Genomic DNA, 144,179 nt, shown 5'->3' on the forward strand with positions numbered 1-144,179 from the left:
GTTGGCGCTGCTCGGTCGGCATGTCAGACTCTGCGGAGGACACCGTATGCTTGGGGCTGCGACTGCGCTGAACCAGAGTTGCTTGTTCTCCAGGTCTTTGAGGTGTTCTGAAGGCTGAACGTGTTTGATCTACATGGTTCTTCTGGAAAAAGCTTTGGCCATGGTTTAAAGCATGGCCACTTTCCTCAGCTCTTTCTGGCCGCCTGGATACCCGCTGCACCCAGGGTTCGATAGTTCCATGTTACAAGTGTGTATGCTGACCCTCCATTAGGTTGTGGGTCCTCTTGATGGTGGTTAAGATCGTTGCTGCTGGAGGGAGGAGCTCCCATCGCCATTCCTCCTACCTTCTCTGTGCGAGACCCCTTTCTCACTGATTCAGCACACCAGCCTGACAGAAGGGTGGGGAAATTGCTTGTAAGAGGCCTGACAAGAACTGGGGTCCTTGCAAAGGAAGGGAGATGAATTCTGACTAGCTCAGTTGCTTGTGGAAATGCAGCCTGACTCGGTCAGGTTTTATTTGGAACCCTTACACACCATTGCAGGAAGCTTGTAAATCAAGGGCTACCTTCTTGTTTTGTTTGAAGGCTGGTGATATTTTGGTTTTGCTTTCAGCCTGCTTCTGGCATTAGCCAGTGTCTGTGCTGAGAAGCACGCTAAATTAATGTCTCTGGAGTGTGGGGAAAAGCTACTGTGGTTATTTTTGCATTTACGTTTTGATTTTCTTTGGCTATTCATCTTCCTAATGATAAACTGTGCAAGTGGCGCTTTCTGAGGTGGGTGACATCTGCTGGGTTTGTACCCAGAGAGTTTACGTAGCTCAGGTGACTGAAAAAACACTCTGCCTTTTGGACCGTGTGCTATGTGTGGAGAATTCAAGGGCCATCCAAACCTGGATCAGAAGTTACCCAGAGAGACTCCCAGTGGAGAAGTTGAAATGTTGCTGCAGTTCCTCACACAAGGACCAGGTTGCTAATACAAAGGGATGTTTAATCCACGGATGACTTACTCGCAGAAATTAGTGTCCTAACCAAGACGGAAGTTTCAGCTGCTCCAGCCAGTCATACAGGTTTTCAGTATTGTTGGATTGGTGTTAGTGGTGTTGCAAGAGGGGAAAAAAACCCCTTGTAGACTTGCCCATTTCCTTTTTTAAAATCCGAGGGTATTAATGATGTCATATAATGGTTTTGAAGTTATATTTATAAAGCGTAATTATTTAATTGGATAAGTGGGGTTGGAATGAAACAGGACAGTTTTATTTGGATCCTGAAACCTTTTTGTGTATCTTTTTTGTATTTTTAGGAGCATGAAAGTCTTTAGTGTTTGTCCTGCAATTTTAATGGAACGTGTTGTAGTAAGCATTTTCTGCAGTGGTTTGCAGTCCTCACTGTCAGGCATGCAGAGCTGCTTTTCCAGCTCCCTGAGAAGTGAAATCCTTCCGGCTAAAGGAGGTGGAACAGAGCAAATGTTTTCTGCAATGTGAATTTACTAAGAGATGGAAAACTGACATTTTAATAAGTGACATTTGTAGTTATTACTCTCTTAACACACAAGCCAAACTGATCTCTGTGCTGTTGCTGAGGGCTAGTTATAAAGAAGATTCAAGAGTATAGGGCAAAATCATGGTCTTCTCATCATCCCATTCTATTTAGCTTCAGTAAGAGGATGGAAGAGAAGCATTGCTTATTCTAGTGTTGAGAAGTGCTTCAAAATCACGCTGTCACAGAAACGGAACTTACTGAATGGGATCTGTGGTCTTGCAGGAAACCTGAGGTAGTAAGTGGAGTCCTTAGAGCTTTTCTCTGGGGCTTTGTCCCTAGCTGTAATGGTTCTTTGGGTTTCTTCTGCCCAATGACCTTAGTCCTGAGGTTGAGTGGAAAAGCTGGCAACTTTTTCAAACTCTCCCTGTTCAAACAAGGGAATACCTCTCCTCATCACTGGAAAAGCATGTGAGGTTTGCTTACACCTGTCATGGTTTAAGCCCAGGTGGCAACCCAGAACCACATTTCTCAAGAATGGCTTTTACTGAGAAGTCTCACTGTGACTCTATGGGTCCTCTTGTGAAAGAAACTCAGAAATGACCTTGCTTTTCTTCCCTGTGGTGATCTTTGCTTTCCTTGGATCAGCGGTATTGATTTCATTCTTTTCCTGTGCAGCATATAATGGTTAGGGTTGGAAAGGACCTTAAGATCTTCAAGTTCCAACCCCCCTGCCATGGGCAGGGACACCTCACCCTAGACCATGTCACCCAAGGCTCTGTCCAACCTGGCCTTGAACACCGCCAGGGATGGAGCATTCACAACTTCCTTGGGCAACCCAGTGCCTCACCACCCTCTCAGTAAAGAATTTCTTCCTTATATCCAATCTAAACTTCCCTATTACCCCTTGTCCTGTCACTACAGTCCATGATGAAAAGTCCCTTCCCAGCATCCTTATAGGCCCCCTTCAGATACTGGAAGGCTGCTATGAGGTCTCCACGCAGCCTTCTCTTCTCCAGGCTGAACAGCCCCAACTTTCTCAGCCTGTCTGCATACGGGAGGTGCTCCAGTCCCCTGATCATCCTCGTGGCCCTCCTCTGGACTTGTTCCAACAGTTCCATGTCCTTTTTATGTTGAGGACACCAGAACTGTACACAATACTCCCAAGTACTGTGCATGCACAAGCATGGATCTTCCCTTGCAGCTCTCCTCTTGGCTCCCATGTTTTCAACTTCATATTTCTTTGAGGGGACAGAAATCTTAGTAATAACATCAAAACTAATTAAAAGAGCTCATTCATATGCCTTGCTGTCACAGCAGTACTTTGATGCTCTTTCTTTGTGATACATCTTTTCATTTATAAATGAAATTTTACTACATATCTTTATTACTTATATATGACTGCATATTGTATAATATGGAAATAATTTATGCAAGGGAAGCATCTTTCTAATTATAGCTTGAAACTAAGTATTTGAGAGTTCTGGCTAATACAAATTGTCACCCACTTTGGTCTTTATTAGTTGTGTGTTTTCGTAGAGCTTAGAGCTTGCTGGAAGTTACAAGGTGTCTGCAGCCGAGAACTTTCCTTTGGTTAGAGGCACTGTGAGGGTAGCACTGGGTCCCTTCACTGAGACTTTCCAGTAGAAAGAATTATGTGATAAATCCTCTTCGTGTAGGTCCTGTCCACAGAAAGAAATTACTGAGGTGTGAATGCCTTAAGAGTGGAATTGGAAATAGAGATTGCAGATGAGTAAAACTGGCGAACAGCTTTGTTTCCTATTGAATTATCAGCTGATCTTGGTAGTATTTTATCTTTGTGCTGAATAGCTGCACAATACCATGTTCACTTGGTTATTTAAGTATATTGCAGGAGCAGAGGAAAGCTGACTTTTTAAGTGTGTGGTGACTCACCTTTGGCTTTGCATGTGGAGCACAGAACCACATCACATACTCTTTAGCTGAAGAAATTTTGAAGATGGGCTTTTTCAGACACTTTTAATATTGCCCTCCTACAGCAGCGGTGCATGGGGTTTGAAACTGTAAGGCGTGGAGGAGTTGAGCAAGTAAAGTGTAATCAAATCTTAGCAGGGCGTGTTGGCTGGGTATCTTCTGTGAAAATCCAGTTTCTGTGTATTGCATCAGTGAGGAAAGATGTAAGTCTTGAACTGTTGTTAGGAGTACATGAGCTATTTTCATTCAGAGTCTTTGCTGGTTTTGGCAAGCCTTTTTCCAGCATTTCTAGTTGGGAATCTAGAAATGGTTCTGCCTGAGCACTGAGCTGTTCTTGTGCCTGCCATCTGGTGGCCAGGTACCACAGCTAACTGGGCTGGCTGTGGACCCCAGCTGTCTTAGGGGTATATCCATCTTAGGGGTACTGAAGAAAAAAGTAGATCCTTTTCTCACTGAGCTGTGTCTTGGATGGAGATTGTTTTTGCATGGTTTCCCTAGAAAAGAAATAGATTTCCTAAGTTCCCGTTACTATCATTCTTCTCTTTCCTAGGATATGATGGAGCTCCTAGAGGAAGATCTCACCTGTCCCATTTGCTGTAGCCTGTTTGATGATCCTCGTGTGCTGCCCTGTTCCCACAATTTCTGCAGAAAGTGTCTGGAAGGAATTCTTGATGGCAACGTGCGGAATGTGCTTTGGAGGCCGTCCCCTTTCAAGTGCCCCACGTGCAGGAAGGAAACTCCTGTTACTGGTGTCAACAGTTTGCAAGTCAACTACTCCCTGAAAGGTATTGTGGAGAAGTACAACAAAATCAAAGTAACTCCAAAAATGCCCGTGTGCAAAGTGCACAGCGGGCAGCCCCTTAACATTTTCTGCCGGACAGACATGCAGCTGATCTGTGGGGTTTGTGCCACCCGTGGTGACCATACAAAGCATGTTTTCTGTTCTATTGAAGAAGCTTATTCCCAGGAAAAGCGGGCCTTTGAAACCCTCTTTCAGGGTTTTGAAACGTGGCGTTGTGGAGATGCCCTCTCGCGGCTGGATACCTTAGAAACCAGTAAGAGGAAAGCTCTGCAGATGCTGACCAAAGATTCTGACAAAGTGAAGGAGTTCTTTGAGAAGCTGCAGCACACGTTGGAGCAGAAGCGCAATGAGATCCTCTCTGACTTTGAGACCATGAAGCTTGCAGTGATGCAGGCATATGACCCAGAAATCAATAAACTGAACACCATTCTACAGGAGCAGAGGATGGCTTTTAACATTGCAGAGGCCTTCAAAGACGTGTCTGAACCCATTATATTTCTGCAGCAGATGCAGGAGTTCAGGGAAAAAATCAAGGTGCTCAAAGAAACTCCTTTACCTTGTTCCAGTGTGGACATCAGCCCTACAATGAAGAGCTTTGATACCAGCCAATGGAATAGCATAAAGCTAGTTGATGTGGACAAACTTTCCTTGCCTCAGGAAAACAACACTCTTAAATTCAAGATTTCCTCAGTCTTTTCACGCAGATTTATAGTGAATTCTCTTGTTTGCTTGCTTATTCTTGCTGTCACCAGGATGTCCTTTGTGGAGTCAGTTGTTGACAATCTCCAGTGCTGGAGATCTCAATTCTTTGCAATTAACTTGTCCTATTTGGCAGATACAGTGGAGATAGCAGATCACGCAGTCTTTTACTGGGAACAGATGACAGATGGAGCTTCACTTCTAAGAGAAAAGTGTAAAAACTATACATTGGTTGTACTGGATAATGTTGCACAGTTTGTGTGCAAGTATAAACTGTTGTGAAGCCCATGCAGAAATAGGAGAAGTAAGAGAGATCTGGTGAGGAAAACATAGAACTTCTTAAAATTGATTGGGTTTTTAAGGCTTCCAGTGAAAACACTCCAAGATTCAAAATGTTTCCAAAACATTCATACAATTCACATAGTTTGAGTGCTGATTAACTGGAAGATGAAATGAAGCTTTGAAAAACACACTGTTTTGGATTCTTCTTTTAGTGGCAATTATGAGAATATTATTCGCTGTAAATCATTCTTACCAAAATATAGGGTGAAACTGTATATGTAGTTTAATGTTAATTGTAGAATAAGATAAAAAGTGTCACTTCCTTAGAGGTCATAGTTAAAAACACCTACTGTTTTTTCCTAAATGGGAGGTAGTTGGCAAAGAGGAAGAACAGTTGTGACTGAGACGAGCATTGTATTGAGGCTGGTTGAGGACTGCCCTGCCACTGCAAAATACAGTGTGCATCCTTCACATTCTGGAACCACTTTCTATCTGAGGATGTTACTTCTTGCTAGAACAGACACATGTATTTTTTTGTATAACCAGATGTTGTGATTATCCTGTGCATTCAGATTACTGTAGGTTATTGTTTACATGTTCTATACAAAAAATGTATCTTCAGGACAAGCATAAATTGTAGGGTAAGGAGAAATCAGTTGAGGTTGGTAAGAGAAGAGCAAGCTACAAGGTAGTATGTGCTCTGCAGGTAGTACATACTCTGCAGTCTACTTTTCCAGCATCAAATTGCAGGGGTAACTGAGCTGTCTTACTAAATCCATGTTTCTCTGAAGCCACACTTTCTTAAAAGTGGCCTTAATGTGTTGAGTTTAGTGCAGGGAAAGGCATGCCTGGGTCAGCTGCAGGAAGGCAGCTTGCACTCTAGCCCTGCAAAGGTGGCAGATAAAGCAGTTTCCCTCCTGTCCGTCTCTGACTCCAGATCGTCATTCCAAAAGACAGGAAAAATGATGGGATGATTCCTTGGAACAGAGTGCATAAAGTGACAGGAGTATGGATGTTGTTAGTGCTTTGGCATTGGAATATACATAGGTTCTTCTAGTGTTACTGTATTTTTTGATACCTTGTTTCAGGAGTTAGTTGAATTTTCTGAATGTATTGACTTGGCCGTGGGTAACAGTGGTCTAAAGTGAACTGTAAGCTTGAGTTCTTTGAAGTGCCCTTCGTTAAGAGCATACAGTACTGAGATGTATTGCTTGAAGAGCATCTAACCTCTTTTTGCAGTGGTCCTGTGAACACCAATATATAGAATGAAAACATGTAGTTGACTTTTCTGGGAAACAAACATGAAGTGTGCCATACTTTGGGGATATTCATTAGCCTCTCTCAAGGTTTAATAAGTTGTGACGGTCAATTCACTGTCTTCCAGTAGTCTTTGCAAGCTGTTCATTTCAAAAGTGAAGCATTAAGTTCCAAGAATCAAAGTTTCCAAGCAACCAAACCCTGCAAACAAAACTATTGTACATGATATTTACATCTTTGTTGCCTGGGAATATTGTTGCTGCTCCACACCTCACTCCAAACACTTGGTAAAATCACTGAATGGTTCTTGCAGCTGCAGATGTGTTGCAGTTTAGAAAAGATCAAGTCACAGACACATAGATCAGAGACTTACGATTTGTGAGTGGCTGAGATAGCAATGAGTAATCGAGAGATGGTAGTTCTGAGTGTGGGAGGGCTGAGATTTGTAACCAGGGCTTCTACCTTGCAGCAGTTCCCGGAGTCCAGGCTGGCACGGATGTTGAATCATGATGACCAGGAATTTAAACTGGTGAATGGAGAGTTTTTTGTGGACAGAGATGGAGCTTTGTTTAGTTACATCATGGACTTCTTGAGGACTCTCCAGGTCTCCTTACCAACTGATTTCTCAGACTATCAGAGGCTGCAGAGGGAAGCAGAATTCTATGGGCTCTACACTCTGGCTGACCTCCTGAGCCAGGAACACTTGCTGAAGCCAAGGCTGGAGATCTTGGAAGTGCGTTTTTCTCTCCAAGAGATGCAGGCTTTTTTCCGGATCTTTGGTTCCTGCAGTGCCACTGTTGAGACACTAGCTGAACAGATCACAGTGTTCATGGGGCAGCACTCAGGACAGACCTGGAACAGCCGTTTTCCTTCTCAGAAACCACTTGTTCCACTTCCTTTGGAAAGACCTTCTCATCATGACATGGTTTTTCAGTGCGGTACTGACTACTCTGCTGGTGACCAGTTTGTGGCCAGGTACTCTCCCTTGTGTGACTTCTCATTACGGAGATGTCTTAATGACTTCTAGTTCATAAAGTACATGCTACATGCTAGCAAAGATCATTTTAAGGTAGCTATCTGACAGCTGTCTGAGAGAAAAGAAATAAGTTTCCTTCTTTCTGCTAGTTTAGTATTATCTTTTTCTAGTTCTGAAATACTCAGTTTAATTTGTTACACGGATTTGCCTATTCTTCAGCTTTCTAAAATGCTGATCTTGATGTTTGGGTTTGAGTTCTCTTTGGTCTTTCTCTCCCTCTGCCCTTTCCTCCTCGTTCGCTCTCTCAGGCTTTAGAATTCCATGGCATCAGTGACATTCTAGAGGACTTGAAAAGCACAAGAGTAAAATCAAGCAAAGCAAACAAAATAAATAAGGGGTGAAGTACTGGAGAAGCCTAAAATCTCTACTAACTCACGGTGCAAAAGACTTTCATATAGAAAAGAGGCAAAAGAGAACAGCTGAACACAGCTAAAGACACCAGTGGATCTAGGATACCAATTTGGGGGCTGAAAGCTTTTGTAGAACCTTTCACTAGGGGGAGGGAGAAGGGGCAGATTATTAACTCTATGCTACACAGTGGCTTTTCTTTCAATTCAAGAGCCAGGTTTTGTTTTTATTAAGGTTGCTGTATATCAGTGATATTTGTGATGACAGTATTGTATTCTAATGACAACTTAGATTTTTTAAACAAGCTTTTGCTGGATGCCTCTACTGTATGGAGACACGTTTTTACTGTATAAGAAAATGTAACCTAATTTGTCCTCTGTGGCTACTACAACATCTGTGATTTTATGGAAATTTTATTGGAATATTTCCAAAAGGGTTATTCTATATGAGTATGTGAATCAACACAGCAGTCTTTCGATTTATAATAAAGTTTATATTCTAGCTTCCTTTAGCTAAGCAAGTAGGAGAAAAACTACTTTGCATTTGCAGAGCAACATACATTTATGTGCTAGACCTTAACTTTATAATGCATTACTCATTTTAATGGACTAACTGGTTGAGTCGGTTATGGGAACTTAAATAAGGGAAAATATTCTTGATTCTTTACTTTATTTCTTTAGACTTAGTAAAAATATTCCTCTGCAGAATCTTGAGTAATGAAACAAGTTGAGTTTGATTATGTTGCCTTCTGAATTTCTATTGACTTATTCTTCGTGGTGGCACGGACTCTTTCACCCTTTTTGTGCTTTCTGTGATAATTTGTTGTACTTTCCTCTGAACTGTGGAACAGTTTCACCCTTGTCAACTTATGTATTTTGTAATAGTATTTTTACCTGACTTCTGTTCCTCGCAATATCTGGGTAGATTCTTAAACTGTACTTTATATCAAGTAAAATAATTTGAGCAATGTGAAAATGATTTTCATACTTGTTACCACAAGACCCGCTGTACAAGGTAACTTTGCAATAAATGTCACTGTTTGTAGAGAGGATCCTGGGTAATGAAAAGTGGTGCTCTTGGGGTGAATGTGACTTCACTGTCCTTTCCATCATCTACCCTTACCTGAAAAACTGTTGTGGCATGACGTAGAGTGTTACATAAATGAAAAGAGGTGGAGGTCAATCACAGCTATTTCTTAGGTAAGTAGGTTTTGGGGTGGAGGTGAAAGAAAAGTGCTTCTTCCTCAACATGTACCTGGATGAGCTGGGAATTACTGTTCTAATAATGAGGGGAAGAGTTAAATTCTCCTTAAAGGAGGTAAAAAATACATGGAACCTTGGTTGCCATAAACTCATGCAACTGTGCTGACCTGTACCGTCTGAGGCCTGGCTTGTTTTTAAACAAAGATCTATTCCATCCTTCAGGAAGTCACTGAAGTGTGTTGTAACTGATTTTTTTTCCTTATTTTAGGTATGTTTCCATAAAGCCAGATAATAGAAAGCTGATTAATGGTACAAACGTGCTAGGCTTGCTACTTGACACTTTACTCAGAGATGGATTTCGCCTCATAAGCACCAGGACAGTCTCTGGTGAAGACAAAGTGGAATGCTTCAGTTTCGAAAGGGTGAAGAGGCCAGCAGGCCTTGCCCTCACACTGAAGAACACCCCAGGGAGCTCTGGGGTGGCACAGGCAAAGAGAAGCCAAGTGCAGAAAGAGAAATAAAGGCTTTTCTTTTCGTCTGCTGAAGGTGGAAGAGGGGTGTGTCAGTGCTAGTGGCCTTTTTCTGACTTGTTTCAAACTGCAACTATTGAGGGAAGGAACAAACAAACAAGTTCGGTTTTTTCTAGTATTCGGAAGGAAAAAATTGCTTTCCTGCTTTTTACTACTCCACCCTCTTCAACTCTAAATAAAAGAACCACAGATTCAATATGAGTTTTGTGGACCAGATTCCAGTGTTTTCAAAGGTTGTTTTTGTTTTTCTCTCTGGCTAAAATTCATATTAGGACTCGCAAAAAATCAGCTGTTCCTGCTAGAAAATTATTTCTATGTCCTCTGCTAATCTGCAAGTAGATCTTAAATACATGATACTACATGAGGAAATAACAGATCGACACAACTGTCATCCCAACAGTTAGGAGAAGTGGCTGGAGGAGGAATGCAAACCTCAATGACTGAATATTGCTTCTGCTTTCAAGAGATGCACATACACTTGACTCTCTTGTAGTTAGCAGAAAGCAATGTAAGGGAAACGCCCCAGGTTGTATTGTTGGGTGGCTCCAGGCATGAGAAAGTGGCTCTGTGAACCCACAAATAGTGAGTCATGAAATAACATGTTACTACTGTCTCTTGCACAATACTCCTCTGTCCTCTCCTCCTCCTCCAAAGGCATTAAGCTGCTGTTTAGTGCTGAGAATGAAATGATAAAGGTCTTTATGAACAAAGGGTCAGTTGATTTCTAGAGCTATACAAGATTTTTAGAACTATGAAAAGAATGAAAATGTGATAAACAGTCCTTCAGATGGGAGAGTTAGTGCAATCTTAAGCATAGTACAAAGGATTAAGAAACTTGCCAAGTGCAAAACATACTTAGAAGGAAGGCTTGGCAGAAGTGGCTTTAAAAGCCTTGTGAATATTAGCCCTGTACAATGCTTTGTAAAGATGCCAAAATTAGCTCAAGTACCAGGAGAGGTAAGTTAATGAGGCCTTAGAAATCAAAAATCTTTTGTCCTCCCTTCAAGACAGGGAAAGAAGACGGCAATAACTTCAAGGGTTCATTCTCACTTTTGATGTTGATAAAACACCATCTTCCCAAAGTTAAAAACAGCCAAGTAGAGTTTGTTTGGGCTGTTTTGGCTGACTAATTAGACCTGGCTTTTTATAATGTGTAAATTTATGACTTTATTTGCAGCACTTAGAAATGGGGTGGGTGGTGGGAATCACCTGTCTCTTTCTTGCCCTCAGGAGTTTCCATGAATTGGATTTTCTCAGGCTGGTGGTGCTACTATCAGGCAGCTCTTCTCTTTTGCCGTGCATTTTAGCTTGACACAAGTTCAGAAGTTCAGTGGCAACAATGAGGACCTCTTTCTCCAAAGCCTTCTGGGTTGAGATTGACGTGATTATGGGACTACAGCTCTTAAACTGCTTACAAGTTTTATAATGTAATAAATGTTGAGGAACATTAGAGTGGATGCTTTCAGTTCAAATGGGATTTTTTTTGTCAATAACATCAATATGTTCATCTTGATACATTTTTTACTATGAGAACCATCATTCACTGGAACAACCTCCCCAGGGATGTGATGGAGTCCCCATTGCATAAGATTTTCAAGATGTGGTTGGAGAGGGTGTGAGATGATCTCCCCTGGGCTCCTTTTCCCACCAAAGGCTGGACAGATGATCATTTCAGGTCCCTCCCAGCCCAGCCTGTTCTGTCAAGACCTGTGAAGGTCTGTGTCAGAAAGCCTATTGTGGTGGCCTTTGAAAGGTCAGTTTGCTGAGGGCAGCATTTGGGTGACACAGCAGACAAGCTGTATGGGGTGACTGTCCTGACAGGTGGCTGTACTACAAAGACAACACTAGTTTTCCAAGTTCATTTTCAGGTCCATGTACTGACTTTCCAGGAAAGTTCCCATTCCTCAACTTGGGATAAAACTGAAACCAGTAATGACAAGTATTGGAGGGGTGAGTGACTGTGAATATTGCTGGTGAAGAGACTTACCAACACTAGCAAGAAGCACAAGACAAAAATGACAGTTTTCTAGAGGGAAAGGCAAAAAAAGGGATTTGAAGCTGTGTTTAAACATCACACCTTCAGTGATTGCTGATAGCAGCAGTGTCAACTGAGAATAGTATCAGAATACCTGGTAGTAACAAAATTAGGCTACTTCACCAACCACAGAAATAGTGAGTTTATTTTTCTGCTGCAGCAGCCACTTTGAAAACTGAAGTTTGGATTACTTTTTCTAAATAAATTGAAAGAAAATAGGAAATATTTCAGTTTTAAAAAGCCCTGCGATCACTGATGCTCCATGGCTTTGGCAAAGTGACTATTTGGAACAACCATTTCAGGAACAGCTTGTGATGGGCTAGTGCTGAACACTCCCTGGTTCCCCTCATGGGTTAATTTTTATTCAGCACAAACATCATCCTATGAATGTAATATTTTGGCTCTGGAAATATGTACCTTCTTTGAAGGAAAGCACATTCCTGGGTTTCTTCATATAGAAAGTGGAAGCAGCACTGGTAGACCTACAGGTGGTGTAGCTTCAAGCTACAATTAAATTGCATTAATCACAGAGGAAGGGGTGAAAGTATGTTCATTTGCAGACAAATGAATATGAAAATAGCACCAATTTACTATGAGGATCCTCAGCTGGCCTGGGTAGCTGCTGCCCTCAACCTTGCAAGACTGGAGTGTTGCTGAACCAGGATGGCAATTTTTTCTGTGCCCTCTTTGGAGTGTTATACAGCATATCCTTCAGGCACTGGGGAAGTTATTTAGATGAAAGAGTAACTAATAGCTCTAGTAACTCAAAACAAGACCCCTGCAGTGTGGGAAGTTTATTGTAGGTGGCTTGGCCATGCTTTTACATGTGACAGAACAAGGAGCTCTGATTGCTCACATCTAGATCTATATTAAATAGGAATGGGATTTTGAAACATTTATACATTTTTTTCCAGTGAGGTTGGAATTTGGGATCTCTGACATGATTCAAGTCATTGCCAACTTTATCAAGAGAATTCCTTTTTCCTGGGAAGGTGCAAGATTTGCTGATTTCAGTAAACTTACTGCTGTGTTTGCCTTTTTATTCTTCCTTGAATTCAGTAAAGATGTGCAAACTGTTCTGCTCCCTGAGATGCCATAGTGCTGCAGGTCAGTCCTGTTGCTCGCTTACAGCAAGCAGTGAGCCCTCTTCTGCTTTTTAACACACAAGCAGACTGCCAGAGCAGTGAGATCACTAGGAGGAAAGCAAACTCACCAGTAAGGTAACACCATCCCTCTGTTCTACACAGACTGCAGGTTTATGTGGCAGAAATAGATCATCAAAAAAGAGGTGACAGTTTGCTGGATTTGCAAGGGCAGGTGATTCAGAAAGACAACACTTCATTTGTCTTATATTTTTTATTTTAATCACTTTTCCCTCATTTATAGTTGGATTTCATCCTGTATTTCTATATTCAAGGCTGCCAAGGGCTTTATCAATAGTCTTGTGGTGCCTATTGGATATCTCAACAGGATAAAGACATGGCACTTTTTCCATCCCCCTGTTCTTGCCCCCTGTTGGCTTCCTTTTGTAGCTATTGGTTACATTTTTGTGCTTTTAAGTAACTTTCTGACTGCTTCTTCACGCCCCAGGAAGTTCTCCCATATTCTTCTTACCTCTTTGGGGGCCATATCATTTATTCACCACCTGGATTATTCAGTAATCTGCTGATACCAGGAAGGAGAGAGTCTGACAATGAAATACCTCCATGTTCCTTGGGTATTGATTTCAATGTTGATTCATGAGGGGTTTTATTCTTTTCGCAAGTGCAGTCTCTGCATTCTTTACAGATTCTGCACTCAGTGCTCATAAGATTGTATAATTGATTCAGAATACATGTTTAAATAAAGCTATTGCAATTAACACTACATTTAGACTAAAAAAGACTGATCTCTCAGTGCTGACCGTAGTACTGGGAAGTTTCCCCTTTACTAAATAATTCCAAACCATTTTTCACATCCCTGCATAGTTGAACCTCATGGAAATAGTACAAGACTCCACCCTAAGGTGCAGTATATGAGGAACTAATAGCCACAGGGCAAAAGAATGATGCTGGAGTAACTGCATCCTGTCTTGCTTCGACAGACTGGCAAACAAGGGTGGTGACTTCTGTTCTGACTTCGAAGAAACTTTTCTCCACATTGGGTTGTTCCCACTTTTTACCTGTTTAGGTTGGTTTCCAGTTCTCCAGTGCACAAAAATAACTCCTTTAGTCTGAGCTGAGAAAGGCTGATGTGCTTGTGTCTGTCTTTGGAGGAGACGAGTTGAAGGTATATCAACACACAATCTGGGTGAGACTTTGTTTTGATTCGCAGCTGAATTCACTACCAGGAAGCCACCAAAGTGGAACAGAATTCCTGTTGGACATTACAACAAAGTGTTCAGAGCTTTGATTTTTTAATTTTTTATTTAATTTGTTCTCAGATTGCTGGAAAGTGTTATTGAATATTCATTGGGAAACAAGCTGGGAACTATCCAAGATGGGGAGGAAAACTCATTGCCTCTTACTCCTTCCCTCTGATTTGTGCTGAACCATTGCCAGGCTTTAGCTTTACAAGGTTTATTTTTATTGATTTTCAACAATAAACTGTGGGAGGATCTACAATAAAAGATTTACAGTGCATCATGAGGAAACACAACTCCTTACCAAATATTATATTGATCAATTCCCAGATGCTACTGAAAAAGCATATGAAATCCCAAAATGAAGTCCAGTGATTGAGAACTTCCTCTCTCTAGTGACAGATGCATATAACTGTTATGTCTTAGGAAAACAATAAAAGGGAAGGGAGTGACTCTGCTTCTCTGACCATATCTTCAACAGCCCAGTTAAATCTGTCAACTCAGTGTAATCCACATAAATAAAGAATTTGGGAATCAAGAGAACTGCTAGTGCATCTGAAGAGTCCCATTCTTTGAAGCTGCCTCTCCTGCTGCAGTCAGGCCCTAATTGGTCACAGAAGGCCCTGTTGTGACTAGTAAATGGATGGACCAATAATGATTTGAATAATCTGGAACTGGCCGGAGATATGCCTGGAGCCCTGAATACTCTCAAATGGGTGGGCGGGATGTAAATCACTAGTCATCGTATAAAAATACAAATAAATCTGACTTCTATTAAAAAAAAAGGGCATGTCCATTTTCTAGACCATTGTGTAGCTTCTGCTGAAATAACTCCCAAAGTGTGATCTGATGTGTAAATTTTTCCAAGAGTCCTTCTTCCAGTTCTACTCCGCTTCCATTCTAACACAACAGTTCAGTAATTGGTGGCTTCTTTCTGGTCAGAAGGATGATGAATGTAGCCCTAAAGGCTGCAAACACTAATGTGTGCAAGTCTGCTGTAGAGAATGGAGTTAGGGCTTTGCTTTCTAAGCAAGTTTCTGCTACACCAGTCAGCTGAGTGCTAGCTGAAACTATGAAGAATTAAACGTTGCAACATTGTTCCATCCTGATTCTCTATTGGAAAAAAAAGGAATAGATTGGAAACATCCAGTCTGGTGTTTTACTAGTACTTTGGAGATGGGAACTCAGTTTTCTCTGAAATCCAAAGGCAGCTTGTAGCTTTCATTGAGAGCCCTCTGAAAAGCCTATGGTTTTTGTTTTTGTTCCCCAGTGATAACTAAACTGAGTAATAAAATAATTGCTGACATACCATTTTATTTATAGTGCTGTATTCAACAATAAATGGAAGGTGTGCTGATCCTTCTATCCTTTAATCTTTGTGTCTTTATACTGCGTCTTCAGCTCACTCCTTAGCCAGCTCACTAGTAGGATAGAGGAAGAGGCTATGTGATAAGGGCAGGCAGAGATCCATGGAAGGCAGCAAATTCACTTCTTGCCCATCGCAAGCGGGTAAAGGAATAAAATTTGGCTGGATAGAATTACTGCCTTTGTAGGACCAAAGAGACACAGCTTATTGTATTGAAGGGAGGACAGTTAACAGAGCTGTCAGAAATTTCAGCGCCACCAAACAAGGAAAAGCAGATCTTATGGGGGTGAACGAATGGGTGGGTGATGGCTGCTAAAGGAACATGGAAAAGGCACAGAATGACTTAGGTGGGAGACTTAAACATTCATGAGACTATAGGGATGTTTTATTTTTTCCCTAATGTGATCAGTAAGTGGATCTGCAGAACATTCTATGTCAATAGTTTGCATACCTGAAGAACAGAATTTCTATCTTGGATGCCATTTCTGCATCTGCGCTGTGAAATGAAACATTGCAAGATCTAGACATAAGATGGGTTAATCATGTTGGTACCTCACATCTAGGAACAGAAGCTGAGCTTTTGGTCAGACAAACTCTGCAGAGCAGAACAAAAGCATTGCTCTGGTAGCACTGGGGTTATAAGCCTCCTGGATACATCCCATTGGTGGCCTTTGTTTCAATTTCAGATGCAATAGGGTGAGCAGTAACCCTGTTTGTAAGTTCCTAATTTTCCATGAACTGGTAACCTACCTGGAGCAGACTGGTTTACATTTTTTCCCCATTTGGAAATTAATCCTTAAGCCATGTAATTTTCCTTTGCTACCTACAATTGTTCAAAAGATTGTCTTCTGAAGATGGTTCAGTAAACTCAATCCCTGGAACACAGTAATGGCTTAACAATTACTATGGCCACGCCAAGAATGTAAATGAAAAACTGTTCACTAGTGTTCATCCATAGTCCTGAAATCTCTATAGATACGTATGGAAAAGGATGGGTGAAAGGTTATCTTTTTGCTCATCTTTCATTTCAGGGATTCTCCGCAGAACATGGCTGGAAAAACAGGCACAGGGACACTTGTGTGACTGCTCCCTTGTCTGTAGGTTGCCCTTTACAAGAGTTGTGCTGTAGCAATCTCTTCTGCTTCCCTTTTGAAAGCCTGACCCATGCTCTCACTGAACTTCTGAGGTAAGTTTTGAATGGAAAAGCTGAACATCACAGGAAGTCCCACAAGGCTAGCAGAACATTAGTCTGCTACAGTTTTGATCATCTATATTCTGTGGACGGATCTAAACTTATTTCTTGTCTACACCCAGCACCAAGATACAGCCATGAGTGGAGGATTTAACAGTTCTTAGGAGATAGCACCTGGAGTGTTCAGGATATGAATATGTGGACTTCTGTTCTTCTACGATAAGTGGTGACAAAGACACAGGTCTTCTGAAGGCAATGAATCCTGCTACAAAGACCACATAGCTCCTTCAGGGTGGTCTACATGTCTGTGACAACTGGTGGGCACTAACCTGTTATAAAATCACTTCAGTGGTTGAAAGGAAAAGGCAGAACTTAAACATCCTGAATGTTCTAGCTCAAACAGCAAGACATTCTGCCCTGTTGATGAAAGAAGCAGGTAAACTGGTACACTCAAAGAAATTGGGTTTTTATCTCTTCCAAATCTTGTGCTGCTTTCCTGAAGGGCATGTAGGTCAGCGTGGCTAGCAAGCTTGTGTGCTCTATGATGCCAGTGCTTGGGAACTGGCATTTACTCTCCTGGGGGCCTCAGAACAGTGTGCACAACCTTGTCTATACAAACAGACTGCAAAGCTGCTTCTAATTCAAAAACCCATAAAGAAGTAGTTCTCAAAAAGATAGCTCTGGAAATGTTGCTGTTGCCATGAATGGTCTCTACTGCACCATGTCTAAATTCCTTCCTAGATGCCTGTGGAAAATCTTGCCATTTGAAATCAGTATTTGCAATATTGATTAATAATATCCTATTTGGGACCCTCATTTTCAGAGTGTAGCTTTCTGTAGTAGTGATAAAACATCTTTTTGCATTAGGTGTCAATTTTTGCTGTTATTGGAGGCAGCTTTCCTTCCAGAGAAGGCAGCCCTGAGACAATGTTCTAGTCCAACAGTATTCAGTAATGGTTTTATTATTTGGTAAAACTGTCCTGCCAGCTGGATCTTTGAAGGCTTTATACTCCCTGGATGCAAGTAGCAAGTCAGGAACTGCCTTGTGGTAAGAAACAGAATGAAATGTGGACATGGATGCTACTATGATAGCTGGTGACATAACTATGTTGTATAGGTAATGACTTCACCCTAAAGGCTGAAGCTGAAGGTCTAGATTGACACCTTGAAGATACTTGACATTTAAGAAAAGTTAATGAGAATCTAGAGATGCTGGGAAATGCAAGAACTATCCTAGTGTGAGCCACACCTGAGCTCTCTACCTAGCTAGAGAGAACCTTACAGAAGAACTGTCAGTCCTCTTCTGGTTCTGACTGAACAGAGGAATAATTTCCATGGAACTTGTCCTACAGGATGCCAGAAACTTACAGAAAATGACCTCTAATTGCCAGCATCCAGACATCCATGGAGACCTACCAGGGGTGATTCCAAGCACGATTTGACAGTGGGGTGCTGGATTGCTCTGTCTGCTTGCAGCTGAAGGGTCCAAAGATGATTTGACCTTGTCAAAATTAATTTTGGTGTTACTGATAATTTCTGCTGAGGGCTCCAAGAACTGCCCATGAGGGCATCATGGCTGCTGAGGGATCCAAAAACTGCAGATCATGAAACAACCAAGGTAATTCAAACTCTGCTTCATCAGACAGCCTGGTGTTCCCAGGTTTGAGCTATGCTTAACTTCAAAAGAATTTATGTACGGGAAAATCAGAATCTGTTTTGCAAATGTTCTGTTCCCTGTCACCCTCTAATCAAGGTCTAGCCGTGTTAGGAGACTTGCTGACAACCTAGGGCAAGAAGTGAAACAGTAAAAGTATTCTGGTCTTTCTCAGTGTTTCTGCTCAGGCAAACTAGAACCAGAGGTCAAGTGCCAGTATCACTTGGGACACCTTGAAGCAAGACATTTTGCTTGCTCAGCATTCTTATAAGATTCATGTTATGCTTATCAAGCCAAATAAAACATATGTTATGCAGATGGTTTTTAATGACACCACTACATGACACAGTAAGTGTCTGAATGCTGGGGAGGTCATGCTCATCCATGAGGTATGTATTAATAGAGAATTAATTTGTCCGAGGTTATAGTAGCTTATCCAAGGAACAAATAACAGAAATGATACAATTTCTAAAATTAAACCCAATCTTAACAGCTATTTAAATGTTAATGTAAGTATAAATTAGTGAATAATTAAAACTACCTGGTATATCAGTGGCTAATGAAAAGCTCTATGTGTAGCCACCAGTTGTCTGAAGAACATGGGGATGGTAGAACTGACACTGCTCTTGCACAGACACACAGTTACTGCTTTCTCAGGTGCTGCTGAACAACCTTCTCCCATGTGAGTATCAGATGCACAGGTCCCAATGGCTGCATGCAATACCCCTGTACCAACACACAGAGACATGGAGAAGAATTCCAAGTATTCTTAAAGATACTAAAATCCAGGAGGTTTTTTGGTTTTGTCTATATAGTACCAAGAAGAGGATGAAAGAAATTGGCAAAGGTAAAGAAGCTCAATATAAATTATTTGGTTTTAATATAGAGGGTGACAAAGAAACTCCTATCCCTAGGACATGCTTTATGGGAAAAAAGTAGTTTCACCAGGCCCAGATGTCTCAGAAGAGATATTTTTACAAGAACTCTAAAATAAATGTGAAAAAATAAAGATAGAGTTAAAGAATTGGTCAATTACCATTAAACATATCCACTACCTGGACAACTGCTAAAGAGAAAAAGGTGCAGTTGCAGAGGAAACTGAGATACTTTCACAGCATAAGGTAGAGCCTTTCTCAGGCTACTTACTTTATGCCTGCATAAGCATAAAATAATGGGATCACAATATCACAGCTCTGCAAGTAACCCATATGTTCTATGCTACTAGAATTGCTTGACCTAAATAAGTTAGATACCCCAAGAACCAGGAGGAAGTCCAACAGTTTAATCCTGATTTGGAAATAGACTAAGTAACCACTCCTCAGAGAAGGAAAAATGTTGTCACTTTTCTTATCAGAGTAAGGTATTTGAATCTTCTTCAACTCAGAACAGTTTTCTACCAATGCCACTAATCTGAGGGGACTGTAAACCCTCCTGTCAAAAAAACCCCACCAATCCAAACCCTCAGAAAGCATCTTCACAGAAAAGAAACAGCTTGTGGGTGGATTGAAGGAGGGAAGAGGTGAATCCCCTTGCTGGTTGCTGAACAGCCATGAAGTCTTTCAATGCTGCTTGCTGCTCCCTGTTTTCCCTCTTCAGCAGCATTAAAGTAGGAACATAAAGCAGTTTAAAGACACCTGTACTGGTGCTCTCTTTAGCAATAAACCCCAGAACTTTGGCATAACAGAGGTCTGTGATGCAATTCACAAATATTCAGTTATCTCAGTGTTCCTGGAACATAACTGGAAACATAAGGTGTTCCTTTAGTGAGCTTTAATGAGTACTTACATTTATTGTATGCTCGTTTTACTGTTACTTCAGGAAACATCTTAGGAAAGCAATATTGAACTTGCAAGGAACTGCACAGTTAGTCCAATAAAAGCAAATTCTGCTACTCTTTGAAATCCTACCTGCAGCTTGCTTTCATCTGATAATGGTAAGTTATCTGCCAATAACCTTTGAACAAGGCCATTTTGTGACTTCCTTTTTTTTGCACATATCCTTGATTTAACAAGAAAGATGGGGAACATCTGTGGATAACATCCACTGGGCACCTTTCTGGAAGAAAAACTTGTATTCCTTCAGGCTTTTGAAACCATGCTTTTCTATCCCCTCACTTTGAGACTGTTTCAGCCAGTTTCTTAAAGTCTTCTGATGGACTTGGGAAGTCATGACAATTTTTAAGCAGCTCTTTGGTCTGTCCCTGTTTTTCCCACTCTCCTCCTCAATGACAGCATGTATCCTTACACTCTGTAATTTCTGACAACTGTTCTAAAATATCTGATTAAAATCAATATTTTAATGTGTAGCGAAGGGGAAATGGAGAAACAAAAAGAATCCTTGGGCACTTTGGTTTTCATAGAACCATAGAATGGGTTGGGTTGAAAGGGACCTGAAAACTCATCCAGTTCTAACCTCCTGCCATGGGCAGGGACACCTTCCACTAGATTAGGTTGCTCAAAGCCCTGCCCAACCTGGCCTCAAGCACCTCCAAGAATGGGGCAGCCACAGCTTCTTTGGGGAACCTGTACCAGTGCCTCACCACTGTCATAGTGAAGAGTTTCTTTCTAGTATCTAATCTAAATCTACCCTCTTTCAATTTAAAGACATTCCCCCTTGTCCTACATGTCCACTGCATGCCCTTGTAAAAGGTCCTTCTCCAGAGTTCTTGTAGGCCCCCTTTAGACACTCGAAGCTGCTATAAGGTCTCTCCAGAACCTTCTCTTCTTCAGGCTGAAAAAGCCCAACTATCTGAGCCTGCCTTGATAGGAGCGGTGTCTGATGTTGATTTTCTGTGCTGTAGAAGATAATTCTCACATCTACTTCTCTACTACTGTTGCAGCTATGGATTTTCAGCCACAAATTCAATTCTTCAAATAAAGATGAGCTTTTATAACTTAGGCCATACATAATGCAGAAAGAGATCACCTCTCTCTGTTTATCTTGGAGCAGAAGATCCTGTGCCTTTAAGACTCTAAGACAAAGTTCTCCCTGGAAACCTTTCTTAGACCACCTATTTCACCACAAAGTGTCTTTTAAGCATGTATACATCAGCAGATTCTAGACAATAACTGCTTGCATACATTCATACAGTACCTACAGCATTCCATCACCACATGGATATACAGTGACCATCGCAAGGCAGATTTTAGTTTCCTTTTACAAACATTAAAAAAAACCCCACACAAAAAAGCCAAAATAACTTATACCTGTACTTCAGCAGGTCAAAGGAGGTGAACCTTGCCCCTCTGCTCTCGTGAAAACCCACTTGGAGCATTGTGTGCAGTTCTGGTGTCCTCAACATAAAAAGGACATGGAATTGTTGGAACAAGTCCAGAGGAGGGCCACGAGGATGATCAGGGGACTGGAGCACCTCCCGTATAAAGATGGGCTAAGAAAGCTGGGGCTGTTCAGTCTGGAGAAGGCTGCGGTGAGACCTCATAGCAGCCTTCCAGTATCTGAAGGGGGGCCAATAAGGATGCTAGGGAGGCATTATTCTTTAAGGACTGTAGTGATAGGGCAAGAGGTAACGGGTTAAAACTTAAACAGGGGAAGTTTAGATTGGATCTAAGGAAGAAATTCTTTACTGAGAGGGTGGTGAGGCACTGGAACGGGTTGCCCAAGGAAGTTGTGAATGCTCCATCCCTGGCGATGTTCAAGGCCAGGTTGGACAGAGCCTTGGGTGACATGGTTTAGGGTAAAGTGTCCCTGCCCATGGCAGGAGATTGGAACTTGATGATCTTAAGGTCCTTTCCAACCCTAACTATTATATGATTCTGTGATTTAATTTCCAATATTTTAGACACTTAATTCTTTTGAAGAATAAGATATTGGGTTTCTTAACACATGAGAAAACACAAACTGGAAGTAAGCAGCTAGTTGCACAGGTAGCAACATAAGTCATGTAGAAAAGAACAGATTAAAGCAAAGCAAACTTGAATTAAACCAAAATAAAACAAGCCTCTTGGTAAAACTGTACCTTGTTAAATAGCAGAGGCTCTTACATATGCCTGCAAGAGAGTCCAACTCATTAATTAAGGCTGGAACCTGTCTCTGGCTACTTCACTGCTGGCTTACAAACTTTTATGTTTCAAAATCTATTACCTGCATTCTCAACGTAAGTTTATCTAAACACTTTCCATTAGCCAGCTTCTAAATATGATATTAAAGCATGTCAGTCTTAGGATTTGATCACAAGGACAAGGTACTGTTCTACATTTTCACTGCAGCTCTTTAAAAATAAGCTTCTATAAAGACATTAAGAAATAGAGTGCAGACATTCTTATTTGACCAAGGTTTAACATTTATCTTATACACAAGGGGGATAAAATTGGATTCCACCTCATTTGCGATATGGGAATGAAAAAAATAGCTTGTTGTGTGCAGTAAGTTGCTGAATTCAAGTGCAATTCACTTCTGGAACCTCCATAACAATACAACCAACAGGGGGCTGTCTGGCTACATGATGTTATCGAACCTGCAGTGAAATCCTTTTTCTAACTGTACAACCTACCATCCCCACACGCTTCCTAAAACTGGCTGTTGCACACGTAATTTCACAGATTTCTTACCTCCAACACAGCAGAGCTCTCCATCTTTGTCTGACACTACTGGAAATGTCTTATTTTGTTGTCTGAAGCTTCATTATACATAGATGGATAATATAGTTTTATATATTTACTGATATGTCTGAAAATAACAGATACTGCTTATTGGAAGAGGGAGATTTTCACATTGTCTTGAGGACAGGAAAGTTGAGTCACAGCTGTTTCCATATGCTAAGAAGCTGTATCTATGTGAGTATTTTTGTGTTAGTGTCATATGTAGATATCAATCTTTTGTAGAAGGAAAGAAGGAGACCAAGATGTTGTTAGCTCCTTTGATACTTATTTAAAGAGCAAATAGGCAAAGTCTGTCTATAGGAGTACCAAGAAAGGAAGAATAAGGTCCTGAATATTCCTTACATTGCTTTAAGCAATTGAAATTAACTTTAATACTGGACTGCCATTCTTGGGAGCAGAGGGAACTCTTCCTTGGTGCCAGCACTGTTTCTCACACAGAAAGCATATTCAGCTGGCTGAGCTTACAAAAAATGAACCCAAAGTCATTCAGTGAAACCACCATGGAAGTATCAGAGCCAGGTTAATATTGAAGGAAAAAGAAAGACTCTGTCAGTCCCAAACTTGTCTGGCTTGAGAATCACAGGACTGTTGAACCATGTTCATATATTATTGTTGACTGTTCTAGCTGGACCAATAATATAATCCCTGAAGCTTTTCTTTTGCCTTTGTATCAATAAAATATAAAAATGTATACATTTGACTTTATATTCTATAATTTATACCTTATATATTTCAAATTTTATAATACTTAAAGTTTTTTGGAGTATTTTATGAGAGATTCTAAAATGTTTTACTTTTAAAACCACTTAAAAGTGTAAAAGGATGTAGAATGGAGAGGGCCCGGAAGGGCTGAATCGCTGTGGGGTGGGGGCGAGGTGCCGGTTGGTGAAGAGCAGCGGGACGGCCAGGTACAAGTCCACGGCCACGTCCTTCCCGCCCTGCTGCCGGAGCCTGCCTGTATTACAAGCCATTACCATAAAATACAGTGAAACAAGAACCTTAGCCCAAGGCCCACACTTGATAAACACAAACACAGCAAATACCGGCTCTAGGTAAGCTACAGCATACTGAAACTGTGACATCAAGAGAAACAACTTTGAGAGCCAATAAATCAGCATTGTGCCTTGATCAGATCTGTTGTTATCTCAACCCTTCGTGCCCCACGTTGGGCGCCAAAAAAAGAACTGTCGTGGTTTAAGCCCAGGCCGTAAATCAGAACCACGCAGTCCACTTCCCCCTCCACCTTTCTTCCCTCCGCTTCTGGAGGGACGGGGAGGAGAATCAAAAGAATGCAACTCCCACGGGTTGAGATAAGAACAGTTTAATAACTAAGGTATAAGAACAGTTTAATAACTAAGGTATAACATAAATCACTACTGCTAACACCAATAATAATAATGATAAAGGAAATAACAAGGAAGAGAATACAACCGCTCACCAACCGATACCTCGCCCCCACCCTGCAGTGCCCCAGCCCTTCCGGGTAACTCTCAATTCTACCTCCTGGGCATGACGTGCTATGGTATGGAATACCTCTTTGGCTAGTTTGGGTCAGGTGTCCTGTCCCTGCTTCCTCCTGGCTTCTCCTCCTCCCTGGCAGAGCATGAGACTCACAAAGTCCTTGGTCAGGGTAAACATTCTGACCCACAACTGAAAACATCAGCTTTATCAGTATTATTCCCAGGCCGAAAGTCAAAACCACAGCGCTGCACCAGCTACTAAGAAGAAAAACTGACTGCTGCTGCTGAACCCAGGACAGCTGCTGACAGAAATTTCTTTTGTAGGTAATAAAGCCACACGCTTGCCATTCAAAAACCATAGAGAAATGTGAAACTTTCTATCCATGGCTGTCTCCTATGGCTATAAACAGCAGAAGAAAGCATTATGAATATATTATTCCCATCTCTCAACAGAAGCTAAGTAAATTAGCCTCTAGCTACTTAGCACAGTAGACTTCAGATTGGAGATTTGAACTAGATAAATGCTGCTATAACTAATCTGTTAATTTCAGAACTTTTAAACACAGGTTTCAAATTTTACATTGAGAGATGGAAGCAATATTAGATAAATTTTATTTTATTTACTAGCACAGAGCTACAAGCAAATAAAATTTGGAGAAAAAAACAAAACTGAGTTTTTGCTCCTCAGAGTCATTAAATAACTTAAAACAGAAATGAACTGTTTCATTTAGGGTGCTAAAGTAACATCCCAACGATACTAGCTCCCTCACAGAAAGATGAACAATGTCACTTGTGCCATTGCATTTTCTCCACCATTTTTTCATATTTCTGCTTATAGTTAAATATTTTCTGACACACACAACTGCCACCTTTGAAAGGAGATCCACATATATCACAGATATAAGTTTTCCTTCAAATCCATTTGAAATGTTTATTTTAAATGAAAAATTGCTGCACTGCTTCAATTTAAACTGTGGTAAAACAGCAGCTAACCACTGTGGATATATTTCTAACAATCATTTCTTGTGACTTCTACGACAGGAGGTGGTGAGGAAGAACATAAAAGCAGTCTATAAACATTTCAAATTTCTATCATCACCGACTGAGAGAGTTCTCCCAATATTTAACAAGATACCATGATTAGGGGAAGAGCTGAAACATTTTCAGGTCTCTATATCCAAATATCAAGATCAGAACCACTTTCACTCAATAAAGTGCGCTATACGGAGTACCAACGAAACTGCTTTTGAAATTCGAAGAACAATGGCTTGCAAAAGTCGTAAATACACAGGTGTAAGTCACTCGACATTTCTAAGGATGCACTATTTCCCACTGTACAGAAAAAAAATTGTGTTCATATTTTAGTTCATTCTTTCTGCAACATAGATCTTTATAGGTAAATTTATTGTAAAATATGCTGAAGCTCAAACACAAACATTACTTTTAGTGTGTAAAAGGTTTTGCAGAATATTAAAGATATTACTCATGAAACCACATTCCAAAATTGGGACAAACAAGTGTTTAATATTAATAGCTATAAATGCAAAATGAATCCCTGACAAGACTGGGCACAAATCACAGTGTTTTGGAGTTCACAGGACTGCATGAATAGACCATGAATCAACAACATGCAAACTCGGTTTCTCATCTTGAGGTAACAACAAGGAAAGTTGATTACAGACCTGGTTTTCAAAAGATGCACAATACTCACCTCTTCCTCTCAGATCAGAATAAAGGCCACAGAAAATTGACGAAATGGATTACTGTAGTACAGCTACTAAATAAAAGTGTTGTATTTCTAAGCTAAGAACCAACAGCCCTTCAAGGTAAGTACCCCTATTTTAAATGTGACATGGTGTCGTGGTTTAAGCCCAGGCCGTAAATCAGAACCACGAAGTCCACTTCCCCCCCCCCACCTTTCTTCCCTCCGCTCCTGGAGGGACAGGGAGGAGAATCAAAAGAATGCAACTCCCACGGGTTGAGATAAGAACAATTTAATAACTAAGGTATAACACAAATCACTACTGCTACCACCAATAGTAATAATGATAAAGGAAATAACAAGCAAGAGAATACAACCGCTCACCAACCGGTACCTCACCCCCACCCTGCCATGATCCAGCCCTTCCGGGAACTCTCCATTCTACATCCTGGGCATGACGTGCTATGGTATGGAATACCTCTTTGGCTAGTTTGGGTCAGGTGTCCTGTCCCTGCTTCCTCCTGGCTTCTCCTCCTCCCTGGCAGAGCATGAGACTCACAAAGTCCTTGGTCAGGGTAAACATTCTGACCCACAACTGAAAACATCAGCTTTATCAGTATTATTCCCAGGTCGAAAGTCAAAACACAGCACTGCACCAGTAGAAAAAATGACTGCTACTGCTAAACCAGGACACATGGAGATGCTGAAACTACAGTAGCATGCAAGAATGAGGTACCCTGTTTAAGAAGAGACTGTCAACAGACATCATATCACATGATATTTTAATTCAAACAATATCTCCTAAGAAGCTCAGCTGCAAATCTGAACAGCCAGTGTGTCCTCTTAGGCTCTTAAGTCAGACACCTCTGAAGGGAGGAATACAAGTACTATGAAAACAACAGCCTGGTAACTTGTTTAGCAACATATAAGGATAAAAGCAGAAAAACATCACATCCAATTGTCAGGCATTCTCATTTGACGTAACCATGAGGACATGGCTTCCTCTACTTGCAGTCTTTTGTTCTGTTGCCCACGGAATTTTCTACCGATTTCTACCTATAGCAGCATCAGGCTTCTTGAGTGCTCAGCCCACAAACATCTTCCCTAGCTCAGTACCACACCAGACCAGTCCTATCATTAGATTAAATATTCTGTATGATCATGAAGATTGCTACATAGTACACTAACACAAGGGGGCAAATGAAGATTGCAGAATCTCAAAGCAGGAGTTACCCAACTTCTTAGTGTTTCATTTTGTAGTCCTCATGTTCTTTTTACAGTTATTAGGTTGTGGTTTGTTTCCAGCACCTCCCCCTCCAAAAAAGCATTTCCTTTGAGTTCCAATTCCCATATTAGTTGAAACATTTTATTTACTTCCATAATGACAATGAGAGAACTAAAGCACCTTGGACATGAAGAAAGGCCAAGAGAGTTGGGACTCCGACCTGGAGAAGAAAAGGCTTGTGTGTATGTTATCTTACCGAAATTTATCAATTCCTTCTGCAGCAGACAAGGGAGAGCAGCAAAGACACAGCTAGGCTTCTCTCAGTTGTGTCCAGTGACAGGACAGGAAGCAACAGGCACAAAATGAAATGCAGGAAAAACTATCTGAACAGGACAGGTTGAAGAGTCTCCATCCTTGAAGATATTAAAAACCTGACTGGACAAAGCCCTAAAAAACCTGCTCTGCCTGTCCCTGCTTGGACTAGATCTCCAGAGGTCCTTTCCAACCTCAACTATGTTACTTTGGGATTTCTTTTCAGGACCAAAATTACTGAAATAGCTGAGAACTCTAAAGGTTGCCCTCTCTGTGTTGAATATGATGAGGCGGATGCAATTGAGTGATTTCACAGATGACAGCAAAAGCTACTACTTAACAGTCTGCATTCTCTTCTGGAGCTGAAGCACAGTGTGCTCCTGTGAACGTTAGGAATGATCCGAGGCTTGCAAGCCCTTTCCCCAAGCCTGGCTCATTCTCTTTGCCTCAGGCCAGATCCCTTTTGTCAGGCTGCTGCTTCTTCAAATTTCAACAAACAAACCCCCCAAATTTTGCCCAACCTGTCCCAATCCATTGAATTTTCCATTCCATCAGATCTGTCTTTCCACTACCAGGTCTCAGCTCCAATCTTTCAACACTAGATTTTTAGACATGCTCCTCTCACTAGTTGTCTTCACTCCTATACAGCTGCTAGTCTCAGTTTATTTTCAAGCAGGCCTACCTTTTCTTTTCCTTTTATATGAATTAAGCATCTTTGTTCCCATACAGTTCCTAAGCCTAGCAGAAACAAGCCTCTGACCTGAAAACAGCAAGCCTTCCTTTGTTAAATCAGACACAACCCTTAGGACCTCAGAGCTGCAAAGCAGAGGGAGTCCCATTCGGCCATGGGCTATGGCTCTGCCCATGCAGGTAAACATCTGGAAAATACAATTGCTAATATTATTTAAGGCAACTGTGGACTGTGCAAAATAAGACAATCTTTTCAAAGGTTTAGGATCTGAATAACTTGGGTAAAGACCTTCATAAGCACTTGAAGTAATTTTCTTAATCCAGATGGGAGCTTTGGTTCCTCAGCTGAGCTCTGGTTCTGAGAACGCTCAAATTGTATTTTCATCATATCGCTGAACTGTTACAAGCTGCTAGGGCCACCAAACAATGCAGCTCAACTTTTCCCCTTCTGCTTCTTCCCACTGCCTGCCATCCCCTGCCTTGTTCCAGTTGTAGGGGTTTTCATGGTGAACCAGAAGGAAGCAGCCTGTTTTAACTATTCACACGAAGGCCTGCACTGGCACAATTAAGTAGTTAGGAACAAATGGTCTGGCTACTGGACCTTGACACAGCCATGCAAATAGACTTACTTGTTGCATGGTCTCAGATCTTTCTGAAGAGCTCTTTAGATACACATCCACTCCTAGAAATCCCAGAGAAAAAGCCTAAATATATTAAAGTACTGGATTCTACAAGAGTCCTGGGAAGGCCCTCTGCAAGCATCACAGTTTGCAATGTGCTAACAAAAATCAGTGACCTTTAAACTGAGGGGAACAGCGGAAGAATAAGGTCTTTTTCTTTTATAACTCACTGAGTCTGGTCTTTCCAAGGGTTTCTAAGTTTTCAAACAGCTGAAATGCACATGCAGGTCTTTAGTGTTAAGCAGTTACAGTCTGAGGCAGAGAGCGTATTTTTTTTTTCTCAGTAGTCAACCTCATTTTGGCCACATATCGTAAGAGATCTGTAGCAGGTAAATGTAAACACAGAAGTGTTTACTTTATGAAAAGCTGTAAGCTATCTAATACTGCATAGCTTTACAGTTGAGGTCTGAACTGAATTGGAAATTTTAGCCATCAGTGCTTTCACCAGTTCAAATCCATAGCAAGGGCAGATGAGAAAGGTGTGAATTTTACCAGCACGTACATCAGGCTGAAATTCTATACAGTCATATAATGCAGATTTATGAATCATAACAACTTGAATGAAGATTCATCTACATCATGCTTGTACCTGTGCAACTGCACCAGTAGTACGCTTGTGAAGTCTTAAGTCACAACAAAACTCCAATGAAGATAAGCTTTTTTTCTCATTTTAAAACATCTATGCAATACATAAAGTTGAAGCTGCAAGCACTTATTTGAAAAAGGCAAGTGTATTTTAACGGTAAAATATAACAAGGCTAATAAAATGAGATTAGCAAGTGATACTGAGTCATGATAGTGAAGAAAATAAAATCTTCAAAGGAAACACACTTGCAGATCTTGACTCTATCTAAAATTAGTGACATTTACATAACCATTAGTCTACATTTGACTCACCACACAGTTCTTGCATGCAGCTTTTAAAAGGAAAGGAGCCCAAGTAATTTCCATTCTCATTTCAGCGATTTCAATCATCTCAATGAGATTCCCTTGCAAGTAAAAAATCTTGGTGGAAGATGAGAAAAAAAATTAGTAAATTCAGTCAGATACGCAGTTTAAACTTCTAACCATAAACCTGTTACCTGTCTATAGACTCAGCGATTTAAGAAATTGTTTAAAAAGTTATGTTAAAAACTTAAGATATGTTTGCTTTATTTACTCACTTTGCTAAAAGCATGACAAAACATTTCCCAGTTCTACTCATTGAGAATATGCTGTAAAGATGAACACATAATTTTAAGAGTTTTAATAAAGAAATACTGATGTTTAAAGTAACACCATTTTAATATTTTTTTCATACACACTTACCAAAGCATTGTTAGACATGTGTAGCTTGAGATGGTTCCTTTAATAAATCCAGCTTCAATGTAAACCAAAGCGTTCAAAGTTATATATATCTATTTTATATTTGTCATCAGATACTATGAAGTCCTAAATATTGTTTGTGAACAGAGGTAAATACAAACAATAGCCAATAACGTAAACAATCAGCACGAATTATAACAACAAAAAGGCACCCAGAAATACATGAAACATCCTTTTTCATGACTCACATGCAGAAGTGGCTAGCCTTACTTCAGCAGCACAGTTAATACTGGAGATATTTACAGTCTTAACACCAATATTTACGTGCTGCTAAGGTATGACAGACATCAGCATCACAAGATTGACTAATTCATAAGTGATATTTCTCTTCAGGATGATGAAATCCTTGTTTTTTTGAGGCAGCACAATATGGCCTGCACCTTTTCAAAACCCACAAACCATTATGTGCTGCTACGTTATGCCAAGGTGTCTACTATACTTCAAGGAAACAGAAACACATGCTGAAAGCTAAATGCAGAATTTTCTTACTGAACATTAATTTTCATGTAGTGACATCAGTTGTATTAATAAACTATAAAATGTGTATTAGGCATTTGTCCATTGCCAAGCTGACTGTTTATTCATATCGAAGCTCTAGACTTCATTGTCAACTGTGCATAACACCTTCATGGGACACAAATCAGGAACAATTGTGTGCCTGATTAGGGGAACGAAAAAATATGCAGATGTTTACTTCAAAACAAAACAAAATGTTTGGGTTATTTTCTAATCTAACTTTTGGTCATCTGGAAGCCTGATGTGGAAAAAAAAAAAAAAAAAAAACCACAACAAAAAAACCCCCACCAAAACCCAAACGAACAACCCAACCAAAAAACAAACCAAACCCCAAGAAAACCTCTCAACTTTCATGTGTAAGAAAATAAGAGTTAATTTCAGAATAAGCTTCTGTCAAGTACTGTGTCAGTCTCCAAGCAGTCTGTTACATCTGCAGGCTATCCTTGCCACAATTTTGGGGCAGACAGATTTACAAGTGCTTCTTCAGCCATTTCAGATGAAAAAAAAAAAAAAAAATAAATTAAAACCCCCACAAAAGACTGTTAGCAAGAACAGTAACTTATCTGTTATTAGGATCAGGAGTTCATCCTCTAGAACAACCATGCTACTTTACTTGAAGAGGTAGACAGAGAGTTCACATCCCAGCCAGATATCTTTTTGTTACACTAAATTATGCCAGCATTTCAAGCGTGTACAGTCCTTTCACTCACTAGTTTCCTAGATAACCAAATTATTAAGACAAAAAAAACATACACAGCATGGACCTAAGCACTCCATTCCATTGTAATGAGCCTTTTACTCAGTTCATGATAAAACAACTTCTGTAAATTATCAGGACTACCTGTAAGCACAAAAATGTTCGGCAAGCCACAAGGGGAGGTAAAGTTTGGTGAGTTTTCATTTTCTCCCTTCCTATTTTTGCTCCTACAGTTACACAGCAGGATGATCTCTGCAAGGAGGGCTTGTTGCTACAAATGTGCCATTAAAGTGAGATTTGCCAGTGTAAGTTTACAGGTAGCTGCAGCAACAATGAGTTTTTTACACAGCTATCAGGGTACAGATGCTAATTTAGGAACTGTATAAAAGAGACATTTCCAGTATATTTTATACATGCACAACTATATTTACACATTCCCTCCCTCTTACTACCTATATTTATTCATTTATCTTAAATTGGACAACTAAAATAGGCAAACTAGATTCTACAGGCACAACTTACACAGTACTTTGGTGAAGTAAAACCTGAATGCAGAGTCAAAATAAACTTAACTGTAAAGGTATGCTGTGACAGCTGGCCTCTCCCCCCTTGAAGAAACTGTGCTAGGGAAAATCCAAAGGAGAAAGAGGTAGAGAAAAATTTCCACCATATGTATCTGTAACATGGAAGTCAAAGATAAAAATAGATGCAGGTAAAAATGCTAGACAGCAGTAAGAGATCTGGGAATAGAATACAAAAGATGCTCTCCAGCAAGAGAAAAATACTCTTTCTTACTTGTAGATTTACCTTAAAAGACTGAAACGAAATTACTCAAATAAGATAGCTGCAACACTTAATACCTTTGGAAGTACATTTCTTATTTGTATGTTCAGGCTAAATTCTTCATTTGTAAACTACATGTGTGTTTAACTAGATATTGTTGTTTCCTTTGCCTATTTGTTTTTAGCTTTTAGCTTAAGCATGGAGGCTTTTTTTCGGTTGCATAAGTAAATCCCTCTAAAATTAAACTAGACACATCATGAAATGAAGACTTGGCAAGATTGTTATGCTATTTTCTACAGTAAGTACATTGGTAAGAGAACTTACAGGTAATTCCCCCCACCCACCCAAAACATGAACACAAAACTTCAAAGCATTACAGGATTGGGGGTGGAGTGGAGGTAGTTTATGGCTTTGGATTTTATTTTTTTTTCTTTAAAACTTTACTACCAAAAATGCCCCCAAACAAACCGAAAAACAAACCAAATCAAACACAACTGTATCTATTTTCTATGTTGCTATTAAAAATATATTTTAACTGTAAGGAGAATAAGCAAGTTTTCATGTAAAATTTAAGACGCTATATGTGAGAGGAGCTCAAGGGGGTTGAAGAACAGGAAGCATGAAAGGAGGAAGACTAAGATAAAAAGTACTGAGCTAAGCCATAAATCTGAAATCCACGAGTGTCTGCACAAAGCTTTTGGTCACATGTTTTGGTCACAGAGCTAGTATAGTCATACTATCAAGAGTGCTTCTCCTACCTCTGTCATCGTGTCTTAAGATGGGGTTTGTGGGTGAGAAACAGAAGACCTCTATAAATGCAGAAAATCATGTATGCAGGCAGTTCCATTAGATTCCCCCAAGTCCCTGGAAGCAAAAGGTCTGATAAAGAACATGAAAGGAACGATACTGAAGATGCAGAACTGAAATTCCACAGAAGCAGGTTCTCTACACATACACAGGAGTCAGGAATACTGCTAGAAAAAAAAGCTAGTACAGTTTAAAAAAAAAAAAAAAAAAAAAAAAGAGAAAAGAAAGAAAAAAAGGAGATGTGATTTTTATATTGGGGTGTTCCCAATCAAGGAAGGATGTTCAGTTTTACTGGTTTATGTTTAGGAGTTTAGTACAACACAAAGCCCAATCCAATCCCTTTCTGACCCCATGAAAACCAGCTACAACAGAATTTCTGGCTACTATAACTACTAATAAGCTCCTTAAATTCTATGTAACATATTGTATCCAAAAAGGTACCACTGGCCACCAATCTGACAGTTTAGTGATCTGGAGTAAAACATATCAAGGCCTTTCTATTAAATACTGTATATTGTCTCAGTTGCCCAAGAACATAAGAGAAAACACTTACCTTGTGCCTTTTGCTCATACAACAAAAACACTCTTCTGATATTTCTTGGCCAAAACACCTTTCTTGTTGATAGGTATACATAATTTGCACACAACCATATTCCACTGCTTTTGCTACTTACTAATGCAAAGCAACACAGTTTCACTATGAAAACAAGTCTTGCTTCACTGTTCTTTGTGACCCTTTCCCAACCTTATTACAGTTTAAAATTAGAAATATGAAGGTGAAAGACACCCAAAGGCTCTTGGTGTCCCACTGTCTAAAGCAGTACATTATTTGTCCACCAGTGCTACTCTCCCCCATAGCACAGACAGTTTTCCCAGGTTAGCTTCTTAGCTTGAGCTAGAAATGAGACAAGCTTTGCACTCAAATGGCACAGTATGAAGTTAGGCAGCTCTGACAAGTGTGTCCTGTTCTGTGCATTCCATGATAACTTACTCATATGGTAGACAGGACTTCTCAGACAACTGCTGGTGAATTTGCAAAGCTCTCCTCTCAGAGCTCACAGTTCAGTGCCACGAATACACCATTAAATATGAATAAATACACTCACAGTTCAACTCTTGCTGCAATTTTTTTTTTTTTTTAATACTAAATTCATCTGGGAAAAAGAATTAGAAATAATCTCACTTCACTATTAAGAAATCTAAACACTTCTATTCTCAAACATCAAAACTGTAAGATCTAGAAATGTATGTAGCTGTATCTTGATAACATGCTGTTTATTTCTCCCCCCACCAGTTTAAACAATAGTAGTTTCACTTTATTTTTGTCATATGCTTACTCAACACTGTAATATTTATACTGCAAACGCACTGGAATTTATAATTCTTGCTCATTCTTTAAACTTATATTTAGAAGTATATTTTTTTACTTCTGCCTTCTGGTTGCTTTTGTTAAGGACGCTCCTTTCCTCCTAATTCTTAATGTCAGCAGCCTTTAAAGTGATATGCATAGATTTTAAAAAGGAGAAAAGAATCAACTGAAATATTTCAAAGTATTACTTTAAAGCTATCAGAGTACTTTTGACTACTATCACATTATTATTTGGTTTAGGTATGACCTATGATATTTGGTTAATTCACTCAACTTAATTTAGGCTGCTTTGTGATCACAGAGGAAGAAGAATTAAGAGAATAAACTATACACCTTAATTGCTATTCTCATGAAGTAACAGTAAGATTTTTGAACCCATGTTTAAGACTACAATTCTAAAATACAATCTGTTTCTAACCTAGTAATTTTGTGATAGGGTTGTTTTTTTTCTAATAGATTTTTTTTTTTTAATTAAATCACTGTAATCCATCAATAAATTATCCCCACTTCACCTCAAAAAGAAGCACTCATTCAGGATTGAGCTTATACACACTCTCCATGTACAACAGATCTCCCCATACATTCTACCAAGCAATTAAATATTTCCAAGACTATTATCAATTTTGTGTTAAAAAGTCAAAATTAATGCTTTGGATAATTTTCTGAACACAAAGATTTTAACAGAGATATCTAGCACCAATCTGTAGTTTTGCTTGTAAATTATGGGTAAGGTCCAGCATAAAAATTTTTACAAAGAAGAGATTGTCTGTTAACTATTTTCTGATCATATCAACTATTTTTGCCATAGGACCATGGCTGGGGGAACTGCAGAAATTCTTTGCAATGTAAAGTATTAATAATGAAAGTTAAGCAGATAAATGCTGATTACTGTAACTTACTACTACTAAATTTGAAGAATCTATATCATGTGCCCAGCCATCTCTCCAAGGATCATGAACAAACATATTTAGACTAGTTGGAGAACTACTGCTTAAGATAAACATAAAAAAACCAAAGTCAGCTAAAAATAAAAACCAGGAAGTAAAACCATCAAGAAATTCAGAAGTATAAAAATACCTGGAAACCTGTAAGTGCAGTTATTGTCTATCAGCATCAAATTCAGTTTTACACCTTTTTTATTTCATCTGAGTATTCGAACCTCTGCTTAAGCTACTTTAACTTATATATTCATTTTTACGAGGTGCAGTGGTCCCCCCCTGCCCTTGCAGTCCTGAAAACAAACCAAAGTGAAGACAGTTATTTAGTGCTGCAATACTGATGCTTCCACTGGAGCAGTGAATAGCAACAAAAATACAAAGGATTTATGTGGAAGGCAAGAAACTAAAGGTGTTCAGTTCTGACTTGAACAAGTACAGGATGTCAAACAGTTCTTATAACTTGCTAGTTTAAAAAAAACCAAAACAAAACAAACAAAACAAAAAAACAAAAAAACAACCAGAACTAAGGGAAGCTGATACAGCACACAAATATTATCAATGTATATTTTAGAATATTATCTGTATACTTCAGTATCAACTCTAGCTTAAAAATAAAATCGAATAAGACTAACTACTCCCACCTCTTTTCCCAGCTTCTAAAGAGTGTTTTGTCAGATGTTGATGCATTAACTAGACTGCTATATGAAATACTTTACAGGGAACTTGTAAAGTGTAACAAGCTCTGGGTTCTAACAGAGTTTGTAAAAGTTGTATTTCAGAAAAGCTTTCCAGATCCCTCTTGATTGCACACAACTTTTAAAAATCTGTCTTCCCTGCACCTTTGGCAGGCACACAGGAAGAAAACTGTGTGAACACTTTCAATCTGTATCAGCATTCTTTCTGCTTGAAAGGACACATACGAAATTAAGAAAAATGAAGAAACATTTTCTATGTTCTGTGAACTTTTACATTTCATTTAGTGGTCATGAAAATGTTCCTTTCCCTCATGATTTTATCATAAAAAATATTAATACTCTAATAAGTGGCAAAAAATAAGGCCAGCTCTGCCTTAAAATACAAGTTCAGTTTCTGAATAAGTATTTTAAGCAAAATTCGTAACACCTTTTCAGATTAAAATAAAAATCCATATACATTTTTTCAAACTCTCCAATAAACAAATCCCTAGATTATTACACTATTACCTTCAGAAAATATTATCCTAGATTATAGTACAAAACCTGAACTATATAGAATCATTGCTGGCAAAAGAGAAAATGAACAATCCTCTCCAAATAATGATACCCATACAATACAAACCAGCTATATAATGGGAAGTTATTAAGATAGGGAAAGAGGTTCTCCTCTTAAATACGTCAGATTCAAAAAAAAAAAAAAAAAAAAAAAAAAAAAAAAAAAAAAAAAAAAAATCAAAACATAACAGCTATTAGTTTTCTGACCTTTTAATTAATTTCTAGCTTTCTTAAAGAATTAATAATAATAATAAAAAAATATATCTCAGAGGACTTGCACGTTAGCCCAGGAAGCAGTCACAATCCTAGTGTAAGACTGTGTGCTCTCCTAAGTTGTCACCAGTCTTTTATGAAAGCAAGCCACATAAGTATTGCTGTTTAAATCTTCTATCTCTATAATGTACAGCAAAATATTTCTTGTCCTCAACAGAATACTTAATTCTTAAGTAATATTTTGCAGAAACCCTGGTGGTCTGTGCACAGGATCAATTTCCAAAGTACTGCTGGGAAAGTGGAAAAATACATTAGTCAGTGTTAACCAGACTGCCCTCCTAGTAGCTATCTTATCTGAAATTGGTAAATAATAATAAATCATACAACAGTAACATAGCAATATATATATATAGAAAATGGACTGATATGCAAATAACACTGCTTGCACTACACAAAGCCACAAATCTTAAATTTTGGTTTCAGTACATCTCAGCATTGTATGGGACTATAATGCTTAAAGACAAAAACCAGGCGCATAGCTCAGAATGCAACCCCACTTGTAAAGGGCTAAATTTGCTGCATGTCTGCTTCCAAAGATTTAGGGTCAGAGTGACAATGCTATAATACAAGGGTCAAAGCACAAAAAGACGAAGGCCACAGAACAAAGAGCTTTTCGTGTCCTAAAAGAAGTTGCTTTTTGTAAGCCTGCCTTCTGGCTCAGACAGTAAATTTGTCTTTTTCTTGACATCATCCCTACATGACTTCCATAAAATGCCAGACAACTGTATGACTTACAAAAGGTGAGACTGAACTGTTAGAAAGAAATCAACTCAATTGTTAAGGGAATCCACTAGTTAACAGCAGAGGAACACCTCCTAGTAATTGCTAGAACTTTCATGATCCTTAGCTGTATTTCTACAGCTTTATTATTTAATCATTTACTTCAGCAGAAGTTTCAGGTGTCCTTAAACCTCTGGGGTACAGCTTCCCAGATATATTATCTACCGAGATTTTTGTTAATTTAAAGGTAGGTGAGGAAACATATAGCAGCAGCAACTCGGAAGGCTGCTTCAATCTTCCCCCCACTCCTCTGTGAAATATTAATAGAGGAGATACCATCTAACACACAAATGGATATAGTCCCTTTCCAAAATATTTAGGGGTTGGTTCCCCAGTTCTCCATCAGTGAAATCCACTACTCAGAGAACTGTATGCACTGCAAATAAAATGGTGCTTTCTAAGGCTGACACAGATTGCTAAGCAGTGAAGTTCATTTTTCCAACTAGAAAATGAACTTCACTTAGGATATGCTTTTTCAAAACAACAACAATAGTTTTGCCAAATGAAAGGAACTTTATCCACCGGAGAGGAAGAGGAAAAAAAAAGGGGGGGAAAAAGGGGGGGGGGGGGGTAGGGAAAAAGATAAGGATGCTGTGTGTCTTTTTGGCTCTATATTAAGCCAGATTTTCAATATTTCATTAGCAAGCTTAAAGTAAAACCATTCTGAATTAACTAGAAGTTAATATATTAAGAAAAAGAATTATAATACAATACCTAAAGAGCACAAGTAGTAAAAAAAAAAAATAAATAAACTGTACTCAGTCCTGTCAAACTGTCTAGTAAATATCCACAAACTAAAAAGAAGACATTACTCTCTGAACAATCAGCATGACTTTTTTTTCCTCTTTTTGTTTTTTTGAAGGCTAGTTGACAGTACATTCTTTGAGCAGTAACAGTCTTGCTTAAAGTCTCTCTACATCATAAACCAAACCTATATGAAGGAATTGGAACTATCACTAAGTTGTACATTATCTTTTTTAGCAGGTCTAGAGCACGACATTTGCAAAATCAGATCTTCCTTACTTCAAGTAATTATTTTCCACTTCAAAACAGATGGCTTCTGCCTTCAAAGTTACTATATTTAATTTTTTTTCAGTCCTACTAACTTACTTAAAAGCTGGAAATGGAGATTCAGATATATGGAATTAGGTGGAAAAAAAAATACTAAAAACTTACCTTTTGACCGTGGAGATCTACAGTGGTTTTTGAGTTTCAGTGCCAGCAAAACAGAAATTTTTTATTTTCAAAAGGAAGCAGATTGCTTTTACACTGCATTAAGCTATAATATGTCTGATTCCTATTTTAAACATTAAATGTAGCATTATGGTTTTTTTCTTTCTAAAAATCTAATACAATCAAAGAAATCTTATAAGAGAAGCCTAGTGTAACATATGAAAGGCCTACTCCAATCATCCTACACTTTCTGAAGGGAATGATTACTCCTCATCTCTCAAGAAGCACTGGTGCGAGTATACTGATTCTCCTTGTGGTGAATAGCAGCCCACAAGTTAAGGAACTGATGCAAACTGGCAGATTTCCCCTTCTAATTCTGAGTCATATGCGTCATCTTTTTGTCAAAAGCTGGGAAGAAAAAGAGTCTCTCTTCCAGCCTGCCACATGAAACCACCTGCTTAAAGATAGAACAGACCAATACTGCAATATTGGTCTGTGCATTGCTGGTACTTACACATTTGTTCTTGCTTTGTTCAAATAAACAAAATTCTGAAGACAGCCTGAATGTTAGCTTAACAACAGAACTGGTCTCTTTGATTTACAGCCAAAAATCAAGCTGGTAAAAGGAAAAAAGAAAAAACAAAAAAACACAAAACCACACAGAGTCATGTTGGCACAAAAATGCTTATTCTTAAATCGGTAGCGTCTTACCTGCAAGACTAAGCATTCAGTTCCTTAAAAGCTTATATGCATGCTCGGTTTAAGCACTTAAGTATTCAGCCAGATTTGGTATAAATATTCACATTCCCAAAATCAAGAGTTCATGTGTGTGATTAAGACCTCTTTATCACTGCACATGATCATCAAATAATTCCTCAACAGTCCCCCTGCCCCAAAACCTCCCCTAAGCCCCAGAGAATTTAAAAACTTGAATGGGTTAAATTCCACATGTTCTACTATTTTTTTTTCTTTTTCTTTTGTGCATTTTGCAATTTAAGAAGTGAGAAAACTATTTTCTTCTTTCACAGATTCATCAAGGTCAGTCATTGTTGGACTATATACTGTGGGATGCCACAATCTCTCTTCCAAACGCTCCAGCACCGATTAAGGTCGGGCACATCACTTCCAGCTGATTACATATTTTCAAATTGCACTGGAGTTGCTGATCAGACCTGCAGAAAACAGGTGTAAATGTTTACTGTAACAATGTATTGTAGTATTTCTATTGATTTGTGGCACTGCCAGAGTGATTGTTAAGTATTTCTTATAAAATTGATTGTATTCCTCATAAAAATCCTTGAGAACAGTTAAAGCAAGAACAAGTTTTAGACATTTATACTAACTTACATGAGAGAATGCAAAGGCAATACTACTTGAAAAACTGGTACAGAGTTTGGAATGATCATGCCATTTTAATCTTAGGGGTTTTATATAAAAATACAAATAAAATGTACAATAATATATGATATCTATGTATATAAGATTAGAGACAGGTTTAAACACACTTATAGAATTGCCTTGTTGAAATCTGTACTGTGGCAAAAGCATTTACATGGCTGGGTGCATACATTTCAATATAATGAGAGAATTTGCATTGCTAAAATAAGAATTCTTGAGTGCTTTTCAAGAACCATGACATCACCACTTGCATTACAGGTTATTATTTACAAGCATTCAAGATGTTCTGTAAATCTATAACGAACATTGCAACTGTGAAAACTGTAATTTATTATGTAATGCAGTTACATAAATTGTTTAAATTGTGCACAATAAACACAGATGATCTCTCTTTCTCAGTTAAAATATTAAATACAGCACCTGATTACCTATCTTCAACTAATTTTTTTTTTTTTTTTACATTTGGTGTAATATATTTTCCTTGATAAAATTATGGACAGAGTATCTGTCTGGTGCCTTATTCTGTTTGTGGTATGTGGGTTTTTTCCCCAGTTTGGTTTTGCCTTTTTTTTTTTTTTTTTTTTTTTTTTGTTTTTCTTTTTACATGAAATTAAGTATTTATAAGTCTTATTAATTGCATAGCTTTGCAGTATTTTGCAAGAAATGTATACGAATATATTTTACTCACCATATATACCATTTTCCTTGATATTTAACAAAAGGCACTTAAGTTTCAGTACAATGTTACCTTCCTTCCCAAACCGCAGTATCTTTCGGACAAAGGGTTCAGTGTAGCACAGGGGAGCAAATTAAAAACAAACAAAACCCACCACCCACTAAGTTTTACCTTTTTGACAGTGGCAAGAGTGAGTGAAGTAAGACAACATGGAAGATGTTCCTTAACTTCTAATTCACCAATGCATAAGAACTGGCTTAGCTTCCTCCTCACTCAGCAGAGCACACAAGGCTATGAAAAGCGACTTAAATAAATTGTTTAGGAGGGTAATCAGAAAGACCAGATTTGCCTGGAGAAGACCCTTGGAAACCCTCTGTGGGTTCCGCCTTCTTCAACACAGGGCCACACGCACACACAACTGTTCAGGGGTAAGCTGCTGCTTTGAATTGCCCTCTAGTGTCAGCCTTCATGAATTCCCACCTTAATGACAAATTCTGTTCAGGTTTTTACATAATGGAAAGTGGGTCAGCAACATAAGTTATATTCATCTCAAAATAAAACAAACAAAAAAATTGAACAGCAATTTGAATGATCATTTTCAGATCAGAAGACTGTGAGGTTTACAAATTAAGGATTACACACTGAAAATGCAAGAAGAAATCTGTATCTCTAAGCAGGAAAAAAACCAAAACCAAGACTAAATCTAAGAGATAACTTATCAACATTCTTGTATTTTACATTTCAGTTAGTTTCTCATGGAACTTCACTAAACTATCTATTTCTGAAGCAAACACTCAGTCTTCACAGCCAAATTCACTGTAATTACAGTGACATAGCTGGCATCAAAACCTTAATGAAAATTGAAGAGTTGCTGGTGTAAAAACAGAACACAGTCTAGCAGTACTAATACCCTGGAAGGAATTATTCTCTCACTGCTAATTCAAGAGTCTCCTAGTTACACTCTAAAACTAGATGCAAAACAGGCATCATGCAAATGAAGATCCAGATTTTCAACCTGGTAATTCCAGAAAGAAAAGTGCAAGCATTTTCCTGTGAGTTTATATCAAACCATATTTTACCTACTCTTGAATTGATTAGAAAGGCCATGAATCTAGGACTTAAAGAAGTATGGAGAACATATTAGTAACACTTGCATATCAAACAGCCTACGGATAAATACCATTAAGATACGCATATGACCCTCTGTTTAAAAAAAATAGCTTGGTTATACAGAACTACAATCCCTAACTAATACTCACTCTGCCTGAGAACTCAAACATACTGTTAGTTAGGTGATACAACAAATGGAAAAAAAAAAAATACACATTGGACTGCTGCTTGTGTAACTCCTGTGCTTGGCATTAAAAGCATCATTCTCCCTTCTCCTGTGAACCTGGAAAAAAAAATCTTTTGGTGTGGGGAGCCTGGGGACAAGGTAACCAGTACATAACCATTCTTTGACAGGGAGTTTTTTTGCCTGTGCAAGACACTGATGTGTGACAATTTCAATAGAAAACCCTGTTCTGCAACAGACTTTTGAAAATGTATTTTGATTTAGAAATAGACCTTCTCGTAAGACCCATGTAAGGTTTCACAAAAGATGAAGCATCTTCCTTTTCTAATTCCCAATCTTGACTACAATGTGGACTAACTTGTAACAAGCAGCAGCAAAGTGTTTTCAGTATTACTGAGGTGATAACACACTTAAGACCACAGTATATACCCATTCTACCAAGCGAAAATTCTGCTCCAAAAGAATACATAAACTCTAAAGCCAAACTTTTGCTTCAGCAGAACCACTTGAATTCCTGTCTAAATCTGAAAGTGACTTATGTTAGGCTGTATCTATTTTGAAGTAAGAAATTAACAGTTAAATTTAGGAAGACCATAATCATGTTAATAATTACAATACTTTCAAAATGTTTACATCCACTGTCATAGTAATGCTTAAATCCGTTTCCTTCTGTGAGGAGAGGGGGAATTAAAAGAAAAAAAAAAAAAAAAAAATCACTCTCCATATCAACTAAGAGATGGATGGATAAAACCCTTACAATCTTTGGCCTGAAGACTGCAAAAATCCAACAAAACCCCCAGAACAAGAAAACTCATAGGATACCCAGATAAAGTAAAAAGCAAGCTCTACAAATACAGTGGGTTAATGGAAAGGTGTAAACATTTTAGAGATATTTACACATTGCTGAGATTTCTAAGTACTGTACAAATTTTAAAAAATACCTATTGCTGATTTCTTGCTTTGAACAGATTATCTTAGTATTTTGCTGCAAAAGTATCCATTTCCTCAAAATATTGGTGTAAAAATTCATAATAATGTAACAGAAAAAGCTTGTTCTCTGGAAAAAAAAATAAACCTGCCCCCAATGAAGTCAGAATAAAAAAAAATTACTGTGAATATCCATATACTTAAAATAAATTTAAAATTAGCAAAGCTAGAAACAGTGGTTTATTAAAACACACTACTTAATCAGCAATTGCACCTTCATACATGCCCTTTTTCATGTTAGTGTGTGAACAGCAGTCTAAAACAAGGTGGATTAACAATCCATCAATACAGTAGCTTACCATTTAAGAACTCAAATTACATTTCTCATTCGCGTACCCACAGCTTAAATGTATGTGTTTACATAAATTTCTACTTAGGTTTTGGTTAAAATAAATAAATATATAAAATTCAGAGTAGTAAAAAAAAGGGGCAATGCCTTACTTTCGTATATTTACATTTAAGTGAGAAGAATAAGCATTTAAATATCCCAGTTAGCATGTTGTAACTATTTTTCCTAAAGAATTTTTATGTAATTTGTTTTTCTTTTCCTATTGCCTTGCAAGACCATTTTATCAACAGACAAGGAAAAATAAGGTGTAAATATACCAGTCTTAAATCCTTTGTATATACATGTTTCATTAAATGCCTAATCTAATAATGAAAGTTAATGTCTATTTAAATCTAATAGTATACAAAACTCCATTTAAAAATAATGTTAGGGCGGGATCCAGTTTAAATTAACAAAATTCAGAAAATTCAGTTTTTTCAGATTTCAAAACTTTAAACAGCCATGCCTAAGATATCATAGGGTTTCAAACAATGGCTGATTTTATATGTGTTGTAATAAGTAGGCATGGGTTGCATTTATAGCTACATATCTCTTTCAGGAAAACTATTTAAGTTGCCTTTGAAAATCAAGAAAAGTCCTTAAAGAAAGCATAAGAGTGGACAAAATCTGCAACAGGTTTTAGATGAGCAATAAGCTTGCATTTCAACTTTCAAATTATGATTCAGTCAACAAGGTCTGTACAGCCTCAAGTGTGTACCTATAGTATGAATAGTAAAAAGTGGCCATGAAAAGTTACACGAGAAGCACTTCAGCAAAGAAGAGTCTGTACATTTTTATCTTTTCAGCTTCATTACAATTAGGTATTGCAAAACAGTTCACAAAGTCAAGCATACAATTTGCAATAGCCCCACCAACTATTTTTAAGGAACAAGTACTGCAGCCCTTATTTCAGCCTTGGCTTACAACAAAATAATGGGAATTTTCCTAAGAAAAGAACTACAATAGCAGAGGCTAAGAGTAAGAAAATAAAGCAAACACACCCCACATGTCTCTTTAAAGTTCCACCTACTCTCTTGGTAATGAAAGAGCCATGCTAACTACCAAATATAAAACAATTCAATTAAAAATAAAAAAAAAATAAAAGCCTTCTAATAAGAACATAATTCTGCAAATCCTCATTCATGGTTTTCAGTCATTAGGACTACCTGTGTATTTAAAAGTTTGCAGAATCAGGCCCTAAATTTAAAACCCCTTTGATTTACAGTTGTGAACCAGAAACCACCTTTTTTGCTGAATAAGAATCTATGAGAAATACTCTGAACTTGTGTCAGACTAAGGAACACTCCATCAAACTTTCACCTTTTAAATATCTCACAAGGGAGCCTTAGATACCTTTGACTTGCAATATAATCCTGATTTTCATTAACAAGAATGTAATTGCTTTTGTACAGAAAAAAAAATGAAATTCAAAGAAGTGTTCTGTGAAACCCTTATATTCCTAAGATAACAAGAAGGAAAAAAAAAAAAAAAAAAGGAAAAAGTTAAAAAAAAAAATAAAAATCCCTCAAACCAGCACTGCAGTACATTCAGAGCAGTTTCTGGACACACTGTGCAATATTTATTTATTTGGGAGCATATTAGGCATGTTATCCAAACATTGATAGAGCATTAATCAAAATACTTTCACTGTGTTTAATCACAGAAAGAAGGAAAGGTTAAAAACTAAGAATTACCTACTCACTACTCACAAGCTGAAAAGCTTATGTAAAGTTATGTTTCACTTCCTATACTTTCTGTATTCAGAGCTTTGTTTCTCAACTGATAATTTTCCATAGGAGGTCTTAACTATCCTGAAATCATAGTATTATGTGAAAAATATATTCAGAACATATCTACTTCGAATACTTCTGTAACAGGAGGTGTATTACTGGCAAAAGCCAGCAGTTCTTCAGCTAACTAGCCATTAGTTACAACAATGAGGAAATATGAAATTTACACCTCGCTGGATTTGCTTGGTATAAATTAGCAGTTACTTGGATAATCTAAAATTTTGGGGTTTAAAACTTCTCTCATTTTACAGTACAATTACTTCCTACAAAAAAAAAAAAAAAAAAAAAATGCTCTTGAAGACAGACAGATTTGATTATGGATAAAAACTGGATTCCAGCTGAAAGCTGGAATTGCTAAAGTCACAACACGTTCATAAAATTTGTTCTACTGTAATATATTTTGCTGAAGATAAAGTCTTACAGTTTTTACTACTCCATTTAGTATTTAAACAAATTTACTCAATCCAAGAGCAGTTACTATTTTAATTTCAATCATCTCTGTAAATGGTTAGTTAAGATTATTCATATACATGAAGATAGGTTATGATTACTCTGAAAGGATTTCTCAGTTTCAGCCAAATTAGTACTTCTAGTGCAAAGCAAGACTTGCAATATGAGTGTAGCATAGTCCATATTAATTATTTTTGAGTGTTCACTGGTTTACTATATAACATGCATTTACCAGCGCAGAGATAAAATAAATAAAAATTCTGACTATTATGGTACAGGCAGAGGGCTCTGAAGATAATTTTCTTCCTGTTTTCTGCTTCTTTGCTTGCCAGGTAGCTAGTTTACTAATGCCTTTAAAAACAAATTTTGCATAGTACATTGAAATGCACTCAGATAGCTCTCAATTATATTCTTTAATACACCACCCCAACAAAAAAAACCCAAACTAGTTATTTAAAAATAAACACTGTATCATCCATACTTTGGTTTTGGATTAGCATTCATTTCAGTTGTAATTCCCAAAACAAGAATATAAGAACAATACTATATGGAGAATCTATACAAGTCTAATGATCAAGGCTGTTGCAAACTCAGCTTTTTATACAAATTTTTTGGCCACTTCATTTCCTTCTGAGCACAGACTGTGCTAGTACTTTTACTTAATCTTTTTTTATTTTACAGAAGGAGTGTAAAGAAGAATTATTTTAACAAGCAAAAAACTTGAACAAACCCAGCAGAACTGACCTATTTTGAATAATCTGAATAAGCTATACTACTGTATACCTTTTCTTAATACAGAACATGTGCAATAAGAGAAAGTTAATATAATATATACCATTCTCATGCTCCATCAACCTTCCAGAGAGAGTTTTTCAATCACAGGAGCAAGCCGTTCTCCAAAATCAGCTCTCTATTGAAAGGTCAAAACCTGCAATAAAAATGTCATGTATTATAACATATTTCCAACACCCACAGTTTCATGGTTGATCCCCAAACATAGATGTAGGTCATCGGCTTGACCCTCACATTGTCTATGTTACAGGAAATCCTGATTTTAAAAATACTTATTTTTTTTTAACCAAACTGACTTGATTAGGAACACCTGTGATACGCTTCTTTATTATCAGAAGCCTCCTGAAACAAATCAGCATGTTTCTGCTTTCATTCTTCCCACAGCATTTTAAGATGAAAGTAAGACGAAGGAAAAAAAAAATCCCAGGAGGTGGGGGGAGGGGAGGGTATTGTTCTCCCTCCCCCTCCCCTCAGTCTCTCCCTCCACACTCAAAGAAGCAAACAGGTAAGACTAAATTACTTAAGGGTTGTGTGATTACTACTGTCATATTTCCTAAAACATGCTATTGACTGTTAAGTATTTAACTTCTAGTGTTTTCCTTTAAGGAGTTTTAATTTACTTTGCTCATCCAAGCAGTACCATTATTGCCTTTATTAAAATACAAGCCTACAAATTCTAGCTTCTGTAAAACATAAATGAAATATTGCAGTCACATAATACCATGAAAATACATTTTTAAAATAAAAAAAAAAAAAGTAAAAAAAAGTGAAAGAAAAAGAAAGCAGCCATGAGAGTAATTAGCCATGATCAGGCAAGAACCAAGTATAACTTGATAGAGGTAGTAACTATAGTCAAGTATCTACTGGAGGAAACAATGTATTCACACAGCCAAATTCTTAAATTTCTTTTGACTTTATTTTGACTTTTTCACTTCAGATACCATGACAAAACACATCCTATGCCTGATAAGTGAGTAGTTGATGCCTAGATTGGGTCACCTGTTTACAAATATTTACATAAATTTGTTCTTTATTCTTTAAGCGTATTCCAGAAAATACTAACCCCCCCTTCACAGGTATAGAACTATAACAAGCACCCTGCTGTAACAAGAAAAAGGAATTTGTCTTTATTTTCATGTATTCCACACATCTTCTAATTCATCTTTTAAAAAAGTTTCTGTTTTTACAGAGAAACACAAAAGTTTTCCTGAAAAACCCTTCCCCATCATGCTTATGTTGATATTTAACATACTTAAAGATAATATTGAAACTTGGTCTTACATAAAACCACTTAAACTGAAAATACAAGCTTAAGCCCTGTTCGATGTGTAATTATCTTTTTCTCAGACCTAATCTTCAAGTGAATTTTAGTTCATGCTAAATAAAATAATTAGTTGCAACTAGATTCAGTGTTGAAAAGTTTATTAATAATCTATTTACTGTGGATACACTCATTACAGTGTCTGAAAACAAACTAAATAGTCACGGGGTGGGGGGGGTCCTATTTCTAACAGTGGTTTCCTTTAGACATTAGTAACGATCACTGAAAGTCACTGCTATTTTTCAGTTTTGAGCAATATAACAATACCATCTACAGTTTTAGAAGACATCACAGGAAACTGTTAATAAAAAAACCTAAATGTATATAAGTTTTCTACTGTTGTATCTGGTGATAAACGTGTGTGTGTCTGAGGTCATCCTTACACACTAGCAACTCTTCATTACCGAGATATGGAAAAGAGTTTAGAGTTATAAAAAGTTATAAAACTTCATATTCTCTGTAAAAAGAACCTATTTTTAATGATACACTAAAATATTAGATGCAAATATTAGAGTAAAAAATTGCCAAACTTTAAGTGTTAGCTGCACCAGAGCTCAAGATCTGCTACCCTTCTCTAATATTCATGCAAGCCTGCTGGAGTTCTCACAAAACAACATACGAAGCTAAGATCAAAACTATTCCTCCATTGTGGCACTATCAACTGCTTAGTGAATAGACACAGCCCAAAGTTTTTTAATTAGAATTGGAGTGTTTAAAAAACTTACAATAAAGGGTTAAAAAGAAAAAGAAATCAGTACAGACATTGCTTTACACCCTATTAAACATGGGCAAAAATTTTTATACCTAGCTGATTCTAACCATTTCTGAAATTATCCACTATCCAAAATGAATATATTTTTCAACAAAATGATTGCTTTTGAAACCTAACTTATCTAGCTTGTTATGTATTAACACATCAGTTACCTAAAAATTCTATATAACTCCTGCCAATAGTGTACAAAACAAAAATAAAATTGCAAAGGAACATTTTCTCTGAGTAACAAAAAAGTTAATAGAAATCTGCAGATACACATCTCCACTCTGTGTGATGGCCCCTTATATTGGTGGGGCATATAATTTTAATTTTTTTTTTACCTTTAAAATTCATTACTAGCTCTATTAAAAAAAAAAAAAAAGATAGCGGCAAGAAGAGTCACAGCGGACTATGTACAAGAGTAATATGGAAAATGTTGTTTGAAGAGGCAGCCCAAGTACTACTAATAATAGGAAAGATTCTGAATTTTGAAATTGGGTTCCAGTGTTGTTTAGAACTTGTAATTATATATAAATACAAAAAATTATCTGTGGAGAACACTTATTGGGTTACATAAAGTTATTTTTAGTTTTAAAATCTTCATCATAAAAATATTTTTCTGTTTGTATACAGAAGTCTACAGTTTCATTCCCTATTTCTTCCACAGACAGTCAGAACTAGCCCAAGATGCACACTACCTTTGACAGTTAGTAATGAATGTAAATCACTGAAATGACTTGCAATGGGCCTTTGGGTGTGGGTGGATGACTGCATCTACAAAACAGAATGAATGTCTGCAGCATATTTGTAGAATATAGTGACAAGCCTCTCAGTCCTCCCTTATATATTCAGTAGTTAATTGCTTCCCAATACAAGTACCAAAACCTTGTAAGGTCCTATAAAAGAAATGCTAACTGTTACGTGGATACTTTTCATGTGAAGAAAGGTCATGTGCTTGTACATATGTAGAAGCGTTACAGAAAACCTTTGATACACCTGTTAGGATAGCTTTTGACATTCAAGATGGATGAGATGTGCACCTTTCCTAGAGTCCACAGGCAGGGTGTACACAGGTAGGTAGTGTGTATGCAGTTCCACTTGTACTTCACTACAGAATCTGACTTATTAGTCATCAGGATAATTAAGGAAATAAAGACTACCATTTAGCAGCAAAATTTCTTCAATGACATTAGATTTTGGATGGAACAGTAAGAAGTTCAGAATTTCAGGAGCTAAGCAAAAAAAAAGAAAAAAAAAAAATCAAACAACCAAGCAAGCAGAAACCCCCCATGACACCTTGTTATTGTATACATAGTCTACATTTAAAACATTACTACAATAAGCTTGCTATGCAAAACCACCCTAGCATGTGAAAAACTTGGAATAGCTGTAGATTCACACTTTCAAATTACTGTTATTTCTGAAAATAAATTAAAAAAAATTAATAATCTAAGTTACTCCAAGCTTTAGTAGATACATATCTAGAAAACGAAAGGGTATCTCTTAGGAACTTTCAGTACAGCTTATGGGCTAAAAAAAGAAAGGAAAAATAAATAAATAACACCCCCCCCAAAAACAAAACCACACCAACCCTGAAGCTTATTTGGATGGTTTTCCTAAAAATCAAGATAAAGGATTAGGCTGGGGAAAAAAAAAACAAAAAACACACTATGTATGCTACACAGTATACCTAAGCAATATTCTGTTAAGCATAAAACTTGAACTTTTGCTTATAAATATAAATATGTATGTTTAGATCTTTAAGTTCATTTGCTATTTACTCCGAATGTAACTTTTCCAGGGCCAAGTAATCCAGTTAATGTTTGACATTTTAACTAAGGTGAAAAATGCAAGCAGTTCTACGAGGGTCTATTTAAGCTACATGACTCTTTTCCCCAAAAATATCTCAAAATAAGGGGTACATCAAGTATAAGAAAGGAAAACCTACTTAACAGACACATATATTGATATTAGGTTGCTTACTGCTTTCATTTTAGCCACACCCACCTTTATGTAATTGTAAAATATGGGAATGGTGCAGCTGAGAAATAAAAAAGCTGAGAAGAACAGTTGGTTTATGTAGTCAAATATGTGCTAAGCACAGATTTTAATTAAAATAAAAAAAGGTATAAAATTCATGCTATTGAACATGACTGTCAAATAGTAGGGAAAAATGTACACGCACCTGTAGAACACTGAATTATAGATGTTTTTTCATAAATTAGCTATGAGTCAGGACAGTTATTTCTTTGAAAGTGAAAGTCAGTGCCTGTGAGTGCATTTCCACGCTAAATAGTGTAAATCTCTTCAAATCCTGATATTTGGAACTATACACAGCTACAATGAAACAGCTCTGTGCACATTCCCATACTAACTGTTAAAAACGTTTCTGATACCACTTGGAAAGTACCGATGCAAATCTAAAGAAATAAGTGCTAAATTTCAATAGGATCTCAGTAGTATCACAATTTCAGAGATTAAACTGAATTTTCTAGCTTTTAGGACATAAAGGTATAAATTGCGGAGACAAACGAAGCAGCTATTCCCAGGGAAAAAAAGGACTGAAAAAATGTAATTTGTGTACTGGATTAAAAGAATCCAAGGAAACTAAGGATTTGAGGCAGAAAAACCTCTTTGAACTAGTGTATTTCTGCATTACACAGAAAATATCTTGAATCACAATCCAGTTGCCATGCTGGAAACGTTAAGTTTTGCTTTTCACTTTAAGACTACACATTCTCAGCCATGTACACAGAAATCTTTTGTACAGCACTTCTGCACCCCAAGTCTTCTCTATGTCCCTCCTACGTTCTTCGGTTAACTCGTTATTTTCGGTGGCGAGGGTGCTAAGCCTAAGGCGGCCGGTTTTGGCTTTGAACGCCGCGGAGTGATGTGCATGGGGGCTGGGGGAGGGGGGAGAGGAGAGGGGAAAGGCTGTGACCCGGTCCAACCTCCCAGCCCCAGCCCCGCAGGCAACCAGGGGGGGCAGCAGCCAGTCCGGGCTCCGCTCAACGGGCGCCTTCAAAGGGGCCCGATGCTGCGTTCGCTGCGCATCCTGCGCGCCCACCAGCTCGACGGCAACCCAGAGCGCCCGCCGATCGCACGGCATCGGGGAATATATCCATACGCCTTCCTGCCTCCGGATAATATAAATAATAATAAAAAAAAGCAAAACCAACCAACCACGCAAAAAAAAAAAAAAAAAACCAAAGCGGTACGGCGGCTGAAAGCGAAGAGGGAAGTAGGAAGAGGAATAAAAAGTAACGCTAGAAATTGTAGCTGGGAAGAAGCCCGCTGGCTTGCCAGCGCCCGAGCTGCTGCGGAGCTCCCTACCCCGCTGCACGGTGTTATCCCTGCCCGCGCTCCCACCGAGGAGCTGCAGCAACAAAAATATGCCTTGTATGTGTCTCTCTGCGTGTCTGTATGTGTGTGCAACTCCGAAACGCGAGTGCCCACGCCAACCCCGGCCCCGAGAGGGTTAAACGGCACCGTGGAGGGAAAGGCACCGTGTCACATATTATGTGTGTGCGGCGAGGGAATCGCTTCCCAGATCGACTGCGAGAGGGAGAGAGGGAGTGGATTCGGCGCCTATCACAATAAGCACGATCGCGCTTATCCAGCAACGAAAATCCGAGAGCTGCTGGCCACCGAGAAATGACATAGAAACAGCCACCAAAAAATAGCTAAGCCAATGACAAATAGCGACCCGGGTGACAGAGACAGAGAATTTTGTAGGCGGGGAAGAGGAGGTGAATGGCCAGCTCTGATCACAGTATTAGGCTGGGCTATCTATGGGGAGAGTATTTACTCGGTTTTGGGGTGTGTAGGAGGAGAGGAAAAACACCTACAAATAGCTGGCACGATTCAAATGGCCTTGGATTATGTTTCCCCCCCTCTAGTTCAGGAAGGAAACTCGTGTTTTAATGTTAAGAGTGGGGAAAAATAGCCCTATGCAATAAGCGATGAACAGCACTTTGGTCCTTCGTTAATACCCAAAGGGACAGAGATGATAAATGTGATAGCATGTGGCAGCATAACCGTCACCCAGGTTTCTGCTAAAGGCGGCTCCGATATTGTGACACGGGAAATTAAGCGCTTGAGTGGGAGGTGGAGAAAGCGCTTAAACGGAGAAGTTAATCTGCTAACATGGAAAGGAAACAGAGGAAAAAAGCGAAGGTTGTCTTCTTATTTTGGGGGGAAGGGGGGGACCGAAGGGAAAGAGAGAAGGGGCATTAATCCGGATTACGAAAACACGGGGAGAGAGGAAGGAGGAGGCGGGGGGGGGGGGGGAGGAGGCATGCGAGAAAGGAAGATGTGCATGTAAGTGGGGAAGTCATCCTGGCTGCTGCTGCTGCAGAGCCGGGAAGCAGGAGCCGCCGTGTCCCGAGCGCTGCCGCGAAATTTCCACGGCGGAGAGGCGGGGGAGAAGGCGGGAGGGAGGGATCCGCGGGGGGTGGGGGTGGCAAGGAGAGGGGGGGATCAGAGGGAAGCCTGTCATGTCATGTCATGAAGGAGCGGGGCGCACACCGGGTCCACGGCGCGACTTTCCGCTCTGGCTGTCCCGCGCCTCCCGCCCGCCCCGGGCTCCCCCCGCCCGCCTCCGCACCGCTCTGCCCGGGCCGGGCCGTCGGGGGTGAGAGGCGCTCTCGTGATCCTCACTGGAGAGAGATGCTGCCCGCCGCCGCTCCGGGCGGCAGGGTTACCTGCCGGAGGAGGCAGCCGGTCTCGCTCGCTCCCACCCTCTGAGGCTGAGGGAAGCGAGTGACAGATCCGCCCAGAAGCCACCGGCGAAACCTGCCGCCACCTCCGGGAGCCTCCCACCCTCTGCCCACAGGGATCCTGAAGCGACTTTTCTCAGCAGCGGCGGGGTGCACGCTACCCCCGTTTACCGAAGACGGGCTTCCCCCGCCTGCCCGCCCGCCCAGTTCCCTCAGCCCCAGCCGCGCCCGGTCCCTCCGGCTCTTACCGCCTATGCCGGTGGCGGCACCCGCTCCAATGCACGGCGGTGGTGGCAGCAAGGGTGAGAAGAGGAGGGGGAACGGCGGGTGAGGGAGGTGACTTTCGGCGGCAGCAGCAGCGATCGGCCCCGCGATCCGCGTCTCCCCCGCGGCAGCGATGCGATCGGGCATCACTCGAAAATGGCGCCGAAAGAGCAGGGCTCTTCATTCAAATTCGTTAGCGCCAGCCCCGCTGCCCTGGGGCATGCCGGGAAGGGAGGGGGGGCGCGCGGGGGGAGAGCCACTCGGGCTGAAGCAGCGCTACGGACACGGCGCTCGCTGTCAATGCCGCCCCTCCCCCTCCCCCCTTTAGCCCCCCCCCGTCTCCTTCCCCTCCGCTCGCAGGCAGCGCGCGCTCCACGCCCTCCCCGCTAGCGCGCGCTCCCGCGCTACCAACCCAACCGCCACTAATGGGGGGGGGGGGAGAGAAGGAGGAGGAGGGAGGAGGAGGAGAGGGAAATGTCACCCGGAGTCCCGGCCCCGGGGGGAGAGGTGGCGCGATAGGGATGTGTGAGAGATTGAGGAGAGAGGGGCAGCGAGACCTCCGCCGGCCCCGCGGACTTGTCAAGGTAAAGGCGCCGGGAGGGTGAGCGGGGGGGGGCAGCGCGTTTTGGGAAGGTGGGGAGAGGAAGCCGGCGGGGGGAGGGGGATGTGCGCCACAGGACCTGAGGAAAATATGAAGAGCGCCTCCCTCCCCCCTCCACGCACCCCCCCGCGCTGCCGAGGACCCCCGCGGCTCCCGCAGCGCTCAGGTTCCAGCACACCCCCCCCCCTCCATCCGCGCACCCCGCTGGAGCCGGAGCGTTTGCAGCGCTCAGTGCTTGCCCGCACCGCGCGGAGGCAGCGCGCGGGCCCGATCCCGCCCTGGCAGCAGCCGCCGCTCCCCCTCCCCCGCCCGCCTCACGCGCTCCAAAGCACCGGCTCCGCGGCAGCGGCCCCGGCGAACGGCCGACCCCCCCACCCCCCCCACCGCAGCCCGAACGCCCGGCTGCCTCCCCGTCGCGCCCGGGCTTGGGAACAGGCTCCGGCGGTGCGGTGCGGGCGCATCTCGGGTCAGATAGGGCCCCGAGTGCCGTACGCTGGTCATTTGAAAATAAATATCTCTCGGAGGAACTTGCCGGAGCCGAGGTTCAACTGTGAGAGCACTCCCGCCTCGGCCGCTCGCAGTGCTCGGGGGAAAACGTGAACTTTCATTTTCACGCCGCGTCCTCCCACCCCCCCAGCCCGTCCGCCCCAAGTTGTGGCTGGTGATAAGGTACCTGAGGGTTGGGTTCGTGCTCCTATCCCCGTTTCGCAGATGGGGGAGCCGAGATGGAGGTTGCGAGCCGCTGGAAGCCGCGGGGGAAAGCAGGCTGCAGTGCCGTCCGAGCCACTGCTTGCACTTGACTTTGGGCTGCTGAAGGAGTCGTTACCGTGAGCTCTCCGCGGGCTGTGCGGACCCCTGCCTCGGCAGAGACCTAGCGCATCACTGCGAGCGGCTCCCCAGCGGGGTTGGCTTCAGCGGGTCTCATGTTTTTTAATCTGATAGGCTTTTAGAAAGGGAAAAGGAAAGCAGCAGAAGGCAGAGGCCTCAGACCTGCAGGCTGCTGTTCCCATGACTTTGGGGAAGATTTTCAAAAGTACATAATGAGAGTTTGGGAGCTCTCTTCTCACTGACTTTCAAAATCCTCCCTTAACGTCTGCGAGCTAGTCCTCTTAAACTCCGTTGGACTATATGCAGACGAACGTTAGCAGGCTCAGGGCCTAATGCTTCTCCTGATTCCACTGCTCTCTTCTAGAGATCACTGACAAAAATGTAAGAAGAACAAGTTTTGAAGGGAGAGGTAATTTCTTTGTTTTTTTTTTTTTTTTTTAACTGAAACAGTTGAAAACAGAAGGCTTTGGGGCTCAAAAAAAGCTGAGACCATCATGGCTACGAACACTACAGCTACTCAGAAAATATGTAATTCTGGGGTTCCTTACAGAAAAAGTAGTGCAAGGCAACTTGTAAGTAATCAAATAGCTAGTACTGTGCATTTACGTTACTATTTTTTCCTCAGGTTCAAAGTTTGGTAATGCTAAAGAAACTGATTCCTAATTTTTTTTAACCAAGTTCCTTAGTGAAAATCAGCCAGATGAAAAAACCCAACACTTCAGTTCGTAAAACTTGTCTATTAAAAAGGAGGAAACTTAAATGATTTGCAGTGTATTTACATTTTTCTCTGATTTTATTAATCTTACTGTGAGTGAAATTTTCAAAAAGTGTGCCTTCCAACTTAAAGGAATGATAGTAAATATCTTCTAATTTATTTTTTTTTCCTGAAGGTTATGTGGCTGTGAAAAGAGGATTTTGCAATAGAAATAGCAATGAAAAAAAGTCAAGAAAAATACAAAATTATGATGTTGCTGATACCACTTCTCTGTACTTAGATTATGTATAGTTTTTCCCTAAAATAATTCCAGTTACTATTTTTCACCCATTTTTCCAACAGTAATGTAAGAATAAGATGTAGAAGATACATAGTTCTGTTTAGCAGGACATACATGAATCACATTATTGTCCTTTCAGATGTCATTCCTAAGGTTTCATTGAGATTTTTAATGAAAGTGAAATTTTTACATCCCCTAATAGGGAATAGCTGCTCTCAGATTCCATAGTTAATGCATGTAGGCCTCTATCCTGCACAAACTGAAATGTATATTATTATGTGTAAGCACACTGAGTAGTTTGAGTAGTTTTCTTCGTTACTATGGTCTTGTATTTCAGACTTAAGAAACTAATAGTGATACTACACAATCATTATTCTCAATATTACTTAGGACTGCATGAAACATCAACCTGATATAGTACTCTTGATTTACATCTTCCATTCATACTTCTTAAATAATGTGCAATTATAATAATTTAAGGATCAGAATGGGTAAATATTTAACTGAGCATCAGAACAAGTGAGAAAGGCAATTGCTATAGTCTAAAAGTCCATGTAATATGAGGTGGGTATTGCATTCTCTCGTTATAGCATCTTGGAGAGGAATCATTAGTTTGTTTCCTTAATGACTAGTGAAGCCAGAAAGTCACAGCAGGAACATAGCTGAGGACAGAAGGGAGAGAAAGGGAATTTGAGCCTCACCTAAAGTGATGTCAATTCTTTAGATTGAATTTCCATTCCAGGCAACTTGGGCTCATCAGAATGGTGGAAGTCTTATCTGCTGTCATAACAAATATGAAGTTAAGCTGCAGTTCCTATAATGGACTCCTTTCCTCATACAGTTCTCATTACAGCACTACCTGAACACCTTCTAGTAGTGCCTGTCCCCTGTTACAGATTCTCCTCCCCAGAGACTGTCATTATAGTGTCAGAGAACCTACTCGTACCATAATAAGTGATATGACCAGCATTCGTCATATTAGCTGTTCTCTTGTTACCAGGGGAAAGAGCATGTGCAGCTGAATGTTTTCAGTTTATTTTATCTGTCTTTCCTTCCATATACATGTTGTGTATTTATGGTAGTGAGGCAAGGTCAACGTAATGTGTTTTGTTCTTCAAGCAAAATGCAGTTAGGTTTCTCATGGCCCTTAGCTCCTAGGCACATTTATTCCATAGACTTGTACCAGCCCTGAGAAAGTTCTCTCTCTGGAAATGATAGCTTTTTCTCCTTTGTTGCACAAGTTCTCTTATGTCAGAAGAGGGAAACTGTTGACAACTGGCTCCAGTCTAGAGACCAAGTAGACATTTCTCTAGGAATCCTGGATTTAGGCCCTGGAGGATCTTGAGACTCTGAATTTGTAATTTAAAATTCTAGATAAAATCAGTATAGAGTGGAAGACAGGGACTTAGAATGACCCATGTTGGTAAGATGACATCCCCCCAGCTTCCTGTATTTGGAATTTCCTGTATGCAGCAGACTTTGTGCTTGGGCATACTGAATTGCCCAAAGTTGAGGTCCAGTGGAGAGGTGGCAAACCCAAAGCAAGGTATTTACATGCCAAAATGGCACAGAAGCTCATAGCTAGTCAGGAATGGTTAGAAAGCTGGAGGCTGTCTTCTGACTCAGGCACACATTACTTTACAAATTACCTTGCTATGTGTTTCTAAGATTTGTTTTACAGCTGTCAGGATTAGAGGAATTTGTTGTAATGAAAACTGGCATTGTGTCATTACCACGTAACTTTTTAGTTAAGTTCTTTGGCTTGCCTGAGTACTTGTGTGTTACTCCATTACCCTCAACTGGTCCAATTCCTAGGTAAGTTAGACCGGATGGAGGGGACCAAGATACACATCCATGTAGTATTTATAATAATCTTTTCAATAATTGTACATCTATATATTATTTTAGTATTATGTGTTTGTATGGCATATGGACGTACAGCCAGTAGAAATTCCGTATTTTTTTTCTATTTATTTTTCTAATTTGAGCCCTGCCTTGCCCCTGATGCTTCTCCAGCCTTCTAGATTCCTTTTCTGGATTCATCCAAGCCTCTCTGCAGACCTGTTGTGTAAATTTGGGATCAATTGAAGTTTAAAATTTCAGTTTAATAACCTCGTAGCTGTAGCTGAGCATCCACTTGCATGTATCAGTTTTCTACTTCCTTCTATAGCCAGAGGTTGTAATCTAGAAAGAACTGAAGTGGACAATGTTTAGTATTTTACAGTGAAAACAGAGTTCTGAATTTGCCAGTATAGACTTGGTTTAGGGATGCTTCTCCAGGCAGTTAGGGCTGCAAGAAGTATGTACTGTCTTAGGACTCACATCTGCTTAACAAGATTTTCCTATAAACTTCCAGATTAAAAAAAAAAAAAAAAAAAAGCCAAAAAAACCCCCTTCTAAAATGCTCAACATAGCAAAAAGACTAACGGTGTCGAAAGGTTGGGTTTACTGTATTTCATTCAGATCTTACACTGTTGGCTGTAACGTAGCTATAGGCCTGACTCATAATAATGAACACATCCCTGAGAATTTCGGGAAGATTTGTTATTGAACTCAGGCTTCGTGGTAAAGTTTTGCTAAAATGGCCTAACTGTAATTTCTAAATGTTTTAATACTTTTGTGGACTTAATGGTTGTGAAAAGTGCTGGCTTGGTATCTGTAAAAACTGAAGTCCATTGTTTATTTGTGGTTTAATTACAGCAGAGCAGTTCCCAAGTGATCTCCACAGCACCCATGAACTTCAGCCTTGAACTGAAGAGGACTCATCAAATGGTGAGAAAATCATGTGGTGGTTGTAACCATTAAGTTACTGAGGGGATGCTCTATATCTTTTTCTTTCTAGAACTGAAGTCAGATTTTTGTAGGGTAATTGCTGGGACCATAACCTAATCCCCTCCCACCAGAATTTCAGCTGTTAATTTCTGAAGCTTTGCTATCTTCTTAGCAGTGCTTGGCTTTTCAAAAATAATTGTTAGTGGTGCGCTGAAATCATTAGCTAATTTCTTTATTACTTGCTTTAACCTTAGTCTTGTGCATGTGCTTAACTTTGTCCACATGCATAGTTTTATCAGTTGCGTCACTTAGAGGAATGAAGTTCAGATATGTGGAATTGTTTGAAAGATTGAAGCTTAAACTTTGCCTGCATTTAAATGAAATACTGCTGGAATGAATGCAGGAGTGAGGGATCTGGAAATGCTTTAGCTTGTACTGATTTGTTTGTCTTTATGCTGTTCGATTTATTTCTTTTAAGAGAGCTTGATGGAAGTTGTTCATTTGCTTCTCTAGTTTCCCAATTTCTGGGAAATTTTGAAATCCAAGCTTCAAAACATTTATAAATTTTTAGTACTGGTCATAATTATCCTGAGAAGAATGGATAATAATTTTATTTAACCATTTTATGAAAAGGTGACTGGATCTGTAGATGAACCAATTCTCTTTCTAACTCACTGCCTTAATCAGATCTTTAATCTTACTGTAGCACTGTTCATTAAGTAACAATTCTTGTATGGATGGTTTTGTTAAGCATACATCTTAAAACCAGGGAGTTTCCTATTTTTACAGCTATAGATAAAGGATGGAATATTGGTAGCAGAGGGCTGTCTGTGTAAGAATATAGTTGTTGAGCACTGGTATTGGCTTCTTACTAATTTAGGTAAGTGACAGCTTAAAATAATGGTGCACAGAATGATCTATAGTTTGGGAGATAAATCACAATGATAGCAGAATGCTGAGAGATGCCCCAGACCTTTTTTGGTGTCTCAAAAAGCGGCTCAATTTCTGTCTTCCTTTAGTAACTGTATTGTAGAGTAAGGAGTAAAAGGGACAGAACCCTACTAGTGGTTTATGATTTCCACATTTTCTTCTATCTATGGTTGTTACCATAGAGATTGAAATACGGGATATTAACTCTCTACCAGCTATTGACCAAACTGGGTTTGGAAGTGCAATTGTGTTTGAATAGGCAGGACAGATGGTGAGCCCTTTATACCCATAACTGAACTACACCCTGCGTTAAGACTTACTTTAGTACCATTATCAACCGCTGAACTAATTTAACCTTTGCCAAGGCTATTTACCATTTCATGTATTAAAAATAAGATTTAATACTTAAGCCAGAAAGAAGCGCTAGTTTTCAGGCAGGGTGCATTGAGATATAACCCAGAGGTCATTTATTTTTAAGACACATTCAACAATCTGTTTCTTTTTTCTTTCACAGATGCTTTTTCTTTAGTTTTCTTTTTGAGACCTGATTCTTAGCTTAACTTTAAGCACTTAACTATTTACTTTCTGCTTCATCAAACAATCTTGTACTTAAGTCACAATACTTGCATGACTATGGCTTTTGAGAGAAAAGTTTGAATCTACTTTAGTCCCTTGTGTCTTGTACTTGACTTTGCCTTTCTGATAGCCAGTAGGCTGGATCCAGACTAGTGCCAAAGTGGGAGCCTGCATGTTAGCAGGATAAGGAGTTGGGACTGAGATTTGAGTGTGTGCTCAGTACTATAGAACTAGTGAATGATTACAAGATGATTTAAATTTATTTTCAAATTTAAGCACTTCTTTAATTGTTTAGATCAGCAGGGTTTAGGTACTCCATGTGCTTATAGTTAAATGGTTCAAGTTAAGTGGCTTAAAGGTTTTCCTAAAGCATTTTTGGAGTTGATGTAAGTCTGTTACTTCAGTAGAGTAAGAGATAGGCCAACGTCAAGCAGTTTTGAAAAGCCCATTCTCATTGTTCTGCTAAAAAGATAACTTTGTTTCTTTGAGTCCATCCTCTTTTTGGTTAAATCATGTTCACTTCTCTGACTCTTCTTATACCCTTTGTTTCCTGCTAACATTTCCTCTAATGACCAGTTTTCTGTTAACTTTTTCATACTGATTATTTTTTGTCTCTCTTCTTTCAACTGGAGTTTTGGAGAGGTAACTATATTTTTTTCATTTTATTTCCTTCTTTCATCAGTTCCTAGAATCCAACAGCAAATAAAACCCTCTAATTTCAGCTATACCTTTTTGGTGAGAAACACACAAGTCAAAATTCAGGGCTAGGTCAATAGAAAGGGTATGCAGAGCACTGTAGATTTCATTTGTGGAAAAAGAAAAAATTTAACTGGGACTTGCATATTATTAAAAATTATTCCTTAAACTGAGATATCAGAATCTGGATCCAGGCAGCAGGATCAAGATTTTAAGGTGATTCTTTAAAAATCACTGTGCTTATTAAAAAAAAAAAAAAACAACAAACCAAAAAAACCCCCAAAATCAAAAACCCCTCAAAACCAACCCCTCCCAAAAAAGCACCAACCAGAGACCTCACAAAAGAAAAGTCCGTGTATCCTGAATAGATTCATTACACTTCATGTCACTGTTCTTTTACTGAACTATGTATCACTGAATTTCTCTTAAGCCTTATGAGAGACAGCATGAAATTGCAAGAGAAGCAGGGATCTCAGTGAAGGGCAGCCAACTACAGTCTTGGTAAGTGCAAAAAAAAATATATATTAAATTTTATTTCTGTTAAATTTTCACCTTTATGAAGCAACATATGTTTGGGGCCCTGTTCTCAGTGGCAAAACAAAACCAGGGTTTTTTTAAACAGTCTCTATGTTCTCTGGATTCATATGTCCTATCACCATGTAAAAATCTGTGTTCTGTTAGAGCCGAGTTTGTGGTATAACTCCTGAATGAAAACAATAAGTGACATAAAATTCATTCGTTATTTTCACAGTGATTATGCTACAGTGTTTTCATGCCCAGTTTCTGAACAAAACAAGATATATAGGATTGTGTTGTCTCCTAATAACTTTTGACTCCACCGCTTCATTTCAGCTGCATTTGATATAGAGATAGAGGTCACAAAGTCAAGTTTCTATAATTTAAGTGAAACTTAGCAGCTGTGAGCAGAGAAAGGACTCAAATTAGTGCCCCTGGAGTAGAAAAAGCTGCAGCATGGGCTCAGAAATTTTCTGTTCTGTTCAACTTGTTGACTTGCCAGTCAGCATGGTTGGTTGGTCTTCCAGTCAACACGTGTGAAGCTCAAGACCTAGCCACAGTGTGAGCTGCCTCTTGCTCTCCAGAACTCAGAAGCTGGTGTTTTCTGCAGGAATTTAGGGAAATCTGTTTAGAAGGGGATGGGAAACCAGCCAGGGTAGTGTCAGCCTGTGATTACTGCACAGGTGTGTTGGTGGCACATACAAGCACACTGATAGGTAACTAGACTTTGTTACTTCTGCTAGTCGTGAAAAAAACCAGAACCACCAACCCAACTTGTTTTTGCCAGGACCTTCTACTCTCCCAAACTACTTGTGAATCATTCAATTTTATGGTAGTTTCTATACCTGGATTGGATGCATGTTTTTCCTATCCACGTCAGAGAAGGAAACTGTTGAGACAGCTTCAGTATTTAATTTCTTTGACTGTTTGGATGTGAGCTCTGAGCTATTCCTTAGGCTGTCAAAATTGTAAAACTGTGTTCAGCTTTTGCCAGAAACTGTTATGTATAGTGCAGCTAAGAGTCCCTGACCCATCCTACAACCTACACTTTTGTAGCAGTGCAGGAAACATGCATTGTATTCCAGTTAACTTCCTTTGTGAAGAAAGACATGGAGATAGGCACAGGGACAAAAATCAATATTAGGATCTGGCTGCATCAAGTTACCACATTGCATTGCAACTTGGGAAATGCTAAATCTGTAGCTGCATGACTATGGGCACCAGGATTGTCCTGAAGGGTATGGTCTGCCTATTCTTTTCATCCAGTGAGAAGTGGGCAGATTACACTTGCCAGAGGCACTGGTTTGTTCACTTTGCAGGCTTAGGTGGGCAGCACTAACTTGGCAGATGTCTGATACTTTTACATTTTTTGTGTAATGTTAGACAGGGGCCAAGGTATAACACTTTTTAAATAGAATGTAGCACTGTTCTTTAGAAACAGTTGAATTTCTCAGAATAACAGAAGCCTAAGAGTCATGCCTATGAAACATTAAATTTAAAAGCAGTAACATGAGAAGAAACACTTCCAATTCAATATTGTAAGACAACTGCCTTGAAATTTGTCATAAAGCCTGAAATGTCTATTTTAGATTTTTCTGTTTGTCCTGCTGCCCAGTTGAAAACCATCAACCTGGCAGCAAGGAACGAAAAACTGTTATACTTTTCTCTGTTTTCTGCTTATTTACTTGTCTGTGTTTGCATGAAATCAAAGCCAGTAAGAGAACAACTGTTCATTAAAGAAAAAAGAAAAAAAAAAAAAAAAAGACTGCATTCCATTTATATGGAACTTTTGGTTTTTCTGTTACATTCTCAAATCCTTTCATTTAGTCCAGCATTTTTATGTTTCCCTAATGCTATCTGTATTAAAGGAATGAAGAAATGTTTTCTGCATGTTTCTAGGATCTGGTGGTTGTTCTTATAACCTTTATCATCAGTCCTCTTGCATAATGTCACCAGTTAAATATTATTTCATGGAACCTATGGCTAACCTGTTTTTAAATGGCTTATAATATGTAAAAACATTATAGCTTATAATATTTTCCTTTTAAAGATCAACATGTATGTATTTTCAATAAGAACAGTAAGGTCAGATTATGATTCAGTTCTGTGTGAACAGCGAAGTGGTGGTATATTCTTGTTAACATCATGTTGTGTGCTTCCTGTGTTTTAAATGGTGCTTTCTAAGAGCTTAAACTTAGCAAATCATTAATTATGGTTGATTTACATAAGGATTTTCTGTTTTAAAAAAGCTGATCCTTTTTAGTCTAAAAATGATTACTACTAAACTACTTTTTATCATGTATTTTCGAAAACCTTGGTCTTGGATGCTGCTATATATGGTCAGATACTTTCACAATCATGAATATCTCAAATTCACAGGCCTATGCTGTGTTCCCAAAATGGGTGCTGTGGGACAGATTTTAAGAATGCTTAAGCACTAAAAAGTGATATGCATCATAGACCAAAGAAACTAGGATAATAAATTTTTAGAAAATGATCTAAAATGTATGTTTCAGATACACATCAGTAGATGCTCCCATAATGTGCTGTCACTACATGTGAAACCATAAGCAATTTTAAGCCAACATTCTTTAAAGAAGGAGTTAGAAATTCCTGCAACTTAATTATGCAACTTAAAGTTGTATGGAGCTTCTTTATTATGTGCTAAATGCTGTAATAAAACAAGCTATCAGTAGGCTTTGCTGCATGTTACTGATTTCTTTCTTCTTTTTATCCTGATATTTTTGCAGGTGTGTGGAGGAGCAGGTCCTGTTCTCCCTGTTGTTGCTCCCACATAGGCGGACTCTGTAATTGATTATGTGTGGGTAGGGCCCTATTGAAATTCAGGAGATTCTGCAATAGTGCAGGGTTCTTTTTGTGAAAGTTCAGTTGCAAGATCAGGACCCTACTGTGACTCCTTACTGTGAATTCTGTCAGTGTATCATTGATTGTGCTGGAACCTGCCTTTTGGGATAATGTAAGTCCTGCTTTTCCCCCAAATGTACTTTAGATATGAAATAAATATAAAAAATTTCTAGTCAGAAGATGGATGTCATTTACATGCATTCTTTTAATTATTTTTTTTTTGGCAGTACCAAATACTATATTCCTCAAAACTTCTTAATGGCACTGAGGCTTTGTGGATAATTGGTCACATGATGAGAAAATTCAGCTGTAAGTACATTGAAATGATTGAATTTTTCAATAGTTAGTCTTTACTGATGTTGACAAACTAACAATGTTAAAAAGGTGAATCAAGGGGTTCAACTTACGTCAACTGACTTCAGTTCTTTTTAGAAAATATACAATATATCCATTAAGGATTTCATTATTCTTGGGTAATTCACCATGTGAACCTGGAGTCCTGCACTGTATTTTTACCCATAAACTTTCTGAAATTTATAGATCTATAAAAACTGTTTATACCACCAATATCTGTATAGATATTGCAAACAGATTTACTAACATAAATGTCTTGCTGAGTTGAATATTGAAATGTTAATAAATATACACTTATACTTGTGTCAATGTAACTTGGTAAAATTAAACTGAGCTGGCATTAAGAGTGAATTTGATCATGCATGCTGATTAGCTTTAGTTTTAGGCAGGAACTACATATTTTACTGGATCTAAGTACTTTGTGCTTAATCAATAATAATTACCCATATCATATGTCAGTGGATTCACCCAAAATAACTATAAATATCTATGCTTGGATTAAGGTGGAAGTTCTTTTCCTGTAGCTATGGGTACAGTCATTGCTATGACTCCTATTTTTACATACAAATGAGCAAAAGCTACGTGTAGGTGTTTTCCCTGTATAACAAAAGGGGTATTATAAACTCCATGCCCTTTTTTATGATGCTGTATTTCATTTCTGGCATTCAAATACAAGAACGATTTCAATGGGGTCTTAGTATCTGAAAATGGAAGAACTGGAAATGTTATTGAATTTGTGAATAATTATTAAGGGGCTGTACAAGTCTAGAAGATATATATGTAAGGACAATTAGATTCTTTCCCATGGAGCAAGGACACAGGTAGTAATTTGAGAGTAAAAATTGAAGATAGGATTTTTCTGTGGGTTTTTTTTGTTTGATTGGTTTTTTGGTGGTTTTTGTTTGTTTGTTTTTGTTTTTGCTTGACACAAGAGCAGCGTGAAGTGAAAGTAATGAAGAAAGAGCAAGACCAAAGGAGAAATCATAAACTCAGATCAAAAGCGGACTAGAAAGTCCACTTTAAAAACCAAAACAAATAAAAAAAACCCAGAAAATGGATGGCAAAAATATGCCTGAAAGGAGAATTAAATGCCTAGCTACTGATATTTCTCATTGCACTGAATTGGTGATAGATTTAAGTTTAAAACTTCCAGTAAGTTGGTTTTTTTTGCTAAATTTTTTTTCTGTTGACGGGAAGTATATGGGCTTTGAAGACGACTCAGTGAGTAGTTGTGAATCACCTGTATAAACCAGGGATTCAAGATGACAGCTACAACTAAGAACCGAGACAATGAGTTACGTATGCTAAACTACAATTTGTGCTAAGCAGAAGCCTTATTTCTTGTTCAAACACAGAACTTAACAATATTGAAATGTATCATGTTCAATAGCTCGAAACACAATTTCATTATATTTGTTAGGGGATTGGAATTTTCAAAGTTCTAGCTTATAACTGAACAGTGATTCTATAGAGATTTTGCAATATAAAATGAAATCAAGATTTGAGAACATCGGATGTTTCATTTTGCATAAGAAAATCTTGATCAGCATATTTTGTTTTTAAAAATGTTTAGACCCAATGGTTTACTGTTTTCACGTTTTAATCCCATTGGGCATATTTATTATTAGTTATACTAAAAGAAAAGAAAGGGAAGATCAGCTGATGGCAAAAAATCCCCAAGTATGACCCTCTAGCTGTGCCTGCCCTACCCCAAACCAAATCAAAAGAAGTGCCTCAGAATAGATCTACTTTCGGAGAAGTGGGAAAAAGATGACACACTAGTAAGTGGGGTATGAGGAATCCCCTGGATGTTTCGTGTATATCTAGTTTTTTCACTTGTCACCACTGAGAGGCAGATCACCTAGGTGTGACTGCTTCTCTTTCCTGTGATGGCAACTTCCCAGTACTTTGAGAGAGACAATGTCAGCTCTGTTCTGCCTGCAGTAGTGCTGCTAAAAATATTATTTGGAAGAAAAGGAGCTCTGAATTGTCTTCTGCTGTAACCAGCTCTCCACTACTCACTGCTGCTTACCCCCATTGTTGAGCACTTGATCTGATTGTGTCTTTGGTTTAACCCATGCCGTAAACTACTGAAACTAGAACAGTGAGAAAAAAAGATACCGAGAAGAGGAGTTGGTGTTTTGGAGGGAGTGAGCATTTGCTACACAGCTACACATTGTGTGGGCTTGGGAATACTTGAAGAGCTGGAATACCAAACTACAACAACAGAGAGTAAAGTTTCTTTTAGTGGCAAGCCAAGGTGATAGCCCTGGTTCTGTGCACTAAGAAGGAAGATCAAAGGACCGTGCCTGAGCATTCTGCATGTTAGTTGTAAGCTTAAGTGATGAGGTCTTTTTCTCTGCTGCTGTTTGCACTTGTACTGTGACTGTCCTGTCTTCAAGCTTGATGTAGCATGTTTTGTTTATGTTGAATGAGGCACCCATCATATTATAACATCTCAAACATTGTTTTTCTTCAACCCTTGAAAGTCAAAACGTGGTAGCTTAGATAGCTGTAGTGTATTAGTAATAAATGTGACATGAAAGAATTTTCTCATTTTGCAGTATTTATAGGAAAAACAATGTTTTATGTGTTTCACATACCTCCTCCCATCTTCTTTTCCACTCCTAAGCATATCTAATGCATGAGAATTTTCTTCAGTTGTGCCCTCAGTTCTTTATTTCCAGTTATAACTATTGGTCTTTTGTTAGTAGGTTTTTTCATATGTAGGTTGAGGGCCTTACAAAACCTGTTTGCATCCTCTATGAATGACACCACCATGCTGTCATTTAAGTCATCAAACCTAGCTTATATCTGAGATTTGGGAGTCTTACTCCAGCCCTTTAAGGGTGGTCTTTCTTCTCTGTCAGACAGCTGCATTTTTCATCTAGGTTGTCCATGGATCAGGTCTCTATTAGAAAATCTTTTTCTTTTGCCTTGAAAAATGCAGTCTTGCCATGCTCATTATCTAGTCAAAGTGCTACTCTATTGTAAATATCAGTTTCCAAACTTCTTTGGTATTTTCAATTTCCTCCTTCAGTTTAAAGCAATAAAGATAAGCTATCTGTCTTTATTTTTAAGGCCCAGCTATCTGTCTTTATTTTTAAGGCCCATCAAGACTACTTCTACCTGATACTTCTCCTTCAGTATCAAGAGGTTGACTCTGGTTTTGATCAACATATGATACCAGCTTTCATCATTCAGTCATTAAACCACACTGGATATTTTTTCCTCAGCTGCCTCTCATATTGGTTGGCTTCTTCATAGAGCTGTTCACTATCTTCCCTTAACTATTTTCTCATAAGTTTTATGTATGATGAAGCTTGAAACAGTCCACCTAGATAGCAGTTATATTGCAGGTGTATTAATGTCAATGCTTATCACAGTAGTACTGTGTCACTGCATTTGTATTCTGCCGTAAGTTCTATGTTGTCTCTTTATGTAGAATTCAAGCACATCTACTTTTTATTGTGTGTTTACTCATGGCCCAGCATAATGAGAAGTGGTCCAGGGTGAGTCCTCCAAAGATTTATGGTAATACAAGTAAATAATAATAAATACACACTGGATACTGCAGCGTAGCTGTTGGATTCTGATGTGCCTAATGTCACATCATATTTAATGCAGAAAGAAGATGCTCCAACTAGAGGCCTCACAAACGGGAAGGAAGAAGTGAGTTGCAGCCAACAGACAAAATGCTAGCCTCAGAGGCCTTCTGAACTGTCAAGCCCAAGTCAAGAACTACTAGCATTGTGTCCTGAAGCATCTCTCTCTTCTCCACAGCAGTCAGAGTAGACTCTTCCTTCTAATAGAAGGAACTAAATGCAAATATTACAGAGTTCTGAAGTGTCTGCAAAAGGTTAAAGGTCTCTTTATACTTCCATAGCATCCTTCTGGTCCTTAGTGCATTCCCTTCCTGACACAGCATCTTTTGGCACAGAAATCCTGAATAACTACAAGCAGTTGTTCCAGCTATACCATTGGTCAAATGCTGTCTGATCTCTGTTAAGAAGAAACCTACACTAGTTCTAATTTGGTATCTTGGCACATGGCTGTCTTGTAGTGCTCTGTTTCCATTGCACCTTGAAGTTAATGATTCTTCAGAAGAGTGGTAAGCATGAATTCCATAAGGAATGCCCCAGGTATGTCACCCTGTTTTTGGCAGTTGATCTGCATGTATCCCTTTTCTTTTTTCAAAGGGATGCTGAAATGTCAGTGTATAAATTGTACAGAGATGATAGAATGCTTAGTGCCTACCTGATACAGAGATGGTAGATTGGACTATGCAGACAAATGGCACTGTATATACCGAAGACAATATAGTCAAAAAAGTTAATTTTATCAGAATAAACCACAAAACATAATTACAAATAATTCTTTATCTGAATAGGAAAAGCCTAGTAAGAGCTCTGCACTAGTTGATGGAATGGAGACAGTGACTATGAAATGCTGTGGGAGACCGGAGAGGCTATACAACCTGAAAGCTTGATCATAACAAGAGTTTTTGGTTATCTACATATAGACTGGATAAACTTAACATTAGGCCATCATGCACAGGCTGTATTTTTAGGTATCATCAAGAACTACATTTTGAGCAAAGCAGGTAGAGAATCCAGAAGAGTGGGGAGAGCCCTGAATTTAGTCTAGATTAGCACACAAGAAGTGACTATAGAAGAGCCATTCAGTAGTGGTATGCATCATGCTCAAGTTTCTCATACTTGTAGGATTAAATAAATAGCAGTTAAGAAAAGTACAGTATTGTTTTAAAAAGAATTACGAACATACAATCCTAATAAATATTGAAAGTGACACGGGGACTTTGCTTTCTGATTCTAACCCAAATGAATATGAATTGTCCAATGCAACTGAACAGTGATGGAAGTGACTAGAAATAAACAGAGGTTTTTCGAAAAGTAAAATCCAACCAAGCAAAGCAGAAAAGAGCACAGTTCTGGCAAGTTAGATGTAGACCTATTATAAGGCAGAACAGAAAGATTTTGAAATGCAACAGGCTAAAATCCTAAAAGCCAAAACTGACTTATTTTTGAGGTGTAAATGTTGCTAGTGGCAGAGGGTAATATTTGACGACTAAGCCATTGCAGAAAGAAACAAATGAACTCTTTGCACTGATAAGGCTTATAACAGGGAGATTAAGAACATGGCCACAAAAAAGCTGTTCTTTAGAGGGAATATTTCAGATTTGAAATATCAAGAAAAGATTCTTTTAACAAATTGATTAAATAAATATGAACAGTTTGCCAGATTACATGTTGTTCATTCAGTAGTCCTAGAGAAATTAAGTAATGAAATTAGCGAGCCATGAACTGTGTTGCATAGTCTACTACTTAAGTTAGCCTTCGTAACAGAGGAGTGGAAAGTAACAAATGTGACACTAGTTTTAAAAAACACAGCACTGCACCAGCTACTAAGAAGGAGAAAAAATGACTGCTGCTGAACTCAGGACAGGGGTCTAGGGATGATTGTGGACTAATGGACCATGTCTGACTACCATGACAGACAAAATGCCAGTGAATGTGATAAAGAATATACTTATTAGAGACATGAATAGGTGTAGTAGGCAGCCATGATCTTTGCTTTTGTACAAGGTAGTTTTGTCTTAGAGCTTTGCTATTTTTTTGAAGAAGTCAACAGATACACAGGAAAGGGTGACACAGAATTTTAAGAAAGTTCCATAACCAAAGACTGTTACCAAAATGAAATATTGAGTTACTTAAAATTATTTGTGGATTAGTAAATGGTTACAAAATGAGGAACAGTATAGAAACTAATGGGCAGTTTTAACAATGCCTCCTCACAGAGATTTGCACTGGCACCTTTGCCGGTCCACCTGTTCCTAAATGGTCTGAAAAAGTGCACGAATAAAGATTGCCAATGATAAAAGGGAAATATTCAGTTGGAGTCAGACCTAATGCTGACCCTGAAGAGCTGCAGAAGGATCTCACAGCAGGACCTGTGGTAATCTAGGAGTCAGGGTTGTCGCAGAGGCCAGGTATCACTGACCCTGCTGTTCAGTCATATCTATCAGCAGAGAGAGGCAGTGGCTGTTGGATTACAGGAGCTATCACCCGGTAGCTGTGAACTCAGCAGGCTGTGACCAGTACTGCCACTCAAGAAGGCAGGGATTTGTAGCTGTTCTTTCTAACCATAGCAGGGGCTGCAAGCTGAAGATTCTTTCTCCCCATTTCTCAGGATTTCACAGCCCTGAAGAACAAGGGTAGAATATCACCATTAAACTGAAAGGTGGTACTTGGCTGTTGTGAGAAGCCAGGTCTCATTGGTGTTTGCGTGGATTTTTAGCAGCTCCTGCTGATTTCCTAAAATTATTCTGCACGTAGTTTATGCTAGCAAAAAGTGGCTAGCAAATGATATTTGAGACAGAGAAGTGGCACAGTCATGATGGTCAATTTTGAACAAAATACTGGAAACAAATGTTACTGGCAACAGTGTTTTAAAAGGAACTAAAGAAAGTTGGCAGGCTCTGTATAACCTTTTTTTTGTTCTGTGTTTCTTATGTGTTTTGATACATATGGAAAATGTAATGGAAAACATTTGTGGATGTTTTTATATTATCTTGCTGAATATCTGTTGCTAACTTGTATGACTCTGAAGTTGTCTTTGCTCAGGCTTAAGCTGCTAGCAGAATATGAGATGGAGAGGAATCTTTGCCTTGTATCAGAAAAGAACATGTAAGGGAGGAGAGAGTGCCTTCTGCTGTAGTAAAGAAAAAAGGTTATTTCTTGTGTAGTTTGCGAGTGACAGGAGGGAGGGATTCATGTGCCTATGCAAGGTACTTGCATACAGAAGCAGTGATGGGTGTATAGGTAGGACTGGGATGAGTGTGTGTGAATGAAGAATTCAGAATAGGAGTCAGAACAGAGTTTCTGTAAGAGCTGGAGAGGTCACAATTGGATAAACATATTAGGGTTAGTTGGAAGTCACTTAACAACAGAACATCGCTACAGCTCTCTAGCTGAATCTAGCTCATGCTACACTTGCTCTAGCTACGCCCTTCCCTGTGTCTTCCGGACCCCCAGCTTCTTCTCCAGTTCCTGCACATGACCCTTTTAATTGGAAAACCTACTTTCCTGTTTACTCTGTGAACAGTTACACACAAAAGTACAAACGGTCCCAGAAATCCCTCCCATCTAAAGCCTCTCTTCTGTCCCACTACACTTTTTTCTGTCTTCTGCCTATGGGGTTCTCCACTGCATGTGCAGGCAGACAAATGTATCACAGAATAGAATCACAGAACCATTTAGGTTGGAAAGGCCTCATAAGGTCATCAAGGCCAACCAAAACCTAACACTACCAAGTGCACCACTAAGCCATGTTCCAAAATGCCCCATTTACATGTCTTTTCAACACTCTGGGCAGCCTGTTTCGATGCTTGACAACCCTTTTGATGAAGACATTTTTCCTTATATCCAATCTAAACCTCCCCTGGCAAAACTTGAGGCTATTTTCTGTTGTCTTACTACTTGGGAGAAGAGACTGACACTACTTCACTACAAAGTCCTTTCATATAGTTGCATAGAGCAGTAAGGTGTCCCCTGAACATCTTTTTCTCCATGCTAAACAACCCCAGTCCTCTCAGCCACTGAAGTCGGAAAACCCTTCACCAACTCTGTTGCCTGTCTTTGGACCTGCTCCAGCACCTCAATGTCTCACTTGTAGTGAAGGGCCCAAAACTGAACACAGTATTTGAGGTGCGGCCTCACCAGTGCTGAGGTAAAAGGGATTCAAGTGAGATGCTGTGAAAGTGCTGGGTGCAAAATAATAATGTCTCTCCTTTCCAATATATACTTTGCATATTCTGCAAGGGGGACACATCCTGTCATTTGAAATCTGCTGATCATAGGTGAACTGTTTTGGTTTTTTTTCTTTTTTTACCTTCTCTGTGTAGTACTCATTAGAATGTGTTTTTTTTTTCCAGATGATGAATTATGATTTTTTGGATAATGGTTGTCTTGCTAAACAGCAGAAAAAAATCTCAGATTTCTAAAGCATGGTCCATTTGATTTGCCTTTTTCTGTGATCTATGACCTTCCTAAAAATAAATAAACTAATCAGTGGATGATTGCACCTACTGGTGATGAGTTGAATCACCAGTTGAATCACTGGATGATTGCTTTACTCTATTATTATTTTTCACTCCCTTAGAAGTTGTTCGCAAAGACTAAAGAGTCTGCAGAAAGACTGAAAGCCAGTGTCTTAGGGCATCCCTAAATGCAAGGGTGGTTTTTTTAATGCAGCTTTTTTTTTTTTTTTTTTTCCTGCCACAGAGCTTTTAATAAGTCTTAAGCTTTTATTTAAGCTTTCCTTCTTAATATATGATTGCATGCTTATGTCTGTGACTAAACTCAGCTAGCCAGAAGCATCATTTCTGTAAAAGTTTCAGATCCAGTTATTAATTAATAAGTCTCTCAGCATCTAACAATACGGACAGGTTAGGCAGCAAAATCACCATAAGAGTAATAAAATAAAGCATACTTTGTTTGTTAGAGGGTGCATTTTAATGGAAAACTATTTTGGTGCTTCCTTCTGAGGCAGATTTTTATAGTGGATATAGAGATCCCTCTTTCAGTTAGTCACTGTTGATCCCTAAAAATTTGCTCTACTCTTTTTTCTTGTCATATCATTTTATCTTTCAAGACTGCAGGAGTTCTTGATTCCTGAGAGGTAATGCCTTGAAGTTTTGGCACTATACTCTACAAAGTAACTTCTACTGGGCTGCCTTTCTGTTATCATGTAGGTGAAACATCAAATGTTGATACTATGTGTGAAACAACATTTGATATAATGGCTATTAAGTTACTTGGAAAAAAATCTTATGAAGATGGATTTTGTGTTTAGAAGAGCTGGCATCTAAAAACGTATGTCATGGATACAAGTAATAAATGTTGCTTATGAATTGCTACAGGAGAAAAAATATTTACATTTATGTACAATATGCTAGGCTTAACTTTAGCTATTTTTATCTCCTTCTAAATGTCTTATCACGAGCTGGTTGTAAATTATTTAAAGACATGAATCATTTCATTTGTTGAAGCGTTCAGTGCATCACTTAAAATGGCTACTAAAGGAGAAAAGTGTACGTGGGCTTCTCATAACAGCTAAGAATAAAAATAAAGTATCAGAGATAATATACTTCCAAATTGGTAAAAATCATTATGCTTTGCTGTATGAGCAGAGCTCTTCACAGAATGGTGATCTCATACTAAGATTACAGTTATCTAAATATATTTTCATTGCTAAACTTTATTCTGATGATTTTATATCATTGTTGAAAATGAGAGAACATAAACATTTAAAATTCAAGTCACTAATCTTCAGCCATTCTGAAAACTTCAGGACTTGGTATTTCACCCCAGAACTGGATCCATAGCCCTTTTAAATTTGGGAATTTCAGAAATTGTGCAGGTGGGTAGGAAAAAGCAAATGTGAAAGGGAGAAACTGAAATGGAAAAGAGCAAATTCTTTTCCTTTGCAGAAGGGAGGGAAAATGAAAAACAATGTAACGAGCATAGGAGAAATAACAGGGTGAGAAGGGAGGAGTCAGGTAAGTATTTACATTAGTAGTTTGTATTTAGTACTCAGACACGTTATCCTTTTATGCTTGCAGGGAAAACGGTTTGAGATTTCACCTTTCTAACGTAACTGCTGTGCTGAGCTGTACTTTACTCTCTGTGCATTTTTGCTTCTAAGGAAGGCTTTAAATTGACACTCAGAGCTAATCTGAGTCACAAAATGCATTGAAAAGGAGGACTACCCAATGTTAGCTCTTAAAAAGCCCACTATTGGACATCAAAAAATCAAAGACAGTTTTTTACATATATTTCTGTTAATTCTAGTCGCTACGATTTGGGGCAGGGCACAGGCAAACGGGCTGGCAGTAACACTTAAGAGTGGCAAAATTTGCATGCAAAACCTAATTGTAATAATGCTGAAATTGAAAATCAAAACTGTTAACCATTATTCAACAGAACTAGGTAAAGTCAATTAATTCATCACCAAATATAGCTGTAAAACAATGGATTACTTACATCAGTTTTCATTACAGGTTAGACATCAGTGTGTGGATTTTATCCATAAGCTGTAATAAGAGAAAATAAATTAGGAAATGTGAAATAACAGTTTAAATTAAGTAATTTGTTCATGTATGATACCCAGGAGTATATAGTATTATAGTGCAGTAACTGTTTAGGGAAATTATGTACTTTTAAAACTAAGCAAGTAATATTTACATAGTAACTGTAACTGGTCTTCATGAATCACCATGCTAAAAACTTGTTTTTAAATACAGAGATAGGGAACTCCTGTTTTCTTATATTCACTTGGTGTAGTATGCATAAAATGCCTTAACTTTCCACCTGAGCAACACTTGAAAGTAGCTGAGCCCTGAGTCAATGTATAGCAGAGTAGTATCCCCTCTAAAGCTGTCCCATTTCTGTTCTCATTCTGGGAACTGAAAGAGTGAAAATGGGTGGAGCAGGGAGAGGCCTTATGATGCCAATTCACAAAAGATTTTGGATGGTTGTATATGAATTTCTGCTAATAGGGAGGTCTGCGTAGGAATTAAGCTATAAATTGCTGTCTGATAGGGTTCCCTTTCCTGTGCAGTATGCATCACTCACTGGGCAACAGTTTTTAAGAGCACCCAGTGAAGATACAAATACTCAGAAGCTGAGGTAGCTGTACTCTTTATGTTCACTCTCAAATGAAAATGAAATTAAATACAGATACAACCTTTTGAACTTCTAAACAAGCGACTTCATGCTGTATTTTATAATTAGACCTTGCTGTTGTTTTGCATGTTACACTATTTTGTTACATGACTCTATAATTGTTTAGATTATGTAAATTCTTCAGTGCAAAATCACATTTCAAGTGTGATATTTAGATTTTAGATTTTAAAGATGTCTTTTTAATTGCATTGTAACTGACAACTGTGTTGTCCTCATGTAATAAGCAGTATCAGGATGACTGTATTCTGAAATAGTCATTAGTGGAAGACTGTTGTATGCATAGGTCTCCAGTGAGGTATGAATTGCAGAGTCCCAGGATTATTTCTGTCAGACTTTTCGTACTAACAAGGAAGTGCAGACTGTGAACTGTCCCTTTGGTGTATATTCCAGCCCCAGATCAGTGCCCAGGATGAAAGCTTCCCTTTTCCATCCTCTTCTCTGGTTATTTAAGCTTTGGTATTGCAGTTCTGTAAGAGCAGAGTCTTGTTTTTGTGTCTGGGCTCGTAAGCTGGTGAAGGTGGTATGAACAGGTTGTCCCCATAGGCCTTCTCCACACTGAAGCTTCCTGCACAGAGACTGGGCTATATATGGACTTTGAAACCAGCCCTTCACCCATGACTCTTGTATTTAATTATAGTTCTTTTAAAACAACCATTATAATGTAAGTGTCCATGACCATGACAGAGGATTTCAGTGGTTTGTTTTTTTCACAACAGTGTTTACTGTATTTAGTAACAAATTACTGCAATATCGGCAGTGCCATTGTACGTATGAGTTAAATGTGATATTGCCTGAATCAAGTCTTAATGCTGGTAATAGAGAATCCCAGTGACATCGAGCTTTAATTTTTACTTGCAGCAGATAAAGTCCCAGTATTACCTAATTAGTCCTAATAGAAAAGCAAGCTTTCTTTTATTTGGGTCAGAGTTAATTTTTGTGCTCAGTATAGTGACCATGAGTAATGTTCAGTAATAAAAAATATTAAGCAGCACAAACCTATTACATATTCTATGCAGATGAAAGTCATTAGTAAATTTGCTTTGTTCAGAGTAAAGGAAGTTGAAAATATGCTGTTTCTCGTATTATTTTAATCCACATGTTGTTATCCATAGAATCAAGCTTAAATATGTACTGCTAGGTTCACAAATACCTACTGAACTTCACAAAATTATTTACATTTCAAATACATGATTCAGAGTCAAATACAAGATTCAGACCTTAGGATGGGATGAATCGCCCTCTGGAGGTGCCTGTTTCAGTCTACTGACTTCACAGGAATCCTGCTTTGAACTGACTAGCTCAAACTAAAAGTTAAGGGTGGCCTGTCACCTTAAGAGAGGAATAACAGAGCATTTCATACCATACTAGGCCTTTTCTGAAGAACTCTTTAAGAATGGCTGCCTTATTCCTCACCTTTTCTGTCAGTGTTGTTCTGTACTGTTTCTAAAATGAATAAGCACAATTGTTGCTATTTCCTGTGTATTTTGCTGTTTCCTGATCTTTTCAATTTGTTATCTTATATTTCCTCTTTTTTTCTTTTTGTTTTTCTTTTTCCTGACTCTTTTTAGCTACCATTCCTTCTGAAGCTTTTCACTTGCTACCTCTCTGACCATCCTACCTTCCATGTTGAGAGTATTGTCCTAACTTCTGATGTGGAAGATTGCTGAACCTTTCCTTTGATGCTGATACCAGTATTTTCTGTGAGAGATAGTACTGTAGTGAAGACATAGAAAAAGAAGAACATGGCACTCATGGAATTTTTAATGGTTTTGAATAGTCAAGAAGTATCGTTCTTCTGCCTTCATATAAAATGTGCTGGTTTCCTAACGTACTTATAATTTAAAAATGTTTGTAGAAATGTAAAATCAAATGTGAAGAATATAAAATCCATATTAAAGACATTTAACTTTAACAAAATATAGCATTAGTCTTTATTTTAAAAATTGAGTCCTACATGGCTCACTTACAAAAAGTGAGATAGACTTACAAAGTTGTGTACTGGTAAAGTCTAACTTATTAATAGGTGAAATTATTCTCTTCCTCCCTATGATAATATTTTCTTGATTTATACCTATTAAAGTCCTCTTCTTCTCTTGAGTTCTCTGTCTTCTCCCTTTTTTTTTTTTTTTGCACCTTTTGTTTACCTAAGTTTCTTGTTCCTTTCTGCACTGAACTCTCCTAACTCTTATGGTTCAATACTGATCCATTTTTCTCTCATTTGTGCATCCATTTGCCTGAAGTACTGCCTTAAGCATGATCGTATATATTCAAGAATATATTTACTTCTAGACACTGGATGGATCTGCTATTTTAGGACTTTCAGTAAACCAGATAAGAAACTTAACAATTCAGTGACAGCATTTTAAGTTTTTTATGACACATATGCCTTCATAGAATCAAAGTACCTTGCCTCCTACGTCAATGGAATAATAATTATGGACAGAGATAAACATTCCTGCAAAAATGTGGACTTATGGTACTTGTTCAATATAGGAATGCTAACTGAAAAAGACCATCTGAATGAAAGCAAACATGTTGCGGTCATGAATAGTATGGCAGAAGTTTTCCGATTCTGTTTGCAAATAAAGAGAAATGCTAATGGAAAGAATGCTTTGAATTGAAAGTAATATAAGCAGTTAAAGTAAAAAAAAAAAAAAACCAAAACCCAAAAAGACTAAACCAACGAACCAAACCAAGCCAAAATCAAACCCAAACAACTAAAATATTGACATCCATAAAGTCAGGAGAAATTTTGCTTTGTTATAGCAGAAATTAAATAAAAGATAATGCTTACTGAAGAGTAGTTACCTACATATTTTATTAGCTATAGTAAATGTTCTGTAGATAATCTGAATTCTTTGGATTGCAATAAAAGGAATGCCAAGTACATGATAAAACTTAAATAGTGAAGTTCAGAACTTTTCAATTTAGATGTGAAAAATATGATTTTGAGGACTCTTCTGATACCTACAGTAATTTGCAATAACAGTAATAATAGCAACTTACTAGAAAATTATTTGAGGTGTGGCTGAGAATGTAATTTATAGTGCCTTAAAGTTTTTAACTAATGTAGTTATAAGCAGGATTTTGCGTAATTTTGAGCCTATTAAAAACCACCTTATTTGTCCGGTTAATTTACTGAGTATGAAGATGACGTTACAGATGAGGATTAGAAAGCAGAAGAAATTTGGAATCTCTAAACCAGTTACACTGATGATGAGTGTGTTGCACGGAGGTAGCAGTAAGTTTTATGTTAGAATGAATCAACTGCAACTAATTTTGTAAAAATGATCCACACGAAAATGATCCATAACAAAAGAAGTAATATTAAAAACTGTGTAAAACAAAGTGAAGTCACCACTGCTTACTGAAGATTTGTCCTGTTGACTATATAATACAATGCAGATCCTGAAATAGTCCCTTACTTAATACCTGTATTCATTTTATAGTAAAGTAGTTATGGAATAAGGTCTTACTCATCATGAGAAATAATAAAATTCTAACAATGCCGTATTATTGTATGAAGGAAGTACATCAAACTGATTTGAATAAGCATAGTTCTAGAAAACTTGGTTTTGAGAGTACTGTATTGATATTGTTTGTTAGGTTAGAAAACTGTTGCTTGTTTAATAGGACTACTAATCTAAAAGTTAGTTGTTGTTTGAAGAGAACATTTTTTTTACACTCAAGTTTATATATGTTTGATTTGCAATTTTTTGGGTGATAATGTCTTAGTTAAAACAGCCAGTTAAAAATGTCTGTTTTTTTAAATATATGAAGAACAGTGAGGAAAGCATAGCTGGAAATACTAACAAAGCAGGAAAGATTTTTCAGCAAATGAGTAAGTGTAACCACAGGGAAATACTTGCAAGAGGGAAAGAAAGTTGAGTGCATATTGCTACACTGAGATGTGAAAACTTACTTCATCTATGAAGTCCTACTGGAAATAATAATGACAAATTAGATCTTTCTTTTCATAAACACAGCTTAGGTACATGTGATCTTGAGAGGAGAAGCACCACTACAAATTCCATGAAATGTTCTCTGATCGCATTGCAAACAAGTCTGGCTAAGACATAAATAGAATATAACTATCTGTTGCTATATAATGAAGATAAGGTGAGGGAAGCATAATTTATAAAACAATCATCGTGCTTGCAGATCCTGCGATTCATGTGGCTGGCAAACACAGAAGTAATTTCACAAATGAAAATGGAAGATGCAAAATCAATGAAGATTGTGTTGAAGGTTTGTTTCGTTTAACTTTGTCTAGGATTATGAGTATCTTTATGATTATGATATATATATGCATACACATTATATGTATATTATACACCCATATATTGCTTTGTATATGAAAATAAACATGTGAAAAGCTGTGAAAGAAGAATGTGAATTAAATGCAAGAAATGTTCCAAAATAGGCAACGGGAGGATATTTTTGTAAGGTACTTAAAATTGGGAAAAATAATAAGAGTTAATTCAGTTCTGGATCTGATAGCGATCAGGAAAAAAAAGGTACTAGATCTAAAATAAAGAATGAACTTTCTGAACTAAAATAAAAAGTGACTTTCTGAATGTACAATACTTCCAGTTTAATAAAGTGACCAGAAAAACGGTAAACATGTGAAAGTCACTGACAGAAATGTAGAGTTTGAAGAGTAACAGCAGAAAGCTGGTTCAGCAATAACACTGCAATAGAATGGGAACAAGATTCCACTGTAAATAAATGTTTAGTGAAGTATGAAACAGGAGAAAAGAAAACAGAACTGGAAATGGGAACTTTAAGCTTACCATCATGCAAAGATAAAATTAAAAGGACAGAAAGCTCAGAACATGTCATGCTATATGAGAAAGCCTAGTTATCTGCTTAGTATACTTTTGCTAATATAACCTGAAATAAGTGAAACTTTTAAGGAAACATTAGATATTTTTTTTTCAAATGTATTCAACTTCCAATTTTTCTCTTTCTTTCAATAGAGCAATACTGAATAAAAGAAAATCTGAGACCACTGTTTACAGATCAGAGCAGTTATTTGAAAAGGTGGTTGAAGAGACAACAAAGAAAAATGGTAATTGAAAGTATAGAAAAAATATCTAAAAATATTACAGGGTTCAGATTCTGTACCCCTATTCTGCCCAGTAGAGGTAACATGCGGTAGCCAAGACTGGTTTCCCCTCAGAGGCTGAGAAATTGGGTAAACAGATTTAGTTCATTATTAAAATGCAGTTTGGGTCCCACCTATGTGGGCCTCCTCGTAGGATAAAAGCCTAAAATATAATGCATTTTTGTATGGTGTTTTACTCTGAGACTTCTGAGAAGGACCTGATGCTGAAGTGGGCACACTTCAATATAGTGACCTCATTGTGCACATGATGGGATAAGTGCTTACTGAATATTTATACAGATTTCAGAAAGGAATATGCAATAGTATCTTGGGATTAACATAATGTCTGTATTACTTGGATAGGTTTCCAATATGTGATGTAATTACTACTAGGTTCCAGGTCAGATTTTGACCTAGTGAGGTCACCTGTTATTTTCACAATAATTTCTAATTTTACAGGTTGTAGAAAACTATGTGCAGGATGCACAAAAAGGGGAAATAAAATTACATTCATAGACTACTTTGTGATCTGAGATTAACTGCTTAAATCTCAAGACAGAAAATAAAAAGGGAACAAAAGGGAAGAGAAAATATGACAAGGCAGACAATGTTGGAACAGGATGTGTTAGCATTGAGTTTCATGTTGCTGGTTAACTAACTCAGAAGTGAAGAGAGGAATAAACTGCTCAGATAAAAACTATGCAGATTCTGAAAGGGGATAGGCTCCTCTGGTGAGTGCTGAGGACATAAAGCACAGAAATAAATGAATTGGGCAAAATTTTGGGGTGCTATAGATCAAAGGAAAATGTCCAGAAGTTGAGCAAGAAGGTTGGAAGTAAGTGTTTGGAAACAATTCTTAATAGGAAATTATTCTTAATGGAACATTGGGAAGCAAATAGACCATCATAACAACTATTCAGCAATAAATTTGCCTGTAGATAAAGTATTTGGAAAAGCAGTCCTCAGAAACACAGGCAGCTTTTCCGGAGGAACTAACTGGCTCTTCTGGCTTTACTGTGTTGCCATCAACCGTATGTGCAACACAGTGGGGAACTAGGCTGGGAAATACCACTTCTGCAGTATGAATGTGCGATTCTGCACCTTTGGCTTGCTTTGGCTTCAGTAGAGTTATGTTCTTGTGAATAATAGAAATCTATTCTTAAAATAATTGAAGATTCATTAATAAATCAATAGAATATAAGTTAAAAATGTAGGTAGAATTATATACACATAGATGGAGAAAAAAATAAAGCAAATCTGTCACATATATTACATACATAGCTGAAAAGCGCTCTTTCTTATAATGACCTTGAAATGCAAATGCATTATATGAATTATAATACTCTGATCCCCTTGAGCATAGCTTTAGAAAATGACATAAAACAACCAAATAAAATGTTTGAAGTTGTCCGCTTTTCTCAGAATATATTACATATATTAAACCTAATGTCTAAAGTGACGGAACTGGTAGTTCCTGTTTTGAGGAAAATAGTTTTAAGACTTCTGTGAAAAGAGATTCTGAAAAATGTTTTGGCAGAAAGTGCAGGTACAACTGTCTGCTAGAGAAGTGTTCATAAACTGCTTCTCTCCATTCTGAATACGTTCTGTGCCCATCACTCCTGCTTAGATAATCACTTGTTGGGGTTTTGGCTATGTTTCTCAAGGAAGTAGGGGGACGTAGGTTTTAGGAGCTGCTGGAAGCTAAGCTTGAGTATGGCAAGGAGGAGATGACTACATCAGAATTTTGTCTGAAGAGCAGAATAATTGTAAAAATGCTTTTTCAAAGATGGGGAATGAGTGGCTCTGAGCAGGAGTGTAATGCTGCTGTGAGCCCTTAAGCCTATTTACTCATTTAGTACACTGAGAGCACACCTGGGTGTCATGGGATTTGGATGCTTTGCAGATGGATAAACTCGATTACAAAGAACAACTAGTAAATTTCAGGAATTCATTATGAAAGTACCTTATGAATAAACTATACGCATATTAAAAAGCAAAACCAAACCATAGAAACCACTTCTTAGAAGAACTTTCATGTGTGACTATGGTATAGTTGCATAGCCCATGCAAGTGAATTAGAGCAAAGAAGCAGAAAAACTGGGCTAGATGTCATAAACTGCTGCCCAGGTTTTCACTTTTGTTTGTTTGTTTGTTTGGTTGGTTGTTCTTCTTTCCAAGGAAATAATTTGGAGATGCCTGCAATAAACTGTATCAGGTTAAAAAATGTAAGGGGATTCAATTCTCTAAGCGCAGGTATCTGGAAATAAGTTTGAAGACAAACGGCAACTGCAGCCTTTAGAGCACTACTTCAACCTGTTACTATCTTACATCTTTTGTTTTACTTTTCATGGTTCACAGTATTTCTCTTTATTCAGATAAAACTCATTGAAAACAATGCAGAACATGACATACTTCTACTATGAATGGCTAATTGTGTAAACATCAAAACGATACTCCATAGTAGACTTTAACTAGCAATATCCTTCTACCTCAATTTGACCAGACATTAGCTATTTTGAGACAATAGAGAGACTTTGAGTCAAATCTTCTTTCTGTTATGTTTGATTCTCAAAGAAAACTAGTTTTGTGCTTGCCTGATCATCCATCTGTCCATCTGCTTATGTGAGAGTATTATAATTCTTGTTCTAGCAGCTAAAATAAAAGTTATAGTATTACTAAGTAGGAAGTATACAAAATGCCTCTTCTATCCAGTTCTTTGAAGAAAGAGAAAAATAAGAAAAACAAGTGATTTATTCTACTGTCAAAGAAAAGTAAATGTCATTACTGATTGCCAAAAAAGGTTCTTGAAGAGATGGACAAATGTATTGTGTTTGAAGAGTCTGTGGGGCCTACTACTCTTCAGCACCACAAAATTCTAAATAATATTGAACCTACCTAGTTTAATAGATGAAGCAAAATCAAAGAATGCTCATGCAAAATAGCCAGAGTAAAAGTCAGTGAATAAAATTGTTGTATCTATGTGTTAAAGTCTGGAAAAGGAAGGTTATTTCCTGGTAAAGGTGAATCCATAGGAGAGCACATGAATGAAAAGGTTTTTGGAAAGCAAGATTTATAAGGCATGTTTCAAAAGAGTTGTATTGATTTAGTCCAGAGAAGAGAAGACGGAGAAAAATAATGTAACATTTGAAGCTTATTGTGAAGAAGACAGTCACCAATTGTCTTTTGTACCTACTTGCAGAAGGACAAGAAAAAATATCTTAATTTACAGTGAAAAAGAACAGGTTACATATTTGGAAAATGCTTCTAACTACAAGGACAGACTGGAACCAGACTATCAGGTGATGCTGGAGCATATGCCTCGCTGGCAATTTCAAACAGACTAGACAAAAAGTTTCTGTCATCCAGATGCTCTTACATCTATCTTCTTTCATAATGGTTGGCTCCACTCAATAAATAATCTGGAATATTAAGAAGTAATTTGAAAATTTGGAATGTGGAGATGAAATTGGATAGTCTGAACAGATGATAAATCATCCAAAATGCAGGTATCATTCTTTTGTCAATAGAGGTATTCTTGTATTTTGTATGCCTTTCTATGTTTTAATTTTCACTTTTTTAAGTTCATATACATATAATTTCTATTTGCAGATAGTCGATAAGGTTTTGCCTGTTCATGCAAGCAGTACTATTACTCTGCTTATACTACTTGATCCTCTGGGCAGGAAGCTGGTCTCAGCATTGTCAATACCCTTTTTCCTTGGCTTCTAATTCTATATAGCACATGTTCTTCAGGTATGTACAGCTTTGTAGATATTATGGGGGAATATTTTGCATTCAAAACACATGCAGTTTCTTTTAAGTCACACATAGATAACCAGAGTTTATTATTTGACAGAATAAACGAAAAGGTCTGATTCCTAAACAAAACCAGAACTTTCATGATGAATTTTACTTTCTGTGGTTAACAGCCTGTTTTTACTGTGATAAATAAAGTCTGTTAGTAATAAAAATGAAACCTATGCTGTGATAATGGAACCCTCAAGTGAAATTGGTTAGTGATACTAGAAAGTATCACTTGTATTTCTGCTCCAAACCTCAAGGTATTTTATTTTTCTGTACTCAAAAACAATATTAAATAGCAAGTATGGTTCGTGTATGGTTACCAGCATTCATGGACTTGATTAAAATATGAATCATTTCTGTATATGCTTTTGTTAGAAAATAAAATGAGTGACACAGGAGAGCAAGGAATGAAGATCATTTGGCTATTCAGAATACTGACAGAATACAGTCTATTCAGAATACTGGCTAGCATGTGTGTTCTTTCTGAGAAATTCAGTTTGGAGGATATTGAGAAAACCGTTTATTACTGTGATAATCTGTTAGCTGCTTAAGGACTTGCATTTTCATATCAAACAATTATTAAAGTCTTCAAATTAAAGTGTTTATCTTCCAGTGTTTTTTCTTTTATTGGGTCTGTGCCAGGAAAGGCTGTGAACATTTGCAAATGGACATTTTATTGTATCTTCTTCCCTCAAATTGTATTAGAGTCATTTCCATTATTAGAAGCAGCTGTATTAAAAATATGAATAGAGAGTCAAATGGCTTTCACTTGGTTAACCTCCCAAAGAGGAAGATATGAGTGAAAGAAGTGGCACCCCTTTGCTTTTGTTGGTTGCTCTCTCTTATTATCTTGATATAGAACCAAGGGGTTCCAGTATAACTTTTCTGTTTCATCATCTAGACTTACCTAGCTTTATGGGTTTATGGGGTTTTAAAGTAGGAGACATCTACTTGTGCTATTTGAGAATTAACTTAGAGATCACTAAAGTCTTAAAACCTTTATAATACAAGCCAATCTGGAGAATGTTGTCAACTTGAATAGAATTATTCAAGAAAATGAATCACGTACCACTTTACCTTTATATTAATGCAGTGTATATAGAAGAAAAACAATATCGTCAGAGAAGCTTTTGAAGGAAAATGCCTAGCAAATAACTTCAGAATGTTTAACTCACACTTTTGTACAAGGATAGGAAAATATAATTCCTGGATAGACGTGAAATACTGTTTTAAAAAGGCCCCTAAAGACTTCCCATGAAAGTCAAAGAAGTAGCTTATAATTCAAGATGTTTCGTGAAGAGAGAATAATGGTTCTAAACTATGAGATGCCATAGAGAATTGAACAAATTGAGAAAGATGAAAAAAACTACTAAGGCTTCTTTTACTTACAGTTGACATCTAAGGTTGTCTGGTCTTACTTGTGAGAACTTGCTTTTCAATATGTATATTAATGTAATTTTTTTAATAACTGAACATTCACATTTAAATTTATATTTTCAAGTTACAAAATGCAAACTATTTTTTCAGCTTTCCCATTTAATATCTTACTGAACAGTTTAAGTATAATTTTTGCAGACTAACGAAGTATTTACTTTACCAGAGGGAAGTTGTGATGAGAAATTCAGTTTTCCTGGATATCTTCAGAGGCCCAATGCAGTTACTACAGAAATCAATCCCCAGCAAGGTGCTTGTGCCTATTTTGAATAGTATGATACTCAGAAAAATATAGAGCTAATATACAAGGATCTAACTCCCATTTTCAAAGGTGCCAATGAATTTGTCACTTAATAATTCTGAAAATATTACTTGCAAGTTAAATAAGGACACTCTGAAACAGTAAGAATAATTAAACGGTGGTTAGGAAGAAAAAGAATATATGCAGTTTGATTAAATGAGGTAAACAACCATATACAAGGAAACTGGAATGATACAATATTTATTTAAGTTGGCAGGAGAATGCATAATTGGAGGTAAAACTGGGAGAACATGGTGTGCAGTTATCCTGAGTTATTCTATTTTAGCAGATTTAATAATGTTTTAAAGTGGTGGCAGTCCCCTTCTTTAACATAACTCCAATTGGACTGGACAAAGTAGTACAAATTGTGCTTCAGAAAGTCAACCCTATAGTTGGGTGTAGGTTGGAAAGTGTAAGTCTTAGCATTTAAGAGTATGTAAGTTTTTTGGCAAATTTTCAGAAATAAATACGAAAATGTCAAGATTAAGAAAATATTTTCTCTAGAGTACTAGAAACTGTATTTGCTTTGGGCTCTCCAGATAAATATCGTGATGTACAGTAACAGTATAAAGAGATGGTTGCTTGCTTAATGCAGTTTATGTGTGTGCTAATTTGTATAGCTGAGTTTTCCATCAAAGTTGGCCAAAGCACAGAGAGTTATTTTAATTGCCCAATTTTTATAAAGAGCATGAATAACTCATCTGGGATGCTTTTGGCTGCTTCTTCAAGTGGTTGTGGAGATGGATTTCGTTGCTGGTGTGTATGTGCCCAGTGAGTGCACATACGTAAGAAGAAGTGCACATACATAAGGAGAAATTATTTGGACAAGCAGAGTCCATTAGATGGTATCAGCAGACTACTACTTGAAGCACCCTCATGTCCACTGTCCTCAGGGCATTAAATAGTGACATGACTACACACACTCATGATTTCATTATTTCCATCATACCAAAAGGTGGAAATATTTCAGTGTATGTACTACGTGAGTCATTTAACTTCATATTTAATAGTACAATTAATTTCATGCTGTAAATTAAGTCTTCGTATGACATTAGCAAAATTGAGTTTGAGTTAACATACCAAATATATCTTTTTAGATATGGATAAAGGAATCGTAAGTTACTGGGGCTTAAGATTTTTCCTAGTGTGATTTTTCAGCATGCAATATGTCCCATAGTAACATTTCCTTTTTCCAAAAGGGAACATACAGCAGAGGAGGGAGAAGAATTCCCTTGAACAGAAAACAATTTATTTCTAAATTCCACAAGTAAAGCTACAGTTATAATTTAAGACAGTATCACTGATTCGGTATCCTAAAAGCTATGATTCTGAGCTTCTTGGACATATCCATTACCAGGATTCACTTGTACTGGCAGGGAAGTCTGATGGAGGCAAAAGGAATGTGATTCCCAGCACAGGTTGCTGCCCATGCATGTAGCAAGGGATAAAAGGTTCATCAGCAATATGGCGTGTCTTTGATTAATGTATTTTAAAGTCCAGGGCCTGAAAAAACCTGTTTTATTCCTTGCCTGCTCCCTTCAGGGACCTTGATAGTGACTAGCTTTGTGTTGAGTGCCTTATGTATTTACAACCCTGATAGTAGTGGTTGTCTTTGTATTTTCAGTATGGTGTTGTACATAGTGCTGAGTGACTTGCTGGTCTCGTGATTTTTCTCTCTCTTATTCTCTACAAACTCTCCAGTTTATTAGAAGCAATAAACACCAGAAATAGATTCCCTTCTACAACTGATTGCAGAAGCAAATGTACCTTTACAAATCAGTGACAGAGCCTTCAGTATCTGCAACTTTACAGGAAGGATGAGAGTGCTAGCAGTTCAGTGTGAACAGTCAGTGCCTCAGCACTTTCATTTGCTATTTCAAATTCAGACTGGAGTATCCATAATCTCCTAACCAATCACTAATCCTCAGGGATTTTGAACTGCCAGCCTGCAAGATGTCTATTTTTACATAGGGGTCTGTGCAGCAAAGACATTAGATTCTTCACAGGAGCACTGGACTATGTTACAGAGTGGTACCCTTCAATCTTTGTTGTAAATCAAGCAGGAATTTTCTGTTAGTTTTCTGTTCCCTCTGCCTTCTCCCCCCAAAACAGAGCCATCATCACAGCCTGTGTCAGAACATAAAGAACTGAAGTGCAGTACATCAACAGATGTTTGATTTGGTTCACACAGGTCTAAAACTATATGATCAATACTTCTCAGACTTACAAAACCAGCAATATTGATTTGAAACACTTGGTGTGGTTTTGGTGTTATACGTCATATTATCAGAGCATTTTGCCTCCCAGAGCAGAGATCCTAGACAGTAACAGGACGATTAAATCAGCTTCTAGGTTATCTTTTATGATCAGTGAAAATATCTCAGCATTTATAGTCTCTCACAAAACATTCTGTACTTTACATTGTGCACAAAGTTTACTGGAACCATGGCTTTGCAACTACCTGGTACATGCTGCATCAGATGTCTATGGTACACAGAGAAGCACTCTCCTCATTAAATTTGGAACAGTGTTGTCTTCATACCTTAATATACCAAGGGTTTGTATGACAGACAGATCTGTTCAGAGATAGGTATCTGCTCACATTCAAAATCTCTGTGATGCTTAGGGAATGCTTTGTCTCTATATAAACATCTCAGAGTCAGGACCCTCTGCCTTGAACAAAAAGTACATTTGGTCTTGGTTTTCAGGGACTTACCAAACAAGTGCTGATAGTCAAAGGGATAATCAATTATATGTTTTATCAACAAGCCAGTAAGGGGCAAGACCATCTTCAGGAACTTTTAGATGACATATGGCTTTGAATTAAGCCAGTCAAAACCAGGCAACATTTGGGTAATGCTGGAGGTTCTGAGCCTTTCTAACCTTCAGCATATCTAACCATCATAGCAAGGAGCCAACAGCAATGACCTGTCTTCCAGAGCTGCCTTTTCAAACTCCTAAATGTGTGCTTGTTCCTAGCAGACACAAATAGTGCCCCATTCTAACTAGAGGGATGATGAGAGCTCCTGAAAAAAAATTATCTGTTTAATAACATGGAGCTTGTGTGCCTTTCTATGTGTCTTGTGAAACTTTCAGTACAGTCTCTTTACCTGCTTAGCCAAACATACTCTTCCGAAATAATAATCAGATCCTGCAGGCAAACCCAGTATGATTATAGCTGATGGACTGGGTGTTACCTAGATGAAATCTGCTGACAGAAACTATTTTGCAACAGTACAGATCATTTTGTGTCAAATAGAGTCACTTTAACTAGAGTTACTCACAAACCTAAATGAAAAGATTTCCTGTTTAAGTGTCCTGGCATCGTCAGTCTCCCTTAACCTCTTCTACTTCAATAGTACAGGACTGTTTAATAGCTTTGACGCTAACTGGAGTTTACATAATTTCTCTAAAAATGTGTTTTTCTGCAATAGCTGCTTATCTTCTGTACATGGATAAAACGTACCTTAGCCTGTAGAAAGATTTCTGAAAGGCTTTGTTTATATTGTACCTAAGAATGGAAACCTGTTTTACCTATCTGTATAATTTTTTACTAGTAGAAACTAGGCTTTCCTGTCTGCTTTAGAAATATTCCCATGCCTTGTAAAACACATAGCAGGGAAAATGGGATTATACTATACGGGTTTCCTACTGAAATAATAGGAAACTCTCACAAGCTTCTGCTGTTTTAATTATGATGTTAACCTTGAGTACTTAAGGTCTACTGCCAAACTCTAGAAACAATGCCCTCCTCCTTCAGAGGAAGCTTGAACAACTTTATCTTCAATTTTCTACTTTGGTTTTTAGATAAAGTTTACATTGATTCCTTGAGCTTTAGTTATTAACAAGTAACTTCTTAGAATGGGCCTGATTTCTGTGGATTGGCAAATTTTCTTCTCTTTATTTCCACTCCCTACTATTCTTTTAGATTCTGCTTGCAGAAAGACCAGCAGGGTTTTAAGAGCACAATATGCATGACTGCATCTTTTCCTCTAATGCATCTTCCCTAACAGTGGAAAAGAATGGCTCTCTCAGAATGTGCTCATCTAAGCTTCCAGTTCCCCAGGATCTTGGAAAGGCTTCTGTGCAATAGCAGCTTCAGCATCTGCCACAGATAGCAGGCAAACTTGTGGTGGATTGGCAGAGCTAAGAAATAGATTTCCAGCACAGGGGCAGTGGACTCTTCTTCGGTGACTTTAATTACAGCACCCCTCTAACACTTCTTCAAAACAGCAATAAATGTTTTAAAATCAGATGTGAAAAGGATGGACATGGATCAAATTTTCACCTTCTCTATCAATAGAAAAATGAGGGTGCATCAGATGAAGCTGGCAATAGGCAGGTACAAAGCAAATAATATGATAAATTATATTGTTTAATATGTTCATGGGTAGTATGCTCATGACATTATTTACCTAAAGACAGTCTGGATGACCAGAGTTCAGGTGGATTTACGGAGAGACTGCACAAGACCTTGGAGGAGAGATCTAGTAAAGGTCACTGACTAGACAAACCACATCAGGCTCAGGAAACCTCCCGAGCTAAACCAAAGTTGGATGCTGGAACCCATGAGCATCATCAAATGTGCTTGCCCTGGTTCTGCTGTTTTCTGAGAGACTACTTGCATAAGAATTGGCTTATGTCTGCTGTTGGAGATAGGTAAATGGGCCAAGTGTATCCCTGGCCTGAACCAGTCTGACCTCTCTTGTATTCTTAAAATAAGGTTTATTTATGAATCTTGGCCAACTCATGAAGTCCCTCTTTAAATTCAATCAGCTAGAGCCAACCTTAGTAATTCTCGTTCCTCTTACTGCACTGTCAGCTTTGCTAGCTACACCATCTGTGGTATTTCAAAGATTTATGACGCATGATAATGAAATACCTCTTCCTCACCAAGTTTTCCTCACTTGGTCATGCTCTTACCTAAATCAAACTTTATTCATCTTTATCTCTTTAGAAACTTGTTGCAAGCACTGTAATTTTGAGTAATGACTTTTCTTGTTCTTTATGCTGGCTGTCATATTCTTTCTACTACAGAGAGGAAATATTTGAGCCTGCCAAAGAAAAGAACAAGAAAATTAATAGAAAATCCATGGGATAGTGTTGTTTCCATCACAGCAATTTGAGAGGAGGAATTTCATTCTGATCCTTGTTAAGTGGATAAATCAAATCCACAGATCTGTAATGCCAAATCTATAAGTCATGTTACAAAATTCAGCAAGCCACGATCACAACCTTTAGACATCCTCAGAAATAACTTTCCTTCTTTTCCTTTCAACTTCAGGGGTTGTTCTGATAGTAGGTTTATCCTCCTAAGTCATTTAGCAAGGACAAGGAAATTCAATGGGAAGTCTCTCTATTTAGCAGAGATTAACATGGTTGATGCTAATGTTCAGTTCCCTGGTTAGCTTAAAGTCCTTCCAATTTTCAGTAGATAGACATAGGTGAACACAGCCAGAGCTGGAGGAGGAGGGGAACAGGAAGGGCTGGAGGAACAGGGTCAGATCTAGAGCCTTTCATAACATCCTTTTACCCTCTGCCTCCTGCTGCTGGTAAATCTACACCTGAACAGCCACTGCTTTAAAAGAAAAAAAAGCTTCTCCTGTTTGGCTTTTTACTAGTAACACCTCAGGTGTTGAGCAAATGAAGGCAAACCTCTGTGCCAGGGCTCTGTATCTCTAACTCTGTGTGTACACCAGCTAGCACAGTAGGAACCTGTTCTGTTTTGAACATACTATAGCATAAATGGCTGATAAATTGGAAAGGAAGGAATCAACATTTTTCTATTACTTGTGTGGCCTCCTGAAACGATTAATATATGTTTAATGACTTCTACATGTACGCTGTGTTTCAATTAAATGTTTCTTTTTTAACGAGACCACTTAAAAGTAAGTATGGAAGTGTGGCAGCCAGTATTAAGGTTAAATTTACTATAGTATTTTAAAATAACACAATAAAAATACTATGCAACACATTTTTGATGCCAAAGTTTTTAAGGAAGTCAAACCGCTGAAGGGGTGGAAGTCCCTGACAGAGCAGCTGAAACTATAACCTACAGAATGCCGAACCTGCTTCTGATAGCTTTTTTTCTTTTTCTCTTTGAATGTGCTCATCTACTTTGTATTAATGACAAGTATGTTCAAAATTGAAAAATCCATTGGGGGATGAGAAAGCAGGCAATCTAATTTTTTCTCATCGGGTCCCTGAGTGAAAGCTGTGGCAGGGTGTAGATGTACTAGTTCTAAAGTCTTGAAGGTCATGCTGACCAGAAACAATCGCATGAGTTCACCAACCAGCAGCAATTCTTCCTTGTTGAATAAATCAGTTTTCAGTGCAGTATGTTCTGATCATTTGTTTTCTTACATGCTGTGTACATCTATGGCTATTTAACTGATAAAAAATAAAGTGCTCTTTTTCTACATTTTAATTGAATTCCATTTTCCATCTACACACAGTTTACAAATTATAATTGGAAGAGTGAAACATGTGGTAAAGAAAAGCCATTAAATTTTCTATTGTAAAATGTAAAAGTTAAGAATCAGAGGCCAGTTATATAAATGATTAAATAAAAATTGTACAAGCATGAAATAACATCTGCATATTTTGTAAAGAGGGTATATTTAGTTGAATAAGGGCCTTTAAAATGAAGGAAGAAGAAAAAAAAAGGAAGTGTATAACTGGACTAACATAGCATAAGAGAAGGCCTTACTTTTTTCTGAGAAAGGTAGCTAGAATTGGTAGTATAACTCAGAGACACAAACCAATCCACCCAGTCTGCTGATAACACGCACTTGTAGTTCTGGGTCCTAAACAAACACAATATGGGCCTTGCAAGTGCTTTAGAAAGCCCTGGTTAATAATCAGTTGTCCAGGAGTCCCCTTTGACCTGTGCGGGCCCTCCTTCTTCTTGGAACAAAACCACAGCAGCTGTTGCTTACATGAGCCATCGTGATGCGGTAACTGCACCCCTTGCTGCTGCCTCCCTCCGCTTTCTCACTGCGTGTAGCGAGAGAAACCTGCATCTACAACTTACGATCAGAGCAAATTAAAGAAAGCTGGGCAGCTGAGTTACTGAGACCTGCCTCGAATAAGGTAGAGAAAGATGACCTAGGGTTAGATGACCCTGACTATCAAGTGTGTTGCCTTGACAAATAGTAATTGCTTGACAATTGCTCTAGGCTTGGAAAACTTATGTTATCATGTTCATGCTGTATCCACTGATAAAAATTGTTTTCATTACACATACTGGATATTTCTAACTCCACTGAACCTACTGATGTGTGAAAACAGAGATAAGTTCAAACTAGAGGTCTCAGACTTGAAAGTCTGAAACTTGAAAGTCTCTCCTTTGTTCGAGTTATTCCTTTTGGCTAGCGGATGTCTGTCTTTAACTCAAGAATCAGTCTATGGCCAGCAACTACAGTGGTTTTTAAATGCCTTTTTTGTTGTTGTTGTTTTTTTGAATGGTGCCTTTGTTAGAGCTGGAGAAGTTTCAATGAAAGAATATCTCAGTTTTGTGCTTGGTGAATGCTATTGTATTAATGATCTCCTTGTATAGGTTTCAACATTAAGGCTGTTGATACATTAAAGAGCAGTCCACACTCACAGCTTGATATTTAAGGCATAAGTTCAGCATTGATTGCATATTTTATACACTGTAAGAACTTAAATTGTTTGGCCTGTCCTGTAGCAGAACTTCCTTTTTTACTATGGTCTGCAGTTATTGTTTCCTCCCCTTTTTAAAAGTTTTCATGATAATACAAACATGAGCCTCTTTCAGTTAAAAAAGATTTTTTTTTTTTCTTTGAAATAAAGTACTCCTTTTTCTGAAAAGCTGCTGGGTCTCTCCCCGAAAGAATCTTAGATTTTTATGTTTTTCCTTATACCTTAACACGTGTCAGCTCAGGCTGTAGAGAGATGTAATAGGTAATATGAAATATTTCTGGGGGTATATATTGCTAAAATAATTTTTTTTAGAAAGGTAGGGAAGGCAATGTACAATGTGTAGTACTTATGGACTCAAGTGGTTAGAGAGATGTATGCTTGCTGCATTAAAGAAAAGGCGGCAGGAGTCTGTCAGGGGTCAGTACATGGTCACTCATGACCTCAGGGGCACAGAGAGGTGGAATTCTTGTGACATGATTTTCCAGAGAATGTGTGGGCTTTGATTCATCTGTTTACACAGCATCAGAAAGCAAATAGGATACTGTTTTTTTATTTGATGAAGACTTCAGTCATCCAGCACAGCATCTTCCACTGAACTTATCTTTCCTTCCCTTCCTTTCATGTGCCTCTTGCATATTTCCAGCAGGCTCTCCCTCTAGAATGATGGATCTTATGCATGAGAAAGACAGTTTTGCTACTGCTCGTACATATGTTGTCATATGGTACAACCTGTCATTATTTTAATTCTTGCTTTCAAAAGAAATACCTGTGTGTTGAAATTGTGTACAACTACAATAGTAATACCCAGATCTAATAAACAGCTTTGTATCTCAAGATCTCAACTTTTTTTTTAAGCCTGGTATGAGATTTTGTCCCTTTTAAAACTCACAGAGCTCGAATAGAAGTGGCTGTGGCAAGACTAAACAGCATTTATACCTTCTCGCTGTTGGGCCATTTGTCAGATGATACCATGATACAGCTCTTTTAGCCTCTGAGTGCCACTGACTTACAGCTCAGCATCTCTGCAGTGCTTTGTTCAGACTCTCCTACTGCACCCAAAACTTCCCCTGTTCCAGCAGGAGGAAGATTATGGCTTCCTTTCACAGTTCCTACAGAAAGATCCTTCTCTGGGTGAGATGTGAGGGTTTTTAGTACCTTTTCCTATTCAGGTCTTTAATATGAAGAGCGTGGAAGACTGGTGAGGATTTGAATCACCATAATTTTCAGTTATTTTATGTGGAGATATGATACAGCATGAGAACTCCTTTAAGGGGGATCTTCCTAGCTGGATTAGCCTTTTGACATTCAGTTGGCACTGCTAACTAGGCACCTTGCCTCTGGAGCTATGATTTTTATATTTTGAAAAGACAAAGACAAGTTAAACAAAATTTGCTAAACACTTATTTCAGATCTTAGGTTTAGACTTTTTGTAACCTTTGTATATGTAGCCTTGGGACACCCTGTAAGCATTATTTTGTCTCTTAGATTCAGTGAGAGGTAAGAAAGTTTTAATTGTCCCTATCTTAGGATAAAAAAGCCATTGATGAAATTCTGAGCCAGGGACAGAATTGTGTCCCATGTTTGAACTCTCATTTCCAACCCTTGGCCAAAACACCATCCATCTTCCATCTTGATATAGATTTAACATCAGCTTTATGATTTAACTTGAAATGTCTGTAGGAGCAGTAAGTAGCAATCTGCGCTCAGATGGTGGGATGAAAGAGAGAGCAATTGTATTCTTTAATGTGTTAATCAATCCAGTTTATTTAAATGTGTTCAGGAAGTTATGCTAAGTCATTTAAATGTTTTTTGTTTTGTTTTGTTTTTTCATTTATTTTCAGGTCTACTTTACCTGTAGTGTTGAGCTATTGTGATAGTTTGCTTTTTATGACTTGCATCAAGCATGAAGCTTTCAAAACCATGTGTCAAAGGTAAGTTAGTTCAATAATATTTAAATACATCCCTAAACATATTGTGCATTTACAGGGGAAGTTTTCATGTTTAACTGTAGGCTCAGCTCTGTTGAGAAGCCACAGTCCTGCGTAAAGGATGTTATGAAGTAGTATATGCTCCTGCAGAGAGCTCCGGGAGACGTTTTCTCCCAGTGTTCCCCAATATATCGTGTGAGGAAGTGTGCGTACTGCACCAGCTTTTAAAATAGTGCAACCTGATCTTTTCTTTACAGCTCGAAGGGTGGGGGTGGGGAGCGAAGGTGAAAGAATGGGTGCTCAGATCCTCCTTCCCATTTTGGGTCTGGTTTTCTCTGTTGAGTGAAGAGAGCATTAAATGTGCAAGACCATTACAAGGAAGGACCCTCTGCTCTCACGCTTCACAGTTCTTGTGACATAGGCCAGGTTTAATCTAGTCCATGCTAGGAGAAACTAAGTACACTTAGAGGGTTATAATGAGCTTCCCCCTCATTTTCATTTTCCCTCACTGGTATGTAAATCGTTGTGTGTAAGGGATAAAAGTCTGTAGGAGTTATGAAACCAAAGCGATTACACTAATGTGGAGCTCCTTCTCGTTAGTCTGCAGTGTTTATCACAATGTTTAGTATTGTAAAAACTAAAATGGAGTAAACTCCAAATCAAAAGAGACCATCTGACATTTCTCCAACTACAAAAGGTAAAAATGATAAACTGAAGTAAATTACAAAACAAATCTTTATAAAGAAAGATAGGCAATTTGCAAGTCAGGAAATCAGCTTGTTGGAGTTTCACTTGTGGGTAGGGATTTAGAAGTTATCCAGATATAGTAGTTCATGGATTTAACTTGGAAAGACTACCAAAATTAATATTTAGTCAGTAGTTGTGACAGCCAATCAGTACACTGTCATACAGTGGAATCTTTACGAAATGTATTATTTTATAAGAAAGGATGTTAATGCACATACCACATTCAGCCAGAAACAAGGATACTAAGAGTCCTGAAAAAGTACAGTGGTTTCAGTATTCTGTTTTGCCAGCTAGTGTTGCCTGGTTTTCGGCATGTTTATTTTTTGCTTCTTTGGGCAGTCTAAAGGACATATTTCTCATCTGATTTCCTAACTTCCATTCATCTTTTACAACATATTTATTTGTAGCTGTAATCCAAGCTGAGAGCACTTCTTTGGTCAGTGAGAGGTGTATTTTGTGTACGCATTTTTAACTAATGCCCTGATTAACTAGTATCATCTATACATAAGCACTACTCAAACTATTAAACTGTACTTGTAGAAAATATTCATGAAAACTACTACAGTAATTCAAAATATTCTGAAAAAGTTTATTTCTTTTTATTAAGCATTAATGCCAAACTTGAAAACTGTTGTTAAACATCCATCAGTATAGCTGGAGACCCAGAATCCAGAAGTAAGGTTCAAGAGAAGGAACTGGGGAAAACAGTACTTCTCCTTCTCAGATACTAGAAATGAAACCTTCAGATACTAGAAATGAAACCTGCAGAAAGATTTCTCCAAGAATGCTATCAGTCTTCAGTTAGAAGGGTCACGCTATCACTGGCTAGCTGCTGGAAGGAAGAGAGAGTTTTCTTTTCTTTCCCACTTTCCATAAAACACCAGTTACTATAAAAGGATAGCTGGAGCTGTGCTGCTTTCTTCCTGTGCCTTGGGCTCCATTTTTAAAACTTCCCCCCCCCCCCCCCCATCTTATCCATTGTGAATAACTACTGCACTTTCCTGCTGTTAATAGTTTTGACATATGGCTGCAACAATATAAAATCAACATTTCAGATAACTTAAGAGCTGAGTACAGGCTTCTAAAAAGCAGTAACTGGACTTGCAGTCCTGTTAGTTATGCATGGCTGCTGCTTGTTAAAGTGCTACTGTGCAAAAGCTGAAACACTGGAACTGCCTGCTTACAGAACCAGGAAGACTATGCTGTCTGTATCAGTCAGATTTCCAAATATAAGTTAGTAACACCCTTCACAACTGAAAAGGTAGGAATATATTTAGAGTTTTAAGCAAAAGCTGTAGAAATTCGTAACACAGGCCTTTATGGTGACCAGAGAAAACTGCTTGTTATCATTCAAAATTATGAGGCTGCATTTGTTAAAAGAAATGGTGAGTGAAGTACAGAGTTACATAAAAAAAATTAAAGTATCAGACAACCAAATGGTACAGTTAGAACGGTCACAGGTACAATACTGCAGCAGTAGTTGACCGGTAATATTTTTCAAGTGTGAAAAGGGAGAGGGACGGTCAGTCAGATAATCATACTCCAAATTACTCATTTGTGTAATTCAGTTAATCAAAAGAAAAGCAGATTTAGATAAATTAATAATAAACAAGCCTTATTTTTATAAAACAAACAAACAAAAATTATCTTGATCTTGCAGACCTGAAAAGCCTTTGTATTGTAACATAAAAATAAATGAAAACTACACAAAGCATATATTAAAATACAGGTTTCAACCTCCTAGTGAGTTAATACAGTTTCACTTTTCTTTGTACTCAACCCAACTCTGGTTGCCAGTGCTTTTTGATAGTTAAACCAGAAGGGGCTATCAGTGTGAGGAGACACCTGTGTGTGCATATATATATATCTATGTACCTCCTTCCTTAATGGATTCATATAAGGCATACATATATTACAGAGAAAGTATGCTGCTAATGTATTTGCTGAACACTAGTACCTTTACATGTGGGATATTGAACTGACAGGTTTTTATCATCTGTGGGAGTGTGACAGGTCTGTCGACCGACTAATACTGACACCAAGGTCAAAGTTTGAGGGTGAACTGCGTTTGCGGTACACAGAAACTTAGCTCATAGTGACGGGAGTGGGTCCCAGTTTCTGTGCCTCAGTCTATGAGCCACGTCCCTACCCAAGCTGCTTTTCCAATCCGCCTACTACACCCACCCACCTTTTATTTTCAGGAAACGGACAGAGTTGGGGTTTGCTTTATACTCTTGCCACTTTGATTTCTTTTTGTAACAAGCTCCCGAGCTGCAGAAGCAGCCTGGCAGCAGCACTTGAACTCCAAGCACAGCAGAACTAGGGAGCCCTCCAGGAGCGAGTTAGAGCTCTTAGTCACTGACCAACCCATTGCCTGTAGAAGTTAGCATGCTTCAGTTGACTTTGATCCCTCAAGGGACTAGCTACCAGCTAAACAAAACTGGAGTACAGGGCTAGCCAAGCATAGATTCTCGGTGACCTTGTGTCAGGACCTGTGATCCTGTTGTAAAAGCCAGCGATGTTACCTCCTTGCCCTCTGAGACTCCCAGGGAATCCCCAAGTAAATGAGGGGGGAGTTATTTACATCTCCTTTGTGTCTCCATCCCAATCTCTTTTTTTCTTTTGTTTGTTTGTTTTAAAAGAAGTGATGGAATACTTTAAAAAAGACTACTTGTTCCTTTGTGAAGGCTTACTACAACAAAGCAAGAATAATTTGCCCCATTAATTATAGATAATGGAAAATGTGTAAGTATCTACGTGGTTAAAGTGATCAGCGTACTGTCATTGGCGATATCATGGCTGTTGCATACAGCCTGGAAAGGCAGATGCACTTGAGTTTTACTGGTGGGTTACAATATTTAGAAGCTAGGAGACCTATAAAGTCAAACTATTAAATATACCGAGGGTAGAAATGCCCATTTGCTTGTGCAGAGGAAATGGAGCAAAGATACACCACAGCAGTGAGAGCTAGCAGGACAAAGGAGATACTATTGACTCATTCCAGACTGCCGACTTAGCAGCTCAACTTTGTTTCCTTTTAACTTTTGTAACAGTAGGAGCTCAAAGCTTCTCAGTCTATTTTCTGCACAAATAGAAACACCCAGACTTCAAAAAGTAACACACTTTGAAGAAACCCAAATCATTAACACATGAAAAACTGTGTGTGCTGCTAAACACGGCTTCACGGTTCCTTGGATTTTGCAGTGAGTAAATGCTGATCTTTTAGTAATAATTTTACCCTGCTGCATTCTGCCAAACAATTCTCGACATGTTTCTGAAACACTTTTTTGTTGGTTTTAGTGTGATATGGATTTATTGACTTTGCAGTAGGTAAGTACCACTTCAATATTTTCACAGGCTAAGTAAACCCCCCCAAACCCCACTTTTTCTCCCCCCAGGTAGCATATTGCAACAAGTTTCTGACCCTATAACATTGCACTGGTAACACTGGGGGAAGCAGACAGTGTTTGAAGCCGAGATTTTGTTCTCGGTGCTTAAATGTATTTTTAATTAAATATATATATATGTATATAAAAAATAGCTTTTTATTGTCCACTCTGGACAATGACGTGTTCAAGGCCACCAATGTGACATTTTCTCTGTGCCAACCCCACCAGGAGCGTGTTTCAGGCACAAAACCGGCCCCTCGTGTCCCCGCTTGCTCCCAGAGGGAACGCGCCAGGCTTAGGCGGGGATTTAACTTCACAGATCTGACCCGTTTACAAACACACTCTCTTCTCTCGCAAGAAATCGCTTCTCGAGCGTGTAGCATGCGTTTGAAACGTCATAAACCGTCACAAAACGTCATAAACGCCAATCAATCAGCAGCACCCAAACCACCCTCGTGCTGGAGCGTCTAAGTTCGGTTTAACTTATGAAGTATTTAGTCTTGGGCTCGGCTCTCCAGCCCCCCCAGTAGGGGAAATCAGGCGGGGCGCCCATGTTCTGGCCTCGGCGTCGGGAGCCGCTCTCCCCCCCGTTAGTGAGGCGGGCTGTCAATCATGCGACGTCACAATACGCCTGTGTGAGCGCTGTAAACAGTCGGGCGGGCGTGTGTGTGTGTGAATGACGCGGGGGTGCGCCTCACCCCCCCTCGGATCGAGCGCACGCCCGATCCGGGGGGGGTGAGGGGTAGAGGCGCGTCCCCCTTGTTTCCCTGCGCGCATGGTAGCGGTACTAAAGGTAGCATCGCTGGAGCAGGGGATGATGTAATTCTCCCTCCGGCCAGTAACTGCTTGCGCTAGCACCGATCCGACTGGCGAAGGGGAAGGGGGGGTGTGTGTTGTTTTACTCGTGATCGTATCAGCATCTCCTCAGCGCGCCCCCCAACCTTTAAACCCCGCTTCGCTCACACTCCCATCCCCCCTTCTTTGTGGGGGGAAGGGGTTTGAGGGGGGGAGCCCCGAGGCGTGTGTGCAGGGTAAACACGCCGGTGAGCGCGGCGCCGAGCGGTAAACAAGTCTAAGGTGCCCTCCGCTGCACGGCAACTTGCTGCGGGCGGGGTGTTGTTCTCCCTCTCACCCCCCCGCGCGCACACACCCGCACACACACACACACACACTTCCCCCAAACAAAAGCCCTTTTAATATCAGCGTCAGCTTTTGTTCGGCGGGTAGAGGCAAGCGTCCCCACTCCCGATCACCTTATTTCACCGGGTCGTGCTTCCCCCCCCACCCCGTCCAAATCCGCGAGTACCTCCTCGCCGTCCCCCGTGCGCGCAACCCCTGCACTTAACCGCCTCTAACAGACCCCCCTCCCCCGTCCCCGAAGCGCCTGGTCCCTTCTCTGGGGCTGCAGCCAGGTAGGCGAGCAGGCAGCCCCCCGTCCCAGTCCCCCCTCCCCCAGTAGAAAAGGCAGTAGTTAAAGGGCACTTACTGTCAGAAGAGGAGGGGAGGAAGCCGTACTCTCGGCGCAAAAGCAAAACAGCCACTCGCAGGATGTTGCCAGCGTAGGAGACAGCGAGGAAAAAAATATAAATAATCTTCCAGTAGTGTGTGTGTCGCGGGGGGGAGGATTCGCCTTTTAAGCGGAGAAAAATAAAATCAAAAAATAACCATGTGTGTCCCGTCCCCCCCTCGCCCCCCGGTTGCCTTTTTTGTGCAGTTTCAGCAAAGCTGCGAGGAAGTTGGTTCTTTTGTTCCACTATTTATAGATTGCGTCAACATTGCGAAAAGGAGAAGGCGGAGCGGTGGCACTTACTCCTCGCCGAGGGGGGGTGGTGGTGGTGGAAGATATCGGGGTGGAGAGGCGGGCCGGGTGGGGAAAGCAGGGGAGGACGGACAGAGAAACGGACAGATAGCATACAAGCGACCTCAGCTCTCTCCCCACCCGCTGCCCCGAGCACCGCGGAGGGAACCGGGCGGAGCGGCGGCGGGGAGAGCAGTGCTGCTTCCCCGCCCGGTTGCCGCTGCCGCACAGCACCGCCCCGCGGGCAGCGAGGAGAGACGCGCTGAACCGAGCGGCGGAGCCGCACCGCTCTGTTCAGAGCGTCTCCCCTTGTCGGTAACCTCCACTTCCATCCCCCGGTAGAACCTGTTGCGAGCCCCTCGGTTGGGAGCTCCGAGGGCAGGTGCACGCACCCGTCCAACCGTGTTTTCTTTCCGAGGTGAACGAAGGGTTAATCCGGGAATAACATTTCAACAACCGGGGGGTCGTGAAAGTTTGAACCGGGGACGGAATGGGGGGGTTAAGGAGGAGTGGTGTGTGTGTGTAACCGGCGCTCTTTTTGGCCGAAGGCCAATGTTTCTAAACTGAATGTAAACAAAGAAAACTGCGAACACCACAGGAGGGCCTTCCACCGCCGCCGAGGCTGGGGAAAAGGTTCCCAAACGGGTCCTTAGCTTTAACCACCGTCCCCCCCACCCTCCCCGCCCGGTTCCCTCTCCTCGTCCTGAGCGCCTCAGGGCACACCGGCCGCCACCCTCGGGGGCCGCGGGGCGGGGGAGGTTTCCGCCGACGGGGCCGGGTAGGGCAGTGAGCCTCAAAAAAGCGACCAACAGAGACATACACACACACACACACACACACACACTGTCTTCTCTTTTTTTTTTTTTTTTTTTTTTGCTTTCAACACCGGTCTTGTGGGGTTTTTTTGGGTTTTGTTTTGAGAGCGAGGGCTGGATCCTCCCGCCCCGGGAGGAAGAGCCGCCGTGCTCCGGGCGGGCGGAGGCCGGGGCCGGGCTTGTCCGAGCCTGCCCGAGCGCTCCCGGCTCTGACCTCGGTTCTCGGCGGAGCCGCTGGTGCTGGTGCTCGGGGAAACATTCGCGGGGCTCCTGCTCCGACGGCAAAACCGTCTATGTTTAGACAGGGAAGTCCTCGCCCGCTGGCACTACGGCCGGGGCTGGAGAGCAACGGCAGGGAAGAGGAAGGCTGGGAGCCTCTGCGACCGCCATACCGGGTGTGCGATTGCCCCAAAACACCCGCGAGGGACACACGGTGCGTGCGTGTGCCCGGTAGAAATAGAGCTCTCGGTCGGGACTAGTTTTGGGTTATCTTCTTCCCCCCACTGCTCGCTTTTGTGAAATCTATGGGCGGATGATTTCCTTTCTTAGTTGTGCTTCGTGACAGCGGCTGCCTTTCCGGTGATAATTTTCTGGGGGAGAGTGGGAGTCCCTCGGAAATGTTCCCAGCCCGCTCACGGCCCCTGCCTGCTGCAGCGCTGGGGAGCGGAGGTGACGGCTGGGAACAGCTCCAAGGGGTTAAAATCCAATCTCTGTTTGCGGTTCCTGTCCTGGAGAGTCCCCTCATCTCGGGCTTGCCTCTGCCCAGCAGCTCCGCGCTTCGCAGCGAGGTCTCTGTCCCGCTTCGCTGCTCTTGGGACAGGACACGGCGCTTGCTCATTCTCCATGTGGACTGCGGCTCCTCTTCTCCTGCTCTGCTGTGGGGAAAAATAAAAATAATAAAATAAAGTAGGAACAAAAAAGAAAATAACGAAAATCGCCCATTTGGAAGACGGACATTTCTCCGTGTCGCTCAAAAGACTCATCGTCTTTTGCGCACAAAACCCGTGGCCAGAGGGAACTCTGTTAATAGCCCTTTAAGTGATGGTATAAAAACTGACTAGTGGTGGAAAGTAGTAACTAGTGGTAATAAAGAATAGATCCAAACTACGAGCCGTGAATAAGCCTTCCTGGAAGGAGCCGCGCAGAATGGGGAGTAGGCTGGCGATTCGCTTGCTGCTTCTCTAAATCTAGTAAAAGATGTGGAGTGTGACGCGCTGGCACAAGTTTTCTTTTAAAAAAATCCACCAAAACCAACAAACCCACGGCTGTGAGATAAAAGATTAACAAAATAAATGAACGTAGGGGTGTGCTGGCAGTGGCGAGGGAGGGCAGGGGCGGGAGACGCTCAGAGCCGGGGGCTGAACCGCATCAGGAGCCCCGGCGTTTAGGAGCGTTGCAACAGCACGTTGGGAGCCTCGAAAGAAAAGCTGAATTGTTCGAACTCGGGTAACTTCAGGGAACTCGTTCTGACCTACATCGCTCCTCCGAGTCAGCAGCGGCAGTCCCGGCCCCGGCGGCTCCGGCCGCGCTCCCGCGGGCGCCCCCTCTCCCCTCCCTTCCCTTCCCCCGCCGCTTCCCGGGTTTACAAATAAACCCGCCTGGATCGAGACGGTTTCACTTCTGCCGGCAGGAATGTCTTTGCCTTCGGGGGTGGTTGGGTTTGGTTGGGTTTTTCTTTTTCTTGTTTAGTTTTTGGGTGTTTTTTCTCCCAGGTTTGCGGGCAGAGCTGTGTGTCTGCCTCTGGGCTGGTTTACCGGCTGGTTTACCAGCTGGTTTGTGAAGGGAAAAGATAATTCAAACGGAGTACAAAGTTGTTTCTTTTCCCGAGTTTTTAAGAGCTATACTTTATTTTCCGCGGGGTTACCGATTGTTTCCTGCACAGGGCAATAGATGCCTTGTAGGGAAAAGTTACTACGTGTTGCACGTTGCACTTAAGATAGAGAAGGAAATTGTATTTCCTATCAAAACTTTACCAAACAGCTTTCCATATTCCTCCTGTAATCTAATATGAAAGTAGCAACGATTAAGCTCCCAATGTCCACACTCTCAATATTTATAGTTTAATCCAGCTCGGACAGTTAACCCGACCTTTTATTTAACGCTCGGCACCAGGGGAAGAACCAAGAGCGTTTTACCGACTGGATTCAAGTAATCTGTACGCGGAGTTACTGCACTGCCCCAGCCAGGCGAGGGGCTGTGGAAACCACCCAGCCAGCTTGGTTTTATATTTAAAATGACGAAAGAATCGAGGTGAAATGACCTCAAAAAAGCCCAACATTGCTTTTGGGAGAGAAGCCCTGGATACCTTTCCCTTGCCCTCTCCTCCCCCAGTTCTCACTTCGTATTTATCGACACGCAGTTGACAGCAAAGTGAAACGACAAAACTCGGCTCCAAGCGCCTGGATTTTCTGGTCAGGCGTTTGCCGGGGTTACACACCAGTCCAAGCGCCGCTTCTGGTGTTATCATCCTTAGTCCTCATACCTTTTTGCAAACTTTTAGGGGTTTATTGGCCAAGTACGGCAACTCCCCGTATTTCAAAGTGGGACGGAGAAATTAAATCTTATTTCCTATATATTTTTAAAAAGAAGCTTTCCCAGCGGTGGTGGGGAGTTGATTTTAAGCTCTTTACTGAACTTTTAACAGCGGTGCGTTTTCCCCCAGTAGTGATATTTCAGTCTCCCTTCTTAAGCAACCAGCGAAATTTGGAATCAGCGATCGAAAGCGGATCCCGGTGCCCCTGGGCGGGGAGCGGGGCGGAAAACGCGGGCTCTGGGTTTGGGGCTCGGAGAAGGGCTGGTTTCGGCGGGGAGGTGGATCCTCGCCAAACCCCGTTTCCCTCCCAGCTGCGTTTGCAGCTGGACTCGGGGAGACGTGGGGACGAGCCACGGTGGCACAGCCACCTCTGGGCGGGTCCTGCCAACCCTCGCCAAAGAGAGTCAGCGCCTTCCCCGCATCATTTGTTTTATTTTATTCTATTTTATTTTATTTCAAAGAACTCGCAAAATTCCCCCGTGGTGTCACGGAAAGAGCGCGGTGGTAACTGCCGCTTCAGAGCTCTCCTTGCTCACAAGCCCCAGATGTCGCAGGCGGGAGAGAAGGCGTTTATGCTGAGGGTGGGTGAAATAAATAAATAAAAAGATAAAAATCCGATACAGCCCGGGAGGAGAAGAGAGGGAGGAAGCGCGGGGGGGGGGGGTGAGAAGGGATTTGGCAGTGCCGGGGCTGACACGGTGCACTTCCCTTTCCAGCGAAGGGGGAGCGACTCCGGCATCCCGCTGGGATGGGATTTACTTGGGAATTCCCCGGGAGCCCCGCGGCTTCCCCGGGGCTGCAGCCCTCAGGCTCTGCGAAGCGGCCCCGGGGCCCCCCGCCCCCTCCCCGCGCAGCCCCGGCGGGGCGAGCCCCCTCCCTGTTGCCCCTTGTATCCACAGAATGGGCTCGAAAAGCGGGGTTTTGGGAAACCTGTGGAGGGAACGGATGTGCTCTGCTCCTCAAAACGAAGATTTTGGGGCTTTTTTCGATCCCCACTGAGATGTTTTGGACATTTCTTTTTTTCTTTTCACTCTGGAAACTTTTTTTTGGGGTGTGTTTAGAGCCGTGTAATTTCGTCATTATTTCTTCAGACCCCGTTGTCTATACTCAGAGTATGCAACCAGGTTGCTAAAGACCGGGATGTGGTTTTTTATTGCTCGTACCAAGTGGATCTTTGCAAGGTTCAATGAACCCCGTGCGCCTCATCACGTTCCTTTCTGCGATCAAAGCCACTGTGCGGGCAGGCTGCGGGCAGCTTCGTGCTGCCCGGCGGGGCAGGGCTGGCGGGGCACCATGGCAATGGATGCGGAAGGATTGTAGCCTTGCAGGATGTTACCGACCTTAAATCAAAGTCCCGGGACGCTAAGAGCTAAGATCTGGTACCTGTCCAAGAACAAAATCGTTATTTTTAATTGAGTCGAGGGTTTGGATTTTTTCTCCCCCCTTTCTTTTTTTCTTTTTCTTTCCAGAGTGGCTGGAAAGTGGTTTTGTTCTGTGTAAATTAGTGGAGGTTTTAAAACCTGCTCATTATGATTGACTAGCGGAAGGACATACAGCAAATAATGACAGGTCTTAGCGAAAGAAATACAGTAACCTGCGTTTGGAGAGCGGTATCTCAGCGACGACTTGTCTTTTCCCGATTTTTTTTTTTTCCCCATATATATATATATTTCTTTTTAACTTTAATTATTTCAGAGCTTTGGTCAGGAGCAGGGGGTGTCATCGCAGAAATGCTCTGCCCAGAGAGTGCCTGCCGGGCACCAGGGGCCCGGGGATCTCACTTCTCCTCCCCAGTCACGGATATTAAGTTTCTCTTCGCATTTCATTCCCCAGTCCAAAGATTTGTCTTGCTAATAACTAAATCTCAGTATGACGGCTCGCTTTCGTGCCAGGCTCAACACTCCCCTCATCCCTTCGATGGCAGGTTTCTCGGCACCCCGTTTTCGGACACCCTTTTCCTCGGGGGTTTCCCTAAGCCCATGTTTTTATGCATCCCCCCAAGTCTCTCTCCCGCCTCAGTGGCACCCGGGTTATCGGAATTGTCTCTTGTCAAACTTCGCGTAGATTTGGGTGTAAGTTCAGGTAATTTGAGCTCTACAGACAATTGTTACCTTCCTATTTGGCGGAATTAAATCAAGCAACTTAAAATCTCGTCGTTAAAAACACCAAGCACAAATCCTCGGCTCGCTGTGTGTCTGCTGGTACTTTTATTTCTCCCGGCACATCAGGAGTTATTTAACATATAGAAAGAAGCAAAGAATCACCTCCTTTTAGCAGAAAGTCAAGCGGTGCGATTAAGCAAAGAAGTTCGGAGAGTCGGGAAGAGTTGGGATATGGCTGTTAAAGAAGCACGAACAACTTTTTTTGTGGTTTTTATTTTTTCCTTTTTTTCCTTTTATTTTTCTTTTTTGATTTTTCTTCTTTGTTATTTTCTTTTTCTTTTTTTCTTTTTTTTTTTTTTCTTTTTTTTTTTTTAATATTTGCTGGGTTTTTTTCTTCTCTCTTTTTTCATTTTTTCCCCTAGATGTAACCGCCCTTTGGGCTTGAGGCGACTGCTTCTCTTCGGCTCCTCGCTTCTCCGGGGAAGCCCCCGATCCCCGGTGCTGCTCTCGGACAGTGCCGGTGAGGCGGAGGGGGGTCCCGGCTCCGGGGCCATGCCTACACCCGCTCTGGGTTAGGCGGAGCGAGGCGGAGAGCCGCTGGCAGCCCGCTGCAGAGCTGCTTCCCAGGCTAGTTTTGGCTTCCGGGAAAATGAGTAGTTACTGGAAAATGTTCAAGTTGTTCGGATGGAAACTTTCCGGTGTGTTGGAAATACGGGAGGACAGCTGCGGGAATGACACGAAAAGTAAATTCTGGCTGCCTGGAACGCAAGAAAGACTTTCAGGACCTGTTAGCGAATGACCCCACGCCGCTCCGCTGAAACCGAACCGCCTGTGTTTGGGGGGATTTCGGGGTTGCCGTTCCCCCCAGCCCCCGGGGAGCTCTCCGTGCCCCCCGTCCGGCCCGTGGTGCGCGGTGCCGCCGAGCCGCGCTCTCTGTGCCCTCACGCTTCCTCGCGGGGCAGCAGGCTTTCCCCGTATGCGGCTGGTGTTCGTTTTCCCCCGCTCCTTCCGTGTCCCCTTGGCCGCCCTGGGTCGGGCAGAGGGACCGGGCGCCGCACGGGCACCGCCGCCGCTTCCACCTGAGCTGCGCTTCCCAGCCGGGCCAGCACTTCGGCGGGGCCGCGGCTGCTTCGAAGTCATTAGTGCCTCTTCGTTATTATTATTTGTTTTAATTATTCCTCTGCACCAGCCTCTTATCTTTTCCCCGCAGACACTGGAGCCAGTGAAGCCAGTGGCGTGCAGGCGGTTGCGACTCGCAAGATCTAGCGTTTCCCGTTCTCTCCTCTAAACGCTGCAGTTAAAACGCTGGTGGTGTGAGGATGATTCTCCTCCAGCTGCTGCTGCTGGTCAGTATTTACCACCAGACAGTCATTTATCTCCCGGGCCCAGAATATTTATTTGTCTATTTGTTTGTTTATTTAGTTATTTTCCGGGAGAAAAATGAGAAAGAGATTTGTGTCCGGCCATTTTCTACAAATGTGACACCCCGAGCTGCGGATCTGTGCGTGCTCGGAGTTTCATGATTGAGCCGGAGAGTTGCTGGCGTTTTCCGCGCCCTTAACCCTGTGAACACGACAGCTGGGCTGCGAAGCTACCCGAGGGCTCCATCAGCAGAGCCCTCAGCTGCTTCTCCCGTCTGTGTCATGGTGGCAGCGGCCGTGAGCTGTCCTGGGGCACGATCAACCCTGTCCGTGGCTCTGGGACTGTCATTTAGGGGTGTGCTGGACGAGCTCCCCTTGTCGTGCTGCCTGGCCGGTGGTACGCGAGGTCCAGCCTCGCGCGAGGCCACCCGGGGGATCTGTGGAAGGAAGATGGATCCCCACGGGATCTGAAACAGTGCTGGGACTCTGGGACTGTGCTCGAGCAATGATGGGACAGTTGGGATGGTGCTGGGGCTGTCCTGGCACAGCCTGGGACAGTGCTGGGATAACGCTGGATCAGTTAGAGTAGTGCTGGGACAGGCTGGGACTGCCCTGGAACGTTAGGATAGTGCTGGGACGTCCTGCGATTGTACTGGGATACAGTGCTGGAATAACGCGGGAGAGTTAGGAAAGTGCTGGGGCAGTCTGGGGCTGTCCGGAACAGTTGGGATGGTGCTGAGACAGCTGGGGCGGTGGTGGGCAGGCTGTGAGAGAGCAGCGCCAGGAGGAGTAAGCAGCCGGGCCGGGCCGGGCCGGGCCGGGGGTAGGCAGGACAGGGAAGGCAGGACAGGCACGGAGGGGCAGGCAAGGAGGGGGGCAGCTGCCTGCAGCACCGCCGCAGCACCAGGGCCCGAGCCGCGGAGGGGTGGATTGAGGGGGGACACCCGCTGTCCCGGCCACAGCCTCTCCGGACGGCCGCGGCGGAAGGTCCGTGCGGGAAGGTGCGGCGTGCGGAAGCTGGTACCGGGCTCTCCGCGCAGCTAGCTCCGGGCTCCTCACAGCCGCCCGCCTCCTCACCGCGCTCTCCGGTAACACGAGGCTGCCCTACTGTCTGTTTGCCGCGTCTCGCATCTCTTCCATGTAAAAATCGGTGTCTAGCCCAGAGCTCGGAAAGACGGCGGATAACCTCATTCACGCCTGGCTTCTCTACGGCTGCACCCAATACACCGTGTGGTGTCCTCCCTTGTTTTGGGGGGAATTTTCCCTCCCGGAAGACACCCCCGGCGGCTTCCCCCAGCTCGGTGGTGACCCAACGTGCTCCTGCTAGCAGCCCTTGTTCTGCCCATTCCCTTGTGGTGGCAGAATCGGGCCTGTCAGCTGGAAATTAAAGGGAAAAAAACCACAAAACTCTCATGAACTTTTTTTTTTTTTTTTTTTAATTATTTTTTAAAATCAGAGTTATGTTTGCATCTCAGCTGTGGCCTTTTAGAGTTACCAAGCAAGCTGAAAGCTACTGGAGTATCTTACGTACCTGTAAGTGTGGGACAGGAGTTCCAGGGGAATAGACTTGCTATATAGAGTTATACATAGTTATATCAACGATATTGATACTCATCTATTGAAATTGACAGTTACTTGCACTCTGAAATGCCAGTGTCTCTGAAAAAATGTTTTATTCATTACTTTTGCTTAGAGATATTCTTTCATAGCCATGTGCATTTAGCAGACCAAACTCATTAAAGATGTGTGTTTTGTGCAGTCCTACAGGACAACTTTAATCACCAGTGAAATTCTATTTGACTTGGCAATGTAACAGTGGGGATTTGACTCATAAAGATGTAAATTAAGAGTAAATAGAGAAAAAATGTTTCTCTGCATACATCTGAATGTGTATTTCCTCATTTTAATAGATTAATTAATATTACTTCTTTATCATAAATTAATAAGTGCTTTAGGGGGAATTCAGGGAAGAGTAACCAAAATTATTAGAGTACTAAAGGGCTAATAAATGGAGAAACATCTATATAGATACAAATGAAAAGAGTTTGGGTAATGATATGTGTTTGGGGCCAGGGAGATTAGCAATGTGCAAGCGTAATAGTACTACTCTTGCTGAGGTGCTCACTCATACTAGCAATGCTCAGTGCTTAAGGACAATCACAGGTTCCAGCCTAGACTTCAAACTGGTTTTGAGTCATTGCTTCAAGGTGTAAACTCCAGAGAGAAATCAGATTTCAGAAGCTTCACACACCTGGCCTGTTTTATCACCTTACTCTGCATGACTTAATGTGCAACTGAGTATTTGTCACTCTTCTGAAAGACCAGATTTTCTCATGTATTTCACAGCAAATTGAAGCACTTGATTTGGGACTTTGTGTCCTACCTTAGAGGCTAGGTCGCTGAAGTCTGCATATGGTAGCATCTAGCTTACAGGTACTGTACCACTTATATTTCTTTTTCCTTACATTACAGCCACTCTTCCCCATAAAGAAACAAAAAATTGTGGGGAAAAACATCAAAAGGAGAAGAACGTCCCCTCAGGATCAGCGTTTCTTCACTGCAACAGGTATTTTTAAAATTCTTTTAATCAGCTGTAACACCCTGTTCTTGTTCGTATGTTGCCTACTTGGCTTATAAACTTATGTGGATAAGATAATCTTTGGGGAGTCCAGAAACCATCTAACTCATTATAGCAATTCTGTATACTGACTTACAATGATTATGGAGAATTGTAACATGCTTATAAAATGTCATACTCACATCATAGCCAGGATGGCCTAAGGATGTAAGCAAGACAGATAAAATTACAAAATGTTATAGGAAGTCTTGTTAGTCGTTAAAAGAATGTCAGTGTAAAATGATATACAGAGAGTATTTGCTCATCACAAAATAGTTACCTTATTTTGATAAAGGCAGCTTGGCTTGGTTCAAGTGACTCAACTATATATGACACTAGCAAAACTGTAAGTTAACACAATCAACACATCTTTGTATAGAGCCTTGCTTTCCACCTGTAACACACAACCATTTCTAGGACACATTGGCTATCTCTGGTACAGCTTTTGGGAAATGGAGCAGCAACACCTAATTCACTGTCCAGAAGTACATTTGGATCAGAAACTTTGGCAGTTTTCCACATGAAAATCTCATCCATCTGAGAACATCCTGAGTTACTTGGTGCCTGGGGAGCTCAGATGCGACCGTAGGCCCAGATCCCCAAATGTCATCTGGGATCCTTGGGCATCTGACTCCTATTTAAATATTTCTCATTGGATAATAGGAGGTAAGTATCTGAGTAGCTTTAGATTTTGAGCCTCATTCTTATTTTAGGCATTATATCAAAGATCTGTCGTTGCACCTGTAAATGCACATTTACTAGGAAGTAACCTGGACAAGGATATCCTGCTTCCAATGAAGGGATTTCAGCTGTTCTGGTCTAGCGTCCTGCACTGCACTGTTAGAGAACTGCATTCCATTTTGTAATTGGCAGGAGGTGAGATTATTGTAGAAGTAAATCTCTTAGTTCCTGAGAATAGGAGAGAAGTATCAGTCTGTTGAGAAGAACCTCCAAGGTTAATCCCATGTAACTTCATTTGAAAGGAAAAAGAAATCTCAGAAACATTGGAAGAAAGTATAGGAAGGGGAAAGTGAAAGAAAGTGGGGTGGGAGGGCATAGCAAGAATAAGAAGAGGGAAGCATGGGTCTGAGATATCCAGGGTCATATATAAATCAATGTATAACCAGGCAATGTACATAATGCTCTCAAAACTCATACTGTAAGTAATATGATGATAGAAAGAATTGTAGTTGAGAGATATTCTCATGAGTATGGGTAGGTGGAAGTTTTGTGCTTGTCTTCAGTAGAAACTAGTTTCAGCTGCACTAGAACCATTCACTTACACAGTGCCACTTAAAGGACTTATCTGAGAGCAGTTATCTTCCCAATAATTTGGAGGAAGAAATGGCTTTTCATTGTTGTCATAATTACAATGGTTATTTTCATTACATTTGTTCATTTATTTCTAACTGTGAGTGGCTACTGCAGGAGCAGGTACAGTATATATACTGTAATATGTTTCTCACTGACTGGCCTATCTTAACCTCCCAGGAAAATCAGCTGCATACCCACCTCATGCCAAGTCTGAGTGAAGAAATCAGCATTGTGTAGTCTCCCAAAGCTCAACAGATTGTGGGTCAATCCAGGACTTCCTATCAGGCAGGAAGCAGTCTGCACAGAAGCCTTCCCATAACAATGAATGACTTCCCAGAAGCTCTCACTGAGGAATTACAATTTACAGTACTCTGCCTGAATGTGTTTTTTCACACAGGAGGCAACTACATGGAAATAGTTAAAAATATAGGGATTACTGATATCACATGCATACTCATGCTAATTATATTGGCTGATTGAAGAAACAAGACAAGGCTGATTAGCAGAATAAGGTTTTTTAACAGAACATTTTTGAACATTCTACTGCCAGAATTGCTGCCCTCAAGGAGCTTTCTAGAATACATATGTGCACTTGCTACCTTGCTACAAAAGTTGTCTACTGGAAAAGTTTGTGATCATCTCTACTCCTTCCTTTTGGAGCCCTAGTCTCTGAGGAAGGAAATTAAGCATGTCATATGAAAAACCCCCAAAGTTTGGGCTTGATATTTTAACTTCCCTTTGCAAGGCAGCTGCTGCATTTGCACGTGTGGGAATCTAGTGAGCCATACAATCTGAGGCTGAGGATTTCTATTCACTAGGGATTAGCTGAACTGTTTTCCTAAATCAGTCACCAGATCTGGATTCCAAATTAACAAAGTGGTGCTGAGCAATAATGTGGACTCTAGGTAGCAGCTGTGCAAATTTATTCAATGAAAGCATTATAAAAGCAGGCTGTCTAACTGCCTTAGCTTTAGTGCAGTGAACTCTGAGAACTAGCGGACTTACTGAATTTATAACAAGTAAGAAACTCAGGTTCATTCAGCTCCAAGGATGCTGAATGAGAAATGCTGGTCGTTGCACAATTACTCTAAACACAACTACTCACAGCAAAACGTTTAGAAGATGCAGAATGACTGCATTCTAGAAAACAGTGTTAGAAAGGATCTCATTGAACTTCTCCCTACGCACTGATGACCCACTATCTGTCTTTTCCATTTGTCAAGCCTGTTCCTAAAGACATCCAGGGTGTCCCGCTTTCAGCTTTAACAGTTATTTTTTCTCCTTCCTAGTAGCTGGTGCAATGCTGTGTTTTGGCTTTATTCTGAGAATAATGCTGGTAACACACCAATGTTTTAGTTGATGCTAAGAAGTGCTTACTCTGATCAAGGACTTTTCAGTCTCTCATGCTCTGCCTGTGAGGAGGGACACAAGAAGCTGGGAGGAAGCAGAGACAGGACACCTGATCCTAACTAGCCAAAGGGGTGTTCCATACCATACGATGTCATGCCCAGTATATAAACTGGGGGGAGTTACCCTGAAAGGCAGATTGCTGCTCAGGTCAGGCTGGGTATCAGGCAGTGGGTGTTGTCCAACAGTTGGACTGTTCTTATCTCAACACGTGGGGTTTACGTTCTTTCGATTCTCCTCCCCACCCCCTTGGAGGGGAGGTTGGGAGAGGGTGAGCAAGCGGGAGTGTGGTTCTGAGTTACCGGCTGGACTTTAACCATGATACAGGGATGGAGATTTCACACACACCTCCCCCCCCACCATGCAATCTATGCCAGTGTTTAACTATCCTTCATATTGGAAGTCTTTGTGTGTTTTCTGTAGTCATCTGTAGACTAAACCATGCCAGTCCTTTTGCTTTTTCTCCATAGGTGTCATGTTTTTTTGACCTCTGACAATTCTTACCTCACTTTTCTGAACTCCATCCAATTCCTCTTTTGACATATCTCAAACTAGACTCAGTATTCCAGCTAAGAGTTGGCTGCTGTGAGGGAGCAGACAAGTCTCCTGAAGGCTGTCTGACTCTTTATATATCCCATTCTGGGGTTAGCTTTCTTTTTTCACTTAAATGCAGCAGTGTAGTTGATTATATCCTGGCTGTGCTCCCCTCCTATCCACAGGGCTGTTGTCTTACCAATTTTTGCCTAGCCTGTATTTGTGCAGTGTGAAAATGCAGGACTTTGTATACTGTGTATTGATTTGGCACCTACTTTTAAGACTATTTCTCCAATTTGTCAAGGTAATCTGAATTTCAAGCCTATCTTCCAGTGAGCTGGCAAATTCTATTAGCATGGGATTATCTGCAGTAATGAATAAGCATAATTTATCTTCTCTCATTCAGGTTGTTAATGGAAATATTGAGAAGCCCTAAATTTAGCACAGATTCCTGGGGAATCCTGGCTTATGCATCCTTTCATTTCAATAGCTAACCATTGATAAATGCGTTTAGTGAATGACTTCCCAGCCATTTTGTACTCATTCCATGCTAGTTTCCTCTAAGCTGTGTTTCTCTGTCTTAGGTAGAAGAATAATACATGTCAGTATAAAAACCAGTCAAGATATGACACCTCCTGCTTCTCCCATCTGTTATCCTGTTGCAGAAGGAAACTAGATTAGTATGTCACTACCTAGTCTAGTGATCTGGAAAAAGACTGTATACACTTAATTCAAACCTTTATGAGGCCTGGAGCAACAGTTCTCAAACGGCACTGCCTATAAAGGGCGGCACCAACCTGACTGAAATCAAACCAGAGAAGTGGGTCTCACAAGCTGAAGGACATCTGTCAGGGCTGATTTGGTGTCACAGTCTGTGTGGTGGAGCTGCTAGAGCAATCTGATGTGAAATGCTGCCCTAGAGCCTTTTTCCATCCATCTTTTCTACAAGTGGCTATGATGTCTTAAGACACCAGTGTTTGAGCCAAGTGACATTCAGACGCCCTTTGTAGCAAAAGAAAAAGAAAACAGTTGGATCTCTGGAACACACTAAGAGAAAAATAAACCATTAAAATGTGACTTTCATTTGGATATGTAATGACAATGCACAGAAGCTGTCCTGCAGAGGGACAGGGGAAATACAATATGCAGCCAGGTATCTGAAACCTACAGTCATTAACTTGATCATCCTTACAGGGCATGCCAAGATCAAACCAGGATTAGGAAAAACTTGATGGTCATTAACATTATTTATCCTTACAGGTGTACAGCAGAAACCGTGTCACATCACACCTCTTTATAGTCAGAAGAGAGAAGCAGGTACTTTGAGTCCATAATTCGTCTAGTCTGTTTTAGAGAGGAGTTGTGCCCCATTTGTGTGGAGCATGATCTGACAGGTCAGGTGTAGACATCTGTATTTTATATGTCTAATGTTCAGTTATGCGTTTTTTGCTTTTTGAGTCAAACACATAATGAATCACTTCTGGTCTCTTACTTCTTGTGGAGGGAGGGACAATATCTCTTCACTGGGGATGTACTGTTAATCTAAATTTTAGGAAAGCTTGATATCAGCAGGGCACTATTAAAATGTACAATATCTAAATGCCTCTAGTTATAACCCCAAACTTACGCATAAGCTTTTAATCCGGGTAGATTGCTGCTCTCATAACTGCCATGATTCCTCTTGATGCCTAGTTAAGAGCTGCAGGTTTAGGTGGAGCTCCTCCTAGCTCTGAAAAAGTCTTGAGAAAGAGGAAGGCTTTAAGGCTGGCATTAGGGAGTTTGTACTAAGAAAGTGCCATTGTCACAGAGCACAAAAGACTCCTATCTGTGAGACATGAAAGTTAATCTCAATAGGTTTCTAATGCAGATTTGCTAAATACTATTAAACACCCTATTCACTTACTCAGAGTGTAAATCCAATATCATGCAGTTCACTTCACTTGGTGGATTCAGATTAATTTTCTCAAAGTTCCTTGTCTGGACAAATCCTGAGCATGTCTTTGGCCTGATAACAGGGCTAAACTGCTTGTGCTGCAGTATCTATAGATCTGGATGGTGAGTGTCAGTGTTAGAGTTCCAGTGCCTATCCTAGAGCCAGTGCCTTCTACATTGCTGCTTGAGAGGTTGTGGAAGCCGAAAACAGCATGGGAGTTCTGTTGTAATCTGATAGATCTGATGACCTTGATATTTTATAAGGTCACAAATTTGAAAGGCTGGTAGCATGTGTGACTAGTCTTTTAGGCTTGGCATATAAAAACCCGGTTTGCTGAACATTGATTTTGAAGGGGGTTTTCACAAGGCACAGAGAAGAGACATTGTATGCATCCAGCTCTATCAGGCACACCATTTTTGCTAGACTTTTCTCCCAGAGTTCTATGATGCAGGTAAAGATTCCTGTCCCGAAACTGAATTGGGAAATTCAATTAAATTCTAAAACTTGGTAAGAACTCCTGAGAAACAGTTAACCGTGATAGTTCATTGCAGAACAGAGCATAGGCAGGTGAAGCTCACACAGATGTAAAAGAACGCTTGGCTTTAAAATGTTAATTGCCTGGTTTGTACCTCTCCTCCTCCTGAAGGCTCCTTACTTTGCTGGGGGGCTCTGTAGTATTGCCATAGGACCCCACAGAAGTAGTGGGTATATGCTTGGGCCATCTAGAACAAATTACAAAGTATTTTTCCAAGGTCATTGAAATATAATGCCAGAAAATTGCCTTACTTCAGTGCAAATGATTGGCACAGTTTCTGAGAAGGTATGTGGTTTTAACAGTCATGTTAGAAGATTGCAAAGTTGCAGTTTTCATGGTGATCCCCCAACCCATCTGTTTCGAAAAGGTCAAAGAATGAGATCATACTTCTGTGTCTGTGTTAGTATTATTCTGCAGGGAAGTCACTGAAGAAAATGAAAGTGATCTTTACATATGACAGAGAGAATACTGCTTCAGTTTTTTGAGTTTTCTTTGGTATCTTTGTTTCAGGGATTTTACAGGCAAGTTAAAAAGATACAAGAATACTGCATGAAATTGTATTCACAGTTTTGTATCACTATTTGCTACATAATATATGTATTATGCTAAGTAACTGATGTGGCTATAAATGTGAGTCTGATTTGTATACATTAAAATAGTGAAATTACACAGCATTTACAGATTCAACAATAATGTAGTTATGCACTTACTTTAATTTACTAATTGTACTCTTCCCCCCCCCCCAGATAAGACAGTAAGATTAGTGACAAATGACGTGGAGAAGGCTGAGGCACTTATCTATCTTTTTGTCTCAGTTTTCAATGGTAATCTCCCTTCCCACATCTCTCAAGTTCCTGAACTTCAAGGCAGGGACTGGGAGACCAAAGTCCCTCCTACTGTAAGAGAAGATCAGGTTTGAGACTCCCTGAGGAACCTAAACATACCTAAGTCTATGGAACCTGATGAGATCCATCACAGAGATCCTGAGAGAACTTGCTGATGTTGACAAGCCACTTTCCATGATACCTGAAAAGTCATGATAATCAGCTGAAGTCCCTGGTGACTGGAAAAAGGGAAATAGTGCACCCATATTTAAAAAAGGAGGATGCTGGGAACTACCACCCAGTCATCTAAGATCCTGGAGCAGATGCTCCTGGAAGATATATCAAAACATGTGGAAGACAGGGAAGCTGACTGCAGATAGCCAACATGCCTTCACCAAGGGCAAATCGTGCCTGATTGATTAGAGGCCTTATTCAATAGAGTGACTGCATCTGTGGACAAGGGAAGAGCTATGGATGTCATCTGTCTGGGCTTTTGTAAGTCCTTTGGTACAATCCCTTACAATATTACTACCTCTACATTGGAGACATGGGTTTGATGGATGGACTGTTAGATGGATAAGGAACTGGCTGGATGGCTGTGTCCAAAAAGTTACAGTCAATGCTCCAATGTCCAAGTGGAAACCAGTAATGTGTGTTGTCCCTCAACAGTCCATACTGGGGCTAATAACTATTTAATGCCTTTATCAGTGACATGGACAGTGGGATCGAGTGCACCCTCAGAAAGTTTGCAGATGACCCTAAGCTTAGGGGTGAAGTTCATTCACTAAAGGAAAGGGATGCATACACGGGGGCCTTGACAGGCTTGAGGAGTGGGCCTATGTGGACCTCATGAAGTTCAACAAAGCCAGCTGCAAGGTCCTGCACCTGGGGTCAGGGCAATTCCCAGTTTCAGTACAAGCTAGGGGATGAATGGAGTAAGAGTAGCCCTGCGGAGAAGGACCTCAGGATACTTGTTGATGAATAGTTGGACATGAGTTGGCAGTGTGTGGTTGCAGCCTAGAAATCCAATCATGTCCTTGGCTGTATATAAAGAAGCACGGCCAGCATGTTGAGGGATGTGATTCTGCCTCTCTACTCTGCTCAGATGAGACTCCACCTGCAGTACGGCATCCAGCTCTGGGGTCCCCAGTACAAGACAGACAGAAATGCTGGAGCAGGTTCAGAGGAGATGAAAGATGTCTAAGAGGGCATGAAAATTATCAGAGGGTTGGAGCACCTCTCCTATAAGGAAAGGCTGAGAGAGTTGGGGTTATTGAGCCTGGAGAAGAGAAGGCTCTGAGGAGACCTTATTGTGGACTTTCAATGTACAAAGGGGGCTTGTAAGAAAGATAGAGAGAAACTGTAGTGACAAGGAGAAGAGGCAATGGTTTTAAACCGGAAGTGGGTAGGCTTAGATTGGACATAAGGAAGAAGCTTTTTATGCTGAGGGTGGTGAGACACTGGCAAGGGTTGCCCAGAGAAGCTGTGGTTGCCCCATTCCTGGAAGTGTTCAAGGCCGGGTTGGACAGGGCTTTGAGCAACCTGGTGTAGTGGAAGGTGTCCCTGCCTGTGGCAAGGGGGGTTGGACTAGATGACCTTTATCTTAAGGTCCCTTCCAACCCAAATTATTCTACGATCCTATGATCTGTTTTAAAAATGTGGCTATTTAAAAGATTTGTTTGGTTTGTTTTTTTTTAAGAATATGCTGATACTAGTGGCTGGTGTTATTTAAAAGAATGAGATAAGCCACAGTGTCCTAATTCTGGATGTGCCACACTTGTAGTCATACATGTAGGCAAGTCATATTTTTGCTTCTGTATCTCTAAAATGGGTTGTTATCAAAGAATTATAGAAGGCAGGGCTAGAGCAGATTGAGGTCATTACTCCTTCCCTCTGACCAAGGCAAAATTAAATTAAATAAACCTATGTTCTCCTTAACAGATGTTTGACTAACCTGCTTTCCTGCTTTAACCTGTCTCCAAAAAAGGATATTTCAGAATCTTATAAAGCTGCTCACTCTAGTGTTGAGTCATTTTAGAAAACTGTCCTTTTTCACTTGTGCATGTTACGTGTGTAAGCCTGATCTGTAGCTTGAATCTCTTTTGCTACAAGCTAAGCCCATTGCTACCTCTTCTGGATCTTGACTTGAAATGGCTTGAGAATAACTTATTTTCTTGACTTCCAGGCATTCTTGCAGCTTTACTTTTATTTTCCATCTTTCCTGATGTGCAGTGCCCAAAACTGAATGTAATGTAACCTGTGCCAAACAGAATGTAAGGATTCCTTCATATGCCTTGTCAGGTGTCCATCCCATCGTATTATGACTGCTTTTTTTCATAGACAAATAATACTGTTAATTGATCTTCAGTTTATTAATTTTTTTCTCAGAACTGCTTCTTAACCTAGCATCTGCCATCCTTCCTGTGCTGCCTAAGAGCAGAGCCTTATTCTATCTCAGTAGAATTGCCTCCTATTGTTTTCAGAGCATTTTCCCTTTTTGTTAAGATCATTTAGTTCATTACTAACCTAGTCTGGAATATTCACCTATCTGCCAGTGGGTTGTGAGACCTGGGAGAGATTTTAGATACTTACCTTTGGGGTAAATGTAGGTGTCCACATGTGAGTTGGGTGTCTAAATGGTCTTTATAGTCAAACTAGTCAATATAATCAATGGAGCTTAGAGACAATTCATCTCACTCTTATGTAGGCATCTACATTTGGTCAGCTGAACGGATCGTTCATTGTACCCTTCATCATTAATTGATGTTAATTCGGTGTAAACATATCAAAGGAGGTCTGTAGGCCTACTTTAGCTTGGAAGACAATATGAAATCATAGAATCATAGAATAGTTAGGGTTGGAAAGGACCTTAAGATCATTTAGTTCCAACCCCCCTGCCATGGGCAGGGACACCTCACACTAAACCATGCCCCCCAAGGCCTCATCCAACCTGGCCTTGAACACCGCCAAGGATGGAGCATTCACAACCTCCCTGGACAACCCATTCCAGTGCCTCACCACCCTCTCAGTAAAGAATTTCTTCCTTAGATCCAATCTAAACTTCCCCTGTTTAAGTTTGAACCCGTTACCCCTTGTCCTGTCACTACAGTCCATGATGAATAGTCCCCTGAAGCATCCTTGTAGGCGCCCTTCAGATACTGAAAGGCTGCTCTGAGGTCTCCACACAGCCTTCTCTTCTTCAGGCTGAACAGCCCCAACTTTCTCAGCCTATCTTCATACGGGAGGTGCTCCAGTCCCCTGATCATCCTCATGGCCCTCCTCTGGACTTGTTCCAACAGTTCCATGTCCTTTTTATGTTGAAGACACCAGAACTGCACACAATACTCCAAGTGAGGTCTCAATGACAGCAGAGTAGAGGGGCAGGATCACCTCCTTCGACCTGCTGGTCACGCTCCTTTTGATGCAGCCCAGGATACGGTTGGTTTTCTGGGCTGCGAGCGCACACTGAAGCCGGCTCATGTTCATTTTCTCATCGACCAACACCCCCAAGTCCTTCTCCGCAGGGCTGCTCTGAATCTCTTCTCTGCCCAACCTGTAGCTGTGCCTGGGATTGCCCCGACCCAAGTGTAGGACCTTGCACTTGGCATGGTTAAACTTGATAAGGTTGGCATCAGCCCACCTCACAAGCATGTCGAGGTCTCTCTGGATGGCATCCCTTCCCTCCAGCGTATCAACTGAACCACACAGCTTGGTGTCATCGGCAAACTTGCTGAGGGCGCACTCAATCCCACTGTCCATGTCACCGACAAAGATGTTGAACAAGACCGGTCCCAACACCGATCCCTGAGGGACACCACTCGTCCAGCTGGACATTGAGCCATTGACCACAACTCTTTGCGTGTGGCCATCCAGCCAGTTCTTTATCCACCGAGTGGTCCACCCATCAAATTGACGTCTCTCCAATTTAGAGACAAGGATGTCATGTGGGGCAGTGTCAAACGCTTTGCACAAGTCCAGGTAGATGACGTCAGCTGCTCTGCCCCGTCCATCAGTTTCGTAGCCCCATCATAGAAGGCCACCAAATTGGTCAGGCAGGATTTCCCCTTAGTGCTGGCTGTCACCAAGCACCTCCTTGTTTTTCATGTGCCTTAGCATGCCTTCCATAACATACTAAAGCTCTCTGAGAAAGGCATTGCAGTGATTTTATAGCTTGTGCAGTAGGAACTGGAAGTAGGAGCCCCAATTATGCCTTTCTTTGTCATCTCTTTGTTCACATGGAACAGCTCTGCCTCTCACCTGCCTACTCCTAGTTTTTAATTATGAAAATATTATGGAGGAATCTTGTTACAAAGCAACAGAAAAAGCTTATTTTTCTCTTGAGTTTTTAAATCACAGAACATATATTTTCTTTGCATAGGACTCCATCCAGGGGTGAAAAGCAGCTTCAAACCTTGCGTATCTCTACATTTTGGTTCCTTGGCAAAGAAGCAGATCAGCCCTAGTGTTTCCTTGGACATATTAGTCAGGGATGGTTTGTTACTCTTGTACTTCATTTCTGTATTTATTTTTACAGCAGGTGTTTGTGGCAAATAAATTAAACTGTAGTTAACATATATGCAATTCATTTAATGGTGAGCTTTATAAAATTCCCAGGTTTTAAGCCTTGTGTGAAATAAGGATGACATGGTGGCCATGATCTACGTTTTGCTCTTGAGAAGTAGGCCACATTCCTTCCCAATGTGCAGTTTGACATTCATTGTGAATGCTCAGAGAAGACTTGGGAGTCAAAATTGTTAGTCTTTGTAATGTGCAAGACTGTAATGCGATGATAATACCACCTCCTAGATGCATCTGTGCTATAAGGCACCAATTTTTACTCTTCTGAAACGCAGATGCCTAGGGTGGGATTCTTCTAATCTAAATGTAGATGTCTGCAATATGGATGTTTGTATCTAAGCATGGCATCTTGCTAAAGTTTATGGTTAATGGAGAGGAGGAGGTAATTCTGGGGAATTATTCATCCAACCAGTTTTTGACATTTACTTTATGATAAGAAGAAACACATGTTGGAAATGTCTGTTTCTCTCCTCTAATGTCCTGTTAATGAGAGGGTTGAAGTCACCCACTGTCATCAGCTGCACCCAAGACCAGGGTTTCCAGAAGACCAGAACTGTAGCAGCAGTCAGTGGTCACTGAGGCCCACAGACAAAGAGAGGACAGCTCTTAGCCAGCCTTTCAGTACCCTCATTGATACCAGACAGCAAAAGGACACAGAACATTGAGGCCAACTGAGCCAGGGCATTGCAGCTGGCACTGCAACAGGCAGTGGAGGTTGAAGTCTCAGAAGCAAAAGCATAGCAGACTTTAGTAGTTAGATCTTCAGTATCTTCCCAGTCACTGATAAAGCTGGCATCTTCAAGGAACATAATGTCCCAATATTTTTGTCTGATACTGTATGTACATCTCCTGTTTCTGCCCCTGACGATATTGATATTCTTAGATGGTATCTCTAGACTAGATTCACTCTGTATTTGCAAAAAACATATTTCTAGGGAGAAAGTTCTCTCCTTAGCTTTCCATTTGGCTGCAGGAAGTATTTTTCATCACAAATTTCAGTGAGGAGCTGCAACCCAGGCAATCCTTCTGGTGCCTTTGCTGTCAGTTAAAAATGATCTATCAAAGTCCATTTAGTGGGAACTTCAGCCAGATACTTATGAGTGCTGATTCTTTGTTTTTTTCTCACTGTGTGGTTCCTAGGTTTCTAAAGGTCTTGACATACATTCTCTACCAATAAGAAAAAATCCCTCCTCATGAGATTTAAGCATGTTGGTTTTATCTTTAATGGAGCCATGTTTGAGTGTCTGTCATCATGTTCACTAAATCATCTGTCAATGAAGTCCACATTTTTAGTAGCCATTACCTCAGCTCAGGGATAAATAAAGTTCTAGCTTTTATGTCTAATCCTCCATATTATTTTCAGGTGGATAGGGTAACGCTGAGGTCACATCTTAAATTTATTCTAAAGGTGGTTTCAGATTTCTTATTAATCATTATATCCACTTACCAATATTTTTTTCCATGACCCAGTTCCCCAGCAGAAGGATCAAAATGTTGATCCTTCATGAACGTACTGCCTTAGCCAGACAAAGCTCTTCTGCAAATCTGTGATGCTCTTTGGTCTCAAACAGCCTTTGTTGTTCAGAATCAAATCTAAAAAGATGTAGCGTCAACTTCAAACTCATTAAAAATGAGTTAGCAGACTTTATCAGAGCCACATTTGATGCTATCAGGGTAGATCCACTAACCCATCTCAAGGCATATACAACTAGAACATAAGGTACTGCCACAGCATGTGCTGGCAGAGTTCCAGTAGCTGAAGACTGTAGAAACATCACACGATCACTGATACTCATGAAGCAGTACTTGGGCTGGTGGCACAAAAGCTTGAAGGATGGTGATTCTTCAGTCTTTGTTCCAATGAACAGCTTGCATTTACTGGTGTGACTGCACTCCTGACAAAACACCCAGAAACAGTTTTACAGGTGCCAGAACCTGGAGAAAGAAGAAAGTGGTTGCCTTCATACTGTAATTCTTTGATATGTTCTTTGTATGTAGCTCCCACAACCATCCCTTCTCTTCCCTGTGTGGAAGGCTTGTCATGTGGACTGAGTGCTGCTGAGGAACTGGATGGTGATCTGTTTACATGCTTGTGGATGAAAAGCAGAGGTGAGTGGGTTACGCACACACCTTGTTGTGGACATGTAGTAACATTAGAAACATTTGAATTCTTATGCAGAAGAGACATCCATTTAGAGTGGGTTTTACCTGCATATAGCATCCTGAAGTATATCTATTACAGGGTTACTGACTCTCTGTATTGTTCCTTGTGAAATACTTGATGTAAACCACAAAACCACAGTGCTATCTCTTTGCTGGGTATTACCATTGTTATTATTAGCAGCAAAGAACCTATGGTTGCTAACATTATTACTAAGAGTCATGAGTTTTTCATAGGAATTAGACCTCATTAGAAATCAGAAGCAGGATTTGGTTTGTGTGCTGCTAAATTTTCTTCATTAAACCCAGTGATATATAGCAAGATTACACCAACCCACAGAAGTCCTTCAGAATTGTTATTTTAAACCTCTATCAATGAAGAGTTTATTCTGAAGACTTTCAAAATGTGTATGCATATGCATTATATATGTATGTACTATCTATATACCTATAGTGACAAAGTAGTTTAATACATTTTATGGGTCCAGCCTGGAGTTCTGCATACATGAACTTCTGTGTGGTCAAGGAGGCTTGCATGTTTTTGAGCTCTAAGTTGGCCTAATAAAAGATACCGTACTACAGTGCTTGCTTTGTCAGCCCTGCTTTGCTGGTTCAAAATTACTTGCAAGATTAATTTTCAAATTCTAACATAAACCCCAAGAAAAATAAGTGTTTACTTACTGCAAGGAGCGGATTCCATGTTAATGACCCCGAAGGAGGCTTGTACACAAGGTGCAGATTGTTGCCAATTTGATGTATATTCATGTTACAGAATATGAAAATGTGAAGTTATACCATCTTGAGGATTTTGTTTTTATAAGTAGGATTGGTTAAAAAAAAAGCTTTAAGTAATCATACTGTGTGTTTGATGGTGAAGTTAGTATGAATGTTCCTGGCAGTGGAATGATGTGATGTGGTTATGCGTTTCTGTTTTCACTGCCTGCTCAATATTGGCCTTTTACAAATATAGATTACCATGTCGATGGAAGGAATTTACAGCTTTGCCCCCCTTGTCTCACCCTGTGTTACAGCACCTTTTTTGTACTTTATGTTACATATCCTCCCAACTGTATTTTTCTGACAGAAAAAGGAAATGTCTGTGGACTGAGATCCTGAAAACGTGTGAGCTCTACTATTTAATAGGATGAAACGAGTATTATTTCCCACTTACCTTGATTTCCTGTGGGGTGAAAATTTTGCTCCTCTGAAATCAGTAGCAAGCTTTTTGCTGAGTACAACAGGATAGAGAGCTCATCGGTGATCCCTTACCAGCTCCAGTCCCTTACCAGTGACAATGCATACTGGAAGCTCAGAAAAAAACAACCCATAATAATAACGATGGTAGAAAGAACACTTCTAAAAAATCAGGATTTAGAACTGTCAAATAAAATCCACAAATAAAATCCAAGCTGAATACAAAAGTTATACGTACAATATGTTTCGTACTGTTAGTTTTGGGGCCTCACAGCCCAGATAGCTGCAAGATCCGTTTGTGTTATGTGGGCTGTTACCCTTACATCCCTTAGTTACCTCATCTTGTGGGCAAGGAGCTGTTTGCTCTGACTTCATGGAATTGCAGCTGTATTTGTGGAGTGCTCTCGTCCTTTGGCATTCCCTCCGCTGTACATTAATAGGGTTTGAATGCACCAGCATTTTCTCTGGAAGCAAACTTCAAAATGTGCCTTTAATCCTGATGCAGTGCATATTCAGAATTTTTTCTCTTCCTGCAGTTTAGTTCCAGAGGAAAACATACTTGCCTGGTGCTCCCACCAGCCAGCTGTGGGTTAGGACAATAATTAACAGTAAGATACGGCAGCAGAAAGGGGGAGCAGAGAAATGCAGTCCAGCAGCTTCAGTTATGTGGTTCTGTTCACTTCTAAGGATTCCAGAGCACTTAACAAACAATATTACAGGCAGGACGGGCAGCTCTGCCCATGATGAAGGTTTCCTAACACTTCCTGTTGTCAGATTCTGTTTGCATTTTTTTCAGAGTTTTGCCAAATTTAATGTATTATGCTAAATTTATTGTTATTCAGTGTCAGTCTCTAGGTTTTTTAATTTTTTTTTTAATCGAAAAGTGATTGACCTATTTGTAAGCAAATGGCTAGTAAAAATTATGTTTTTCTGTTATGTAAAAAAAAGAAAAAGAAAAATCTTATCCCTGTATTTTTAAAGGTTGTGGAGCAAAGAGAGAAGTTTGTCTGCCTTTGAGTCAGGTATGTGCCTTTTGCCATACTCACAAAGCCTTTCAAATTTGGTCAACTGTTTCAAGACATGGAAAAAAACCACGGTTACCAAATATTCCACAGAGATTTATTAGAGCCTAGCAGCAAATATTTCCAGATTTCGTCTTCTCCGCCTTGCACAGCTCCTTCCCATGATCAGACTTTCCATACAGTGTCTTCACAGAATGACTGAGCTGGTTGCACCAGAGGCCAAACCAGAGGCAACCCCTGTAGTATTGTCCCTGGGTGTTAGTTTGAGCTGCAGCGATGCTTCTCAGTGGAACTCAGAGCAGGGAGCCTGACCCCTGTTTGGGGCTCCCAAATGTTTTCATCCATATGCTGTTGGCAAGCTGTCAGTGTAGTTCATCTTTGCCACTAGCCTGAATGCACTTAGAGGTTGGACAACCTCAACAAGGTCCTGAGCAACCACATCTAATGTTGAAATTAGTCTTACAAAGAGTGGTGGGTGTGATCACATGAGCTCCTGAGATCCTTCTTGACTTAACGTTCCATGTTCTGTGATCTAATGCCCATGGTTCTGTGATTCTTCGCTGTATGTTTCTCTATTAGTCTGTGTGGTCCTGAAGGCACCATCCTAGTTAATGGATCAGTGCGGGCATGATACACATGGTGGAAACAATCTTTATTAGTTTGTTTTTAAAATCAAGCATATGCAAAACACCTCACTGAGATAATATTCAGGCTACATGGACAAGTATCCTAAAATTAAGAATAACAGAATGATCTCCCTTGCACTGAAACACTGACCCTAGTTTTGTGATTGCACTGTTTTTTTCTCATATGGCTTCATCCCTATCTAGCACAAGCCTGTTCTGGAGATGAAGCAGCACTGAGGAGAACTGGTGGATGATAACTGTAGAACTCCACTTGTTGAGAAGGTACAAGGTATTTTCTGAATAAAGCAGGGCATGTCAGTAAAAGAAAACAAGGTCTCCAGGTTAAGATAGTTGAATTTCTCTCTGTAGAGCTGGACAGGATCCTTTCTTCTACCATGCTCCTGTTCGCTAATGGGCAAACACTTCCCAAGTGGTTATTAATTGTCAAAAGCACCTTTCTGCTTGTGCCAGTAGTATCTAGAACAAGATGATTGTGCAAATGTCATCCATCAATCACAACTCTTTCTTTGGTAATGTCATGTTTGATGTTCGATTTAATACTGCCTTCATCAAGTAAGGTAATTGTTAGTTCCTTATATGTGTTTATTTTCTAATGTTCACCTTCTATTTGCATTTACACCTTATAATTATTTATAAATTATTATTTGGCAATGAATGAAGCAAACTATCTTGAAAATCTCTGAAATTCATGGAAATGTTCAGGCAGCATATGAGATTGTTTTTCAGACCTCAGCAGGGTTAATTATATCCTGCAGTTCATTCATTTGCACTGAAGTCAATTGGAGTTTTACATGTGGAAAGTCTGCGAGGTCAGAAATTATGCCCAACGGGCACATAGCTCTAAAGAAGAAAATGTCAGCGCCGGATGGTAGTATTTCTGACTTCCCTTCGGTTAGAATCCCTCTCCCCCCTCACTTTTTCTCTCTTTCTCAATTAGCTTTTCTTGCGTTTTTATTTGAATGGTTTTGAAACCCTTGCTGCATATACTGTACGTGTTTTCATTTACAGATTGCTGAAATGGATCAGCAGATAAATAAATAGATAGGGTTTTCTGAGCTTGTGTAATATGTCGCATAATATAAAACCCTCTTGCAAGTCCGTTTGGTTAAATATGTCAAATGATTTTTGGAATTTTATTTCTGGAATGTATTTTCAGCGTTTCTGATTGCTGTTCTTGATCTATGCACCTTTGTTTGACAGTCTCTTAATCTGTCCGATATAAACTGAATGAATAGCAGCATTTAAAAATATGGCTTCAGGGAGTCCTTAGGAGGTTTCTTTGTAAGTGTACATTTACTAGTTCATCTGTAAATTTATTTTATGAGGTGTTTAAACCTCAAGAAAACTGAAAAGCATAATATTAATGCCAGGTTTACATCTACTAAAGTCAATGGGAACTTTGCATTTGATTTTAATGGTAGCCTATGTCCTCTAATTATGAAAGTGGCAACGATGATATGCACAAAACCACAAGGAGACTTTTCTGTTTCATCATATCCTATTCTGTTTGCAGATGCATAAGCAAAATACAATGTGGCTTGTTCTTACAATTAAACAATTCAGTGTTTGGACCTAATCCTGAAACCTGTCACTACTTTAGGTATTTTGCTTCTCAAATGATCATGGACTGCTCATTCTCTGTGTGGCTCATGAAGGTAACAAGGTAGGAAATCCAGCCAGATTTTCAAAAGGCTTTTGAAAATTACACTTTTGGTTTTGGTCTTGCATCTGACCTATGGTATGAGTAACGGAAGAAGTTGATGAAGCAGTTTTCTTCCTAATTGACTTGGGTTTTTTTTTCATGTGACCAATTTTGACAAGGTTCCTGGAAATGCATACAATATCTGTAGTGCATATGTACATGTTTTCCCTTAAGGATCACTGAAGTGTAGGGGAAAGTTTCCATGACACTATTGTAATTCCAGGCATCATTTTCGTATCATGTTAGTGAGAGTGAGTGAGAGTACACCACAACAAAAAAAAGACTCCCAGAATTCAGCTTTTTTTCTGCTAGTGTAACAAGCGCAGCAGCCTGAACAGGCTAGATCTGGTAATTTGTAGTAGTAAATAATGCTAGACAAAAATTCCCACAAGCTTCTTGTTGAGTCTGCTTCAGAGGTATTACTCATTAGTGGCTGAAATGCTGGTCTTGCTTCACATTTTCAATAATTGTGAAAGATTTAAATATTGTGTTGGTAACTGGATCTGGTAGCGTGCTGCGGGCAAGAGCTCATCAGAAGTTTTTGGACGCAGCCATGCTCAGTTGGCAAATGCCACTTTTGCAGGGTGAAAACGCTGTCCATGGGGTGCATCAGCTCCACTGAAGCCCCAGAGGAAGCTGAGATGGGGGCCTGCTGCACTGTCCCGTGGCTCCCACCAGCCACTCCTCACTTCTTTGATGGGCTGATAGACCACCAGTGTGGTGGAAAATAACAAAGTGAGTAAAGTCGCCCCTTAAGGAGTAAATTCTTGTTCCCCCACTCCATGTCTCCCTCGGCTCCAGCATAACCAGCTCACCTTGTCCATATGGTGGGCTAGCAGCTCTCTGTTTTCCTCCCCGTGCCTCCTACCAGGCTGGGAGAGGATCAGGCCTTTTAGTCTCCCTTCCCAAGCCTCCTGAGTCCTCAGGCTGCTGCCCCCTTAGGCTACCCAGCCCCAAGGCTTCCTAATTTACAGGTGGCTGCTTGTTTTTGAGGTATCCCAGTGTTAGGGCAGCCAGGAGTCCAGCAGCCCTGGGGTTTGTGCTGTCCAATGATGCAATTGCTTTGGGAGTAAGCTGGAAATACTGTATGCTGGCTTTCTCAAAAAACCCAGTGTGTCATAAATTCTCCCTCAGAAAAAAAAAAAAAAGAAGAAAAAAAAGAAAAAAGCAATTATTAGGATTTATTGCTGGCCTGACACAGAATTTGTCTGTGCTGAAATTACTTTGGGAAAAGTTAGTTAGAAGAGAACCTGTAGAGAACATTCCAGATGGCTGCTATAGTCCTTAGTTAATCTTTATCATCTAGATGTGAGCAGAGATCTCTGCAGTATAGAGAAATAAATAACATCTGGAAATTATATCTTTATGGGAGACTGAGCCTTCCTAGATGTAGGTTAGCTGGACAGCATTCAGGGACATCTAGTCTAGGTCATGTTTTGTCTAGAAAGGTTGAACCAGATGATCCTTGAGGTCCCTTCTGACCTGGGATTCTATGATTCTATGAAGTAGGGACCTATTTCTCAGGGTATCCATAAACATGGTAGATGAAATACCTCTTCACCAAATAATTTCTCAACCAGTCCTATTTTAGACATAGTTTTGATGAGCACCATGGCTTCTGTGGAAGAATAAGAAAGTAGTCACAAGTCTACTGTGTTCACATTAAGTAGAAGAATAAATAGAAGCAGGACTGCAGGACTGATTTTGAAAAGGAATATTTTGATAAACTACATGAATTAATTACTGAAGTAATCCAGACTAAGGACACAAAGGGTGGAAGTATTGAGGAGGTGCAGAGTTTTTAAAGTTTTTCATGTGAAAACTGCTTAGAACTTAACATCCTAAGCAAAAGAAAAGAAATAGTCGGGAAAGGCACTATATCTAATTCAATGGGTAATCATCACAGGAAAGATGTTAATAGATAGTGCAAGGACAGAGTTGTGTCTGAGCAAAGAAGGTTCTGTCTCAGAAGGCAGGGTATGTAGGAATAAAGGAAATAAATGAAATCATCTGGATATAAATACCAAACAGTTCTTCATCTAGAAGAAATGTGGGAAAGAGAAAGGCTCCTGTGCTGTGAAGATGAACTACAATCTGTGTTGGATAAACTGATGCTGGTCTAGCACCAGGGCAGTCTGGAGGCTTACTGTGGGTATGGGAATGGCAGATAACCAGTGGATGGGGGAACAAAACTCAGGATGATTAATGGGCTCCACTCAAGGGAGTGGGATGTTGACCCAGAATTCGGGCAGAACATGTGTATGAAACTATATGTGTGAATGCCTCATAAGGAGGAAAGGGACCATGTGACAAGAGCACAGTTTCTCTGTGTAAGAAGGGAGGAGAGACTTGCATGGACAAAAGCAGACCTATTCATTTGACCTCTGGGGTGCAAAGCTTTGAAACAGTTCTTGAAGGAAAGAAATTTCTATACAGTAAATAGGAAAAAAAATTGAAAAAAAAAGCAAGAAAAAAACCCCCAAAAGCTCTTGAATGTGGTGTGCAAATCTGAAATCTGGTTCACTGATTTGCTGGAAGAGTGACATCTTTTAAAATCTAACTTTTCTGGATGTCAGTGAAGAATTTGCTATGGTACAGCAGCATATTTGGTATGTCCTCAGAAAATATTTTTCTCTGAGAAGGAGAAGACAAACAGGGAAGTAGGGGGGATATAAAGAGGCTTAGAGTAGTGAAATAGCAATTCTCTGATCAAGTTCACTGGCTAGTTTGGGTCAGGTAGCTATGCTTTTTTTCTCCATGGACTGACAATACACCCTGTGCAGTCTGCAGTCATGTGCCGATGCAGAAGACACTCACAGCGTAGATTCTCTCTTATCAGAGTTTAAAATATATGACATTTTGGCTGAAAGTGTATGTTTTCAGTTGGAAAACCATAAGTGTAATTCTGATGTTTGGGGTAGGATTGTAAAGTGACAACTCAGAGAAAGGGAAACAGTGTAGAAGGGAGAAAAAGACAATGCAAAAATAGAAATACAAAAATATACAACACTCAGGAACCTTCTTACTTCCTCTGTGCAGAGGAACTCTTGTGGTTCTGGATCTGTATCAAGTTTGGGGGTCAAACTCCTGTATAGTACTAACCTTTCCTAAAGGGAAGGAGAGGGTGATGTACACCTCCTCTGCTGCCCCATGGTCTGGGCAGGGAGACTGCCCAGCAAAGAGCACAGTGAGCTTTCCTCAAGTGTGGTGAGGGCAGCATGTACTTGTGGCTGTGTTCAGATCTGTCCCACAGACAGTACATACAGATGGGTTGGTCCAGGTTTCCAGGAGCTATGGTTCCCTATACAGCAGTACACTTCTTAGTGTTGCCCCTGTGTGTGCTCCCCTTGCACACCAGGGACTTCCAGCAGTCACCGGCCTTTAGTGCTCTGAAGAAATGGGCATACTTCCCCAGCTGCAAACCTGAGCCTTCCAGATCTCTTCGGGTCAATAAAGGGTAAGTGGCATTCAGAAAATGTAAGTTACCTGGTATACATCCTTGTGGGACAAGTGGTTGTGCACCGAGAAGTGGCTGCACAGTATCTGTGCAGCCCAAAGCAGTTACTGAACCCTCTGACTTGGCTGCAAAGGACTACAGTTGGAAGGAGAGGAATTTCTCTTAGAGTGGTGTTCCCCAAAGGCCAATGCTGGGTACAGTATTGTTTAACTTACTCATCAATGACTTGGATGAAGGGATAGAGTGCTTCCTCAGCAAGTTTGCTGATGATACAAAACTGGGAGGAGTGGCTGATCCCTTGCAGTGCTGTGCTGTTATTCAGAGGGATCTAGATGAGCTGAAGAGATGGGCAGAGAGGAATCTTCTGAAATTCAACAAAGGCAAGCACAGGGTCCTGTGCCTGTTCCGCCTAGAGAAGAGATAATAGTAGAGAGGCAAGAAAAAGAGGAGAGAAGATGAGAGGAGAGGGGGCAAGGCTCAGGGCGAATCTGATCAATGTATAGAATTATCTGAAGGGAGGGTGTCCAGAAGATGGGGCCAGACTCTTCTCGGTGGTACTAGGTGGTAGGGCAAGAGGCAATGGGCATAAAAAACGCAAGAAATTCCACCTGAACATAAGGAAGAACTTCTTTGCTGTGAGGGTGCCTGAGCATTGGAGTAGATTGTCTAGAGAGCTTGTGGAGGCTCCTTCCCTGGAGATATTCAAGAGCTGTCTGGACACGATCCTGAGTAAATGTGCTCTAGGTAACCCTGCTTGACCAGAGAGGTTGGACTAAATGACCCCTGGTTGTCCCTTCCAACTTCAACCATTCTGTGATTCTGTGGTCCTCTGAGAGAGGCCACAGAAAAGTACATGCTGATAAAGTGCCTTACGAATACTGAAATTATGTGGGTACGACAGAAAAAGAAAGCTTGTTACAAAAGAGAGAAGAAAAGAACATCATAGTCTTTTGGGGGAAGAAAGTACTCTTTGAAGTACAGAATCAACTGAAGCTGGAGGCAGCCAGTTACAGGAGAAAGAAAAGTATGTCCATCATGCAGAGGAAAAGCTACTCATGCAGAACTAGTGAGAAAATTAAACCATGGCATGATATATTGTTGTTTCTTGTTCTGTGTGGATCAGTTTAAAGTAATGCTTAACTCTGATACTGAAGATCATTTCCGCAGAGCCCAGTGCTATCCTTCAGGAAGGTCAGCTTAAGCCAGAAGGCATTTGATGAGGAGCTTTTTGGTGGTAGCATGGTTTAGCAGCTAAGGGAGTTTGGATCAGCTGGGACTGGTCATAGGACATCTGTTGTTTGATGGGGGAAGGGATAGGAGCATTTCTATGGGAAATGATGCTGGTAACACATTACCAGAAGTGATGAGAGCGCTTAAAAACACTGTAGCTGCAGTGCTTTGGTCTAAACCAGTTTCCTAGTAGCTGCCTACTAAGAAGAGGGATGGATCTGTGGTGATGATGGATATCTAATGATTTGGCAAGCAAGGCTTAAAAGCTTTAAGTTAAGAATGTCCTAGGTGAAATAAAAAGAATGGGGCATGAAAGTAATCCCACCACCAAGGTTATTCCATGACATGTGAGTTCAGTAAGTGGAGTTGAGAGCAGAAGAATTCTGCCAAATTTGGCCAAATTCAGAGCTCTCATCTTTGTGCAGAGGCTTGTTTGAATCCCAGGCTGTGTCTGTCACATGCATGTATTTTATTCACCATGTACGGCATTAAAAACTGGAAAGACTACTTAAGGGTAAGCGGTAACCTGATCTCAAAACTCAAGCTGACCTTTACTCTGACAAGACAAGCAGTGCTATCACTTTGGGATGAGAAGGGTCTTTTTGCTGGATTATAACACAATTTTCAGTCAATTGTTGATAATGACATACTCAAGGAGACACTCCTGGAGCTAAGTGGAGCAGCTAGAAAATCTTTTTCAGTAAATCTTCTCAGGCTCTGGCAGTAAAAAGTAGGAACATATCTGCACAAGCATCTTTTCTGCATTTTTCTATACTTTCCAGCTAGCTCAAACCTTGTGGGGATGGCCAAGCTATCATAGGTTGGGTCATTATATCAGTCTTTCTGCTTCCAGCCTGCTTCTGTTCTCAGCAAAGTACTCACCCTGGGCTGAGGTCCCACTCCGAAGCTGTTGGGATGTAGCTGGGCTCCTTATGAAGTCATTGCTTTGTTACGGAGGATAAATCAAAGTTATGATAAGGTTCCAGCTTTTGATAGTTGCAATCATACGTGATAAACAAGGACTCTATAAACAGAAGTATGTACAACCAGAGGTGGTACTGAAGTTTTGATGAACTTCACAAGAAATATGTTCAAAGAAACTCTCCAGATCTAAACTATCCGTTGAAAGTCTATTAAAGTGCCTTAGTTTACAGCAATGCACTCCTTTTTCATGTGTTTGCATTTACCAAGATAAATAAAAAAAATCTTTGTAAATCAGTCACTTAACTATCATAATAAAGCAATGTTATCTCTTTTCACAGATGGGAGAACTGAAGGATCGGAGTTGTGAAGCCATGTATCTGCTCAAAGCCATAAAGAAGACCAGTGACAAATCCAGGAACAGAAACCAAGTCTCCTGAGTTGCAGCCTAATGCCACTGAATATTGTGGTCAACAAGACAGTTTGCCTTCTGATGTTAGTGAGGTATGCCATAGCAATACCTATATATTAATAATTGACCCAAGGAGAGCACATTTGAATCTGTATGTTTGCCTATGCTCTTCTAAATAATTCAAAGGAATTGTTTGAATTCTAATTCTGAATTGAATTTCTAATACTGTTTTTTTTATAAGTGAGCATTTTTTTTCCACAAATATTTCTTTGCAAGTCATGTTTAAAACATAAAGGTCTCAAAATCTGATTTCTTAAAATTACCACAAGTTAATGTCCAAAAATATCCTAGAGTAGCTTCAATAATTCATATTTCTAGATATTTTAGAGTCCAACTGTAGGCTTTTCTTCAGGGTCCTGGGCACCTACTCTTCCGCTTGCCATTATAGAAGATGGCGGATAGTTGGCATCTCAGAAAGAGGAAATAAATTTGTGCGTGCCTCATGAGGATGTTCTTAGCATTGGAAATCACTTTTGGAAATATTGCTGTAAATGTTTTGAAAGCACCAAAATCTCAAGCCTGGCTGCAGTTTAGCTGTAGGGAAGGCTATGCCAATACACCCAGGCAACAGAGGTGCTATGAATATGGAAGCCCATTACAGAGCCTAATGCGCTTGGTGTATTGAAGAGTATTTGTCACAGTTTTGGCAAAGGTACAGCTTGCTTTCTGTCTCTCCTAGCTATGTCCTCCTATACCGAGTCAGGAACATGTGCACAATACTTCTCTTTGAGATGCTAATCTTTTGGGGTGTTAAGCACCAATAATTGCATTAGCAGCTGGTTTTACTTGCACTTGATGGTTTGAAGCAGCACAGCAGCTTTTTGCATAAGATAGGGAGGGTTTTAAATCAGATTACAAAACCATTACTTTTGCAAGATACTCCTTATAGCACCATACAATTTCCAAGTCTTTATTTGCAATAGTTCACCTGGACACAGGTGCTGAGCATGCTCTGAGAATATGTCAGATTAGCTACAATCAAACCTATAAAGTATCTGCAATTCATCCATGCTTCTCCCACCAGCAGGTGTCATTCTGGAAAAAGGAAAATATTGTAAATTCCTGAACTGGAGAATTTGGCTGTGACAAAGAAGAAAAAAAATATGTTTGCTTAAAATATAGCTTTTGAAGGATACTTTACTTCAAATCAAACCCAAAAGCAAGTTGGCTGGTCTGCATTTTTCATTAATTTTTTGTGCAGCATGTAATCCTGACATACAGCCAACAAAGGGCAGATGATTAGTATGGCAAACCAATGTCTAGTTAAAGCTGTCTTCTGTTTTCTGCTGTTCTCTGTGACATGTTCACCACTTCTTACTCACCGCCCATGACTATAAAATCAGTGATATTCATCAATCTGTATGGTGGCCTTTTGGCTTTAGCTCCCCCAAAGGAAACACAGAATTAAGATGTTGAATTCAGATCTCATTTACTTCAAGGTGAACTTGAAGTAATCCTATTGAAGTAACTGAAATCAGTATAGTTGCTTAGGATTTAGGCTAAAGTAACCAAAAGCAGTACTTCATTTTCTACTCCATGAATAAGCCTCAAGCAGAAAATAATCACGTAATCATTTTAATGTCTATTATAACATTTATGTTTTCCTTTAAGTGTCCATCTGGGTATTAGCTGCACCCTCTTTTAATATGAAGAGACTCTTTCTGATCTTTCATAATCACAGTGAGAAAACTATGGCTGAGTTATAAAGAACCAAGATCCTGCTGGTTCATTGCTGAGGGCTCCTGGTCTCCCGAGTCCAGTCTTTTGGTGGTGAAAAGCAAAATTACTGTGAAATCCATGCAGAGGGTGTCTTGCCCACTGTATATCCTACTGGATGTTTTCTTTCAGAAGCTTAGTTTTCTATCCCCCAGCATTACCTTAAGCTCGATTGATTGTTTTTAAACAAAGGCAAGTGGAAGTGTGTGTCTTTAGTTATTGCCTTGCATACAACATTAATGCAACAGCTTTCACACTCTATTAGAAATACTTCACCTGATACATCTTAGCACTGTATCTACTTTTCTTGTACCTTCAATGCAGTCATATTCCAGTTGACTAGCCCAGCCAGGCTTATCTTTTCCTCAGCCATTTTTAGAAATGCTACTACAAAGGATTATTTGCTACTCTGATACGATGCTCCACCAAAAACTTCTTGGAATCAAAGGGAAATTTGCTTGAGGAAAACTATGAGAACAGGCTCCAAGGCTTGGCTGTGAGAAGCACCTTGAAGTGGGAATTAATTCCACATTTTTAGAATTTGTAATCACAACAAAGTGATGTAAAATGATTGTACTGTAGTCAGCCATAACTTTATCAGGACATCATTTAACTACCGATGTCACAATGCTTTTCTTGTGACCTGTATCAAGCAATTGGTTGCTGAATGAGAAAAAATAATATATACATTTAGAATTAATAATTTAACTCTAGAATAGCTAAAAGCTGTAGTCTTGGGTTTGTATGAAGCCTTCAATAGCATTTTCTGATTTTTTGAGTATTTAACTTCGGAAATGTAGTGGTATTCTAAAATTTGAAATTAGAAAGTATAAAAGTATTGTGAATGTGACCAGTTCATTAAGTGCTTTATTTCTATAGGACCTACGTAGCAAGTGGTGATGATCTCTGAGAGGTTTTTATGCAGTAAGGTGTGAGATTCAGACAAAATTATTTCTTTGGAGTTTTTACAATTTTTTTCATGTTTTTAGTTAAGTGAAATCATATAAAAATTTGTTTAGTCTTTTTCATTTTTCAGTGTTAGTGTTTTATTAATTTTAGAAGAAATGCATGTGTCTAAACACAGACCTGTGTCATTTCAGAGCCCCTGGGTATCCCACCTGGCCTCTCACTGCTAGTTTAAAGGTGTGAGTCTCCTGTAGGTTCCACATCATCTCTTCCAGCCCTGCATGCTCCAGGGTATTTCAGCAGACATTAAGTACCTTCTTTTAGGCATTTGAATTTCTCCTTTAGATAAATGATGTAAAAGATAATATGACTCTACAAATGCTTAACAAAATTAAAGATAGCACAGCTGTGAAGGTAATTCCATCTGAGGTGTTTTATTTAAGTTTAACAAGACATAGAGGCAGGAAAGTAATTTTGTATCTAACAAGTACAGAGTTACTGTGTTCAGTGGGATGCTATCAAGAATCTGTTTTGAATTATGGTGTCTGAGCTGAACCTGTGCGTGAGCTGGGAGCTGCTCTTGCTGAGAGTACGCACTATGAAAGGTCCTGGCCAGAAATCTGGGGCTTTTCATCAGGAACATAGCAGTCTGATGTTCAAAACTGTTGAGAGTCTGGCAAAAGTAAGCTTAATTCCTCAGTTTCAGGCAGGATGCAGCAAACTAATCTCACTGAAGAAAGCAGTAATTTCAGATACCAGGGAACTCAGATAGAGGTAATTAGAGAAACGCTTGCATTAATTACATAGGCAATTAGGAACCTATGTTAATCAGGCTGTTTTTTGATGGTCTGCTGAATCAGAGGGAAGTTTAAAACCTTGAATATATTAGTTAGTGTAGTTATATATGAATTGTAAATGTGGCATTGAGAAGTACTGAACTGTTCTTCTATAAAAAGAACAATTTGCTGTATATAAAGTATAACAATTATAAATTGTATACATATAAAATACATAACTCATCTTCAAAATGAAATTAAACCTATTGAAAGATAGAACATTGTGGATAAAATTCACCATGGGCATTAATTAGGGTTGTATAGATAGAGAACACTTTCCCATGAGCTTTTTTTAATCAGTCACTAGCATTACGAGTGATAGGAATTTGGACTACTTTTGTAGAAGTTTAGAAAATGAGGTTGTTACAGAAAAAGGCCTGAAGTTGGGTCACTTAAAAAGCAATCATAAAATCTGATTTAGTGGGGCACCGTAGTAATTTTATCATTTCTAAATGAAGCAGAACTGTTTTCATGTACTCTTGTTTTTTTTAAAGTCTTTATCAAGCTTCTTCAGGTCCAACCCCCAAGGCGTGGCTGCAGCGATGGTTTGAAACAAGAAACAGATACCTTCTTGGTGTCATTCATTTCACTGATCACTGGGAATCTGAGCCTGAATGAAGGTAGAGGAAGGCTCCTACAGAGAACTGGGAATGGTTTGTCTCTTAAGAAGGGTATAATGGCATTTTTAATGTTTTTATTAAATACCAGGGCGTGTGATAAAAGTTGATGGACTGGGAATTAATTGAAAAATTATGAAATTGGAAAGAATGTGCATTATGGGAAGCCTCAGAGAGCTACAACCTAAGCACCCTGACATTTGCAACCAAGCCCAGAGAATATCTCTTGAGTTATTGGAACCATCTGAGATGACTGTTATTTTTGATATAACTTACCAGGCCCCAGTAAGCTCCCACAGCCAGGGTGAGAAAAGCTCCTTTTATTAATGTTAGTGCAGGAGACTGAAGTGCACTCTGGTCAGTGACAGATGTAGTTTATGGAATTAGCTACAGAATTCAGATTAAAAAAAAAAAGGCAGCATGAATTTGTCCCTGGAGGGTGGCACATGGTTCAAAAAATGCTGTTCAAACAATAATGTGCTTGTATCTAAACTCTGCTATCTGCAACATGAAGGTTTACAGTTTATATGTATTAAATATCTATACGATGAAACATGAAATGTATAATTAAAATAATGACTATAAGTATAGAACTATGCAAATATTATCTAAATCATATGTGTAAATGTTAAATAAACTGTTTAATTTCCAGAGATTAGAGAAAATACTCAAAAATGTTATAGTCTTTCTACCCTCACTAGTTTTTAGTGTAATTGCAGTTTTAGAGCTAATCTGTCTATTCATTTCTTAATATTTGCAGTTGTGTTACATTTTACTGAGGAACAATTCAGTTTGGGGAAACTGTTGCACTTTATCCTAACTGTGTTTTGTGTCATTTGAACAAGAAGTCCCTGAGCATTTGTCCCATATACCAACATTTTTACTTCATTGGCAGCTATGTGTTTGTGGTCACCCTACAGCAATGTAAGCAAAGAATGTATACAGTGGCAGTGCCTCTTCCAGACAGGACCAAGGAGAAAAACTGGATGTGGTCAACCCACACATAATTTGCTCTTCTTGGTGGAGGTCTCATGCAGACAGCACTTTAATGACACCTTTTGCTTCTGAATAAGATGAAGGTAAGAGATAGAAACCATTTGGAAGCCATTGTTTATGTTCCCTGAAATGAGCTAAAAAGAACAGCTCTTCTGAGACACAGCTTTACACTGAACATACACAGAGCTGTGTCATTATTAATTCTGAAAGCGAGTTTACAATGGCTAGGTAAAATATTTAGTTAATATTTAAATATTTTGACCTATTATAGCTTATACGTGAATTTTAGATGTCTACTGCACATAACGCTTCCAATTTAAATAACCAGTTTTGTTAGGAGCTTTAGTGATACAAATTAATAACAAAAGGCAGTTAATACAGAGTGCAGTTATGAGACCAAAATACATGTGGTTTAAATTTAAAGAATTAAATGTTAGCATTTCCCTATAGAGAAAGGTTATTTGGGCAGTGGTGTACTGACATTATCACCACCCACGGAGAAAGGGACCTGTTGATCCTCTTGGTTAAGCTGAAGTTCAAAAAAAAATATATGTCTAGAGGGTTTTCTTGGTGTAGGTGAATCACACAGGAAAAATGCTGATACCCAGAGTCATCGTCGTGACCTTCTTTGATGGTTAGAAAGAGAAATAAGCATGCGATATTTTTGTCAAGTTAGATGGTTTAGGTTACTCACTAGGTAAAATTGGTCTTGGTTATTAATATAGTGGAAAGTTAAATGATGACCATGGAAATATGATAAGTGCTGTTGTAAATTAGACAGAAATGGTTTTCTGTGACCATTAGGAATGATAATCCAATGTGTTAACCACTGGGCTGAAGGGCTGCTAAGAAAATAAATGTGGAAGTGGATAAAATAAGGATAAAAGTATGTTTAGGTAAGTGTTTCTTCAAAGCTTCCTTCAGGAAGGCATTTTTGGACACTACCCTACTGCTTCTGACAAATCATGTCTGTTAAGGTAAAGGTAAGCAAACAGCATTCATTTAGCAGTAAATAGTACTATCAGTATCTCTGGATTTCTGTTTAAGCAAATGTTTATAATAATTTTATTGGACCTAGCTGGAAACAAATCTATTAAAAATAGCAATTGCTAATTGCCACTATTTAATGTTAGTTTAATCTGACAACTCTGGAATAGCTTTGCCTATTATTCCTGGAAGAAACTACATAAAATCAGGTGGTTTTGTGTAGTTTCATAGCAGACGTGAGACTGCACAGAAAAGCCAGGTCTCAGCATCACTGCACGTAAGCAAAGCTTATCTCTGACCCTCAGTCTGACAGCTTGAGCACAGGCTGAGCTAAACCCCAGGCTACCAGTACTCTGCACTTTGTCTTTTGAAACTTTCTGGGAGAGATGCAGTTTCAAAATGAAAAGTCAAAATACAGTGGTTTACAATCAGTTTTGCTTTGTTTGAAGCTAAAACTCAAAGCAAAACTCCCGGGGTATATGACTGTACGAACCAAACCATAAGAAAGTTAACACAAAAACTCTGCAAACTGAACAAGCTAGTTTCACTCAGCTTTTGCAATAACCCCTTTTTGCAAGTTCACTTTTCAATTGTATGTGTGTGAGATGTCAAAAATGAGTTGGTTTCACTGCACCAACAGAGGAACACCGCAGCTTTAAAGCATCACCCTCCACCCAAGCAAGGTCTCACTCTCCATCTCAGCTGACACTTCAGACATCTGCCAAGAGATGAAAATTTCTCAGTCCCAGGCTGGTTACATGCAGCTTTCATTTGTCTGAAAAACAAGGGATTGAGAAGCCAATCCTGGCCCATATGTGGTTTATAGCTGTGTCCAGCTCTGAACTAATTATTTAAATCTCTGCATGACAAGAGTCACCCCACCTCTGCAAGGTTATCCAAGCATTCATGTGTTTTAAGTTCAAAGCCTGGTATTTCAAAGATGCTGAACACCTGCTACTCTTCTGGGCTGGTATGGGAGCTGCAGGTGCTCATGCCCTTTGAAGATCAGACTCCTCCTCCCAAGGTACTCTTATTTACAGTGAAGTGATGAGCAACTGTCTGCTGTGCTTTCGCAAAGCTTAGTATAACTGGCTTGAAGCAAACCTATGAACTGCAGTGAGACAGATACTTTTGGCAGTCATTGCTGAGCATGTATGAGTTCAGACTCGTCAGGGCTCCTTTGTTTGCTAGGCAGCTGATCCATTTTCATTCCCCCAAAACATTGAGGGACTGAACTCCTGAGCTTCCATGGAGAAGCAAGACCTGAGCAGCAGTGGGGCTGAGTCAGCTTCTAGATGTAGATCTCGGGCTTTGGCAACTTTGCTGAGAAGAGCTAGAGTGATGTTCAGGAAAAAAACCCATCATCAGATAATCAGTGATCTTGTGTGGCGTGTATAAATTTTGCTTATTCATATGTCAAGTTTTCATAGTGAACTGGTACCTAGGAAAGTGCAGAGCGCAGGGGGAATGGCTGAGTTTGAAGGTTTAAGGGTATCTTGAAATACAGCTCAAAGACTGAGTTACACAAGGATTATTGTTAGTGGAATTTACAATATAATAGCTCATGTCTACACAAGAGTGAATTTTATATGGTGTGAACATATGTAACTGAAAAAAATATTGGGCTGCTGGTGGAACACAAATATTGTGTGACTCTGAATTGCGCTTGGTATTTTAAACCTTGAGAGTTTCAGATTTGAGTCATAGTAACTCGTAAGTAGGAGATATATATATAGGCATATATAGCACGCAAGCTGTAAGCAAGGCTTCTGCCTGGGGTTATTTTCCTCTCAAATTGCAGATTTGGTTCTCTGTTATTGTAAATCATTATAGCCTCAATGAACAGTCAGATTAGATACTTTCAAAATTTGAGAAGAAACCTGAACCAGAAGCCTTTGCAATCTTCTATTTTCTTCTCTGTTTGGCCACTTTGATTTTCAGAACCCATGGCTCCATCAAACCATGTTACACCTTTCTTACACCTCTGCTTCTCTATGGTGCTTCCTGCACGGAGCTGGCATTGGAATCTATCCAACCTCTAACTGACCTCATCAGAGCCCTCAGCAGCATCTAGTCTTTCATTAGAGACAGAAACTTTGTTAGCACTGCTCAAAGAGCACCTTTAACCCAAGATCTTTATTGGAAAACTCCTCTAGCAAAATTTCTCCAGCAAAAGCTGGAGAAGATGGCACACAAGTGCCTGCTAGCAGCCCCATAGGCACGTGTGGGAAAATATTTGTTTTCTTTTTTTTCCCCTTTTAATTCAGCACTTTGACTTAAAACATGCATCTGGCCAAGCGAAGAGTGACTTGTTGAACAGAAGATTGTAAGGTGGAATTAGAGGCTCTGCTTAAGAGAAAATCTGCTTCAGCCTAGAGAACAATCCCACCACAAAATTAAATGAACTTTAAAAGTAATGAGGTTTTCCACTATTAACTTAATAGCAGCGAACCACATGTTCTAAACAATGGTTGTGGGGTTTTTTTTTCCTCTCTTTTTTTTAGTATAAAGACTCATTTTTAGTAACAAACCCCAGACTATTAGCTCTGCCGTTTTTCCACTGCTGGAGGAAAACATGGACTCTTGCTCAGTTGTATGGTGAGTATCTCAGAGATACTTGAATCTGCCACCAATAAAAAGTCCTCTAAATTACTAGCATGGAGGAATCAGTTCAAGGTAGAGGAAATGGAAAAAATGGGAAAAAGTAGAAACATCACTTTGGATCTTTAGCACTTTCTGGTTTTTTTTAGATTATATTTCTTCTGGGCTCCCAAAATCTTCAGTAACAAACAAGTTTTCTTTTAAAAAGTATTAAGTTATCAAAACATTTGCCAGGTCCTAATATTAAATCCTAGCAGTCAGCAATGTTTAAGTTCAGCCATATCATTTTGCTGAGTAAGTCATGCTAAAACTTAAAGTTTTCCCCTCAGAATGATCTTTCCAAATGAGATTGATGTTGTGAGGAAAAAAGAAAAAAAGAAGGACGCCTTCATCATGAGGAATTATGGAATTAATTTTCTTTATACACTCTGTTTGCATAAGACATTTTTGTTAACTCTTAATAAAAATACCATTCAGCTGCTACTTTCATTGTTTTTATCCTGGGAC

At 40.0% G+C, this 144,179-nt stretch overlaps 2 protein-coding genes and 3 long non-coding RNA genes across 6 annotated transcripts in view; 3 read left to right on the plus strand and 2 right to left on the minus strand.

Moving 5' to 3' along the window:
* Nucleotides 1-5,211, plus strand: part of TRIM13 (tripartite motif containing 13) — a gene marked incomplete at its 3' end in the record, with an annotated part of 5,646 nt that extends 435 nt beyond the window's left edge. Inside the window, exon 2 of the mRNA XM_080613934.1 lies at nt 3,979-5,211. Coding sequence (XP_080470060.1) covers nt 3,979-5,211 — 1,233 coding nt within the window. The remainder of the gene's footprint in view (nt 1-3,978) is intronic.
* A 1,654-nt stretch (nt 5,212-6,865) lies between these two features.
* KCNRG (potassium channel regulator) lies at nt 6,866-9,575 on the plus strand (the record flags this gene model as incomplete). Its single annotated transcript, XM_080613932.1, has 2 exons — nt 6,866-7,443; nt 9,323-9,575. The coding sequence occupies 2 exons, from the start codon at nt 6,866-6,868 to the stop codon at nt 9,573-9,575; spliced, it is 831 nt and encodes a 276-aa protein (XP_080470058.1).
* A 3,496-nt stretch (nt 9,576-13,071) lies between these two features.
* LOC308218260 lies at nt 13,072-31,594 on the minus strand. The gene is made up of 3 exons (XR_013956345.1): nt 29,758-31,594; nt 18,714-18,898; nt 13,072-13,974 (listed from the first exon to the last, which is right to left on the minus strand). It is a non-coding gene; the product is annotated as an uncharacterized lncRNA (long non-coding RNA).
* Nucleotides 31,595-39,378: 7,784 nt separating this feature from the next.
* On the minus strand, nt 39,379-101,657 carry LOC308218259. Of its 2 annotated transcripts, XR_013956343.1 has the most exons (4): nt 101,344-101,657; nt 74,781-74,830; nt 46,570-46,662; nt 39,379-39,983 (listed from the first exon to the last, which is right to left on the minus strand). It is a non-coding gene; the product is annotated as an uncharacterized lncRNA (long non-coding RNA). The 2 variants fall into 2 exon arrangements; XR_013956344.1 differs by lacking the exons at nt 39,379-39,983; nt 46,570-46,662 and adding an exon at nt 68,570-70,938.
* LOC308218258 lies at nt 54,159-68,520 on the plus strand. The gene is made up of 5 exons (XR_013956342.1): nt 54,159-54,167; nt 55,463-55,584; nt 58,708-58,779; nt 61,412-61,482; nt 64,248-68,520. It is a non-coding gene; the product is annotated as an uncharacterized lncRNA (long non-coding RNA).
* Nucleotides 101,658-144,179: the final 42,522 nt, after the last annotated feature.

This window comes from Psittacula echo (genome assembly GCF_963264785.1).
Source record: "Psittacula echo genome assembly, chromosome: 3".
Taxonomy (NCBI): Eukaryota; Metazoa; Chordata; class Aves; order Psittaciformes; family Psittacidae; genus Psittacula; species Psittacula echo.